Source organism: Balaenoptera acutorostrata, chromosome 4 (genome assembly GCF_949987535.1).
Source record: "Balaenoptera acutorostrata chromosome 4, mBalAcu1.1, whole genome shotgun sequence".
Taxonomy (NCBI): Eukaryota; Metazoa; Chordata; class Mammalia; order Artiodactyla; family Balaenopteridae; genus Balaenoptera; species Balaenoptera acutorostrata.
The window spans coordinates 34,358,281-34,480,176 of NC_080067.1; the positions used below are offsets into that span (position 1 = coordinate 34,358,281).

At 38.4% G+C, this 121,896-nt stretch overlaps 2 protein-coding genes across 3 annotated transcripts; one reads left to right on the forward strand and one right to left on the reverse strand.

Moving 5' to 3' along the window:
* The first annotated feature begins 6,808 nt into the window (after nucleotides 1-6,808).
* GYG1 (glycogenin 1) lies at nucleotides 6,809-44,148 on the forward strand. Its single transcript, XM_057545813.1, has 7 exons — nucleotides 6,809-6,943; nucleotides 9,427-9,562; nucleotides 11,409-11,583; nucleotides 11,882-12,044; nucleotides 27,628-27,754; nucleotides 40,808-41,027; nucleotides 43,285-44,148. The coding sequence occupies exons 1-7, from the start codon at nucleotides 6,937-6,939 to the stop codon at nucleotides 43,456-43,458; spliced, it is 1,002 nt and encodes a 333-aa protein (XP_057401796.1). The 5' UTR covers nucleotides 6,809-6,936; the 3' UTR covers nucleotides 43,459-44,148.
* Nucleotides 44,149-51,027: 6,879 nt separating this feature from the next.
* Nucleotides 51,028-121,627, reverse strand: HLTF (helicase like transcription factor). 2 transcript variants are annotated; one of them, XM_057545454.1, is made up of 25 exons: nucleotides 121,401-121,627; nucleotides 119,990-120,197; nucleotides 105,034-105,200; nucleotides 103,676-103,809; nucleotides 103,027-103,124; nucleotides 101,002-101,076; nucleotides 100,653-100,844; nucleotides 97,176-97,271; nucleotides 93,795-93,870; nucleotides 92,394-92,484; nucleotides 90,736-90,815; nucleotides 90,606-90,650; nucleotides 89,470-89,556; nucleotides 75,758-75,855; nucleotides 71,666-71,809; nucleotides 70,115-70,253; nucleotides 69,317-69,452; nucleotides 66,910-67,089; nucleotides 62,217-62,341; nucleotides 61,554-61,732; nucleotides 60,143-60,268; nucleotides 59,714-59,826; nucleotides 59,198-59,378; nucleotides 55,699-55,779; nucleotides 51,028-53,337 (listed from the first exon to the last, which is right to left on the reverse strand). In XM_057545454.1, exons 1-25 carry the CDS (start codon nucleotides 121,418-121,420, stop codon nucleotides 53,185-53,187), a joined length of 3,024 nt encoding a protein of 1,007 aa, XP_057401437.1. In that variant the 5' UTR covers nucleotides 121,421-121,627; the 3' UTR covers nucleotides 51,028-53,184. The 2 variants fall into 2 exon arrangements, with proteins under 2 accessions (XP_057401437.1, XP_057401436.1); XM_057545453.1 differs by having other exon boundaries at nucleotides 89,470-89,559.
* Between the last annotated feature and the right edge of the window lie 269 nt (nucleotides 121,628-121,896).

The following is a 121,896-nucleotide window of genomic DNA, read 5'->3' on the forward strand; positions in this document are numbered from 1 at the left end:
GAAAAATATTTGAAATGTTCCAAATTTGAAATTCGAAATGTAAAAAAAATTGAAATATATTTAAGAACCTGGACAAATTTATCCTTCCCTGTTAACCACTATCATGTCTGTATTATATTACTGGTAGAATAAATGATAAAAGTAAGAATGAAAAATCAAGCAACTACTTTGTCTTTTTAAGATTTTAAACTAATTACAGAAGGTTATTCCCATGTGTGGATCAGTTAACCCTGTCTCTCTAATTTATGGAATTTTCATTTTACTGACAAATCACTACAAGAACCTCCAGAGTCACCCAGATTGAGCTGAAATTTCATCTTCCCTGCTCTACTCCCACTAGAAACCTCTGATCATTTAATTATTTACTAATTAATTCCACATTCCTTCCCCACTTCCAAAGGATCTCAGCAACTTCATAAACAAGTCAGGCAGGGTAATAATGGAGAAAAAATGTTGAAGCACACATAAATGCAGGGTGAAGAGCCAAATAACTACGGGAAGTAGTTACAAATTTTGCTCTAGGCCTCTAAGTGGCCTAAAAAAAGAGGGAAACGTATTGATATGACTCAAAATGTCTATAAGGTAAAGAAAAAACTAAGTATTTAGGAGTGCAACACTCTTTCTGATACCAAGACCAACGTGAAAATTTTCCCATGGATCCTCTGAAAGAGGAAATTGTGAGACACCAACAAACATCTTCAAGAGCCCATAAGAAAAGCCACAACAGTGAGTTTTCTGTGCCATCCTTAAAGCCACAGAAAAAGTCAAGAAGATAATGCCACTCTAGGAGGGGAACATGGTAACTGGGGTGGAAAGGTGGCAGGGGAGAGTTACTTTTCACTATACACATATGCTTTTGAAGCTTTTGAGGAGTGCGCAACCTATACACATTGCCAAATGGTGGTTAGTAATACAGACTGGAGAGGCAGGCCACCTGGTTCCAATCCCAGCTCTACAAATAACGAGTTGTATAATGTTGGGCAAGCTCTGCGCCTCACCTCTAATGTGGGGATTGGAGGCTACCTCATTAGATTGTTGGGAAGGTTAAATGATTTAATATGTATAAGAAGCTTATGCAGGGCTGTAGCACAGGAAGACTGTTCAAGAGGAAGCGGGTAGCCTTTTGAGTAGAAAGCCTGGAAACTCCAAAAGCATGTCAGGTATTGTAGTGAGGAGAAAGGGATGTGTCACTCTGGGGAGAACATGTTTTAGTTCTTGCTGCCCTTTGCACTTATAGGCTTTGTCACCCACTAGTTAGTTCATTTTAAAACAATGTAGTGGGAGGGGATGGGAGGCACAAACTATTAAGATGGGCTCAGAGATGTATTGCACAACACAGGGAATAGAGCCAATATTTTGTAACAACTGTAAATGGAAAGTAATATTTAAACATTGTATAAAAATTAAACTTAAAAAATAAAAATAAAAAATGAAACAGTAAAAAAAAAAAGACTGAGAAAAAAAAAAAAAGAAGCTTAGTGTCAGGTATGTGTTGGCTATTACTACTAATAATGCCAAAGTGAAGTTCTGCAAAGGTTGTCCTGTGATGGGGCAGAACATTGTTGTTCTATGTATAAAGTTCAGTGATAATCAGATTTTGGTCAAGAATATATACTTAAGAGTATCTAGCAGATATGAAAATCAACTGCCCTGCCTGTGGGATTTATGCAACTAACGGGCCTGACTTGTTTGAGTTTTGTTATGTGTTTTAAAAAACAATATAATACTAAGCATTGTTGAAAGAAATTAAAGATTTAAGTAAGTGAAAAGACGTCCCACGTTCATGGATCAGAAGGCTTAAATTGTTAAGCTGACAATACTCCCCAAACTGAGCTACAAATTCAACACAAGCTTATCAAAATTCCAGCTTCCTTTACTGTAGAAATTAATAAATTGATCCTAAAATTCATATGGAAATGCAAAGGACCCAGAATAGCCAAAACAATCTTGAAAAAAGAATAAAAATGGAGAACTCACTCTTCCCAATTCTAAACTTACTACAAAGCTGCAGAAATCAAAAAAGTATGGAACTAGCATTAGGATAGACATATATGTCTATGTAATAGAATTGAGTCCAGAAATAGAATTGTCACATTTATGGTCAACTGATTTTCAACAAAGGTGCCAAGACAGTTCAAAGGGGAAACAATAGTCTTTTCCACAAATGGTGCTGGGACAACTCAATATTCACATGCAAAAGAAAGAAGATGGGGACTTCCCTGGTGGTCCAGTGGTTAAGAATCCGCCTTCCAATGAAGGGGGCGCAGGTTCAATCCCTGGTTGGGGAACTAAGATCCCACATGCTGCAGGGCAACTAAGCCTGCGCTGCAACTACAGAGCCCACGCACTCTGGAGCCTATGCGCCACAACTACAGAGCCCGTGTGCTCTGGAGCCCACGTGCCACAGCTAAAGAGAAGCCCGTGCACAACAACTAGAGAGAAGCCCGTGCACCGCAACGAAGAGCCTGCATGCCACAACTAAGACCCAACGCAGCCAAAAATAAATAAATAAATATAAGAAGCTGGACCTCTACTTCATACCACGCACAAAAATGAACTCAAAATGGATTACAGGCCTAAATTTAAGAACTAAAGCTATAAAACTTTTAGAAGAAAACTTAGGGGTAAATCTTCATGATTTTGGGTTAGGCAATGGTTTCTTAGATATGACACCAAAAGCACAAGCAAAAAAGAAAAATAAATAAATTTGACTATGTAGAAATGTAAAACTTTCGTGCTGCAAAATATACTATCAAGAAAAGTCAACCCACAGAATGGGAGGATAGATTTGCAAATCATATACATATGCATATAAGATATATCTGAATATGCATGAAATATATATCTGATAAGAGATATATATGTATTCAGAATATATAAAGAACTTTTTTTTTCCAGATTTTTTAATTGAAGTATAGTTAATTTACAATGTTGTGTTAGTTTCCAGTGTACAGCAAAGTGATTCAGTTTTATATATACATGTACTCTTTTTCAGATTCTTTTCCACTATAGGTTATTATAAGGTATTGAGTATATTTCCCTGCACTATACAGTAGGTCCTTGTTGTTTACCTGTTTATATATAGTAGTGTGTATAAGTTAATCCCAAACTCCTAATTTATAAAGGACTCTTACAACTCAAAAATAAACCAACTCAGTTAAAAAATGGGTAAAGGGTTTGAATAGACATTTCTCCAAAGAAGATACTCAAATGGCCAATAAGCACATGAAAAATGCTCAACATCACTAGTCATTAAGGAGATGCAAGTCAAAACCACAGTGAGATACCACTCCAAACCCATTAGAATAGCCATAATAAAAAAAGATGATAACAAGTATTGGTTAAGAAGTGAAGAAATTAGAACCCTCATACTAGTGGGAATGCAAAATGATATCTACACTTTTGAAAACGGTCTGGCAGTTCTTGAGATGTTAAACATAGGGTTACCATATGATCTAGCAATTCTACTCTTGTTATATATCCAGGAGAAAGAAAAATATATATTCACACAAAAAATTGGAAACAAATATTCATAGCAGCATTATTCATAATAGCTAAAAAGTGGAAACTACCAAAATGTTCACCAACATGTTTACCCATAAAATGGATAACTAAAATGTGATATATCCATATAATGAAATATTATTTGGCAACAAAATTCCTTAATGAAAAGGAATGAAATACTGATACATGCCACAACATTGAAGAATCATAAAAACATTTCGCTAAGTGAAAGAAGCCAGTTAAAAAAGACCACATATAGGCAAATCTCTATAGACAAATCTATAGAGACAGAAAGATTAGTAGTTGGCTGAGGGCTGAGGGAAAGGGAGAGAACGAGGAGTGATTGCAAGTGGGTATAGGTTTCTTTTTGGGTGATGAAAATATTCTAAACTTAGATTGTGGTGATACTTAACACAAATCTATGAATACACTAAAAACCATTTAATTGTATACCTTAAACGGCTGAATTTCATGGTGTGTGAATTATATCTCAGTAAAGATTTTTTTTAAGGCAATGTAACTAGTCACCAGGCCCTTGCAACTTGTGGAGTTTGGGATTCCAGCTCTCAAGTAAAGAATGGGCTGCTTTGGGCCTCCAAGGATAATATTTCTTGAAACTAAGCATCCAATTAGAAATGATCAGGGTTCTGATCACTGGCAACAATTCCAGGTATGGATTTTTTGTTTGTTATCAATTAAGGGCAAATTTTTAAGTAGTTAGTTAACTAGTTAGTTCCTGTGTCTGGCCAGATGTGGTATATCTATTTCATGGGCTGTCTGTGGGAACTGTTTGTGTCTTAGGGCAGCAGGTTGCCCTCCTCTGGAATATATTTCCAGGTCAGTTGCTCCCACCATCAATTAGTGTGTGTGCTCGAGGGAATGCAAACCGATCTCGGCATTATGTTAAACAAAACATAATTAGGAAGGTAAGTATCCTGCCAAAATATTACATAATGCATTCCAAAGCCAACTAAAAATTAATTTGGACCAACCATGCTGAATCTATGCATTTAGCATAGATTTAAATGGCTAATAGTTCTGTGTACTCATGTAGAGTACAGATTTTCTTTTTTAACTTAAATCTTTCTTTTAAGAATCAGAAATTCTACAAGTTTAAACTTCACAGGAGAAAATAAACAAATGAAAATCTCAAACATTTGTCTCAGTACAACACGTATTGAGGTAGTATTATGGGTAGTATCTATCTACTACCTGCAAAGCCTTATCATCCAGAATGTTCGAACACCTTGCTATTCAGAGTTGGTCCACAGCCTGGGCATCACCTGAGAGATTCACCCCAAACCACTGAGTCAGAATCTGCATTTTAATAAAATCCCCAGGCAATCCGTGGTCACACTATATTTTGAGAGGCCTTGATCTCATACCTTATGAAGCTCAATGTGCAACAGCCTCAGGAAAACTGGTCAGTGCGTCACCAATAGTAATATCAATTAAGACAACATGCAAGAGTAGACTGTAGCAACCTTGAAATGTCCCTGTTAGACTCAATGTGGTAAAAGCTGTAAACTTTCCATTTCTGTAAATATACATGAAACGCAGGAAGGGAGGCTGTGGTGGCCGCTTTTACTGAAACACACTGTGGGGTGGAGCAGAGAGGAGCTCGCTCCCAAGGGAAGCTTGCCAGTTCTAGTTGTCCCCAGCTCTTCCTCCAGGGTTTGCCCTTTTGGCCCCAGCACCACACCCTGCAGAAGCCAGCCTGGATACTTAGACTTCAAGAAGCAGGTGGTTAAGGGCCACTGATGGCTGGAGGGTTCCTGGGTGAAAGATGGAAACCTCACTCCTTCAGGTCCACTTATCAGTATGGAAAAAGCAATTCAGACCTGGAAGCATCACTCTTGTTTTCCCTCTCCCCAGACAGGTGCGATTCAACTATAGCCTTTATATTCCTTAAAGAGCTCCAACTCTTCTAAGCCTACAGGCCTTGAATAAGTGGAAACCCATCCACTGCAACTTTGCCCCACATTTGCACTTCCTGCAAAGGAAGTTTATAATGCCAAGTAACCAGGCGGTCTTCCCAAGTGAATCAGTGGTCTCCATTGCCATAATCAGGAAGGGGGAAAGGATTCAAGAGAGTCTCCCAGAGGGTGACATTTAAAATGCTGATTCTTGGGTTCTACCATTAAGAATCTGATTCAGGGGTCTGGGCTTAGGACCAAAAATTTTCAGTTTTAACAAGTGCCCCAAGTGATTCTAATGTAGGAGGTCCAGGCTTACACTCGAAGAAACAGTGATATAAATGGTTTGAGAATAGCAATTCCACCTTTACAAATAAATCACTTATTCTAAAGCATCTATTTCATTATTTCAACTGATGCTGTCAACTTCCTGTTTGGCTTCCATTCAGCATTTACTGAGCAACTACTGTTTGCAGAGAATTGTACTAGCTGCTGCTTTCCTGGTGTGTTTGGGCTGAATAGAAGAGATGGGGAGAGAAGGGTGTGATCACATCAGAGAGCTATTTCTCAACTTCCTAGAAAAATGACAAATTCACCTTTTCATGATTTGTGAAACACATTAACCTAAACAACTGTATTACCCAACCACAGTTACCATAATTTACTAACCTTTTAGGGCACCAGTGTACCAGAGGTATCATGGCCTTGCACGAAGAAAGTCAATTCTGTAAGGAAACTGCCATGGTTCAAATCCTACCTTCTCCACTTACATGATATGACCATTGACAAGTAACTTAACTTTTCTGTGCCTCAGTTTCCCCATCTGTAAAATGAGGATTATAGAACCTACTTCAGTGAGTTAACGTGAGAAATAAATGAAAACACTTAAATATCTAATTGATGCAGAGGACTTCGAGAATCTAACATAATGAAGATTTATTCTTTTTTTTGGTTAAGGCCACAAAACCGTTGTGAGAACACTAAGAAATGCTTCCAGAGGCTGATTTGGAATTCGAGGTGAAGAAAGTGGAATTAAACTTTATGTTTAATTCAAGCAGTTCAGATGAGTTATTCTAACTAGAGTGATCTGGGGTTTTTTGGAAGGTTCCCTAACCCTTGGCTTCTTTGGGAGTTTGTCCCAGTGATGCCACACTCTGCCCCAAAGTCCCCCTCCAAACCCCCGGTTCGGGGGTACACGGAGGCCCGCGGTCCAGGCAGGTGCCCCGCGGGAGCAGGACCAGAGGGTCTGGGGAGATGGACCCAGAGCCCAGCCCCAGGGGTGGGAGGGCTGAGTGAGGACCCGGGTCCCGCAGTCCCGGGGCCGCCTCCCGGGGAGGATGCCGGGGGCGCGGGGAGCGTGCGCGGCCACGTGACAGCCGCTATAAGAGCGCTCCGGACGGACGCTCGGCTCCCGCCGCGCCTCCTCCCCGGCCGCGCTTACTCCCCGCGCCCGGCTTCTCCGAGCCACCAACCTGCGGCTGCGGCTGCGGCGGCCGCCCGCGCCCCCGGCAGCACCATGACAGGTATGCGCCGCGCCGCCCGCCGCCGCCGCCGCCGCCGCCGTCCCGGGACGCCGGACTCCTCGCCCCGCGCGGCCCCTCGCAGCCCCGCCGCCTCCCTTCTCCCCCCACGCCCGCCCCTCCGCCCCGGGGGAGCTCCCAGCAGGACGAGGACCGCCGCAAAGTTGCAGGCTGGCCGCAGCCGGGCGTGTCGCTTCCTGCGTCAGCCGCTGCCCCGCCGGCCCGGGGGCCCGAGCGGCCGTCTAGAGCCCGGGGACGCAGCCGAGGGGGCCCGCCAGGCAGCGCCTGGGCCCTCCTCCGAAGCCCCCGTTCCTGCTTCCGTCTCCTTGCCCTTCCTCCTGCGCGCACCGTGAAGGGCGGGCGGGCGAGCGGGCGGAGCAGCTGCGGCCGGCTGCGTGGGGGTGGGGAGCCGGCTCCCCCGGGGTGCCGGTCCCGAGCCCCGGAGCGCGGCGGGGTCGCGAGGCGCCGCCCCCCGCCGCCCGCGGGCAGCAACTCCTGAAAGGGGCAGCCGCGAGGTGGGGACGCCGGTGGTCCCGGCCCGGCTCCTCGGCCGCCCTCTCCGGCGCTGGCCGCCACACCGAGCCTATTTTTAGGCCTTTGGGGCTGGGTTGCGGGAAGCCGGAGCCCGGCGAGCGCCCCCGGGGAGCGGGCCCGGCGTGGTGGGAGGGCGCCGGCCCACTTGTTGCAAGGTGTCCGGCCGCACGGCGAATCTGCCCCCCGAAGACCGGAGGCCCCGAGGTAACTGGTCCTTGCTGTGCTGTTGAGGCGAACAGTGGGGTTATTACAGCCATTGAACTGCGGGAAGGTTGCAGATGTAACCCGGGGTTGGCCGTATCTGGGAAGGTTGAACCTCCTACCCAGTCGTCCTTGGTCTTTCCTGTTCCTTTGCTAGGTCTGGCGTTCTAGCCTCTGTTCCTAAGCATTTGTCCTGCTTCCCGCTTCATCTGGGAAATCATCCGTATCCTAGCTTCCTGAAAGCCTTGAACCCTACTTATTAAACTTGTCTCCGTGCTCCCCTGGAATCAGGACCGTTTTTGTGTTAAAACATCCTTCATTATGCCCCAGATTAAGTGCCCTTGGGACAGGCTGAGTGAAATGTTGCCATCTTATGATGGGTTGAAGGAACAAGTACAAGTTGATGGGTATGTCAAGGCACAGGGGACCCTGTTCTGAGCTTTCCTAGCGTGACTGGCTGGGAAGCCAGTGACCCCGGGGGAGGGCACACCAGACTTTCTACAACTTAAAGGAGAGTTCAACACTACGTGTGAAGATGGCCCTCAGATCTGCAGCTGGGGAGTGTGCTGGCCCACTTGACAACCCACAGCTTCCTCTCACTTCTCAATGGAATGAATGTCCACTGCCCCCAGCCTCCACTTTGGAAAATGGGCAAAGAGAGAATGAGGAAACCTAAGACGGAAACAGAGTGACTTCATGACAGAATGGCTCAACTCCCTGCTTGGGCAGCAGTGCCCCAAGTGAGCCCTGGCGGAGCTTGATCCTAAGTATCCGTATGTTTGGATGCCCACCAACCTGCTAATGTTAAAATCCCTTTGGAGAGGCAGCGTGCTCCAGAATCATCCCGGGGAAGGGCTGGAGAAATCCTAAAGGCTGGGCTGGTGGCCTTGCGACGGTGGGGCTTATTCAGGAGGAAGGAGAATTCATGCATTTGCCCCTGGTCCTGGCAACTAAATTTGGAGATTGATTTTTGAATGTGTGTGTGAGAGAGAGTGTGTTGAGGTGCCCCAGGGTACAGGGTAGGGGTACTGCTTGCTTCTCCAAGGAAAAGGAGGCAGGTTTGCTAGAGCTTGTGAGGTGGTCCCTAAATCCATTTAACAGCGATGGGCCACAATTTAGATAGAAGCATCAAGGAGGGAAGGCTTCTTGGGGGAGGTGATGTTTCAGAGAGACTCAGAGTGACTCTTGAGTGGTGATTGGATGGCCATGAAGTCTTTGCTCCAGGTTGAGGAAACAGTAGAAAAAGCCTGAGATGTGGAACATGTGAGCACCAGAATGAAGAATATGGCCTCTGCTTTCAGATGCTCTCAGTTGAGGTTGTTGGCTGGATTTGTGCTTGGCTGAAAATACTGTCTATGGTACCTTGTAGGAGAAACAGAAAATGCACTTCTTGATCTCTTCTTTACTACCTGTTAACTGCCTGAGGTTCACCCTCTGGGTGTTAAGCTGCTGTTTAGTCTGAGAATTTAGCATGTCTGGACTCTAAATTGGATTGAATTTTTACAGCTTTGTCAGCCTCTTGAAGGTTGCCAAAGATTGCCTGCTAAAGAATGGTCTTGAGCCATTCTTATAGTGGACACTGGGTTCTCCCTCTCACCCTAACCCCCCACAAGAGGCTGCTCTTTTATTAATACAGCAAGTTGATCTCAGAGGAGCTGATTTTGCCAAATTATAGATTGAAAAGGGTCCTGGGGTAGTGTTTTCTAGGTAGGATAGTGTAATGAATGTGTGTTCGTTTTCCTTGTATTAAGATCAGGCCTTTGTGACACTGACCACAAACGATGCCTACGCCAAAGGAGCCCTGGTCCTGGGCTCGTCTCTGAAACAGCACAGGACCACCAGGAGGCTGGCCGTGCTCGTCACCCCACAGGTCTCGGACTCCATGAGGTGAGGACCTCGCTGCCCCGCTGTTGGTGGGGCTCGGACATCCCTCTCCCCTGTTTCTGGCATTGGTGGGCATTGAGGCCATACCCTTTCCAGGGGTTGCGTGCTGGTGGAGAAACATGAGAGTTGCTGAGTGAAGGATTCCTGGGTCTAAAACCTCTTCCTGGCTCCTGGGAGATGTTCCAACCAAGCTCCCTCTGGGAGGTGGTGTTCTGGCCCTTGCCCTTACTGATTCTAACCAGGAGTAGGGCTCTCCCTTAGGCAGGTCCTCTCGGGGTAATCCGAGTGAGTGACTCAGTCCAGCCATGCCCTTCATGTCATCACGCTTCACTTGCATGCCTTTCCCCAGATGCAGCAGGGACTACTTTGTTCCTGTTTCTAATGGGGGAAACCTCCTGTGACTTTGAAAGAAAGTAGCAGTTTTCTCCACCCCAATTGACATTAGTAACCTAAAGATCTTTATTTACAATTTAATAGACTAGAATATTTGCCAGAGGGCTCTCAGAATTAGGGGTCCTGCTAGGAGAGCACCCTGAGGGGCACAAGCTGTTCTTTGCCTGGGTTAGTTCATGTTAATTGGTTGGAATTAAATTTTGAAGTATCTGAATGAACTACCTTGATCCTAATACTAACTTACTTAAGAATATCTGGGCACACTAACAGCTCTGTATTGTGTTTATTTTTGCATTCTCCTATCCCTTTTAGAAGTTGAAAATGCTCTTTTTGAGACTTTTTTCAAAAAATGTAAGCCCATGCCAAGGACCTCTGAAAAAGAGGCATTATACATACATACATGTATCTCTCACGCTAAGAACCTTATTCCTAAAGGGTAATTTAGGAAAATGCCCCCCCAAAACTGTCTCTTATGTGTATGTCCTAATCTATAGTCTATTTAGTGAGAATCGTGTAAGGAGGTGGATACAGTCTTAGAAAGCAAGCCCCCTTTACTGTGGTAAACGGTACCACCATTTCTTTCAGAGATCAAGTTTACTGTGTGAGCTAGAACATATGTTTGTACAGCTTTGGAGACAGATAATACATTACCAGTTTTGTTCTGCATGCTTGATATTTTTATAAACTTTCAGTGATGGCCTGTCTTTATCATATGTTTTTCCTTGTGCTGAGTTTAGTGTCTTACCTAAGTACACCCCACTTAACCTCACCTCAGGCTTGCTTTCTAAAATATATCTTTAGTTAATTTGGGGCAGGGAGAAATGTTGTACCTCACAAACTAAAGTGAGTCTCTCATGCCAGGAGTGCAAAGCACATAATAAATGCTGGTTGTATGCGATGCTAAAAAATGGAAACCGAATAACTGAGTCATTTAACTTCTTTTAGGACACAGCTTCAGGCAGTTCTCTGTCAACTGCTTTGGCAAAAATTATTAGTTATAGGCTTCAGTGCAGATATTATATGCCCTTAACTCAGCATCATTTGTAAAAGTATTCAGTGGTCAGCAAGAACCCGTTGTAATAAAATATTATTGTTAAAGCATAGGCTGTTGAAAAGATGTATTACCAAACATCAGTCACATTTTTACAAGCTATTTCACAATTTGCCTGGTATTCAGAGGTACAGTAAAACATAGAAAACTTCTGTGATAATGTTTTAAGACAAGAGGTTCATCCTCACAGTAAGCAGTTCTTATTGTTTTAGTGAAGTTAACTGCGCATGCAAATTAACACAGTTTGTCCTGAAGTAAATTAGGACATATTTAAGAGATGGCAATGTATCAAAGTAACAGATTCTCTCGTAATTGATAAGCTAAATAGAACGCCGTCTTATGTTAAATGGGTCACTTGTTCTGAAGAGATGATAAGAGCTGTTTTCTGGATTTTGTTTTTGACAGGAAAACTTTAGAGACTGTCTTTGATGAAGTCATCATGGTAGATGTCTTGGACAGTGGTGATTCTGCTCATCTAACCTTAATGAAGAGGCCTGAGTTGGGCGTCACGTTAACTAAACTCCACTGCTGGTCACTTACACAGTATTCAAAATGTGTATTCATGGATGCAGATACTCTGGTGAGTATGGCTTTGATGGCTGGAAAGATGGATATAGTAACTGAGACCAGTTAGGCATTTGAAGAATGCTGTCAAGACTTGACAGTAAAGTTCAGATAAAACCACTGTTGTAAAAAGTGTCAGGTGTTGAAGGAGAGTAGGACCCGGCTGCCTCACAGCTGTCATCTGAATAGTTAAGACCAGCAACAGACTGCATCTTTTGTGTTGGATAACTTAAGGAGAACTTAAGAAGGGTATGCCGCAGCAGAACAGTTCTGAAATGCTTTCCCTTCTCCCTGCCCCCTTGCCCTTGAATCAGGTCCTAGCAAATATCGATGATCTTTTTGAGAGAGAAGAATTGTCGGCGGCGCCAGACCCAGGGTGGCCTGACTGCTTCAATTCTGGAGTCTTTGTTTATCAGCCTTCAGTTGAAACATACAATCAGCTGTTACACCTTGCTTCCGAGCAAGGTAGTTTTGATGGTATGTATCTGTTTTCTTTATATCTGACAAGCTGTGAGTATCTTCCAGGGGCTGCTCTTCTCTGGGAGTTGCTATGGTTCCTTGTGTCTGGAAGATAGCGATACATGAGATGTGGCAAGCATTTGAAGTGTTGTTCTGGGAAATAGTGTTGTGTGTTGTGTGTATGTACTTGCATCTTTTTCCTATAGGTACATGGTACATAGGCTGTTTCAAAGACTTGCCTTTCATTGGCCTTCCTGTGTCTAAATTAGAGTATGATAAATGAACCATAATTATTCAAGAATTCAAAAGACTATTATACAGTTCAAAAAGTTCAACAACTATCTTTAAACCTGAGTAAACTTAAGTACAGGAGCTAACAGGAGGACCCAGTACTGTCGCCATGGAAATTTGAGGAATAAACCTAGGCTCTCATTCTTTCGGGAGGCATTGAAAAAGAAGATAGAAAGACTATGTGAATAATCTTTGTCTCCGAATTGTCACTCTCTATAAGGCAGTGCATCACGTAGAGTGGTGTCTGCAAGGCTAAGGAGTAGAACATTGGCAAAGTCACCATCCATTTTCCATAAGGCCTAAGTGTATCTATAGCTATATGTTTATATAGAAAGGTTCTGACTATTTGTGATTTAGGGCCTCCCATCCTTTGGAGAATTTTGGGTAAATTGATTAGTAGGTATGCCTCTGTTTTATGCCAGTCTCTAAAATAATAAATAATAAGCCACTTTTTCTTTTTTGAATTTTTTTTAACATTTTTTTTAAACTTTTTTTTTTTAATTTATTTATTTTTGGCTGTGTTGGGTCTTCGTTTCTGTGCGAGGGCTTTCTCTAGTTGCGGCAAGTGGGGGCCACTCTTCATCGCGGTGCGCAGGCCTCTCACTATCGCGGCCTCTCTTGTTGCAGAGCACAGGCTCCAGACGCGCAGGCTCAGTAGTTGTGGCTCACGGGCCTAGTTGCTCCGCGGCATGTGGGATCTTCCCAGACCAAGGCTCGAACCCGTGTCCCCTGCATTGGCAGGCAGATTCTCAACCACTGCGCCACCAGGGAAGCCCTCTTTTTTGAATTTTTGAATTTTATTTCATTTATTTTTTATACAGCAGGTTCTTATTAGTTATCTATTTTATACATATTAGTGTATATATGTCAGTCCCAATCTCCCAATTCATCCCACCACCACCACCACCACCACCACCACCTACCCCGCCACTTTCCCACCTTGGTGTCCATGTTTGTTCTCTACATCTGTATCTCTCTTTCTGTCCTGCAAACCAGTTCATCTGTACCATTTTTCTAGGTTCCACACATATGTGTTAATATACAATATTTGTTTTTCTCTTTCTGACTTACTTCACTCTATATGACAGTCTAGATCCATCCACATCTCTACAAATGACCCAATTTCATTCCTTTTCATGGCTGAGTAATATTCCTTTGTATATATGTATGTACCATGTCTTCTTTATCCATTCGTCTGTCGATGGGCATTTAGGTTGCTTCCGTGACCTGGCTATTGTAAATAGTGCTGCAATGAACATTGGGGTGCATGTGTCTTTTTGAATTATGGTTTTCTCTGGGTATATGCCCAGTAGTGAGATTGAGGGGTCAAATGCTAATTCTATTTTTAGTTTTTTAAGGAACCTCCATACTGTTCTCCATAGTGGCTGTATCAATTTACATTCCCACCAACAGTGCAAGAAGGTTCCCTTTTTCCCACACCCTCTCCAGCATTTGTTGTTTGTAGATTTTCTGATGATGCCCATTCTAACTGGTGTGAGGTGATACCTCAATGTAGTTTTGATTTGCGTTTCTCTAATAATTAGTGATGTTGCGCAGGTTTTCCTGTGCTTCTTGGCCATCTGTATGTCTTCTTTGTAGAAATGTATATTTAGGTCTTCTGCCCATTTTTGGATTGGGTTGTTTGTTTTTTTAATATTGAGCTGCATGAGCTGTTTATATATTTTGGAGATTAATCCTTTGTCGATTCATTTGCAAATATTTTCTCCCATTCTGAGGGTTGTCTTTTTGTCTTGATTGTAGTTTCCTTTGCTTTGCAAAAGCTTTCAAGTTTCATTAGGTCCCATTTGTTTATTTTTGTTTTTATTTCCATTTCTCTAGGAGGTGGATCCAAAAAGATCTTGCTGTGATTTGAGTCAAAGAGTGTTCTTCCTATGTTTTCCTCCAAGAGTTTTATAGTGTCCGGTCTCGAATCCATTTTGAGTTTATTTTTGTGTATGGTGTTAGGGAGTGTTCTAATTTCATTCTTTCCATGTAGCTGTCCAGTTTTCCCAGCACCACGTATTGAAGCGACTGTCTTTTCTCCATTGTATATCCTTGCCTCCTTTGTCATAGATTAGTTGACCATAGGTGCGTTGGTTTATCTCTGGGCTTTGTATCCTGTTCCATTGATCTATATTTCTGTTTTTGTGCCAGTACCATATTGTCTTGATTACTGTAGCTTTGTAGTATAGTCTGAAGTCAGGGAGTCTTATTCCTCCATCTCTGTTTTTTTCCCTCAAGACTGCTTTGGCTATTCGGGGTCTTTTGTGTCTCCATACAAACTTTAAGATTTTTTTTTTTTAATTTTTATTTATTTATTTATTTATTTATTTATTCATGGCTGTGTTGGGTCCTCGTTTCTGTGCGAGGGCTTTCTCCAGCTGCGGCAAGTGGAGGCCACTCTTCATCGCGGTGCGCGGGCCTCTGACTATCGCGACCTCTCTTGCTGCGGAGCACAGGCTCCAGACGCGCAGGCTCAGCAATTGTGGCTCACGGGCCCAGTCGCTCCGCGGCATGTGGGATCCTCCCAGACCAGAGCTTGAACCCGTGTGCCCTGCATTGGCAGGCAGATTCTCAACCACTGCGCCACCAGGGAAGCCCACAAACTTTAAGAGTTTTTGTTCTAGTTCTGTAAAAAATGCCACTGGTAATTTGATAGGGATTGCATTGAATCTGTAGATTGCTCTGAGTAGTATAGTCATTTTCACAATATTGATTCTTCCAATCCAAGAACATGGTATATCTCTCCATCTGTTTGTGTCATCTTTAATTTCTTTCATCAGTGTCTTATAGTTTTCTGAGTACAAGTCTTTTACCTCCTTAGGTAGGTTTATTCCTAGGTATTTTATTCTTTTTTGTTGCAGTGGTGAATGGGATTGTTTCCTTAATTTCTCCTTCTGATCTTTCATTGTTAGTGTATAGGAATGCAAGAGATTTCTGTGCATTAATTTTGTATCCTGCAGCTTTACTGAATTCATTGATTAGCTCTAGTAGTTTCCTGGTGGCATCTTTAGGATTCTCTATGTATAGTATCATGTCATCTGCAAACAGTGACAATTTTATTTCTTCTTTTCCGATTTGTATTCCTTTTATTTCTTTTTCTTCTCTGATTGCCGTAGCTAGGAGTTCCAAAACTATGTTGAATAATAGTGGTGAGAGTGGACATCCTTGTCTCGTTCCTGATCTTAGTGGAAATGCTTTCAGTTTTTCACCATTGAGAATGATGTTTGCTGTGGGTTTGTCATATATGGCCTTCATTATGTTGAGGTAGGTTCCCTCTGTACCCACTTTCTGGAGAGTTTTTATCATAAATGGGTGTTGAATTTTGTCAAAAGCTTTTTCTGCATCTATTGAGATGATCATATGGTTTTTATCCTTCAGTTTGTTAATATGGTGTATCACATTGATTGATTTGCATATGTTGAAGAATCCTTGCATCCCTGGGATAAATCCCACTTGTTCATGGTGTATGATCCTTTTAATGTGTTGTTGGATTCTGTTTGCTAGTATTTTGTTGAGGATTTTTGCATCTATATTCATCAGTGATATTGGTCTGTAATTATCTTTTTTTGTAGTATCTTTGTCTGGTTTTGGTATCAGGGTGATGGTGGCCCATAGAATGAGTTTGGGAGTGTTCCGTTCTCTGCAATTTTTTGGAAGAGTTTGAGAAGGATGGGTTTTAGCTCTTCTCTAAATGTTTGATAGAATTCATCTGTGAAGCCATCTGGTCCTGGACTTGTTTGTTGGAAGATTTTTAATCACAGTTTCAATTTCATTACTTGTGATTGGTCTGTTCATATTTTCTGTTTCTTCCTGGTTCAGTCTTGGAAACTTATACCTTGTTTAGCAATACGTTACTAAATAACCAAGAGGTCACTGAAGAAATCAAAGAGGAAATCAAAAAATACCTAGAGACAAATTACAACGAAAACATGATGATCCAAAACCTATGGGATGCAGCAAAAGCAGTTCTAAGAGGGAAGTTTTTAGCAATACAAGCCTACCTCAAGAAAAAAGTAATATCTCAAATAAACAATCTAACCTTACACCTAAAGAAACTAGAGCAAGAAGAACAAACAAAACCCAGAGTTAGTAGAAGGAAAAAAAATCGTAAAGATCAGAGCAGAAATAAATAAAATAGAAACAAAGAAAACAATAGCACAGATCAATAAAACTAAAAGCTGGTTCTTTGAGAAGATAAACAAAATTGATAAACCTTTAGCCAGACTCATCAAGAAAAAGAGAGGACTGAAATCAATAAAATTAGAAATAAAAAAGGAGAAATTACAATGGACACTGCAGAAATACAAAGCATCATAAGAGACTACTACAAGCAACTCTATGCCAATCAAATGGACAACCTGGAAGAAATGGACAAATTCTTAGAAAGGCATAACCTTCCAAGACTGAACCAGGAAGAAATAGAAAATATGAACAGACCAATCACAAGCAATGAAATTGAAACTGTGAATAAGCCACTTTTTTTAAAAAACAACAATAAATCACACACAACAAGACAATACTGGTGGATAGTATGCAAAATAAGCTCTTTTAAAAATTAATGTTGATGAATTTTTTGAGTCAAGAAAAGACCCAGTTGTATCTAGGAAGAAGGATTTGCACTAAGGAGATGCCCTCTCAGCAGTGACTCACTATCAGATACTTGACATTGTGACAGAAGCCCAGGTGAGGAGCATGGGGGTGGGCCAGAGCCGTGAGCAGACGCCAGGTACCAGGGGCTTCTTTTCTTTCCCTTCCCTCTCCAAGAGCAGATACGAGATTTGAAGTGAGTAGATCTTTCAAAACTAGCAGGAACAGCCATCCTCAGTTGACCCAAGGTTCAGCCCTGGGTACAGATATGAAGATTCATTTCCATTAACTAGTTGTAAAGTTAAAAATCAAAATTTCAAATTACACTTTTTGAATTAAAAGAGTACATCTAAAAGTTTGGCAGATTGCTGAAATTAAGAGATTGGAAGTTAAAACATTTTTAGTTATACATGAAATTGTGTTGTCGCTGTTCACAGAAATTGAATTCTGTTTAGTGTTTTGAGGATTTGGGATATGCAGCTATTTGAAATGTCATTGAAAAGAACAAGGAAATTTAAGTCTCAGTCTTGCTTCACTGTTCCGTTAGTTTGTACTCTACAGCAGTAGTGCTAAACCTGGGGTCATTTGGTCCCCCAGGGGACTTTTGGCAATGTCTGGAGACTTTTTTGGTGGTCACACGTGAGTGGGGAGGGCTGTACTGGCATCTAGCGAGTGGAGGCCAGGGATACTGCTGAACATCCTACAGTGCATGGACAGCCCCTGCACCAAAGACTTATCTGGCTCAAGATGTCAGTAGTGAGAACATCTGCTCCCTGTCAAGTCCTTCCATGCCCTAAAGCGGTGAGCAGGAGTGTCTGAACCGTAATGAATGGTAGCATCCGGCAAGAAATGCATTCTTACTTTAAGCAACCTTAAGAAGTAATGTGTTGAGTGTTCACTGTGGTTACGGCCAAATGTAACTTCTTCACTTTCCTGACTGTTTTTTAGCTCCTATTTTCCTTTCGTATAAGGAGTGAAAGCTATATTGGTATTTGAGCTCAAAACATGTATTCCTTATTTCTGCTGCTCCCATGAAAATAGTTACCTTTGCATAGGAGGGAGGTAGGAGTATTTTTAGCGGAAGTCCACTAACCTTCCCGTCAGAGTGTGGCTTTCTTCACCTCCTCTCGTTAAATTTAAAGGAAGTAGTATAATCCTGCCAGAAATTCCGTGTAAATTCTCAGCTCCAGTAAGTGAATCACATTCTAAAGTAGATCCAGCTGCCTAAAATCCACACGATTGTAATTGCCTAAGGAGAATTCGATTTTATTGTTGCAAGATAAGAGTTTGGATACCAAACAGGAGTGTGCCGTGATCAATTACCCAGGTTACAATTTCAGAATATAAAACTAATTAATTAGCTGGTAGAGACCAGCCTGGTTCCTGTACCTTTGTTCTAGAACCAAGAGGTACTAGAGGAGTTGATGAATTCGTTGTTAAGAAGCAAGAACATGTGAAAAGTGCTTAACTAGAAAGCACTTCCTGCTATTTCAGCCAGAATCTGAAACCACTGGGAGAGTCTGTGCCTGCTAGCACATTCATTATTCAGCAGCCGGGTTTCCAGGAGCTGGCCCTTCTGTAAGGTATTCCACTTACTGGCTCGTTGGTGGCTAAGGATTGGAATTTTTTCTGTTAGTAGAAATGCTTAGTTGAAGGAGTTGAAAATTCAACTATGCAGATAGGAACTTTTGGTTATTCTCAATATAGCGTTTAAATTCAACTGAAAAATAAAGCAGCAGCTCTTAAATGAAAGGTTTTTTTTCACTTGATGTGTTCCAGAGAAGCTTTACCTACTCATCAGAGAAAGCACGCTGCGTACCATGGGAGCTTGCTGCTCTTTGAAGGGATTTACTATCCTATTGAATCCATATCTGTGTGACATAAAGACTTGTTGGACTTATACTTAATAAAATATTTCTTTGTAAGCGACATCCTTTTCTGGTGCTTTGCTTGCTTTGCTTCAAACTGTCAATGCAGTGCCCTATCTTGTTTAGATGTCATGCCATAGGCACGGAGACGAGCACTTTTCAGGTGTTTCCTTTCCCCTTACCGTACATTTTCTCATATGCACAGTATCTCCCCACCATCTCCCACCCCCAGTTTTACTGAACAGGGGTCTTAAGTCCCAGCATTTTTAGACTGATACTAAAGAAAACCTGTTCGCAGATGACTGTATCTCAGTCTGAATGTCTTGCAAGTCCTGCTTAATCTCCTGCATACATGCAACAAGAACTGATGGGACCTGGTGTCCGCTGACAAGCCACCGGGCTTCCGATGGCTGAGTATTTGCAGCTGCTTCTGCAACCCTTCTAATGTGAAAGAATGTGGCTTGTCAGGCTTCTAATCACCAGCCCTCTAATCACACCCCACCCTTGCCTCTGGCCAAGAGAATAATCCTAATGTGGCAGATCATGCTAGGTACCTTGACATCTCTTTTTTCTTCCTCAATATCTAGAGTGTCAGAATTTCAAACTAGTGACTTCATACCTAATTTATGGCTGGCATTTAATTTCCCACAATGAAGTGTCTAAGTTCCTATACTGTTAATATTTGCAAACTATCTTGGCACTTACTTCATAACCGAAGTTACATGTTTCCTGAAAAGTTGTACAATAGCTATTGGGAAATATATACACTAACGTTTTATAGACTGACAAGATAAGGTCAACTTCAGGATTTAGCAGTGAGAAGGCAAGAGGTCAAGATTTCGTAGGTACTAGTCAGCAGTCTTGTCTCCACATACTCATGTGCAACAAAGCTGAGCCACTTGATTCTTCATTTGAAGAAATCAATCTGAATGCAAGTTGAGATTTATTTCCTTCCGCCCCGTGACTCCAGGGTATCCTAAATTAAAGGTGCCTGTACAGTTGAAGAGTTTAGTGCTTGAAAATTGCTGTCTATTAAATTTCATTTGCATATGTTAGTTTTAAAAACCTAAGTAAAAAAGAGGAATTCATATTTTCCAACTTGAAGTAACCATTTTTTAAAAATCTTGGAATTCATTAGTGTAACCTAAATACTCGAAACTTTTTTTTTCTGGAGTAATGAAATTTTGGTCTATAGTTGAGTTTTCAAAAAAAATAGGACAGAGTAAATTGGTGATAGAATATTAGGTATCGTTTTCTGCAGAATATTAGGTATGGTTTTCTTTCAGCAGAATCTAAGATCCGCTGTGAGGTCATTAAAACTGTGTGTTACGTATTCTAATTCTAAGTGGTCACTGAGACCCTTAAACTGAACATTTTTTCCCCTGTGCTTGGAAATGTAATAAACCAGGAGAGTACAATAAAGTTTTAAAATAATTTTTAACAGAAAATATTTGGTGGTGCTATCTATTAAAGTGTAAAATTGGCCCCAGTGCTACCTTCTCTAATCTTTGCAATTAGTTTGGATTCAAGCTGGACCTGCCCAAAAAAGGAATGAAGGAGAGAGGTAATCCCAGATAGTACTTGTCTTGTTCAAACCAAATGAGCTTAGACATTTAGGTGTGACTTGATAGGTTCCACTCTGACAGGTGCTCATGGTAGGCTTTCCCAGCTGCCCACACACTAGACTGCTTGTGGCCCTTAAACTATTTTATCAATTACTTTGAAAATTACTCTCTTCTCTTGGGTTTCTATCATTTAATTGATAGTTTGGGTAGTATCTTGAATAAGTAAAGATGAAAAGCAAAAATCATAACATGTAGTAGCAAAATAAATGAGTACACACAAGTTTTAAGAGCTATTTTTATCTCGTACCCTTGAGTATTTTTTTTTTTTTTTTTTTTAGCCATCTGTTTATTTCTAGCCTTGTAACCAGCAGAGATCATGAACCTTGTGAGAAATAGAGATCGTGGGAAGGACTAAAGTGTTATAGGCTCTTAGGCTGGTCATTTTACTTCTTCATTTATTCCTCAACAGTTCTGTGAAGTAGTCATTCATTTACTTATTAATATATTAATTCAACATATTTATTGAAGGCCTGCTGTATAGCTACTACTGGGCACCCAGTGTCGGAAACAGTTAGGACAGCCGCTTGCCCAGTATCCCTGAGCTGGTGGCAGAGCCAGGTCTAGACCAGACAGTCTTTCTTGATGCTGTGGCTGGGTTATGTGAGTGTCGTTTTGTCCCTTCTCTCGCAGTTACCCCACACTGCAACAGTCACGAAAATGTATCAGAGAATGATATGGGATACAGGAAAATCTCTATTACACTGGGTTTATTACAGATTAATTACTTAAAATTCATTCCCCTGAATAAGTAGAGACAGCAGCTGATAAATTCCTCATTTTAGAGATGAAGACACGGAAGCTTATGTCTTCTATCTCTACAGCTGCTGTTCCTCCCTGCTAAACTGTAATGTCTAGAAATATTTTGTCTTTTTTTAATTGTTAAACTATTGGATGCATTTTATTTTATTAATGAGATATAGTTGATTTACAGTATTATGTAAGTATCAGGTGTACAACATAGTGATTCACAATTTTTAAAGGTTATACTCCACTTATAGTTATCATAAAATATTGGCTGTATTCCCTGTGCTGTACAGTATATCTTTGCAGCTTATTTATTTAATACATAGTAGTTTGTACCTCTTAATCCCCTACCCCTATCTTGCCCCCCTCCCTTTCCCTCTCCCCACTGGCAGCCATTAGTTTGTTCTCTCTGTCTCTTGAGTTACTTTGTCTTTTTAAATCAGCAGCACAGTTGATAGTCTCATATTGTTTTGTGGGTCTGGAAGTATTCTTAGAAATGATTACTCGTGTCTTTATTTCTATAATCCATTCCTGTAGTATTTAAAAAAATCATTTGAGCTCCTACTCTGGTGAAGATACTAAGTTTAAGGGCCAGGAATAGACTGGTAAATAATACAGATTGTATCCCTGCCTCTATAAAGCTTGTATATATTTTATGAGACCATACAATTAATTATGTAATCATGATTCTGAAAAATTCAGAGTGCTAAGAGACTCTAGACTAGGAGGACCTGCCTTAAACTGAGAAAGTGAAATTTAAACCACAAACAAGTGTTCCCTTGCATCTATATTATTATTTAATAGCTTGATTATTAAAAATATATTTTTAAAGGTGAGAAACAAAAGCTGTAACATGAAATGGTAAACTAAATCAGTTGTTCTTGGCTTAAATGGATTGAGGCCAGTGAGATGCAGTGATGCTGAGACCAGAACTCCAAGTACCTGGATTTCCATGAGGCACCTGGGCTTAATCCGATGATCCTTAGTAAACCTCATGGAAATATCCCCAAGCGCTGGGCCATTCACGAACTGTAACTTAGTATACTTGGCATGCTGTCTAGAGGCCGGAGTGATGATACTTGCCAACCATATTATAGGAAGTCAGTGTTAAGGTGTGAGTCACATTTTCATTTCAGCACTTGTCTATACCTCTTTTATAGTATTAAGCACATTTTGCTTTAAATTACTTTTGCTTGGTTTATGCTCCTCTACCCCCGATTAGATTGAGAACCATTTGAGAGCTGGAAACTGTCTTAGTCATCATCCTATAATGCCTACACCTAATTTATATATCCTCAGACATTTTCTGTATAAATGACATTTCTGAGAGTTATATTCTCTGATATAATGAAATAAAAAAGGAGTCATTCTCTAAAAGACTCTAGACCAGTGCTTGTCAGAGTTTAATATGCAAACAAATCACCTGGGGATTCAAATGTGGATTCTGATTCTGTAGGTCTGGGGTGGGGCTTACCATTCTGCATTTCTATCAGGCTCCCAGGTGATTCCCCTGCTCCTGGATTGTAAACTTTCCTTTGAGGGGACCATTTCCTTGGGGCTGAGAAACTAGGGTTCATGTTTAAACCAAAGTTGACCCACCCTCCCTGCTATCCACAGTAGGCAAGCCAGCTGCCAACAAACTGTGGAAAAGCACACAAACTACATAAGCATTGAACAAGTGCACAAATTTAAAAAACAGCACTCAACTCCATTTCTGTCTCATAAAATAACGGCCACAGTTTCTGAAAAATACTGGGATATGTCCATGTTTACCAGGTTCATGACTCTGGTCAAAAGACCTGGAAAATACCAGGTGGTTGTAAGGTTATTACTAGCACTTGGCTAGCCTGAGGGAAGGAAGATACGGAATCTGATATTTGCTTTTGGTTGCAGAACAGGTGCCCTGTGTCTCTTGTTCCATTTCCTTTCTGTCTCTCACCTGTGTTGCCACACCCTCGCCTGCGGGATCACAGCGGCTGTCATGTCTGCTATCCTGCTCATTGGTTCTGAGCTGATTGAGATGAAAAGTGTCTTAACCTGTCAAGATAAATAAAGTTGCCTCTGGAAGCCTGACTAGAATGTACTAGACAAAAATCCTGGGGTTTTCGTAGTGAAAACGCAGCGGCCTTCATGACATCCTTGTATGTTTTGTAGCACAGATGTGCTTAGATTTGCATTCTGCTTTAAATTGTGCTCTAATTTAGGGACTTTTAAAGAGAGGAGATTGATAACACTGCACAGATTTTTTTAGTGAAACGAAAACGTTGTTTTGCCTGACCTTGAGATGTAGAGTTGTGTATTTGGAAAAAGACGGTTAGAATGCTGAATTCGAACATTATTTAAGAAGCCACAGACTTCTAGGTGGTATTTAATTCTATTTTTAATCCACAATTTTAGGCTAAATGGTGACCCTTCGTAGTCACATAATGATGAGGTCAGTGGCCATGGAAGTTTCATGGTCTGTATGTTCTGTGCCCTGCAGAGGCAGGGTCCTTGTTGAGCGTTGAAGGACTTGCCAGTGGAATGTGTACCACTGATTCACACGTCTCCCGCCCTGCCTCTTCCACTTCTTGCTGGTTTCCTGTCTTACCAATGCTGCTCAGCTCTGCCGTGGCCCACGGCTGAGGGACTGATGGTATTTGTAGGGTACCTGAGGGTGAAAGGGAACAGCTTTTTGTGGCTGGCCAGCCAGGGGCTCCGAGGGATCAGCAGCTCTGACTCCTGTTTACCAGGCTCACCCTGTCAGACTGGGAAGTTCTGCTTTACAACTACTATTCCAACCATCATGGAATTAGATTTCTTCACTGCCTTACATGAGGTCGGTAGTCATTTTAAGTGGAAATGCTTAATTTTCAAAAGGTCTTTAAATGTGGCAGGAAAAAACAAGTAGTAGAAAAAAATACATAGTATGATGCCCAGTTTTACAAAGTTCAAAAACAAGTGAAAATACATATATTGTCTGGAGATACACACATGTGTTAAAGGAAATCAAGATAATTACAAACAAAATTCATGTTAAGTAGTTACTTCTGGGGTGGGGGGCTCTGAGATGGGATTAGGGAGCCCGCACAGAGAATTTAAACAGTATTGGTAATGTTTGAGTTTTTCAGTTGGATATTGGGGATATTTAGTGTTATTATTAGTATGCTTTATAACCTACACTTACATTTTTCTTTTGATAATATATTTCATAATGAAAATAAATAAGTGCGGATGTTTGGAAAGAAACGGTCTTGGCACAATTCTCATTCTTGCCCCAATTGTATTATTAATATTTTAGAATTACAAAAATAACATAACAATATTAAGGAAAAGTCAGGGGGAGGGAACATCTGTTAACACCAGTCCCCTCACACAATTACTGTTGTTTATTTTCTTCCAGTAGGAATGTTTATGTTCTTAGTTATGATATATGTCATTGTATATCTGTATATTATGCAGTGGACTGATGGTCTTTAAAACCACTGGTTTTAGTGGCTGAATAATATTCAGTGAGTAATGAGTATCACAGTGTACTAACCATTCCTCTGTGGTGGAATATTAAAGTTTTCAACTTTTCTGCTGTTAACAAACATCTTCACGGTTCTTGCATTCATTCTACAAATAACTTACCCATTTGTAAGGCATTCTGCTATCTGCTAGAATTACAGTGGTAAGCAAAAAGAGCCATAATCTCTGTCCTTGTGGAATCTGGAATCTAATGACTAACAGTTCTTGATGGTATTTTGCATTTTAGCTACATTAATCCTAAAACTTTTAGAAGAAACTTTTTATTTTGAGAGAATTGTAGATTTACATGCAGTTGTAAAAAACAGTATAGAGAGACCCCATATACCCTTCACCCAGTTTCCCCCAATGGTAACATCTTGTATAACTGTAATTCCGCAACAGGAATTGATAACATCGATACAGCCCACCAATCGTATTCAGACTTCACCAGTTTTACATGTATTCATTGGTGTCTGTGTGTGTGTATATGTTTTCCGTGCAATTTTTTCACATGTGTACGTTGGTGTGACCACCACCACCATCAAGGTACAGAACTGTTCCATCACAGGGGTCCCTCTTGCTACCCTTTTGTAGCCGTGGCCTCCACTCTCCCTCTCCGCCTCCCTCACTGCTGGCAACCACAGATCCGTTCTCCGTCTTCATAATATGGTCATGTGAAGGATGTTGTACGAATGGAATCATAACAGTATGTAACCTTGCAGGAAGGGAGTTCTTCACTCAGCATAATTCTCTTGAGATCCATGTAAGCTGCTGCAGTGTCAGTAACTTGTTCCTCTTTGTTGCTGAGTAAATATTCAGTGGTATGGAGGTGTCACGCTCATAAACCTGCGGAGGGACACTTCGGCTCTTTCCAGTTTTGCATTATTACATATAAAGCTGCTATGAACAGTTCCTCCACCATTATCTTGATGTTTATGTGTAAAAGGAAATTATTATAGTAGGACTTTAGGCTTCTGTACCTCAGCCATCAGTGTCTGTGCCCACATCTGGGGGACTTCATAGAATCCAAAGTAAGCCTCTGATGAGTGGTATCGTGTTTTGGCTTTAATATTTTATGTCTCAAAATACGTTAATTTGTCTGTGTAGCTGGAATCTTCTATATAGCTGAACAAGTAAAGCATATCCTGATGCCATCTTTATTGTCCTTCAGAATTTTCAAGGGTGAAACCTTGATCCTCTGTTGAGCTCTTTGTCCCTTGAGGAATGTGGACCTGTCAGAGCCTCCTTATACAGAAGGGTCACCCCATGGACATTTGTTCAGTGAATGCCTTTGATCTATAGAGTTGATCGAGGGTATTTGGAAAGGATGGGCTACACAGAGGATAGGTAAGGCACATTTGGACTTTAAACCTAATGCCCCAATCTTACTGCTTAGTTCCAAACACTAAATACCTCTCCAGATTTTTAAAGTCTCTTTCAAAACCCAGAAAAACCAAATAATAATGACAGCCAGTTGGACCTGCTGTATGTTTAGAAAGGAAACTCGGTCTCAGGGCGGAGCAGACCAAGGAGGGACGTAACTGTGCGGTTGTACCAGCCTCATACTTTGAAAGAGCAGGATTCTCCTTGCCTGTCACCCGCCCCCCTACACACATGTACACACATGTACACACATGTACACACACATACACACACCCACAATCCCGAGTTGTTGTTCCGCTGCACGGGAGACTGGTTCTGTGCGTGTTTCCTGAAATCTTGTAAGCCTAAGACGGGAAGCACGTGGGCTGCATGGGGGAATGTGTTTTGAGGTGGCTTAGTGACTGTTTGGTTACTTGTATGTTTATGATTGAGGTCAGATACTTAGCTGTTTAGATTTTTATTGTTTTTACTTCTTTGGAATGAATGGCCGTGGTCCTCACTTTCCCCCAGGTCTGAGCAAGCACTGTGCAGTGTGGTAGTGGCCGACCCTGACCCTGGCCCAGTGAGGACCGACCTCCACGTGCCCGGAGGCGTGGTCGGCAGCCGGAGGGTGTGCCGGGGTGCCGTGGCCTGCCGCCCGTCAGCCTTCCATCGACGCTGGGGGCTCCAGAAACAATTCCAGAGTGTATCCCAAACTGAGTTATCCCAGTTGGCCCTCTTTGGCTTTTGGCTTCTTTTTCTGTCCCATTGCTCTTAACATAAAGTCTACAGTCTTTAACTGGGGATGAAGCGTGAAATCTGAGCCAGTGTGGTCTAGTCGGTGCCTGCCTCTCAGAGCCTCGCCTGGTGCTAGGCGACCCCCGCCCCGCTCTGCAGTCCACTTACCCAGGCCGCCTTCCAGGCCTTCCTTCTGTAGCTGCACGTTCTGCCCACCTCAGGTGTGTGGTGCTGTGTGTTCTGCCTGGACCACCGTCTGCCCTCCTTCTCTCCACCTGCATTTCTCAAGCCCTCCTGTGCCCCCTCAGATCTCGGCCTAAATACAGCTTCCTTGTGGAAGCCTTCCCGGCCCATCAGACCTGGCCTCAGGCCACTTGCACGTGCCCCGTAGCAGCCGGTACTTTCCTTCACTGCCCTCGTCCCCGTTTGCGATGGTGTTGTTGACTCTGGATTCGCTGATAGCAGTGCCTGCCACCCCCACTCCACCCAGACCGTCATAGACATGATGACCGTGTCGCTGTCACGGTTGACTGTCCAGCGCCTGGTGCCGTGTCTGGCACGTAGTAGCTGCTCAATCAATATTTGTTCAATTAATGAATTAACTTAGGGAAATGGCCACCCGCTAAAATATCCTTAGGGGGTCTAACATGGAATTTATTATTTTAAAAATAGAATTAGTGGGACTTCTCTGGCGGTCCAGTGGTTAGGAGTCCGTGTTCTCACTGCTGAGGGCCCAGTTCAGTCCCTGGTCAGGGAACTAAAATCCCTCAAGTCGTGAGGCGTGGCCAAAAAAAAAGGAATTAGTACCTGTTTGTAAAGGTCCAGTTATATATTCCTATAAAATTGTTGACCTGTCCTTGAAGTCTGTGACTGTAATGCATTTTTTTCTTCCAGGTGGGGACCAGGGTTTACTGAACACGTTTTTTAGCAGCTGGGCAACAGCAGATATCAGAAAACACCTGCCATTTATTTATAACCTAAGCAGCGTTTCTATATACTCCTACCTCCCAGCATTTAAAGCGTAAGTGCAAAGGGTTTAACTGTCTTGGGGGGCGGTGAGGGCAGGGGGCTGGGGTTTAAGATTTTTGGGGTGCCTCGTCATTCTTTGGGCAATAACAGGTGAAGGCTTTGGGGGAAGTCTTTTCTCTTGTAAGAAACTTGACTGTAACGGGAAGAGGCCGTGGTGTTATTCATCATTTTATGTTTGGAGTAACCCAGAGGGCACTTAGCTGCCTGTGGGACAAGGTTCCCCTCGGTTCCTGGGGGGCCTGGCCCTCTGATGAATCATCTGTGTGTCATGATCAAGAACACTGACTGGGGACAAACTCAGCCTCTGCCTCATACCACCTGCTGAGCCTCAGCTCTGTAAGAGGAGGGTGTGATCAGCTCCCTCCGTGGTTGTGGTGCGGATGACACAAGATGCTAGCAGCAGTGTGGTGTCAAGGTCAGTAGCAGGGCCTGTGGAGCTGGGCTGCCTCACTTGACATCCTGAAGAAGCCACTTCCTGGGTGCTCACTAGTTACTGAACTTGCAGGGTAGTGGACATTGGGCTTGTTGCTGAACCCTCTGCCTCAGTGTCCTCCCAAGGTTATTGTGAGGCATTCATGTGAAGAGGTAAGAAGAGAGCCTGGCCTACCCTTAGTAGGTAGCAAGTGATGGGTCCTCTGTGTTTGGGAGGTGGTCTAGCAATACGAGTGATCCCTCAGCCAGAGAGGCAAGGCACGTGTCCTCACTCTACCATTTCCCTACCGTGTGGCTTAGGCTCTGGGCCTTAGGTCTGCTGGTATGCAAAATGAGGCGGGAAATAGTCCCTTCCTCGTCGGGCTGTCAGGATGGAGTGAGTTCAAACGCATAAAATGCTCGGTGGATGTATGTTGGTTTTGGCAGCATGCTTATTTTGCACTGTTCCTGGTGCATTTCTAATTCAGCAACTGATAGAGCCTAGTAACAGCGCTTGTCTCACTGTGAGGGCCTGGGCCCTGTCCTTTAGCCTCTGACTCATTTGTGTGGAACCAAGAAGATGATTCAGGTTTCGTGAGCGGAGGCCAAGCTGTCAGATGGATCCTGAGAGACAGCCGTGAGCAGCGACGCTGTTCGCTGAGTTGGGCTGGGCTCTCTGATCTCCATCCCGCATGGGCACACGGCCGAGTGAGCAGAAAACAAAGGGCCTCTCACTCCTCTTATTTCATTATCCAAAGTCCTCTCCAGAAGCCTTGCCCCACCGTTAACGAGCATGCCTGGCTTTTTGTGGCAGAAATGTTTCCTTTTCAGTTCTTTTGTGGGCAGACTCTGTCAACGTCCCCCAGATAAAGAGGACAAGTATCTTGTGTTCTTTCCTCCCTCCCTGTTGTCTTGGCATATGTCTCTGACATGTTACAGCCTCTTGATTCTCTTCCCTTTCCAGAACAAAACAGGCAAGCTCTCAAACATACCAGCTGTGGTCTGTGTAAAGCAAGCAGAACGGGATTCACTATCAGGGGATGGAATAGGAGAAGCATTATTTTCTCCTCTGGTCCTCGGCCTTTTAAAGTACAAGCCTGTCTTGCTTGGAAGTGTGGCCTGACTGTTTTTTTCTTTTTTTTTCAGTTTCAGATGTACAGCAGAGTGATTCAGTTACTTTTTTTTCAGATTATACTCCAATATAGGTTATTACAAGATAGTGAGTATAATCCCCTGTGCTATACACTATATCCTTGTTGCTAATCTTTTTGATATGTAGTAGTTTGTATCTGTTAATCCTAAATTCCTATTTGTCCCTCCACCTCCCCTTTCCCCTTTGGTAGCCATACGTTTGTTTTCTGTGTCTGTGAGTCTGTTTCTCTTTTGGATATAGATTCATTTGTATTATTTTTTTAGAGTCCACATATGGGTGATAACATAGAGTATTTGTTTTTCTCTGTCTGACTTACTTCACTAAGTATACTAGTCTCTATGGGCCTGAAATTCTTTATGATCCTTATTGCCTCATAACTAACCCTGCCAGTTTGAACAGCCTTCCTGCAGACCGTGGTAGCTTGACCTTCTAGAACTGAATTAGTCTATACGAGGGCAGTTGCTTAATTTAATTGACTAGATTCAGCTGAGCAAGCAAAAAGGTGAACGTGCAAAGGAGGTAGACTCATTAGTGGTGTGAGCATTTCTACCCCTCATTCCACTCCAGTCTGCCCGGCAAGCTTGTGTGCTGAGACGACTCTGTTGGGGAGACGTGAATCTGACATCCTCCCTGTTGGGCTCAGTTCCCAAACAGCGTTGACATAGAGTTTAAAGATTCGTGTCTTTCATGTAATGTGGCCCCATTTCCCCTATGATTCATTGGGACTCCCTCTGATTTTCACCTTACTACCGAAGTTGAACATATTGTCCCTTTAGTGATAGCCTGGTTTGCACAGACCCTGCTTGCCTTTATTTTATTTTGACAGAGAGCAAGAAGCATGTGGAGCAGAGTTAAGTTATTTGGGGGCAAGACAGACTTATTTGCTGGAACCTCGGCCCCCCTCTCTCAGGAACCCAGTTTCTATATCCTCTAAGTGAATTTCCCAGCGAAATGGTTAGGATGGTTTCTTCTTCCTGGCTCAAGAAATGAGTGCGCATTTTGGAAATCTGCTTGGTGTACTGCCATGTAACCGTAGTGGAGATGACGCACTGGGAGGTCAGGAGCAGCTCCAGCATTAGCTACACGTCAGCTGGCGTGTGGCCTGACGGGAGTTAATGCTGCCTCTGTGCAGCTCGCCCTGGGGGGTGTCAGCTCTTACAGTTTGGTGATGAAGCTTCTCAAAGCCATGCCTTGGCCTCACCCCATTGCTGCCTATTTAGGAATATGGAAACGAGATCACAGAACTCGTCGTTTTCCCTTCCCTTTGCCAGAGAATCCTTTTGTTTTTCTTGCGGATATCTGTCTCCAGAGACATTTTTCCTTACATTTCTTTTACAATTGGGAAGGGCTGAAAAGGCAGACAGTTACATTTCTTTTTTGTTTCGAGTTAACATAAAATTCAAGTTAACCAAAAATTTTAAGCTGAAGTAGACGGTCATGAACATTTGGGCTGCCATGGCTACTCAACCAAGAGCCCTGTGCACTGCTGGGACCTCAGCGTGAATTCACAGTCCCCCTGTGGGGCTCAGGGTAACCTTGGCGGCCTCCAGGACCGAGTGGCTCTGTGGTGTGCTGGCCTCCCCCAGGATAGCACAGGTGGTGGCAGGTAGAACGAGACCAAGGAGTGGTTTAGAGGCTTCGCGGAAGGAGTCGAGAATTTGCCTCACCAACTTCTAGCAGCCATGTGCCGTGAGATCACCAGGACAGTATTTAGATGCCCCAGAATCTTAGCTCCTTGGATATCTTAGACCGGTGTAGCCTCTTGCTGTTACCTGAAGTTTCTGCTAAAGGATGGCCTGACATGAATCAAATTTAACATGAATTGGAGCCGCGGACATAGCATATCTAAAGCCTTTCTCTACATACCACTTGGACGGAACAAAACACAAAGGAAAACACACTTATTAGTTTTAGCACTTTGAGTGGATACTCAAACATAGCTTCTGAAAAACAAAATTAGTAATATTTTCTGTAATAGAAGATCCTGTTTAACACAGCCTAATTTGAGAACTAAAATGCTTGGCTTAGTAACTTTTCAGTTAGTTTGTAATATATGCGTTGAGAAACAAGCTCATAAATGCATTTCTTAATGAAGTAATATTTCTGAAAGTGCCTAGCATAATGTTTGGGAAATAGCATCTTCTCAGTTAATATTCATTTCTTTATGTTTTCTCCATCTGGAGGGCCTGTTTTATCCATGTAGCATAGAATTTGGCTTGTGCATAATGTTAGGCAGAATCTCATTAGTCTTTTTGAAATCAGCCATTTAGTTCCATTTTTACTTTCTGTTAAATCCACTGACTAAAAGCTGTTTATGTCATATCATGCTATATAAATGGGCCTAAAGCAAAGGTAAAGAATTCTCTGGTATTGCCTCAAACGGCCATACAAATTAATTGGTCAAATTGATTGACTACAAACCTTGATTTACCAAATAATTTCCAAGTAAATATTTTAACTTACTCTTTTACTTGAGTTTAAATATGATCTGAGACCTGGCTTGGTAGAATCTCAGACACTAGATCTAGAAACCCAAAATATATTTTTTCCATTTGTTTACTGCTTTAAACGTTCCTGAGGATATTCATATCTATTATTTCTTTCCCAGGAATGTGGCTTATTCACTCGACCTTATCAAACCTCTTTAAAATCAATATTTTCCAAAAGCGAAATTGAACCTTTAGTGTCCTAATTTCTGTTGTTCTTGTGTATTTCTGATTTGATTGTTTTTCCTTGATCCCTGAGACACCCTTGGCTTAATCTCTCTTTGGGACTATTGTCATTGAAGCCATACATTTTCTGTGTTCATTTCTTTTCACACTCCTACGTCTTCACCTAAAGCCCTGAGGAGTTGTAGTTTGTGTAGCTTTTATTTTTTCAGCCATTTGTTGGTCCAGCCACTGTTCATTCAACCTGAAGCATGTAGAGGGTGCCTCACATTTCTGCTCACTGAGGACCACAAAAATGAACGAGGACGTCGTAGTCTAATCAGCCTGGCAAATGCAGGTTGATTGCGTCCCATCATGGTTTGAGTGTTGAAGAATCAAGTCTGTGGTTTCACGGATGTCTTCTTCCTCTTTCTGGGTGTTAGTGATGCTTGTCAGGCCCCAGGCGCCCCGTTTCTCAGCATGGCCATCGGTTCATTGTGACTTCACCTCTAAGCATGTATCAGATCACCTGTCCTCAGATCTTACTGATGCTGCCTATTCTGCTTCCCGACCTGGGTCCTCATCACGGAGGGGGAAGTGTCCATGTCAGAGCCATCCCAGCCTTCAGAGGCTGGTCTGACAAGAGGCACAGAGGGCACGAGGAGTGACATCTCATGGGCAGGAGTCGGGTTGGGAAATGCCATCTCAGCAGGAGAGGGAGCTCGTGGGAGGGGAAAAGCGTGGGGATTGAGTGGAAGACGCACCCTCCACAGAGGTCTCAAGCTGGTGGGCCGCAGACTCTATTTGTCCCACAGATATATTTCGTTTTCCTTGCATAGTTTTCTTTCTTGTTTTTCTCAGTTGTTTATGCTTAAAAATGAGGCAATTTCACATGAAATGCAGATTTCCAAGCTCTTTTGAAAAGTCAGACCTTTGGTGGGATGTGGGAGAAGAATGTCAAAGATGATTGTTACAAGTATGGGACCTAAGCGGGTGGAATAAAGGAACTGCCTTTTCCTGAGATGGGGAAGATTGTGAGCAAAGCAGGTTCGCAGGGAAAGGGACCGACCAGAGATGTATCAGGTGTATTAAGTTTGAGGTGCGTATTAAACATCCTGGTGAAAATGTGGAAGAGGTAAGTAGCTACAGGAGTTGGGAGTTCAGGAGAGAGACTGGGTGAGACATAGCTATGGAAGTGTCAGCATATAAGTGATATTTATAGCCGGGAGACAAGATGATATAACCAAGAGAGTGGTTATGATAGAAAAGAGTCCTGGAGACTGGGCCCTGCGACAGGGAAATGTGGAGCAACAGGAACAAGAGACCGAGAACAGCAAGGCAGGAGGAAACCCAGCAAAGTGAGGTGTTGCACAAGCCAAGCAAGAAAACGTTTCAGGAAGGGGAAGCGATCCCTCTGTGTCAGATGCTGTGATAGGTCAGGTAAGAGGACAGCTGAGAGGTGGCCCTGGACCTAGAATGTGGAGGTCAGCGGTGACTTGGGCAGGGGCATTCCTGGTGGAGCGGTGGAGGACAAAGCCTGATTGCAGCACGTCCAAGAGAATGGAGAATTGGAACTCTTCTGAAGCATTTTCTTTAAAAGGGAGAAGGGAAGTGGATTGGTAGCTGGATGGGGGTGTAGGATCAAGAGAGGGGGTGGTTATTTAAAGATGGGAGAAGTTACAGCATGTTTGTTGTATTGATGGGAATGATCAAGGAGGGAGGGAGAGAGCACTAGTAATGTAGAAATCTGGAGGGAGACTTGCTGAGTGACGTCCTCGACTAGGTGAAAGGGGATGCGTCCTAGTGCACAAGTGGAGAGGTTGGCTTCAGGTAAGAGCTAGGTTGGTTGTGTGGGCACAGATGCAGGTAGGTGGCTGTATTTTTTTGGTTGAATGAATGAGTGAATGAATGAGCGAGCAGTCAGCCCGGAGAGACTAAGGATGACACACCACCCCTGGGAAAATCTCCCTAGTGGCCTGGCATCATGAGGCTTTCCCTGCTACTTTGTGACCAGAGGCCAACCTGGTAGGTTGGCATAGTTGACTAGGTCCAAGTTGCGGTTATTAAAGTCTGGTTTTGAGTACTGTTGTTTTTGTGATTTCCAGGACACAGTTGGGAGGGTTATTTAGCTTGAAAGGCAAGGAAAAACCAGGTGGGTCCCTGGAGGCCACCGTTGTTTGCTGCTAGGTAGCAGCTGTCTTCTGCTGATAGGAAAAGCACTTGCCCCAGGGACCCCCCTCACCAGGTCCACTCTCTGCATGACCAGCCCACCCCTTGAGCACTTGGGTTTATGACTTCTTGATTTAGACTGTGAGTGGGTAAGAAGAGGAATTTTTTGGTGAGAGAGGAGAGGTGGCTGATTGGCTGTGGGGAAAGGTTCGTGTATAAAAGGGAGCCTGAGAAGGTACGAGAGTGAGTGGCCGCGGATCAGAGAACATGAGTCACTGAAATGGGCAGAGGATGTTTGGCGTGGCTGCCACGTTTCCCAGGGAAGGGTCGCACCAGCAGTGCTGCATCTCTCTTCCTTGGTACCTGATTGAACATTGCACACAGAGAGCTTCGTGAGAACTAAAACTGCTCCTGTGTGCACTGTTGTGGATTAGTTCCTTTTCTGCTCTGACCGGTTCTGTAGTCTCATCCACACGTTACCGGCTGCAGTTCTCAACTGGTAAACTAGTCATGAAAATTCTATCTGATCTTTTGGTAACACCAGGTCACAAGGATTATTTTAACGGCTAACATAAGCACTATTATTGCTGGCTTGGGTTCAAACTATGTCTTGTGATCTGGACATCACTTTTGAGATTCTATCAAGTTAAAATTAGAGCACTTATTTTAAGAGACGTCTGCAAGCTGAGACAAATCCCCATTAGTGGGTCAGAATGAATGGCTCTTAGTAATTTAGAGACAATTGTGATATGTACCCGACTTCTTTTTTCCTGGCTGGTAAAATTTGGTGGATGAATCAGGCAGTGAGTCAGTGAATCTTCCGGTTATCCTTGCTGAGAGTTGAGGTCAGTCGAACTTAATCTTCTGACGTCAGCATTTCCCCTTCTTGTTCATCGGCCGCTTTGCTTTTGACTAAACAGGTGACATAAGTTCTGACTGTCATACCTTTGATGAGAGAGAGAGATACCACCAGAGTCATATCCTGGGTTACCCTTCCCTGAGAAACAGCCCCACCCCCGGTTTGCATTTAGGCTAAATTATTCTTTTAAGCAAGAAGTAATTTTCCCTTTTACTTATGACCTGTGCTCTTACTTATTTCATTTTGACATGGTCATTTTGTATTTTTCATAAATGACTAAAGAAGAAATTGATTGAAGTGATAGAAAATGATTTTAAAAAACATCCCTCAGGGAACATGATTGTGACAAAAATAATTACATGAAATCCATATCTAGGTTAATGGAAACTCTAGATGGAAAAACTAAGACCGTTTGCTCATCTTTTTGGCAAACAAAGTGTTTTATTCTGAAAGCTAATGGAGCAGGATGTTCAGGCTACTTTGTTGTGTAAATAAACACCATTCTGTTTGTGTAGTGACAGCGTAGTTAGATAAACTGTGTAACTCATAAACCTTCATACATGGCGGCCAGTGTTAGGCCTAATAAGGCTGCCCCTGGTGTGGAGCCCAGGGCAGTCGTAGGCGATCACCAGGGGCGCCCTACTGGGTGTCTGCCTTTTGCACAGCTGCCGAGTCTGTCTTCACTTCCCCCTACCTTTCTGTCTGAGCTCCATGGTCCCCACTCAGCAGCTGCCCTTCTTCCCAGCCTCAAAGGGCCCTCGGGCTGACCCAAACCTTCACACGCAGTGACTCACCAGGCCTGCTCTTCTCATAAAGCGTCCTTGCTCTGAAACTTGTTTTTCTCCCACCCCTGTTCATTCCCGCAGGTCTGTCAGGTCGATGACACTTAGATTCAGGTAACGCCTCAGTACCTAAAAAAACAGGTTCCTGTTCCTTACTCTGCAGAAATAGGGCTGACCGTAGCCTGAACCCGTGACATCTGAAGCCTCTGCTTGATGCCTGTAAGCCCCCAGCATCTTCCTGACTCCCTCCCTCCTGCACCTCTCTGCCGTCAGCCTCCTGAATCCTCGAGCTCTTCCTGGTCTGCCCCTCAGTGCCCTGGCCCCAGTCATTTTCTCGAGAAACCTCTCACCCTGTGCATTTTGCGATTTGTTTTGTTGCTGGGATTTGGGGAGCTGTTGGGAAGGTACATCACACCGTGCAGCCTGCCACAGTTCTGCTCACCTCTTAACCCTCCCCACCCTCCCCGCATCTTACTGGCACCCAAGGAATTCCTCGCCTTTGAGCAGAAAGGGCAGTTCTACCCACATTTAGAACCCTTTGAGATCTCAGTTTCTACCTCTAACAGACTTATGCTAACACATATATATGGAATCTAAGAAAAAAAAAAAGTCATGAAGAACCTAGGGGCAAGACGGGAATAAAGACACAGACCTACTAGAGAATGGACTTGAGGACACGGGGAGTGGGAAGGGTAAGCTGGGACAAAGTGAGAGAGTGGCATGGACATATATACACTACCAAAAGTAAAATATATAGCTAGTGGGAAGCAGCCGCATAGCACAGGGAGATCAGCTCGGTGCTTTGTGACCACCTAGAGGGGTGGGAGAGGGAGGGTGGGAGGGAGGGAGACGCAAGAGGGAGGAGATATGGGAACATATGTATATGTATAACTGATTCACTTTGTTATAAAGCAGAAACTAACACACCATTGTAAAGCAATTACACTCCAATAAAGATGTTAAAAAAAAAAAAAAGAACTTTCTTAAAACCAAGACTGCTCGGTCGATGAAAGGACTATCCAATTGATAGAATTTTTCACATTGTTAGGGTGGAATAGGTAAAGAAGGTAATTTTGAGAAAGGGGGTCCTTCCCCTGGCCACAGAAGGTGACAGTGATTTAGCATTAAAGAAGCACTTAGGCATCATGGATTCATGAAGGTAGAGCCCAGGCCTGAGCCACAGGGAAATGCAGGGTGTGGACCGTCCGCAGTGGTGTTCCTGTTGACATGCAAGGAGAAGGCCACGGGCCACGTGGGGAGGAATTCGCCCGGCATGAGGCCAGTACCCAGGGAGGTGGCAGAGGCCCCTGAGCCACCTCGGGGCACAGACAGAGCCAGAAGCTGAGGTGTGCGGTACTGCCTCCCGCAGAGACCGGGCCGTCTTGCGGTGCGGGCATGTTGGCTGCTTTGCGGTGGCATTCTACTGTGGATTGGACCGTGTGCTTTTCCTCTGCATTCACTCTGGGAAGGCCCTTAGACACTGCCCAGCACAGTCCAATTGTGGGTCCTAAGATGCACCACCACCTGTTTCTTGCTCTTGTTTCCCCCCTTCCCCCCTAAACTTTGTGCAAACTGTATCCCTCTGAGAACTGTCTTCAGACAGTGCTAAGTTGCTTGCTTTGTAGCTTTCTTTCCTATTAATTACTTTCTGCTTCTCTGTCCTTGACTATACTGGGGGTGTTTCCAGGGCTCATTTCCAACTTTGATATTGACCGTCTGTAGGCAGGGAGTTAATCCGTGGAGTAACAAATGACACCTTCAGATGATGTCCTTATAATTCTGGGAGTGTCTTACAAGTACAGCCTAGTTGTGGACGAGAACCTTGGCTCTGGAGCCAGCCTGCTTGGGTGGAATCCCAGCCTTGCCACTCACCAGCCACGTGATCCTAGACAAGTTAACTTCTTCCTGCCTTGGTTTCCTCGCATAGTTGTTTCTGGAGATTAACTGAGGTAAACCATGCAGATGTTAACCAGTGCCTGGCACATGTGAGTACTCAAGACAGGTTAGCTGTTCCGATGCCCACTGCTTAAGCGGTTGTGAACTGTCAGGAGAGTGGGCTGGAAGGGAATAAAGTTCATGCTATGTTCATGTTTTATCTTAATTAGTGTTGCTACCTCTCATGGCTCTCATGTAATGACTGCATGTGACGTTTAAATTAGGCTCGGCAGGTCATGGGTTGAGACTTACTGGTCAGTTAATAAAGGAGACGCAAGCAAGTGTTACTGCTCCAGGCAGGGGAGTCAGGGCAGGAGGAGTGGATGTCTGCGGAGGTGGAAGGAGCACCTCCTCTTTCACATGTGCTCTGTTCTAGTTTTAGGCTTACGTGTACCACTAGGAAGAGGCAGGGCCTGTTGTCCCCGCCCGTCCCCCCCGCCCCACCAGCACGCAAGTATCAGGTCTCTGGGCTGGGTTCCCCCATCACCGTTGGAACATTTGTTGAAGGCCCTTCTCTTAATCCTGCTCATCTTTCTCAGCCTCGTCTGAAGCCTCTTGTGAAAACCTCCACCTGCAGTAATTGCTTTGGAATGTCCATAGCCCTTCATGTCAGCACTGCCCTGCTGGCCCCGACTTGTTGCCTTGCTTGTGCTACCGTTTCTTATTTTTATGTAGATGACTCATCTCCATGTTTGGATAAAGCCTCTTAGGGTTGCACACTGACCACCGTATAGTGCCTTACACGTAACAGTTGCTTATTTAATTGACAGCCCTCTCTATGCACAGATTTGAGCATTATGATTTATCCTTTTAAGGATAACATTGAGAGTTCTTGTGTGTATATGTGCACAAGTATGTGTGTGCATGTAAAATATACCACGTGTATAAAATAGTAAGCTTGGGGATATCAAGTATCCACTTCATCTTCAAAAGAAATGCACTGGAGGATAGTTAGTTATCCTTAGGAGGAAATTTACAGTAAGCTCTCTTTTTCTTGCATGGTTTTGGAGTAGCAGCATGGTAGGATGGTAACAGCTTAGGTTTAAGAGAGGGGCAAAACTGTGCCGAATCCCATCTCTGCCACTAAATAGTCATATGGCTCTGGGCAACTCACTTAGCCTCTAGGAGCCTCCATTTAACACATTAGTAAAATTTACCTGGCAGGACTATTATTCCCAAAGGTGTCCTGAAAGAATTTGGGCCCCAAACATAGTAAACTGTCAGATAATGATAGCTATATAACAGGTCTGTGACATTAAAAACCAAACAAAAAACAGAAAAACCTTTAGGAGATAAGAAAAGTTACATGAATAGAGTTTGTATTGTTTTGATCTGTACGTCATGCTCAAATATTTCGGTTGCCTATAGGATAACTGCACTTAAGATCTGACACTTGAGCCCAACACCCAAGGATCTGTCCCATTTTACCTTTCCCTATCAAAGCTTCCTCTTTGGCTCTAATTGGAGGACACTCGGTCTGGTACACACATGCTCACCTGATACCTGCATCCCCCTGCCTACAATTCCCTGTATTAGCACCAGCTACCCAGCTCCTATCTGTTGGACAAATTTTACACATCCTCTATCTCAGCACCTCCTGCCCCACTGACCTTCGCTTTCAGTGACCTCCTTGCTTCTATCTACCTCTATCTCAGTCACATCCTCTATCTCAGCACCTCCTGCCCCACTGACCTTAGCTTTCAGTGACCTCCTTGCTTCTGAATTCCTAGGGCACTCACTGTTCCCATCTTCCTTTTGGCACTTGTATTCACCTTTATCATTATTTCATTTTACATGTATAGATTTCCTCCCAGCCAGAACAGGACCATTCTTAAGTCTTACTCTTTTTATATTGTGAGATAATATAAAAAGTGTGTTGTGTATTTAGTGAAATATAGTGTATATACAAGAGGATATACAAAAATGTTCAGTTTTTAAAACACCTTCACCACCCAAGGAATGAAACATAACCAGTATCTTTGAAGCCCCTTTTCATCTTTCCCACCACAGCTTCCCCTTTCCTCCCAAGATACCCAAGATAACCAATTGATTACAGTTTTCTACTCTTTAAACAGTACTTTTTTTTTTGTTTTGTCCTTATGTAAGTAGATTCATATGTATGTATTTCTATTTGAATTTGTATTTGTATAATTTCTTTTTTTCAACATATTTTAAAAAGTCATCCTTTTGCTATGTGATCTGGGTAGCTACAGTTCATTCATTTTCACTGCTATATTGTATTCTATGATACGAATATACCAGAAGTTGTCCTTAAAACAAAAACAGAATGGATAACCATCAAGTTTCAGTGACATTCAACAATCAGCATGTATTTCTTGCTCATATGTTATTGAATAGTCTGGGACAGCTCTGATCATCTCAGCTGAATTTGGAGCCAGGCCACAGGTTTGATCCGCATCTGTTGTGACTGTCTCATTCTTCTGGAACCAGCAGGCTACCCAGGGTACATTCTTCCGCTGGCAGAAGTTGTAGCTTCTCAGGGAGGCTGAACAGAAACAAGCAACGCTATTTTAAGGCACACTGTCACCCTGCCCACATTTCATTGGTGAAAGCAAGTCATGCAAACATGCAAATATCAGTCAGGCAGGAAAGTGTACTCCCCCTGTAGAGACTGGGAAAAGGCATGAACGCTTGCTGAACAGTAATCTAAAGTGTAGTCATTTCAGTTGTTTCCAGTTTATGACTATTTCAAATGGTGCTACTGCTGTGAACATTTTGATTATGTTTCCTGCTGCACACGTGTAAGAGTTTCTGTAGGGTATGTGCCTAGGAGCTGAGCTTCCTTCTGGGTTGTAGAGTGTGAGCATTTTCAGTTTTACTAGGTAATATCAAATGGTTTAACCAGTGGCTGTACCTCTGGTATCCACGGTGGATCAGTGTTGGGTTGTTGCACTGACCCACTGCTACTTTGGGATTTTGTGTATATTTAACATATAATTGAATAATTTTAGAAGTCTAAACTTGTTTCAGTGAGCTCAGCTTTTTTTCCAACCACTGCTGCAGGATGGACAGTGAACTGTCAGAGCTCAGAATGCACTAACCGTCTCAACTTGTGCTCTCTTGGCAGATTTGGTGCAAATGCCAAAGTTGTGCATTTCCTAGGACGAATCAAACCGTGGAATTATACTTACGATCCTCAAACAAAAAGTGTCAGAAGTGAGTCCCATGATCCCACTGTGACTCATCCAGAGTTTCTCAACCTGTGGTGGGACATCTTCACTACCAGTGTTTTACCTCTGCTTCAGCAGTTTGGCCTTGTCAAAGACACCCGCTCATACGTACACGTGGTAGGTTCTGTTTTTTTCCTTCAGGTAATTTGATGCTGTATTTTTTAAAACTTGGTATACTAGTAGAGGTGGAATATTCAGTGGTATTTTGAACAAAGAGATAAAGTAAGACTTTGTGGAAAGAAAGCGATGTCCATCTTAGAGTGGAGAAATATTACCAGCAAAGATTAGAGCAGAAGTAGATTTTGTGGCAAATTTCATTAGACCTGGGAGCACAGGAAAGGTTTTTAGAGGTTTAGATGGATAGATAGATAGATCTATATATAATATATATATATATATCCATATGTTATAACTATAAAATTCTTAGCCCATTGTCCTAAGATTGTAAGATTATTCCCAAAAAAAATAGTGGTTTACAAAAACAAAGAACGCCCCATTTCATGTTTTAGAAACTGCAAGTATTTAAATATACCTATTTTATTTTTGCCATCCGTGTAGAAGAATATATTCCAAGTGAAAATTGCAATAACATGAACATACAGTAAATACTTTTCTAGGATTATTTTGATTTGCCATGTTTTACTCCTCTGGTTATATTGGATCTTGAAAAATAAATCTCTCTGTAAGAGGAAGATGACATTAACATTTACAGTAACAATTCTGACTTTAAAGGTCTTCCTCTGAGGTTTGTTCTTTTGGAAGAATTGGAAGAGGATGAGAAATTAAACTTTTATGTTACATATTAAGATATAAAGAATAAAACTGAATGGGTAAATTATAATCAAGTCTTAACAGATCAGTTAATTACCTTGCTATAATTACAAGAGACTGTAAGGTTATAAGAGATCCTTCTCTTTGCTATGGTATAGATTTTAGCCATTTCACTTATGAGCACTTGTGCCAAAATATAAAAAGGAGAAAGGGAAAAATAACTAACACTTACATTCTTACACTAATTGCTTTATATGGACCAGGAAATAATACTTATACAGTACTTGGAACATTGCCTGGTACATAGTAAGTGTTAAGATGTCTATTCTTATTTAACCCTTATAAGCACTCTGTCAAGTAAGTATTATTTTTGTTAACATCCCCTTTTTATATATTAAAATTAACTGAGGCTTAAAGAAGTTACATACCTTCCCTTAGTCAGCAGCAGAACTGGGACTCGCACCCAGGTCTGAGAGACTGCTGCCCTTACCAGGAGCGTTGTGAGCAGAGGAGTCTGCAAGAGGCTCCTGGTGTCCTTCCGGCGGCACGCGGAAGGCAGAGGCAGGACTAGTCCAAGGGAAGGACTTAGCGTTGCCTCAGCTCTAATATAATCCCGTGGAATCTACCCACATACCTTGGAATTCCAGGATATTTCAATACATATATACTTACACCTACACATCTGTATAGCAACAAAAACAGCTAATCAAACATTTTGTTCTACCATTTTCTGTTAAAAACAATACCTGTGTGTATTCATTTGCCTTCCTTTTTCTCTAAGATTTCCAGTACTATCACACCTGAGAGCTTTCTGAAGGCTAACTTTGATGTTCTTTTATGATACTATTGAAGTTAACTGCCTACCTGTGTGTAATGAGAATCGAATTTAATGCAGAGTAGGTTTGCTCCATTTCCTGCACATTTACCTTGTTCCTTCCACAACCCGAGGACTGAGGGTTATGAATCAAGGGAAGGTGAAGATGGGAAATGAAGACTTACTCAAAACTAAGCAAATTAACAGAAGCTGCAGGAATAGATACTACTTGGTAATAAGCTTGAACAGGAAGATAAATTTGGTGTATGGCTCAAACCGTTTAGCTCTCGCTTCTATAATGTGACAGCTGTGTATGTGGTGCGGCTCTCTGCTTAGGTTCTTTCTGAAGTGTAGCTTCTGAAGTACCATTTCGTTTAAGTTCTCAACCTTTCTGAGCCCACACAGATCAAGAACTTATCGTGAGACTTGTGTTCCCTTGTCCATCCATCTTACACTTTCTAATGAACTGTTGCAGCTTTCAGACTTGGTCTATACACTGGCTTTCTCTTGTGGCTTCTGTAGAAAGGTATGCAGAACTTAAACATTAACCCTACCCAATTAATTTGTTCTCCCTATGTTTTCACCGAGTCAAGAAGTCTTCATTTTGTTAGGAAAAAATATCATGATCCTTGTATTTCTGTGTCTCGTTTTGTTTCATGTAATACTTTTCAGTTTTTGCTACCTTGCATGATCATTCATCCTGGTTCTTCTCACCTTCTTCAGTTTATTGCCTTCTTTAAAACGGTCTTTCAGCTCTAAAGGAGTCTCTGATTATTCTCCCCTTTCTAGGAGAATGTCTCAGGAGCCGTATCACAGCTGTCCCTTGGGGAGATCCCGGCTACGGCACAGCCTTTTGTATCCTCAGAAGAACGGAAGGAGCGGTGGGAACAGGGCCAGGCTGATTACATGGGAGCAGATTCCTTTGACAACATCAAGAGGAAGCTTGACACTTACCTCCAGTAGAAACACTGCCCTTTTCCGTGGACACATCCACTTCACAGGCACTTGTTACTGATACTTAGTATCTAGAGCTGGGTTAAGAAAGGTCTGTTACAGTTGCTAGAGGCTTTCATTAAAATCCATCAGATGTGGGTGGAGGGTTTTGCAGGACAACTGGTGAGAACTGGGCAAAAGTTAAGTAGCAGTTCTGTTATATGAACGACAGTTCTGCTTTTTAACCCTCAGCTTGTATTCCAGAAATTCTCAATTATGCTGATTGCCAACATACGTGGTAAGGGAAACTCAAATCTTAAGCTGTTAAGATGGCTGTATCAACTCTTACAATGTGCCAAGCCAGGCTCCAAACCAGTCTCCCTTCAGATTGGGACACAGTACCTGTCTCTTGCTTGCTTGTTGTACCCTTCACTAGACCTGCATTTTAGAATCGCCCAGAGGCTGCCAGAGTGATTGTAATTCTGCTTTCAGGTAAAGACAACCTATAATAACACCGCTGAGTGATTCATAAGCATATCAACAAATGGTGTTAACCCATTTTATTTCCTAGTCTTAGTGTCTGAAGATGTTCACCAGTTTTCTATGTACAGTAAGGCGGCATGCTAAAATGCTTTTGTTCAGTTCTGTATATCTGAAAACAGCAGTGTGATGGTTACCTACAGTGGCACCTTGTATGAAAAATAAAGATTTATTGACATATCTTGGTTGTCTAATTCAATTAAGGGCACCCACTCCCCTTGAAAAAAAAGTATTAGGGAATTTTTCATACTTTGTAGAATTTGTGTTTTAAAAACCAGTGTAAAACTTGACACTGAAATATATGCTTTAAAAGTTGGTTTCTAGATATCAAGAGATATCTGCATCTAGTGTTCTCCAGTGATGGTGATGGATCTAATAGATGGAGGAAAGGGAGATCAAATTAATCTGTCACCCACAGTTCTGTATGAAGTGGGTATTCAAATCTTAGAATATTGTAACCTTAAAATCATCATAGGTTCATTGTCAGTCTCTAAACATACTCAATCTTTCAGGACTGTTACGATCAATCAGTACCAGACCCAATGTCTTCTAGCATTTTTATCCATGGCTTAGAATGATAGAAGTATAAAGCATATTTATTCAATGTACAGGTGATTCTAGGTTGCAAGGATGGCAAGCTAGTGAAGGGTATGATCTAAAATGTCGTTTTAAAACTGAAGTGAGTAATCAGAAGTCATTCTCTTGAAGAAAGCAAGAGAGACCATGACAAGAAACGTTAGAGGTTTAACTGGCCAGAAGCCGCAGTGGCTTTTAACCTTCAAGATCACCTTCTTTTATTTCCACAATAGCCTATTGGTTACACAGGTCAGCCCTATTCAATAAGGGTGTGAATGAATATACAGGGTATGGAAACCTGGAGGGCAAGAATGTATGGGGTGGGGGGGGCCACCTTGGGGGCTGGCTACCAGAAGAGCTTAAGAAGAACCTGAGGACTTAACCTAAAATTGTAAACTGTTAAATGACAAACGATTTCTGAAGATAAAATAAGCTACGATTATTTGGACTGTGGAAAATGAGTTGCTGTGATCTTCAAAGTACATGAAGCACTACCAGAGATTTAAGTGCCTCTGCGTGTCAGGTGCCATGGTACAAAGACCCCTCAAGATACTCCTAGTCCAAGAATCTCTGCATTGAGAGGTATGAGCTGAACTCTTCCGATGAGAATCCAGTGCATAGAAAACTCTGGCTAAACTGAAATTAAATTCATTATAGTGTAATTTGCAAGTCATACAGATAGAGTCTTTATTTCTGGACAATCGATTTGTGCCTAATTTTAAAGTTCATTTCAGCCCTCTGTTGCTTTCACGGTCTCAATGGTCATAAAGATGTATCTGATTTCAAGGAAATACTTGAGCGTATTCCAGAAATTACATCTACCAAAGCATTAATTCAGTCATCTTAGTTTCACATCAAACACAATTTGAGTTGACATATATATTTAAGACAGACAACACAATAATTCATTGAACAAGCACTTAAGTACTGACCATATCACACACGTGATGGACATTAGAAATATAGGAGTGTACAAGACAGACATAGTTCCTTATATTCCAGTAGGAAACAGACTGAAAGAGAAATGAACATATATAATTGCAAATTATGCTAAATAAAGTACACTGACAACGGAAAGTCCAGCTTTAGGGCAGTCAGGAAAGACCTCCTACAAGATGATGATTAAGCCAGAAAGAGAGGCTCTGAGGTAGCCAACAGGGAGTGAGGAGAACGAAGAATATTCCCTTCAGAGGAAATTGTGCGAGCAGGCGAGAACTTGGTGGAAATAAAGGCTTATAAAGCAGGATGCAGAGGTATGCAGTGGCTTCACAGGTGAAGGTATGGGCTTTGGATTTTATTTTAAATTCAACAGCAATTGATTGACGTTTTATTAATGTAATTTATATTTAACTTTTTATTAATGGGGACTTATAGAGACATACAAAGGTAAGCAGAATAGTATAAAAAGAACCCCCATCACCCAATTTCAACAATTGTTTCATCTGTATCCCCACCAACTCTTCCCCTACTAGACTATTTGGAAGCAAATCCCAGATAAAAAATTTCATATGAAATATTCCCATATATATCTTTAAAACATAAGGACTTCAGAAAATTACCTCACCAAGAAACTATTAATTCCAAATGTCCTCCATCATTTTGTTTTATTTCCACTTTGATCTTATTAAGATCCAAGTAAGGCCCATACAGTGCAATTGGTTGATATACATCTGATTCTGTCGTGTTTCCTAACCCTCCCTTCTTGTTTGTTGTTGCCTTGCAATTTATTTACTGAAGAAACCAGATGATTTGTCCTGTCTCCCACATTATTCACTTTACTGATTGCAATTTGACATGTTTCCTTGTATTTTGTATTTCTTATAAACTGATTTAGAGGGCCAGTCAGATTAAGGTGTGATTTTTTTTGGGGGGGGGCAATACTTTATATATTGTTAGGTACTTCCAAACCTCCAGTTATCTTATGATATTAACTGCCATTGATGATCATTGCCTAGATACAGTATCTCACTGGGGTTGCAAAGTGGTGATACTCTCATTTATTAGCTGAAATATTTCTATATACTTCCATTCATCAGTAATTTGGTTACCCTGAGGTTGTTTCTATTAAAAGGGCAGGATAAATGCTTGATTCTTTCCCTTCACTCACTAGTTAGTATATAAAATAAGGAACTGGTTTAACAGTATCCTCCAAAGGTGGTTTTGAGGGGGTTTATTCTAGTATCATTATGAATTAATGAATTTTAATACAGTTTGTTCAACTCATTGCCAGTCCTTCTTAAAGAGAGTCTAATTGTCTTACCTTTGTGATTTACATTTTAAAAACACTGGTTCTGCAGCTGGTGGAAAATAGCTTAAATGAGAACAAGAGTTGATGGGAAGGCAAGTTAGTTTACTGTAATGGTCTTGGAGAGAGACAGTGGTAATCCAACATACCTTCCACCAGGGTGAAGGCAGTAAAGCTGCTGATGGATTGGATATGAAGAGAGAGGAAAAAGGAGTAACTGAAACTAGAGGCTTGAGCAACTGCATCTCCAACCTGGCTGCTCCTGAAAAACACTGGACACCTTGTAAGTACAGTTTCTTGGGTCTCATCACTATAGATTATGAATCAATGGGCCTTGGTTGAGGTCACAGTATCTCTACTCCAAGTAACTATCAAGCAATGACTGTGACCCAAATGACATTTGAGAACCACTTGATACACTCAGAAAGTGTTTATACTACATACAACAGGGAGTCAGGGTTTTTAGCAGAAGACGCATGGAAAGGTGAGGTAGGGGTTACACAGCAGGGGACTCAACTGCTGATCAGTAAAGGCTTTCCAGAAGACAAACTCGGCTCCTTGAGTGATGTAGGAAACATTCTCATAAATAACATCTATAAATATAATTGTATAATGTCTACCGTTTAATGTCACTGAAACTTGGGGCATTAAGCTAAGTAAGACTTGGCTTCTCCTTAAATAAAATAGTCTGCCACAGTTTGCTTTTTTTTCCTCTGCTTATTGTTACAAATAGATTACTATTTTTATACTTGGGTATGTTATTTGATAACTTATTTCTCTGAGTTTCTGATGCTGAAATTCAATCTCCTTTAAGTGAAAATCTGTAAGAAAGCAAAAAGAGGAAAGACAATATTTATTAGGTATTTATAGCTTAATTTTCATGTCAGTCCTATAATGTATATTCAGTATTCTCATTTTGCAGATAATCAAATAAGAAAGGTAAATAATCTGCAAAGGACTTTGATTCAGATTTGTGTATGCTCTAACTCTAAAACTATGCTCTGCCTTAAATAAATGAATGATCAAAACAGACAATGAGATCAGAGAAATGGGCAGAGATCAGAGTAACCTCTGTATATAACCAGAAATATAAATCCCAGAAATCTAGGCAGTAACACAAATAATGGAAAAGCTTTCAGTTTGCTTGCTCTGAGGGTAAGGACAATAGCCTTGAAATAGAACATGGGAAATACCTTTTACAAATGCTTTCCTAAATAGGCTGCCTGAAATTGTAATATAAAAACGGGTAAGAAAATTCAAGGATAGAATTGTCCTGAATTTTGGCTTGGACACAACATATAGACTTTGTATCTTAAAAGCCTATACAGGAAAAAAAAAAAAAAAAACCTAGACAGAATTATCCTGTTTTCACAGTTGTTTCATTGGCCCAGAAGAGGGAAAACTTCTGTTATATGACTATGCTGCGATACCGTGATGTATTCAGGGTCAACATCCCTTTAGAGGTAAGGGCTCCAGACACCTATACTAAGCCACTCAACTCTTGTGATTTACTTATTCTGTGTTCACTTTTAAGTTTTTGAAGTTTCTTGATGTCCAGTCTATCAGCTACCACTGCTCACTACTGTCTGCCTAAAACAAAAATAGGAAAAGAGGCAAATGTTCAATAACAGGGCCTTTGAACACTAGTTCTTTTCTACTGAGTCAAGTATATGGATTTACTGAAATCTGTTATTTTAGGTGGTCAGAAGCCTTCTTTGGCTTCTGGGCCCCTGGTTGAGATGAACAGAAACCTAGTCTTCAGATACCTAATATCGCCTTATTGTTGTGGCCAGGTAATATGCAATCTGAACAAGTAAGTGTATTTTGGAACTCTCCATCTGTATCACAAGAGATCACAAGACTCAAAGCCTTTTTTTTTAAATTGAGGAAAGATATCAAAGCATCAGACTGGGGGGGTGGGGAGGAGAATTAAACATATCATCTGGTGTTAACTTTTTGTGTCCCTATTTTTTATACAACGTAAGAGAGAAAAGCTCTAAACTGAAAAGGCTTACGTAATTTATTTTAAATAGTATTTAGTAAAGGCTGTTAACTTTTGGAAGGAAAGAGTGACAAATTTACCATAGGAAAAAGCATATAATATGCATAAAAGAGGCTGAGAAGTCACTGAATTAGACTAAGAGATAGATTCCTTTTCCTTCCCTGATCTTCCAAGGATACTCCTTAATTAAGGTGAAGTATTAACTTTTCCATGCAAAGTTGCACAATTATACTGCAAAATCTGTTCCAGGGAGCCTAAAATACCAAGGGTCACTTTGTAGGATGTGTAAATAGGCAACATTAACTCAGATTACAAGAACATACATTTGTGAAGGTGATTAATATATCCTTATTTTTTAATCCCATGAAAAATGGTGGATATAATAGCCTTTGACTATAAGTCAGATTGGCCTACACAAAGGGCAGATCCATGCCTTTGGAGATTAGCTCCAAACTTGATCAAGGTCTATGATTCATGCATAAAATCAATGTTTATCTTAATTCTTGCTTTCACCTGTACCTGCAAGAAACATATGAAGTGTCCTTCACTAGACCATTTCTCATGAAATATTTAACTTACCTTTATCAATATATTGATACCAGTGCCAAGAAAACATTTTTTAAATCCTACAATGTACTATTAGGGAATGGCCCTTCCCTACCCTAACAGAAAGGGTAAATTAGTTTAAACATTCAGGAAACTGTATCCTAGTTAATTTTATCTGCCTTTCTAATAAACTAGAATGTTGAAAGATGGCAGACTTACTGGAAACTTTCCTAAAACACTAGTCGTATCTCTGCTTTAGCAAATAGAGCACATGTTTTAATATATAATCTCTCTGATGACTTTTAATATCACATCTATCACATTAAATACCCTCTTGGAATAGTCTAGATGCACTATTTTTGCATTTTTCAAAAGTGCAAAGACATGCCCTAGAATTTGTTTTATCTACCAATCTAAGAAGTCATTTTGGTATTTGCTGTCCTTCTAAATGAAGTCCCAGTGTAGCCTAGTTATTATAACTTGGTTCAGGTTAATGGAGGTGTCCTGTTCCATGTACATTTGAATGACATACATTATTAGAACTGTATTATTTTCTTGTAGAAATCAATTTTCATATTTAAAGGTAGAATTTAAAGGTTTAAATTTGTCAGAAAATTCTTGATCAAGAAGGTTGCGTAGGGAGCTGGAAAAGAGATTTTTTTAAAATCCCATTTTAACCATTAAAAGATCTGACTGGGAATAAGATATCATCTACCCTTTCAAAAGCAGTAAATTATTATGGCTTCATCTAGAAGACTGTTCTCCCTTATTATCACACAATAACTATGAATATATTAACATGGAAGGAAACATTACCTCTGCTTACAGGATTTCTAATCAACTGTTTCCCCTTTGAAGTAGACATTACTGTAGGGAAGCATCCCAACCATTATTCACAGCTATCAGAATTTTGGGGTCTTTTTATTCAGAAGTACCATAAAAATGAGGTACCAAATTCCAGAATGTAGAACGTGTAAGGAAGTTACTACATACTTACGGGTGAATTAAATGAAGGAAAGCTGTTGTATTTCACCTTTTGCAAATATTTTAAAGTTAATACAGTTGAAAACTTAAGGTTAAGCACTTGAATTCTTATTAATAAGCCAAACATGTCATTTGTCCTCATGTTTTTAATGAATCTTCCTTCCAAATACTAATGAACAGAACTTTGGCAAGCATATAAATAAAATGAATAAAAAACACACCAATGAATGCCAAAAGAAAACATGCACTGCCTGAGTATAATTTTATTGGTACTCACTGGTTTTAAACATAAGATGATTATTTTCTTGATTATTTTCAATCCTGGAGCTGTAATTAGGGCAAAGTCTATAATCGAGAGTGTTATCTAGTATACCACTATACATAGCTATGATCACAACTCCTTTTTTTCTGGCAGATGGGGAAATAAAAATAATCGAAACCAATGTTTAAGACGATCAAGACATTTAACATAAAATTTTAAAATATATACACTGATTTCTAAACAAGGAGTCAACCAGTTAAATTGAAATTTAGTAAAATTAAAAAGAGGTAGGAATATGAGTCAATTATTCTCAGCTACTCATAGTACTTTTATGTACGCAGTAAAAAATAATTATATAATATAGACATCTTAACAGACGTGTGAGATTTATAAAGAAAGATTAAATGTTCTTTAAAGAAAAAGTACTCATTAAAATTACAGCACTGAGGAAGCTAGTAATTTTTCACTTTTATTAATTTTAAATTTAAAACAAAATCCAGTTTGAACCACAAGTGGGAATACAATATTTTCAAGATATTTCTAAAGCTATTATTCTACGTAGTAATGAAACAGAGTTAACAGCATAAACATAATGTGAACTTTTCATTCCAGTCGTTTATATATTTTCTTAGGATGAATTTGTTGTGTTTTATTTAACAAACACCACTTAATGGAACTATACAAAACCAGAAAGGTATTTTTTAAATGACTTGCCAAATTTATCATTATGAATGTGTTTAAAAACACAAGTCTGTAAATGTTTGGGGTAAAGAAGCAAGCAAAGTCTTCACCTTTACAGTGAGTTTGCAAGGCTCTGCCTTTGTAAGCAAGAAGAGTAGGTTGTGTTTTTGCTGCACACTCTTCTTATACTTAATCTCACTGGAGTACTGGTATATAGAGAACCCACATATCATATTTTATGAGATCCTGATCAACCTGATTTTTTGTGTAATGCTAGTCCTGCAAGGTAAAGCACTTCCCTATTGCTTCTTATGCTAGTGGACCAACCTCAAGTTATTATTCCACTCTCATCCCTGCAGAAAGGTCTGTTTGTCCTTTGCATCAGCCCTCTACCTCACCTGCTGCCGAACAGAAAAGGGACTGGGAAGATTCCTGCTGTCTAATCCACTGTTCCTTTGGAGCAAAGGACAGGGCACAGAGAAGGAAGGATTTTGCTGCTGATAAGGTATGTGCTAAATCTAAGATGTGTGCCCTAGAATACAACGCTGCCTCCAATCTCCTCTTATCTTTCAGTCAAGTCACTTCCAACACTGTAAGTAAAATATAAGGTTCTTAAATTTGTATCATCAAACATGAAGCTTCTCCTATTACAGTAATTAATTTCTTCTTTCTTTGGATTAAAAAAAAAAGATTCCCTTAAGGAAAAAAATAGCACTGACTACCTAACCTGACTGATAAATTTATAGTTTGTTTTAAATGTGACTAAAAGAGTCATCCAGGATTCTGTGGCAACTACCGTGAGTTTGATTATTAACAAAAGTAGGAAAAAGATGACTAATTCTACAGATAGATGTAAGGGTGAATTACTTAAGTTCCAAAATCAAATTCTGATTCTAAACACAATAACAAAGAAAATTTTCCATTCAGGGATTAAGATGTCTTTAAAAGTTGAAACAATTTTGGAGGTCATCCAGCCCAACTTCCATCCAGATTATCATGCCTCTCACATATAGTAGTCCTCTGAATTATAAAAATTTATAGTTATTTTTTTTAAAAGCTACATAAATAAGAATTATCTATATATAGAAATATCTATTCAGCAATTCCATAATTTAAATATTCAAATCAAATTGGGCAGAACTGGTTCCTTCTCACCCCCACAGACTGTATTTACACACTAATACATCAAGTTACATTTAAACAAAAAGAATGGTACCACCTGACTAAAACGGAGAAAATAGTGCTCTAACGCAATCCCCAATTTTTTTCATGAACATAAAATTGCAAATCACTTATGTGAATGTTATCTCAATGACACTGTAAAACAAACAAACAAAAACAAAACACATACATACACATACATGAACAAAGCCAAACAAACAAAAAAACCAAGTAACTTGCTAACCTGGACTTTGGTCTCTCATTTAAGGGTTCTGGAATGCAAATATGGTTTTTGAAGGTCCAATAAAATCCGTCTCTTGTATCGTCTGTGCACATATTAATCGTTCACCTGGACTGCGAATCCACAGCTTCGCAAATGGGAAAATAACTCAGGAAATAACTATTTGGTCAAAAGTATAAAAGGTTTGACCTTATTTGAAATATGAAAAAGCTGAGTACTTGGAAGATATATGAAAATACTCAGCATAGATAATATGAAAAGTGGAATAAAAGTAACTTTTTGTCTCAAAAAATTATTTTAGGCCACAGTATATAACAGAACTTATTGCTATTTGAAATATCATTAAAAATAGGTTCATATATAGAAGGAGATTATGTATTAGTAATACCTCTTCACTAATATAAAATGATATGCTCCTTTTAGAAGATATACTCTAGAACTCATTTCTAAAACTATTTTTCACATTTCCAAAACTTATGTATATATCTAATTAAACTGACCTTACCAAATCCCACAAATTATAAATCAATTAAAGTTCTGATTTCATTAATTTTAGCTTGTTTCATTTCACTAGCATCTGTTTTTTTAGTTCCAAAGGCTCCAGCTGCAAGTTCTCTCTTTGTGTTTTGTATTTTCAGCATATTTTCTTCAACAGAATCCTTCACAATGAACTTTAAAAAGAAAAACAAAGTTAAATTGGTTAAGTACTTTTTAGGTCACAATACTTGAATTCTTTAATTAAAAAAAAAAATTGAGACATGATGAAAATGATACTTTAAAAGAACCTGCTTTCTTACAGTATTACATAGCTTTCAAAAATGGTCAATAATAATCTATTAGAAACTGTTTCACTCCCCCTTTTTTCTCAATATACAGTGAGAATATTTAGAACATGATATGATAGCTAGAGATGAGCACCATTTTCCCTTATCACTCAGTATAGTTTTCCTGTATAAAGAATACACCTGTAAGGACATAAGTTACATATTATAACTCCATCATCAAGATAAGAGCAACACACACAAAAAGCAAACTTTATAGGCAGCTCTGAAGCTGGAATATTAGCAAAATAAATGTAACATATTTAAAAAGCCAAATAAGATTTTCTCAGAAATGAAAGAACAAGCCTTCATCTGGTATAATTTATAACATTAAAAATTTAAGAGAAAAAAAAAGTGATCATCTCAATAGATGCTAAAGAAGCATTTGATAAAATTCAACGTTTATTCCTGATAAAAACCTTGACTTGAAAAAAAAATCCTCATTAACCCAGAAATAAATGTCCTCAACCTTATTTAAGGATATCTACTAGAAACTTACCAAGAGTAACATATTAAATGTAAAACAATAAAAGTATTCCCAACAAAGATAGGAACAAGTCAAGAATGATTACTGTGATTACTACTATTCAACACCGTACAAGAGGTCCCAGTTACTGTAATACAAGCTGTGTTATAAAATGTTACCAAAATACATAAAAGACCTAAAAAAAATGGAGAGTGATACTATCTAAGTTCTTATATGGGAACACTCTGTATTTATAAAGAAGACAGTTCTCCAATTAATCATAAATTCAATAAATCCCAAACAAGATTTCTTAAATGGGATTTGGTAACCCAAATCCAAAGTTCAATTCAAGAGTAAATAATAATATTAATAACCAACACAATTTTCAAAAAGAAGGGTAATGAGAGCACTTTGCTCTACTAGATATCAAAGCATACTTTATAAAACCATAGTAATTATTAAAGAAATATTGTCCTGGGAATAGGAAAAGAGATCAATGGACAGAACAGAGTCCAGAAAGAGACCCATGAATTAGTTTATGATAAAGTGACATTTCAAATCAGTAGAAAAAAAGGATGGACTTTTCCAAAAAAATGGTAATGGAGCAAATGATTCTTCATTTGAAAAAAATAAAGTTAGATCCATATCATGAATCATAAACAAAAGGTAAAATATTTCAAAAGAATCAGAAGTACAGGAGATTCTCTTTTTTTCCCTCCAAATTTTCAGTACGGCAATTTTTATTGCTATTTTTGTAAAGTACTACTCCCAGTTTACATAATTTACAGGAGATTCATTCTTAAAGTTTGAAGGTAAAGCCTTCTGTTCTAAGAAAGACCTCAAAATCCATAAGATACAAAGAAAAAGGCTGATATGTTTTAAATGATAAAAATTTCTAAACTTTTTCATGACAAAAAGCACATAAAGTTCAAAGATAAGCAAGAGCCTGGAATAAAAAATTTCCAACATGCATAAAACATTTAAAATCAGAATTTATAAAGAAGTCCTTTATACTATAAAACTATATTTGTACTTTATGAAAACTGGGCAAAAGATACAAGCAAGAAAAAAATATTAACAAGAGATATGTCAAATATGCTAAAGGTCTTAGGTAAATGAGTATTAGAAGGTCACTTTTTGACCATCTCATAAGCATAAATTTACATCATTCTCATATATCATAAAGCCTATTTTGAAAACAACTTGACAGTTATCTAATAAGATTCTAAATCCAGAATTCTAGTTTTCTTAACCTATCCTGAAGAAGTACTGTACTTGTACATATGCACAAAGATGCATATAATATAATGCTCATTATAGGAGTGTTTTTATTAGCAAAAATTGAACTGGTTAAATAAATTAGATGTAATTATGTTACCTGTCTACCATGATAGAATAATAGTAAGTTTGATCTGTATGTTCTTACAGGGTAGTCTCCAACATATACTGTTCAGGGGGGAAAAACACAGACTGCAAAATAATAAAGTATGATCCCATTTATCCTAAAATAAATTTTTGAAATTTACACATATACATAAGTATGAATGTATGTAAACAGAGAAAAACTTTGACTAGCATGTTAAACTATTGATGGTAGCTTCCTTCTAAACAGCAGAATAAAGATGATTTTCATAGTTCGCGCTGCATAATTCTATTTCAATCTTTTACAATATATTCATGCATTATTTGTATAATTTTGAAAACCTTATCAACCTAATTTTAAAATAGATGTCTTAAAAACTCACTTTCGTGATAATAACTTCTTGCTTCTGGCCAAGTCTATGGCATCTGTCAAAGCACTGATCTTCAGCAGCTGGATTCCAGGCCTAATAAGAACATGAGTTGAATAATTACCACCCTGATCTGTGAGTGTTCTGCACAAGTCCTTTTGTTGCAGTATTATTCATTCACCTTTTACTGACTGAAATCTTTCTGAATGAATTCAGATAATGACATTATAAATGCTCTCGGGACAAAAAAGTCCACACAGCCCCTGACTACCTCCCCCAATCACTACTATGATAGGCAGGTATTCTCTCCCCTGTCATTTCACTACACCGCTTCTAGTATCTAATACAGGGCCTGATACCTAGAAAGCACACAGTATAAATGATTGCGGATTAATCAAATAATGTCTTTCTCATTCCCCCTCCACCCAATTTACAATCAAACTATGTCTGCTTAACAGAGGAAGTTTATACGCTCTCTTAAATTACTTAGTTTACATCAGAAAAGATAGGTAATTGAGTCCATTTATGAAAAAGTTTTCTCCCTTTCTGCTGGTGTTTGGTTCTCTTTCTTTCATTTTCCTCCTTTCATTATGTAAAAGCACAAAAAAAGATTTCAGGAGTAATGAGAAGTCCTAAAAATTATTTAAGACTCTGCCATACAATTTTCAGTATCTATACTTGAAATCAGTTTGACTTCAAAATTGAACTAAAAAAGTAACATTAGCTAACTAACATTGGCATTATCATGGGGACTGTCTTAAGGTGAAGAATAAAACAATGAAGCACTGAAAAGGGAAGATAAGCAAAAAAGATACAGAGCTTTTCAGTCTAGAAAGATAGGAGTCAAGTGGTTTTGAAATAATATCATGAATTGTCAGGGTAGGGATCATTAAGTTTTAAACTAAACTATGGGATGACTCTTGGAAGCTGAAAACAGGGTGTTTTGGAGAAAAGGAACATTTATACAGCAAAGTACCAACTGAAAATAGAAACAAAATCATAAATTCATATGTAGATGACAAGTTTATAGTACAACTTAGGCAGTTATTTTCTTCTTTTTAAAGTTCCCTTGAGGGACTTCCCTGGTGGCGCAGTGGTTAACAATCTGCCTGCCAATGCAGGGGACACAGGTTTGATCCCTGATCCAGGAAGATCCCACATGCCACGGAGCAACTAAGCCCGTGCGCCACAACTACTGAGCCTGTGCACTGGAACCCACGAGCCACAACTACTGAGGCCCACGTGCCTGGAGACTGTGCTCTGCAGCAGGAGAGGCCACTGCAGTGAGGGGCCCGTGCACCGCAGCGAAGAGTGGCCCCCACTCGCAGCAACTAGAGAAAGCCCATGCACAGCAACGAAGACCCAACGCAGCCAAAAAAAATTTTTTTAAATAAAAATAAAAAATAAAGTTCCCTTGAGATGGAGAGAAAAGGAGATTCTACTATTAACTTGCTGTAATTTGATTTGGGGATTGTTTTTCAGTATAAAAGTTAGATTTAAAGGACTTATTTAGCTTATGAGTTTCTAAAACTGACAGTCATATTCTGTGAATATTTTGTATTTTACAATTGGACCCATTTTGAAACCATTATACTAAGAGCTCAGATAAAATGTTCCTCTCTGCTGTCTTTTGTCTAGGAACCTCATGGTGAGACGGCAGTATACATCAAGTATGACTAAATGTATAATAAAATTTACTTTATGATAATATAAAACTGATAGCTCCCATTCTCATACGTAGTGATGAAGGAAGCAATTAACTTTATCAAAAGCTCATAATGAAAAAAGAAAAAAAGCTCATAATGAAACATCAAAATACATCAAATAAATCTTAACATTTATATAATACTCGACAAAGAGGTAAAAATCTTCATGAGCGATGTTTTCTTTTTTTTTTTTTAACTGAATCTTATTTTTCTATGACCTGGCTTTTGTTTTAAAGTTAGAAACAATATCTGAAAACTTGAGATGTTCAATGAAAAACAACCAACTTACTATGAAACTGCTAAAACATTCCGTAAGTTTTCTATAAGTATAACTGTTAAAGAGTTTAGTCTCTGGTCAACTTTACAATACTAATTACTGTATTTTGTATTAACAACCTCCTCCTTATGAAGTACTAAGATTATAACCAAAAAATAATAATTTGGGAATCTGTTCCAAAAATCAGCTTCTAGAATTATCATCCGGTTAGCTAACATGTAACTTAACCTGCAGTTACAATGCATATTTTTTATAATAACCATAATACTAAAACTCTAGCAAAGATTTAAAACTTCATCCACAGAACTAAGGCAAGAAAATACGACAGACCACTGCCATCCCGATGGCATTAACATGAAACCCATGAATGCCTAAGTACGGCTCTGGTTGTAATATTACTGGAAAGGTTACCCTCAGGTGAGGAAAAAAAGCCTTGGTAACAGGTACATGCTTCAACTAGATAGCCTAACCAGAATAACTCAAAATTTGTATCTTAGTAAAATTTCTTTATGTTATGAATTTTCTGAGTTTCAGGCAGCAAGCTAAAACCACAAACTTTAGATCTGTGAATGCACAGAAACAGCACAGGGTTGCCTCTAGCCCAAACAGTACCCAATGCAAATTAGAAACTGAATTAGTTCAGAGTGCTTCCAGTCCAAAAAGCCCCTTTGTGCAATCAGAAAAAAAGTGCTCCTATGTGGATGCACCTCTAAGTCACACAGTTTGATGTGTCAACTTCAGAGTGAATTTCAACTCCCACTCTACCCCTAGACCTGTATTGCGCACAGTAATTACACTGTATTAGACACTAAAGTTTACCCAAAGCATTCCATTAATGGTATTTGTTTCTAAAACTGTGATGCTGGACCATGTGCACCTAAAATCACCTATGGTCTATATAAAAATGCAGTTTCCTGGGTCTCATCCAAGAACTCCTAAATCTGAAGACAGAGGTCAAATTGCATTTCCTAATTCTTATGCATGTTAAAGCTTGAGACTATTAGCACCATGATGGTGGCTACTTTGTCTATCTTGTTTATATCCAGATTCCCTGTGCCAGTAAGATTCCCTGACATAAAGTAAGATTTCATTATTCATGGGCCAAATCAATGAAAACACTTCCCTAAAGCATTAGAGTTAATAGAAACTTATTCTGTATATAGAAGAGCAGTAGAAAAGCACAGCATAATACTTATAAACATGGACCCCGATCCTGATTTGTATATTACTAACTGTGTGATAGGGCAAGCTATTTCATTTCTCTATGTTTCAGTTTCCTCACATGTAAAATACGGATAGTACCAAGATCCATCTCATAGAGATGTTGTGAGAATTTCAGTTGATATATGTAAAGCACTTAAGAGAAAGCCCTTAAAACACTTTTACTAAGTTATTGTCTATTTCTAAAGTTTGCCTAAGAATTTTCACAATCAGTTACAACTATAAAGGTATTTACCAAATAGTTTTTTGTTTTTATTTTTATTTTTTTAAAGAAGTAGTAACATACCAAAAAGTCCACAAAACTACTTACTGGATCCATTAAAAATACTCGAGAAGCTGCAGAAAGATTCAAACCAACTCCGCCTGCTTTTAAGGATAGAAGCATTATAGTTGGAGATCCTGCTTCAGTGTTTTGAAAACACTGAATTGATTCAACTCTTTTCTTTTGGGCCATAGAACCATCCAAACGAGTAAACACAAATCCAGAGGCTCTAATGGAGGGGACAAAAGAGACAAGTAACACTACACTATAAAAACATGTTAAGTAATTGTAATCTTTTCATTCAACCAATTCTTTCACTCATTTCTGCTGACAAATATTTACTAATCATCTACTAGTATGTCAGGCCCTGCAGTCAACCTTTTTCCTATGAACTCAGGACTTAATCTTTAAAATTCTAAGTTCTCAGGAGTATTCTTTATTGTTACTGACTGTTATTTTACATAGATGAAATGAGTAAAACATACATAATGATTTTTTGCTATCCAAATTAAAACATTTATATAAAATCCTTTTGCTCCAAGTGAGAAACACTGTTGAACTTACCTGAGTGGTGTTTCTATTAAAGACAGAAATGTTGTAAACTGAGAAACAACTAAACTTTTTATGTTGGGGTTCTTCTTTCTTAAATCAATCAATGCATGCATTAGAGCGTTAATCTGAAAAAAATTAGGACACCCATTAGATTCCATTTTGAATTGGAAGAGAAAGGTCCTACCATATTATCTCCCTAAAATACAAATGTAAAAGACCACCAATTTTTTAAAAAATTGAGACTAAAAAAATACTATCATAATCTGAACGCTTTCTCTCGCCTCTCAAATTCACCACCAGAAAGAAACAAAAAGCCAGTAACCACCAACAGAGTATAATACTCAAATGACAGGATTAAAAGCAGAATTACTATTCCTAAATATGGTATTTCTTTATATAAACATAAAACAAATACTCAAACATTTGCACATGTGTATTTACCTTCGAACTGGATGTCCACTCCATATTAGGCTTTTTCTCAGCGTCACATGCCAATTCTTCTGGAGGACATTCTAATAAATTGTCTCCATGTATATCATTTCTGCATAAAGGGCATTTAGCATGTGGCTATATAAGAAAGAACAAAGTATGAGTGACACTTAACAAAGGAACAGAAATATAAATTTGCCTAAAAATTTTAAAAGGCATGGTAAATTCCATTTCCCTAATAGCCAGCATTTAATTAAACCTTTTATTACATTCATCCATTTGAGATAAATGTGTACATGCTGAACTCCAGGCAGATATAATGTTCTAATGTAGTAAGTGGGATTGGTAAAAAAGAGAGCAAAAGTAGGTGATCTTGACTAGCAGCAAGAGCTTGAAACAATAAATACTATACTATTTTCAGACAAGTAAAGAAACCATGAATAAGTTTCTTGAACCTAATTACAATATAGCATAGAACTATTCTTTAGAAGAAAAAAGAATAATTTCCTTCTTAATAGCCTATAAAGCCAGTCCAGATCTGATAAGTCCTATCAGGTTCATTCAAAGCAGTTATCTGTTGTGTCCATTTTGTACCAAGGCATACTAATAAGATTATACCTAAAATAACTACATACCAAATACTATTACAGTAAAAAAGATTCTGAACCTAAAACAATGTTATAAGTCAGTATAGTACAGTTACCTTTAGAGAGGAGGGAGAGAGTAATGATTGGGAGGGAACACAGGAAGATCTGGGTAGTAGTTATATGGATTTGTTTACTTCATAATTCACTGAGCTATACAATCATGACGTGCATTTTCCGTTATATGTATATTATATCTCAATAAAAAGTTGTAAAAAATTATACCTCAGAAGGATTGCTGAAAGGATTATTCCACTTCACATGAATCTAGACCTACCTAGCTATAGCAGCCAACAGCCATGCATGGCAATTAAGCTGTTGAAATGTGGTAAAGACAAATTGAGATGTGTTATAAGTGCACAATACCACTGAATTTTGAACACTTCAAGTTTTTAAAAATCATGTAAGGTATCTCATTAATTTTTTATATTTTAGATATACTGGATAAATAAAAATGCATTATAAGAATTAACTTCACCTGTTTTACTAGAAAATTTTAAATTACCTTTGTGTCTCACATTATCAATCTATTTCTTAGACAAAGATGATCTAAAGAGTTAGTAGAACTAAAATATTGACTGTGAAATATCCCTCCAAAAAATTAATTATATGAAACATATCTATTAAAACAGTGATAAAATTAACTATATATAAAAGGTGCACTAGGAAATCCAAGTGCAAAACTCTTTATGGTCTCTGTTGGACTTGGGTTTTCATTACACTCAACACTGCAACACTACTCCATCAAACACTGAATTTGTACTCAGCATAAAACTAACCTGCTCATTCTGAATGACTTGGCAAATGCAGGGTTTACAAAAGACGTGTGCACAATGTGTTATGACAGGAACCGTTAAAGAATCCAAGCAAATTGCACATTCTTCATCAGAACCTGAGCTCAGAATTAACTTCATCTTCCTTATTAACTTCTTTCGTAGTTCTTCAGGTGTATCATTTCCTAGAGAAAAGGCTGAAAAATTAATTTCAGAGCAAGACTTGTAATATAACTAGACAATCTTAATCTTCCTTATATAGGGAAAAGTTTTGTTTGGGTAGTCTTAAGTCTTTTTATTTATTTATTTATTTTTATCAGAGGCAAAAAGCATGATTTAAATTTGAAATTTTAAGAAAAATTCAGAAGCTTCACATAACATACCTTACACAGAAACATCATTGTAACACCATCTGCGGGTACTACCATAGAATAAAAGGCTGATCCAATTTGAACCTTTCTTCTAAGACTATCACTGGAAATCCTTGAAAACCTCATTAATATTCCATTTCATTGTTGAGAGGTTCTTGAGTATATTTCTAGTTGAGTGCTATTCTAAAATCAATGTCCATTTGACAAATAAACTAAATTTACGCCATATGAAAAACTTCTCATTCTTATTTAAATATCTCTAATAAATATGATGTGTAAACCAATCACATTTACCTACCTGAGGGACCACAGGAAGACACTGCGTTTGTAAGAAGTTGAGTATGACAACAAATCTGCCGCAATCTAAGCAAAAGACCCAGGACGTCTGCATAGTGTGCAAGGACAGTCCCTTCGTTAAAATACCTAGAGGTAAAAACGTTAAATATTATGAAGGCCTCTAAACAATAATATTTCCTATTCTAAAACAGTGCAACAAAAATGGCATTGTTTTCTTCTTCCCTGGAAATCACTTCAAAACGTGAATGGAAAACAGAAAAGTAAACTCTATCTTTAATGAAACCAGGAGAGATTTCTAACAATAAAGCAAAGTATATGAGAAATGGCTGCCAACTGCAGTAGAAGTCAAAAAGGAAGATACTGAGAGATATGACTGCAGATCTCAAGCAGACCTGCCAGAGCACAATTCTTCAAAATAGACAGCATGCCCTAAGGAGAAAATCACCATCTCTTATGTGCATGGCTCATGGCTTGAACGTCCCTGGACAAGTTTATACCAAGACGGAGGGAAGGCAAGCTGAATAAGGAAACACGTGGCCCTACTGTGTTTTCAGAAAAGACTATAACCACAGCATTCCATATCATAAGGAACCCTAAAGTTTCTGATCTCTGTTTTATGAGCACAAGTAAAATCTGAAAGAACGCACATGTAACCCTGAGTCATCATTAAATAAGGATATATTTCCTGCTAGTCGAGGATACAGCTGTGACTCCTGTCCCTTCATATCAATCTCTTGCAAATAGCTAGTCCAGAAAGAACTCAAGACATTCATATATGAGTAACAATCAGCAAAGAGCAAGGGAGAGAACAAATGGCAGTGAAAGAAAACTCACCAGAAAAATGTTGCCATAGAGCAAATAAAAATTATGACCAAGAATGCTGCCATGATTTAACACCACTCAATAAAACAGTTCCTCCTAAAAAAAACACCAATAGCTTAAAGCAGAGACAAAACTTGAAAAGGTAAAACAAAACAGAGACCAAAGATGAGCTGGTACAGCTAAAAAGTATGAAAGAGAAAAGTAAATTATCCGAGGAGGCCACCGGGAAGCCAGCATAAAAGGGACTAGCCACTGATAAAAAGAAAGAATGTGGGAAACAGGATTGAGAAAAGCAAAATTAAACAGAAAGATGTAAGTGATTAGAATAAAATGATACCTCTGGAAAAAAAAGAATATCCAGCATACACAGAGAGAAATGAAATAATGGAACAGGAAACAGTATTTAAGAAAACTTTCCCAAAAGGGGGTGCAGGGGAAGACTGGAATCTACAGATTTAAATGGTACCACACGTTCCATAAAAAAATCAACAGAGATTCTGGTGAAATTGCTGGACTTTAAAGAATAAAATAAAAATCAAGGTTTTCCATGGAACTATTCAATATAAAATACAGTAGAACAAAGACAATACAGGTTCTGAAGAAAGAATGGGTGATCCAAAAATTATACAGCAAGGCAATCTGATATTTAAGTATTAAGGCAATAGGAGAAATATAGCCTAATGGTTAAGAGGACAGACTCTAGAGCTAGACTGTCTGAATTCAAAATCTGGCTCTGTCAATTTAACTGTGAAAACTTGGGCAGGTTTCTCAACCTGTGTCTTGAGCTTCCTCAGCTGTAACAGTGTCATAATACATACCTCATAGGACTGTTGTATTAAAAAAGTTAGTACATGCAAAGCATTTAGAATAGTGCTGGACTATGGTAAATGATATATATCTGCTGATATTATTAGTAAGAGTAGTATTATGGCAACAAATGCTTCTCAGTATTCAAGAATGCAAGGAATAGGCAATATAAAGACTGAACTTACAAATTCTAGAACCAAACTACCTGAATTTAAACACCACCTCTGTCATTCATTAGCTGTGTGACACAGTGTAAGTCACCTAACTGCTCTGTGCCTCGGATCCTTCATCTGTAAAATGTAGGTAATCCCTGTACTGACTTAATAGGATTGTTGTGAATTAATACACATAAAGCTCTTAGATGAATGCATAACACGTAGTAAGTGCTCAATAAATGTTAGTAAATGCATTACCTATTAAGATATTTTTTAAATAACATTTTTTCTCTGAGAACACAGTTTCAATAAAGTTACTCTTTTTCAACCTTTTCAAACAGAATAACATTTACCAATAGTCTAATTATTCCCTGGCATCACTTCTTACACTGAAAATGAATATTTCAGTTTAAGAAATTTCTTTTGAGTGCCAGATACCGAAGTAGAAGTTTCCTCCTACCTCACCAGCTACTCCTATCTTGTTAGAACTCTTCTCTAACTTCACTCACTCTCTTGGTGATCTTATCCAGTCTCCCGGCTAAAATTAACATTTACACACAGGTGACTTTCAAATTTATATCAAACCAAGAGCATTCCCATGAACTGTAATCTCATATCCAACTGACTATGTGACATCTCCACTTGGAAATCACACAGGCATCACACAATCAATGTGTCCAAAGCTGAGTTTCCCATCTTCCCTGAAAAAACTCTGCTCCTCCCTATAGACCTATTCTGCAAATGGCAATTCCATCCTTCTAGCCACTCATGTGAAAAACCTTGCAGTTATCTTTCACTCCTCTCTCTCACACCCCATACTACATCAATCAGCAAGTTCTGTTGGCTCTACCTTCAAAATGTAACAGAATCCGGGCATTTCTCACCCCCTTCATCACTACTACTGTAGTAAAAAAACACACTATCATCTCTTGCTTTGATTTTTGCCACTGTTGTCCCTACTTATGCCTTGACTCTACAATGTAAGTCTTAACACAGCAGCCAGTGATCCTTTAAAAATGTAAGTAAAATTAAGTCACTCGTGGTTCAAATCCCTTCCTTCAAAGGTTCCCAAATCTCATAAACAGTAGAAGCCAAAGTTCTTCAAATATGCCACAATGCGTGACGTAACTGTCATCCACCCCCACTCCAACAGCTCTCTGACATCATCACTATTTTCCCCCTTGCTCACATTATCCAGCCACACCTGCCTCTCTGTTGCTCAAGCTCCCCAGGTATGCTCCCAGCTTAGGGCCTTTACACTTGCTGTTCCCCTCTGCCAGAAATGCCCCCCAACCCCAATCTCCTTTAAATCTTTTCCCACATATCACCTTCTCAGTGAAATCATCTTCCCTGAATACCCTATAAAAACAGCTTCAGTGCTCCCTTACCTCCTTTCTCTGCTTCACTTTTTTTCCATAAAACTTAATTTTTTAATCTGTTACCTCCCACTGAAATATAAACTCCTTGAGGGTAGAGATTTTTGTCTGCTTTACTCTGCTGTATCCCAATGTGTACAACAGTGCCTGGCACACAGGCACTTAATAAATTTTGGTTGAAAGAATGAATATGAAGGAAATTTGAATCACCACTGCAAGATTTTGAACTCTGAAATCGCTTGCTTAGAACAATCTTTCTCAATATTCCTAATTCCTATTAAACCTGCTTTGTACCTCACTGAAGTTCTTATGTTTTGAAGATTCCCCTATATTCTCAACCCTGTCCTGCCTTCACTTGTCTCCTACTCATTCTGGTTCCTTCATGCATTCACATCAAACATGCTCTTGCTTAGACTAGAATTTCTCACCTACCGATCCCCAATACCTTTAATCTACACTTCATCAGCTCCTAGTTCCAGATTTCCATGTGTGGTTGGAAAGTCGTACTGATTTAACTTTTACATAGATCCAGTAACATGTGGAGCCTGTCTACCCCTCTAAAAACCTTACTTTTTGCAATGGCTGCAAATCCAGTCTACCTTCCTCAACTTCCCACTGCCTTACTCTGTAGATATCTTGTCTCATAGTTCACTGATTGTACTGTTGATATTATTTACCTCCATAGTAGGCTTTATTTTTCTCCACCAATTTGTTTTATTCTCTTTTCTGTCTGTAGTCTCTTCCATGTTCTCTTCCTCTCAAAGCAATTACACAAATAAAACCACCAAAAAATTGATCCAGCAGCCAACTGTCAATCCTATCTACCAGTCTTCTTCCTTTTAAAGACAAACTTCGTGAAAAATGGTCTACCCCTACAGCTGGCTACTTCTTTGCAATCCCTTTACTCCTACAATTTGGCTACATATCTCATCATTCTAGTGAAACCATTCTGGGAGTTTATACCGGTAACTTCTGAATCACCAAATTACTGTAAATAGCCTTTACTAAGTCTCTGCACTATGTGACACTACTGACCATATATTCTTTCTTGATTACAGTCTTTACTGGAATTCTGTAACAGTTTCTCTACTTTCTTCATACATCTCCCCTTGACAGAATCTCTTCCAGTGGCTCCTCTTTATTTTCCTATGTCTTTAATGTGGAACGTTCCCCCAAGTTTTAGTCCTTAATAGGTTTATTTTCTCTAGATATACTTCTCTCAATGTTTTTAATCTTCTCCCATGACATAGAACCAGGAATAGGAGCAAGCAAGGTCTTCTGACTAGCAATCCAAGACTTGCCATTTCACGTAAACTTTTTTCCTAACTTAAGGAATTACTTACCTGGTGAATTATAATATTATTTCACTCACTTAAACTATTAATTTGTTAAAAAGTAAATAGTTAAAAAAAACAAATTATACTTCAGTGCACTTAATAAGACTTTATTGCTAACATACCTAAAAAATGCTATTCAATTAAAGTTAACAAAGAAAATAAAAACTAATTTCTAAAATGACTCTTTTTCTCCATACCTTCCAATAGTAGCTCTGCCTTCATTTTTCACAGACTGGTAAATCTTCCTCTCTTCATCTGAAAGTGTAATGTGCTGAATAAATACTTTACGTTCTGGTAACTCCAAAACAGGTTTTCCTCTAATTTTGCTTGTCTTTGTTCTTCTAAGTGTAATATTTTTAATTAGGGACTGTAAACGCCTAATCAAAATAAAAGAAATAATCACATAACTTTTTATTTCTTCATAAGTTAATAATTCAATGAGAACAAAAAAGAATATCTTAATCTATTACCGTTCTACATAACCTTAGAGATTTTAACCTTAAAGAAAAAAAATCTAAAATCTAAATCTAAATCTAAAAAAAATCTTAACCTTAAAGATTTTTTTAAAAAAATGCTTATCTGAGGTTTTATCCAATCTTATAATGACAGACATATTCTACAAAGAGAAAATTATAGCAACAAAATACATTTAAATTTGACCTCAATTCAGTACCTGTCATAGTTTAATCTTTTATCCTGCCCTTATTTTTCTGAAGCTCTTCTCCCCGTTTTTCTAATCACTAACCCTCTTTTTACTTCTCAATTCTGTCAACTACACCACCCAAAGTTTGACACTCAAATTCTTAAAAAGTACCTATTAAGCGCAAGGCATTATACTAAACATCATAAATACATAAAATGAGTAAGATCTTATCTTCAAAAAATTTCTCCAGTAATATGAAAATCAAGGTACATAAATAAGTAATTTTTATAAAGTAATGAGTGCCAAAAATAAAAATTAAAACATGATGTGACAATTCAGAAGAGGGATAAATGCCTTCTAGATTCTACAACCTTTACAATCTCTTCTCAATATCAGAAAAAAAAAGGAAGCAACTCTTTAAAAAAAGATTTTTTCCTAACAATGAAATATAAATACAATTTCTTAAATCAGAATTTAAATAGTTGGTTCTGAGGAATCAAGTAGACAGTACTGCAAACTAGGTTAGTGGCTTTTGAATCTTTTTCACTGTAACCCACAGTAAGAAACATATTTTACTCCATCCATCAAACGTACAGAAACACATATACATATAACAGAAACAAACATTTCACAAAACAATACTGTGTGTGATGTACCCTGCTATTTTCCTAAATCTTCTACTCTATTTCATTTTCTTTAATGAACAGCTATAATGCTAGCTGCCATCTTTATGATTTCACAAAATGCTAATGAATCCTAAACCCTCTGTCTGAAAACCACTGCTCCAGGCAAAAAATTTGAACCTTAGCCTAGTACCTTCAAAATGGCTATCAGCAAGTTGATATTTATGAGAAGTTGAGTTTTTATCTATCTCCACCAGAAACAACTTTCTGTCTTGTAAAACTCTTGTTAATGCCACTGTATTACCACATCATTCGGCTATCACTATATAAAGCTATACAACAGGGGTCCCCAACCCCCAGGCCATGGACTGGTACCTGTCCGTGGCCTGTTAGGAACCAGGCTGCACAGCAGGAGGTGGGCAGCAGATGAGCAAGTAAAGCCTTATCTGCATTTACAGCCTCTCCCCATCACTTGCATTACCGCCTGAGCTCCGCCTCCTGTCAGATCAGCAGCGGCATTAGATTCTCATAGGAGCGTGAACCCTACTGTGAACTGCGCATGTGAGGGATCTAGGCTGCGTGCTCCTTATGAGTACCTAATGCCTGATGATCTGAGGTGGAGCTGAGGCAGTAATGCTAGCGCTGGGGAGCAGCTGCAAATACAGATTATCGTTAGCAGAGAGGTTTGACTGCACAGAGACCATAATAAATCAACTGCTTGCAGACTCATATCAAAACCCTATGTGAGTGGCAAGTGAAAACAAGCTCAGGGCTCCCACTGATTCTGCATTATGGTGAGTTGTATAATTATTTCATTATATATTACAATGTAATGATAATAGAAATAAAGTGCACAAAAAATGTAATGCGCCTGAATCATCCTAAAACCATCCCCCACCCTGCCCCCGTCCGTGGAAAAACTGTCTTCCATGAAACTGGTCCCTGGTGCCAAAAGGGTTGGGGACCCGCTGCTATACAAGATAAGTTACGAAAATTTAGTGCATATTGGATTCTCTGAGCATATAATGTTTTTCCTGTCACTGCTTAATTTACTAATGGTGGTTTTGAGGGTAAGAGCAACACACAAAGACCATATAGCTCTGCCTTCCTTCACAGTTTTGACTAAAATCAGGGGAAAGGAGAGGGTTAACCTTTTAGTGGTAGGTAGAAATTTTTATCCCCCCAAACAAGAATCATCAGATTTTTGAGAGTCAAAGACATTAAGCTGTAAACACTTTTTGGAGAGGAAAGCCAACAGTCAGGTTAAAATAGTAATGAAAGTGGCAACTGCTTCAAGCTGCTAACAATTATTTGTTCAGTTGTCCTGAAATTACTTACCTAAGTCCTCCTTCATCTCCCATCGTGACAGGACGCTGTATTGTTCTATGCCACCATTCTCTATCAAGAAATGGTTTAAGTTTTAAGAAGGAAAGAAGAGACCACAAGTCCTTTAAAGAATTCTGAATTGGAGTGCCTAAAAAGAACAGAAAACTGTTATAACTCTATAGCCAGAGTACACAATCAAAATATCCACTGGCCCAATCAACGGAGACGACACTTGAAAATGGGCACTTCGTTCTAAGCACACCCAGTAACTATTAAGCTGTGACTATAATCCTTTGTTAAACATATACACAATCTCAAAATACAGTCTGGCTCTGATTTTTAGCTCTCACTTGCCATACTAACAAAAAGACCACAGACCCCGTTAACTCAACTTTCTCCTTATCAAGAACATTTGCTTATTTGATTTTTAAATCAGCAGCACTAGCAAGAAGAAAAAAACTAATTTGAGTTTATATTCTCGTCCCCATCTTCCAGTACAGGTTCATGAGTAGCAAACAAGCTCCATGATGGGAAGTAGAGAAATCAAGATTCTAATTGGAGGATTAAAGTGTCTAGAGTTCCAAAGTTCAAAAATAAGTCTAGTGACTGTTCCATAAATGAACTATAATTCAAATGTTGCTATATCATGGGCAGCTATAAAAAAAAGTCAAAATGTTTTATTAAATGATTTCTATAATTGATTTTTGGGAGAGACTTTATATCCACTTGAAGTTTACAAAGTTACTTCATAACTTACTTAACCATACATATTTGGGAATTCATTTTTTTAAAAGTATATGCTATCATTACCTGTCAATACCCATCTTCTTTCTGCTTCTAAATCAAGTACAGCTTTTGTCTGCTGAGCATTTGGATTTCGTATGGCATGTCCTTCGTCCAGGATCACTCTTAGCCACCTTATGCTATGTAGCGGACTATCAGCTTTAGTCTGAAATAAATGTTTCATATGAATTAAAAACACAGGAAAGTAAAATAATACTTTATGTAATTTGATAAGTAATATGAGTTGTTATTCTTTAATATCATCACTTACTATGTGGTAGGTACTGCTTTAAGCACTACATATATTAAATTATTAAATGTTCACAAACTTATGAAGTATTATTACTCCTATTTTACAGATGAGAAAATTGAAGCACCAAGGTGTGACGTATGTTGCTCAAAGTACCACAGCTATGAAGTGCAGAGCTAGCATTCAAACCCAGGTAATCTAGCTCTCTGATGAGACCTTGGTTCAAAACACTGAGCTATTCTTATTCTGCCTCAGATTCAAACATATGATGATATAAAAATCGTCAGTAAAAAGAATTATTTGAATATAACATAATTACTTTTATGTAAAAGTTAATGTTCTTACCTAAAGACTAAAATTTTTATAGTAAAGTATTTTGGAAAACATTTTAACTTAACAACTGGAATTACAGGCAAACAACAATTAGAATTCTAAATGAACTGAGAAACAAATTTCAGATACAAAAAAGCTTATTTTTAAATTGAGATAAACAATTATCAAATCACTATGACAGAAAACAATATTCTAGAATATCAGAAAAAGTAAGAATTCATTTGCAAATTGCTATATACACTTAATTACAATTCAGATTTTAAAATTTAAATGTTCTAAATATAAAATATTCCTAAATTATTATCTAAAGGAAGTCGAACCTTGTTCTTTTTTTTTTTTTTTTTTTTGGCAAAATATTAAAAAACAATTTCCTCTTGGGGGGACTAGAGAGGCAGAGCTGCAGCATCACCCTCCAAGAGGTGACCCCCAGTGCCAGCCCTCCACACCAGTACAGGAGGGCCAGGCAGCCCCAAAGCCCAGCAGACGGGGTCCCTGGGCTCAGCTGCTGGGCTGGGAGGACAGCCTGATGCTCAAGTTTCCCCATCTGTACAGTGTGGTAAATCTGTGCAGATAGTGTGGTAAATGCCGCACCTGAAGAAACCTGTGAAACTCCTGATTTAGAGATCCTTAATTTGGGGCTAGAACCCATGGATGGGATTTAGGGCACTCCTACCAGTTCCTGAAATTATATACAAAATTATGTGGATATGTATGCACATGAATGCTTCTGGAAAAAGGGTCTAGAGCAGCACTGTCGAATAGGAATGTCATGCAAGCCACGGATGTCATATTAAATTTTCCAGTAGCCACACTTTAAAAAGTAACAAGATATAGGTAAAATTAATTTTAATAAAATATTTTATTTAAAAAAATTTCCTATTTACTTCCTATATATTAAGGGAAGAGTATAAAGCCTGAATTTTAGAACACTTTAGAAACCTGAAGCAATTACTTAAATTCAACTTCCGAAAATCTCTGGGTGTCAACATACTTACTCCATAGTCATGAGTTAAAATATTATATGTAGTCAAAACAATATCCTGTTTCGAAAGCAAGGCTGGGTCTCTAACACGATCAGGACCATAATAAACATAAAAATTCAAGTGCACATCTGATTTTATATGTTGTCCAAACTGGTCCTAAAAGAAAATTAGAAATATTTTAATAATAAGTAGGTTAGTGTCAGGTTCAATATGTGTATAAAATGTACTGTCTTGGCAGTAGTGTCACAAATCAAACAACTAAAATTGCATAAAAACAAGTTTCATGCAATCTAAACTAAAACCACAACAATGATAATAACAATACTAGTTATTTTATTGCCAGGGAAACTGACATATATACAATAATAATACATTATATAAATTTTGCCTGTCCCTACCAGTGGGCAGCTGCTTCATTTTTAGAAGGAAAAAGCAACCAAGCTTTTTTAAAACAGTAAGTTTTTTTAAATTTAGTATTTTACAAAAAGGGTCTTTAATGCTTCCATTTAGTGACTTAATATTATCAAAATTAAACACTGAAAGAACAGTAGGCAATATTTTCATGAATGTAGGTAGAGATTCAAGCACAGTATCTACTTTCGTTCATTTATTATAGGCCTACTGTTTGCCAGGTATCAACCAGAAAGGTGGTACAGCTAAAGAGAAAAATAAGACCTGGTCCCTGTCCTCCTTGACAACATGATCAGTTTTAAAAACTTGAGAATTTTTTGTCTGCTTTGGTTTTTTTAACTCAAGAAAACAGTAGATCTGGGAGATTCTGAGCAGGAAAAAAAAAAAAAGATTAGAAAGAGACAGAGGGTACTAAGGAGACACAGCTGGGAAACTATTACATGAAAAATGATAAAGATGATGAAGACCTATACAAGACTGGCAAAAGTAAGAACAGAATGGAAAGAACTGGTGTGAAAGACAGTGACTGATGGGACTTGAGAACTAATTAAATATGGGATATGAAGAAAAGGGAGAAGACAAAAGAAGACTCTGATACTTAAAATAACTACCAGAAGAACTGTGTGATAAAGATACAGAGACGTTTAAAAAAAGAAGGGAAAGCAGGCACAAAGATGAGAAAGAGATAATAAGTATTATTATTTTAGACATTTAAAATTTTTGGTCACCATAGAATATCTGACTGGAGAAATATACTACAAAAATTTAAATACTGGCCTGTAATGCAGGTGTAGATACAGACTTTAAAGTTATCAGTAGACAGTACATGAAGCTACAGGAATGAATAAGATTTTCTGAGGAGAACAAATACAATGAGGAAACCAGTTAGGGGAAAAGCCTACAGGGAGCAATATTTAAAGAGCACAGCTTATGCTTCTATTGGGAGATAAGACATGACATCTGAGATACGATTTTAAATATTCCAGCAAAGAAAAAAATAAAGCAAATGTGGTAAACTTTTGATTCTTGAATCTAGATGACTAATGGAGATCTCATTACAAATTTTCATAATATAAAAAAAAAAAAAAGCTTTAAGTGAAAAAAAGGCAGACTACATAGGAAGCATGGAAGGAAGAGGTAGAGAAAAACAGTGGTCAGAAAATTGGGATAGCAAACAAAATCTTGGGCAGGGGACCAAAGAATATCAAAGTTTCAAGAATGAATACAAGATCAATTTTTTAATTTGTAATTTATGTTCATTCCCTCTCTTTACCAAAAGGATTAAAGATTTACAAAATAACACATAACAAAAAGTAATAAAAGGGAAACAAAGTCAGGGCAGAGGAAAAGAAAAAGGGAACTCACTGGACATGGCAACAATGAAGTCTTTGAAGGCCTTCAAAAAGAGTTTCTATGGAGGGTGGAAGGAAAAACCAGACTTACCGTGGGCTGAAGAGAGAATGAAATCTGAAACAATAAAGGCAAAAATACAGAAAAGAGGATAAAACATGAAAGAGTAAAGGTGAAAATGCAGAGAATTTTTCAAGAAATCTGGTGGAAAACGCAAGGAGAAAGAGAACAGTATGAGAAAACTGAATCAACAGGTTACCTTGAAATGAAAGAGAGAATATTTGTGGAAAGATCAGACTTGACATAAAAGAAAATTAACTCTTTTGGAGAAAGAGAACTATAGTGTTGAGTTTCTAGTCACTGTGCTGGTTGCGTGTGTGTGTGTCTGTGAGAATGAAATAGGTGTTATTATTTAATTTTCCATTGGGAGGATGAATAATCTGTCCCAAATATCCAGAAAAATTATGTGGTGTAAGTGGGATTGGTATCTTCCTCCTTTAACTGGATTCTTTCCCATGTTTGAAGACAAAGAAGGGAAGATAAGGCACTTCTAGCTTGTTTATTATGGTGCTAGGTTATGTTACCGGGGGGCTTGGAAGAGAGCAGCTTGTCGAGAGATTGCAAAATTCTAATTCTTATCCCTATATGCTCAACCATCACTCATTCCTTTAAAAGTCAGTTTTTCCATAACCTCAGTAGGCATGATTTTGCCAAGGTTTCCTTTCTTAAGTTTATATACTAAAGTTTTGGTTTTTTTCCAAATATAAAATTATAATGAAATACTAATTACCGATCTTAAAAATACCTATCCATGGCCCCAAGCAGTTAAAAAAATCACTGTTCTTTTGTTTATACCTCCATTAATACTTGTAAACCTCACCCTGAAACTGCTATTCAAGTACCCATGTACTGTCTTTCCAGCAATGGACCACACATCAAAAGAAATAGCATAGCTTTGTTGGAATAAAAAAAAAAAGAGCAAAAGAGAACTAAAACTCATCCTGGTCCTAAGAGGAAAAATGACACTAATGAGAAGACAGTGTAATTAAAAAAAATAATAAATACACCAAAAACTTATAATAAGAAGATAAGAGCCAAAGAAGGCAAAGCTACATAAAAGTCAAGAATATATGAAAGAGGTCACAGAATTTGACAATTAGACAATAACTACTAATTTTTTCCAAGGAAATTTAGAGAACTGGTGGCAGAAGCCAGTTACAATGAGCTAAGGAGTTAGAAAAAAAAAGCATAAAGTGGAAATTGAACCCCAAGAGTTATGACAGTGAATGCAAGAAGAGTAGCAACTTAAAGGTGAGACATAATCAAGAGAAAGTATTTAAAAATGTAAAAGATCTGAGTATGTTTCATGAAAGAGCCAGTGGAGAGAGACTGAATAACCAGGCAAGGGGAAAAATAACATACAAAATGAAAAGGCAGAAAGAGAAGGAGTCTAATGTATAGACTAAGGTATTGCTCTTACAAAGAGTAGGACCTCTTCCACCTCTGAGATTAGAGGAGGAAAGGCCAGGAGAGATGCAGATAACCTTGGAGATGGCAAGAATGGAAGTTCACATCCAGTGGTCTTTATGTTCACAATGCTTCCAATAGAGTCATTATTTCATTATAATATGCAGCTTGAAGCTCAAACTGGAAAGGAAATAGAACCAAGCTGCTCCTACACATAACACATAAAGAGGTTCCATTCCAATGCAATGTTTTAGAACAGAAAAGCAATCCGGAAGAAGAAGAAGAAAAAAAAAAGACAATATTTTCTGGTGGTAGCCTTAAAAGCATAGGCTCTAGAGTCAGAATGTTGGAGACTATATCTCAGCTCCATCAATTATTGGCTGGATGACCTTAGGCAAGTTACTTAATTTCTCTGTGTTTCAATTTGGTCACCTGGAAAATGAGAATAATAGTTGCGAAGATTAAATGAGAAAATCTACGAAAAGAGCTTAGGGAAAAACTGAGCACATAGGAGCTCACTAAATGTTATAAGCTGTTATAAAAACAAAAGTTACCATTAGTGGTGTTCTTAAAAAAGAGGTTCCAACAGTTCATAAATAAGGTGTATTCTTAAATTATACACTTTGGGGGACAGAAATGGAAGAGGCAGAAGTACAAGCCAAATCTTATGACAGCAACTGACAATGTTTCTTTCTCTACTATAAATTTTCAAAGAAAAATTACTTCAATTCAGCAAATATAATCCCAATTCACTTAACAATTACTTCGATTTAAATATAAAGTGCTGACCAAGAATATTTCTTGCAATGAAAGACTCTTTTTAATAGTATCAGACAAATATAAATTACATGTTTTTAAAGGGCTGTGAAGACTTACAATCCAGTTGCTTAACACAGAAAGTGGACAGATGATCAGTGTTGTTCTTGGTCTCTCTTCAGTATCAGTTTTCTTTGAACTCTCCACTGCAGATGCTCCTGAAAGAAGATACATACTTCAGCTGTTTCTTTTTTCCTCAAACATACACAAAGTCAATACAGATATGACAAAAATGTGCCTCTATGAAGAGAAATGAGGAAGAATTAAAATGAAGGACTTCTGTTTCTAGTCATAATGAAGTAACAGGAACTAGATATCACCCTGCCACTTCATACAACTGAAAATCCAGAGAGTGATTATTTATGGGGGAAGGCAGAGGATTGTGACTGGGAAGGGGCATAGAGAGGAAGTTTGGAATATCTCCTAATACTTGTTAGGTTATTCATAGTTATTAAGGTTAACATTTGTTTTATGCAGTTTTCTGAATTTGCATTACAGTTAATATGGTAGCCAGACTCCAAGATGGGCCCCAATGATATCTACTTCCTGACAGTCACAACCTTGTGTAGTCCCTCCCACACTCAATAGAAATGATAGTTATCACTTCCGAGATTATAAAAGTTATAAAAGATACAGCTTCTGTCTCAGCTGCTCTCTACCTCTCTCTAGTTGGCTTCCCTCTCTGATCACCCCCTCTGGGGGAAGGCCATCTGCCATGTTGTGAGGACACTCACTCTATGGAAGGACACACTACAATTTTATTTTCCATTCCTCTATTGGACAGTACTTACATTATTTCCAATATTTCACTAAAATAATGTGGTAATGAAAACTATTTTTTCATATCTCCTAGCAGATATCAAGACAGTTCTAGCTCATGTATCTTTGGGCTTCATTATATTTGGCCTACTTGCTCTCCATGGTAATTTACACTTCCATCCACTGTGCATTCCTGTTGCTACACAACTTGCCTGTACTTGACACTGTGAGATATTTTTTTTTGGCTGCACCACGCAGCTTGTGGTATCTTAGTTCCCAGACCAGGGATTGAACCTGGGCCCTTGGCAGTGAGAGCACAAAGTCCTAACCACTGGACCACCAAGGGATTCCCTGAGATTTTTAAATATTTGTAAATATGATGGATGAGACACAATTTCACTGATCCTTTAATGTGCATTTACCCTACGATTCAGTCTGCCTATCTTTTCCTATGTTTATTGGTTATTTAGCTTTTCTTTCCATGGACTGTACATTTATATTCTTAGTGTCTATTCCCCTATTGGACTGTCTTTTTTCTTTTTTTAAATTTTTATTTATTTTTTTAAAAAAATCTTTATTGGAGTATAATTGCTTTACAATGGTGTGTTAGTTTCTGCTTTATAACAAAGTGAATCAGCTATACATATACATATATCCCCATATTTCCTCGCTCTTGTGTCTCCCTCCCACCCTCCCTATCCCACCCCTCTAGGTGGTCACAAAGCACCGAGCTGATCTCCCTGTGCTATGCGGCTGCTTCCCACTAGCTATCTGTTTTACATTTGGTAGTGTATGTATGTCCATGCCACTCTCTCACTTTGTCACAGCTTACCCTTCCCCCTCCCCGTGTCCTCAAGTTCATTCTCTACATCTGTGTCATTATTCCTCTCCTGCCCCTAGGTTCTTCATAACCATTTTTTTTTATATTCCATATATATGTGTTAGCATATGGTATTTGTTTTTCTCTTTCTGACTTACTTCACTCTGTATGACAGACTCTAGGTCCATCCACCTCACTACAAATAACTCAATTTCGTTTCTTTCGCTGGCTGAGTAATATTCCATTGTATATATGTGCCACACCTTCTTTATCCATTCATCTGTCGATGGACACTTAGCTTGCTTCCATGTCCTGGCTACTGTAAACAGAGCTGCAATGAACATTGTGGTACATGACTCTTTTTGAATTATAGTTTTCTCAGAGTATATGCCCAGTACTGGGAATGGTGGGTCGTATGGTAGTTCTATTTTTAGTTTTTTAAGGAACCTCCATACTGTTCTCCATAGTGGCTGTATCAATTTACATTCCCACCAACAGTGCAAGAGGGTTCCCTTTTCTCCACACCCTCTCCAGCATTTTTTGTTTATAGATTTCTTGATGATGGCCATTCTGACTGGTGTGAGGTGATACCTCACTGTAGTTTTGATTTGCATTTCTCTAATGATTAGTGATGTTGAGCATTCTTTCATGTGTTTGTAGGCTGTCTGTATATCTTCTTTGGAGAAATGTCTGTTTAGGTCTTCTGCCCATTTTTGGATTGGGTTGTTTGCTTTTTGATGTTGAGCTGCATGAGCTGCTTGTAAATTTTGGAGATTAGTCCTTTGTCAGTTGCTTCATTTGCAACTGACAAAGGACTAATTGTTTTCTCCCATTCTGAGGATTGTCTTTTCATCTTGTTTATGGTTTCCTTTGCTGTGCAAAAGATTTTAAGTTTCATTAGGTCCCATTTGTTTCTTTTTGTTTTTATTTCCATTTCTCTAGGTGGTGGGTCAAAAAGAATCTGGCTGTGATGTATGTCATAGAGTGTTCTGCCTATGTTTTCCTCTAAGAGTTTGATAGTGTCTGGCCTTACATTTAGGTCTTTAATCCATTTTGAGTTTATTCTGTGTATGGTGTTAGGGAGTGTTCTGATTTCATTGTTTTCCATGTAGCTGTCCAGTTTTCTCAGCACCACTTATTGAAGAGGTTGTCTTTTTTCCATTGTATATTCTTGCCTCCTTCATCAAAAATAAGGTGACCATATATGCGTGGGTTTAACTCTAGGCTTTCTATCCTGTTCCATTGATCTATATTTCTGTTTTTGTGCCAGTACCATACTGTCTTGATTACTGTAGCTTGTAGTATACTCTGAAGTCAGAGAGCCTGATTCCTCCAGCTCCGTTTTTCTTTCTCAAGATTGCTTTGCCTATTCGGGGTCTTTTGTGTTTCCATACAAATTGTGAAAGTTTTTGCTCTAGTTCTGTGAAAAGTTCCATTGGTAGTGTGATAGGGATTGCACTGAATCTGTAGATTGCTTTGGGTAGTATAGTCATTTTCACAATGTTGATTCTTCCAATCCAAGAACATGGTATATCTCTCCATCTGTTTGTATCACCTTTTATTTCCTTCATCAGTATCTTATAGTTTTCTCCATATAGGTGTTTTGTCTCCTTAGGTAGGTTTATTCCTAGGTATTTTATTCTTTTTGTTGCAACGGTAAACGGGAGTGTTTCCTTAATTTCTCTTTCAGATTTTTCATCATTGGTATATAGGAATGCAAGAGATTTCTGTGCATTAATTTTGTATCCTCCTATTTACCAAATTCATTGATTAGCTCTAGTAGTTTTCTGGTAGCATCTTTAGGATTCTCTATGTATAGTATCATGTCATCTGCAAACAGTGACAGCTTTACTTCTTTTCTGATTTGCATTCCTTTTATTTCTTTTTCTTCTCTGATTGCTGTGGCTAAAACTTCCAAAACTATGTTGAATAATAGTGGTGAGAGTGGGCAACCTTGTCTTCTTCCTGATCTTAGTGGAAATGGTTTCAGTTATTCACCATTGAGAACGATGTTGACTGTCAGTGTGTCATACATGGGCTTTATTATGTTGAGATAAGTCCCCTCTATGCCTACTTTCTGGAGGACTTTTATAATAAATGGGTGTTGAATTTTGTCAAAAGCTTTTTCTGCATCTAAAAAAAGATGATTAAGATGATCATAAGGTTCTTCTCCTTCACTTTGTTAATATAGGTATCACATTGATTGATTTGCATATATTGAAGAATCCTTGCATTCCTGGAATAAACCCCACTTGATCATGGTGTATGATCCTTTTAATATGCTGTTGGATTCTGTTTGCTAGTATTTTGTTGAGGATTTTGCATGTATATTCATCAGTGATATTGGCCTGTAGTTTTCTTTCCTTGTGACGACTTTGTCTGGTTTTTGGTATCAGGGTAATGGTGGTCTCGGAGAATGACTTAGGGAGTGTTCCTCCCTCTGCTATATTTTGGAAAAGTTTGAGAAGGACAGGTGTTAGCTTTTCTCTAAATGTCTGATAGAACTTGTCTGTGAAGCCATCCTGTCCTGGGCTTTTGTTTGCTGGAAGATTTTTAATCACGGTCTCAATTTCAGTGCTTGTGATTGGTCTGTTTATATTTTCTATTTCTTCAGTCTCAGAAGGTTGTGCTTTTCTAAGAATGTGTCCATTTCTTCCAGGTTGTCCATTTTATTTGCATACAGTTGCTTGTAGTAATCTCTCATGATCCTTTGTATTTCTGCAGTGTCAGTTGTTACTTCTCCTTTTTCATTTCTAATTCTATTGAGTCTTCTCCCTTTTTGTCTTGATGAATCTGGCTAATGGTTTATCAATCTTATCTTCTCAAAGAACCAGCGTTTAGTTTTATTGATCTTTGCTATTGTTTTCTTTGTTTTTCATTTATTTCTGACCTGATCTTTATGATTTCTTTCCTTCTGCTAAATTTGGGGGTTTTTGTTCTTCTTTCTCTAATTGCTTTAGGTGTAAGGTTAGGTTGTTTATTTGAGATGTTTCTTGTTTCTTGAGGTAGGATTGTATTGCTATAAACTTCCCTCTTAGAACTGCTTTTGCTGTAACCCATATGTTTTGGGTCATCATGTTTTCATTGTCATTTGTCTCTAGGTATTTTTTGATTTCTTCAGTGATCTCTTGTTTATTAAGTAGTGTACTGTTTAGCCTCCACGTGTTTGTATTTTTTACAGATTCTTTCCTGTAATTGATATCTAGTCTCATAGCATTGTGGTCGGAAAAGATACTTGATACGATTTCAATTTTCTTAAATTTACCAAGGCTTGATTTGTGACCCAAGATATGATCTATCCTGGAGAATGTTCCATGAGCACTTGAGAAGAAAGTGTATTCTGTTGTTTTTGGATGGAATGTCCTAGAAATATCAATTAAGTCCATCTTCTTTAATGTGTCCTTTAATGCTTGTGTTTCCTTATTTATTTTCATTTTGGATGATCTGTCCATTGGTGAAAGTGGGGTGTTAAAGTTCCCTACTATGATTGTGTTACTGTCGATTTCCCCTTTTATGGCTGTTAGCATTTGCCTTATGTATTGAGGTGCTCCTATGCTGGGTGCATAAATATTTACAATTGTTATATCTTCTTCTTGGATTGATCCCTTGATCATTATGTAGTGTCCTTCTTTGTCTCTTGTAATAGTCTTTAGTTTAAAGTCTATTTTGCCTGATATGAGAATTGCTACTCCAGCTTTGATTTCCATTTGCGTGGAATATCTTTTTCCATTCCCTCACTTTCAGTCTGTATGTTTCCCTAGGTCTGAAGTGGGTCTCTTGTAGACAGCATATATACGGGTCTTGTTTTTGTAACCATTCAGCCAGTCTATGTCTTTTGGTTGGAGCATTAATCCATTTATATTTAAGGTAATTATTGATATGTATGTTCCTATTACCATTTTCTTAATTGTTTTGGGTTTGTTATCATAGGTCTTTTCCTTCTCTTGTGTTCCCTGCCTAGAGAAATTCCTTTAGCATTTGTTGTAAAGCTGGTTTGCTGGTGCTGAATTCTCTTAGCTTTTGCTTGTCTGTAAAAGTTTTAATTTCTCCATTGAATCTGAATGAGATCCTTGCTGGGTAGAGTAATTTTGGTTGTAGATTTTTCCCTTTCATCACTTTAAATATGTCCTGCCACTCCCTTCTGGCTTGCAGCATTTCTGCTGCAAGATCAGCTGTTAATCTTATGGGGATTCCCTTGTATGTTATTTGTTGTTTTTCCCTTGCTTTTAATACTTTTTCTTTGTATTTAATCTTTGATAGTTTGATTAATATGTGTCTTAATATATGTGTCTTAATATATGTCTTAACATATATGTGTCTTATTATATGTGATTAATATGTGTCTTAAGGCATGTTTCTCCTTGAATTTATCCTGTATGGGACCCTCTGTGCTTCCTGGACTTGATTAACTATTTCCTCTCCCATATTACGGAAGTTTTCAACTATAATCTCTTCAAATATTTTCTCAGTTCCTTTCTTTTTCTCTTCTTTTTCTGGACCCCTATAATTCGAATGTTGGTGCATTTAATGTTGTCCCAGAGGTCACTGAGACTGTCCTCAGTTCTTTTTTCTTTATTCTGCTCTGTGGTAGTTATTTCCACTATCTTATCTTCCAGGTCACTTATCCATTCTTCTGCCTCAGTTATTCTGCTATTGATCCCTTCTAGAGAATTTTTAATTTCATTTATTGTGTTGTTCATCATTGTTTGTTTGCTCTTTAGTTCTTCTAGGTCCTTGTTAAACGTTTCTTGTATTTTCTCCATTCTAGTTCCAAGATTTTGGATCATCTTTACTATCATTACTCTGAATTCTTTTTCAGGTAGACTGCCTATTTCCTCTTCATTTGTTTGGTCTGGTGGGTTTTTACCTTGCTTCTTCATCTGCTGTGTGTTCTCTGTCTTCTCATTTTCCTTAACTTACTGTGTTTGGAGTCTGCTTTTCACAGGCTGCAGGTTCGTAGTTCCCGTTGTTTTTGGTGTCTGCCCCCAGTGGCTAAGGTTGGTTCACTGGGTTGTGTAGACTTCCTGGTGGAGGGGACTGGTGCCTGTGTTCTGGTGAATGAGGCTGGATCTTGTCTTTCTGGTGGGCAGGACCGCGTCTGGTGGTGTGTTTTGGGGTGTCTGTGACCTTATGATTTTAGGCAGCCTCTCTGCTAATGGGTGGGATTGTGTTCCTGTCTTGCTAGTTGTTTGGCATGGGGTGTCCAGCACTGTAGCTTGCTGGTTGTTGAGTGGAGCTAGGTCTTAGCTTTGAGATGGAGATCTCTGGGATAGCTTTTGCCGTTTGATATTACATGCAGCCGGGAGGTCTCTGGTGGACCAATGTCCTGAACTCGGCTCTCTCTCCTCAGAGGCACAGGCCTGACACCTGGCCAGAGCACCAAGACCCTATCAGCCACACAGCTCAGAAGCAAAGGGGGAAAAAAAGAAAGAAAGAAAGAAAAAAATAATATAAAATAAATAAAGTTATTAAAATAAAAAATAATTATTAAAAACATAAATAAATAAAAACAAAAGAAACAAAAAACAGACAGACAGAACCCTAGGACAAATGGTAAAAGCAAAGCCATACAGACAAAATCACAGAAAGAGGCATACACATACACACTCACAAAAAGAGAAAAAGGAAAAACATATATTATCGTTGCTCCCAAAGTCCACTGCCTCAATTTTGGGATGACTCGTTGTCTATTCAGGTATTCCACAGGTGCAGGGTACATCAAGGTGACTGCGGAGATTTAATCCACTGCTCCTGAGGCTGCTGGGAGAGATTTCCCTTTCTCTTCTTTGTTTGCACAGCTCCAGGGGTTCAGCTTTGGATTTGGCCCTGCCTCTGCGTGTAGGTCTCCTGAGGGCGTCTGTTCTTCACTCATACAGGACGGGGTTAAAGGAGCAGCTGATTAGGGGGCTCTGGCTCACTCAGGCTGGGGGGAGGGAGGGGTACGGAATGCGGGGCGAGCCTGCGGCGGCAGAGGCCAGCGTGACGTTGCAACAGCCTGAGGCACGCCTTGTGTTCTCCCAGGGAAGTTGTCCCTGGATCACGGGACCCTGGCAGTGGCGGGCTGCACAGGCTCCCAGGAGGGGAGGTGTGGATAGTGACGTGTGCTTGCACACAGGCTTCTTGGTGGAGGCAGCAGCAGCCTTAGTGTTTCATGCCCGTCTCTGGTGTCCAGGCTGATAGCCGCGGCTAGCGACCGTCTCTGGAGCTTGTTTACATGGTGCTCTGAATCCCCTCTCCTCGCGCACCCCGAAACAATGGTCTCTTGCCTCTTAGACAGGTCCAGACTTTTTCCCGGACTCCCTCCCAGCTAGCTGTGGCGCACTAGCCCCCTTCAGGCTGTGTTCATGCAGCCAACCCCTCTCCTCTCCCTGGGATCTGATCTCCGAAGCTTGAGCCTCAGGTCCCAGCCCCCACCTTCCCTGGCAGGTGAGCAGACAAGCCTCTCGGGCTGGTGAGTGCTGGTCGGCACCGATCCTCTGTGCAGGAATCTCTCCGCTTTGCCCTCCGCCCCCCTGTTGCTGTGCTCTCCTCCATGGCTCCGAAGCGTCCCCTCTGCCCACCCCGTCTCCGCCCGCGAAGGGGCTTCCTAGTGTGTGGAAACTTTTCCTCCTTCACAGCTCCCTCCCCGAGGTGTAGGTCCCATCCCTATTCTTTTGTCTCTGTTTTTTCTGTTTTCTTTTGCCGTACCCAGGTACCTGGGGAGTCTCTTGACTTTTGGGAAGTCTGAGGTCTTCTGCCAGCATTCAGTAGGTGTTCTGTAGGAGTTGTTCCACATGTAGATATATTTCTGATGTATTTGTGGGGAGGAAGGCGATCTCCACGTCTCACTCCTCTGCCATCTTGAAGGTCTCCTGGGCTGTCTTTTTCTAATTGATTTGTAAAGGGTTCTTTACATATTCCAGATACTAATCCTTTTTAAGTTACACTTATCATAAATTTTTCTTAAGCCTTATCATTCTTCACTTTGTTTATGGTGCCTTTTGATGCACAGAAATTAAAAATGCAGCATAATTTAATCAATCTTTTCCTTATGACTTTTTATGTCTTAAGTTTAAGAAATCACTATCTACCACAAGATATGGCTTCCATCCTCACTCACTGATTTTTGTTTCTATTCTGCTTCTCTTCCAGAAATATGGTTTTTTGGTTCTATCACAGCTATGATTTTTCAAGTTACTCTCTTGTATTACAGCTATGGGTCTGCAACAGAAGGGGACTTTTTTCTGTGACTTCATTCTATCTCAGGTGAAAATTCCACATTTCCTTTTTCTTTTACATATATATGTATATACATATGTGTGTGTGTGTGTGTGTGTGTGTGTGTGTGTATATATATATATATATATATAATTTTTTTCTTTTCTTTTGGCCACACCACACAGCACGCAGAACTTCCCTGACCTGGGATCGAACCATGCCCCCTACATTGGAAGTGCAGAGTCTTAACCACTGGACCACCAGAGAAGTCCCACATTTCTTAAAATTTCTAAAGTTAGGGTCAATAGTAATCTAAAACCTATTTTTTCTATTCCTAATTGTCTGATTTTTATACCAAAGTTAACTCTTTCTCATCATTCTTTGTTAGCTCAAATATCACCTTCTTAAACAGGCACCTTCAGTCAATCTTTATTTCACTATCCTCCTTTATTTTCTTCACAGCACTTCCTAATTAAAATTATACCTTAAATATTTAGGTGCTCCTATGTTCGGTGCATATACATTTACAGTTATTTTACCTTCTTCTTGGATTGATTCCTTAATCATTATGTAGTGTTCTTCTTTGTCTCCTGTAACAATCTTTATTTTAAAGTCTATTTTGTCCGATATAAATATTGCTACTTGAGCTTTTGATTTCTACTAGCATGGAATACCTTTTCCCATCCCCTAATTTTCAGTATGTGTCCCTATATCTGAAGTGAGTCTCTTGTAGACAGCATATACATGGGTCTTGTTTTTGTACTCATTCAGCCACTCTATGAGTTTTGATTGGAACATTTAGTCCATTTACATTTAAGGTAATTATTGATATATATCTTCTTATTGCCGTTTTGTTAATTGTTTTGGATTTCTTTTTGTAGGTCTTTTTTCCCCTTTCTCCTTTTGTTTTCTTGTTATGTGATGACTATCTTTAGTGTTATGTTTGCACTCCTTTTTCTTTTTTGTGTGTGTATCTTTTACAGATTTTTGGTTTGCAGTTACCATGAGGTTTTGTATAGCAGTCTATATATATACGTGATTGTTTTAAGCTGCTAACCTCTTAATTTCAAATGCATTTTAAAAATCCCCTCATGATGACTGTTTTTGAGATCGTATTTTACACCTGTTTTGTGTATCCCTTAACAGCTTATCGTGGAGATAGATGATTTTACTACTTTTGTCTTTTAACCTCTCTACTAGCTTTGTATGAGGATGATTCCTGCCTTTACTGTATGTTTGCCTTTACTGGTGAGCTTTTTCATTTCGTAATTTTCTTGTTTCTAGTTGTGGCATTTCCTTTTTTGCCTAGAAAAGTTCCTTTAACAATTGTTGTAAAGCTGATTTGGTGGTGCTGAACTCTTTTAACTCTGTAAAGCTTCTGACTTCTCCCATCAAATCTAAAGAAGACTCTTGCTGGGTAGAGTATTCTTGGTTATAGCCTGTTCCCTTTCATCACTTAAATATATCATGCCATTCCCTTCTGGCCTGAAGAGTTTCTGCTGAAAAATAAGCTGATAGGGACTTCCCTGGTGGCACAGTGGTTAAGAATCTGCCTGCCAATGCAGGGGACATGGGTTCCAGCCCTGGTCTGGGAAGATCCCACATGCTGCGGAGCAACTAAGCCCATGCACTGCAACTACTGAGCCTGCGTTCTAGAGCCCAAGAGCCACAACTGCTGAGCCCGAGTGCCACAACTACTGAAGCATGCGCACCTAGAGCCCATGCTCCACAAAGAGAAGCCACTGCAATGAGAAGCCCGTGAACCGCAACGAAGAGTAGCCCCTGCTCGCCGCAACTAGAGAAAGCCTGTGCACAGCAACGAAGACCCAACGTAGCCAAAAATAAATAAATAAATAAATAAATTTATTAAAAAGAAAAATCAGCTGATAGCCTTAAGGGAGTTCCCTTGTATGTTTTTTTGTTTTGTTATTGGCTGTGTTGGGTCTTTGTTGCTGCTCGCAGGCTGTCTCTAGTTGCAGCAAGCAGGGGCTACTCTTCGTTGCAGTGCGCGGGCTTCTCATTGCGGTGGCTTCCCTTACTGCAGAGCATGGGCTCTAGGCACATGGGCTTAAGTAGTTTCGGCACTCGGGCCCTATAGCACGCGGACTTTAGTAGTTGCGGTGCATGGGCTCAGTAGCTGTGGTGCATGGGCTCTAGAGTGCACTGGCTTCGGTAGTTATGGTGCGCGGGCTCTAGAGTGCAGGCTTAGTAGTTGTGGCGCAGGGGCTTAGGTGATCCACAGCACGTGGGATCTTCCCAGACCAGGGATCGAACCCGTGTCTCCTGCATTGGCAAGTGGTCCTGACCACTGTGCCACCAGGCAAGTCCCTCCTTGTATGTTATTTTTTGCTTTTCCCTTGCTGCATTTAATATTCTCTCTTTACCTTTAATTTTTGCCATTTTAATTACAAAATGTCTTGGCATGTCCCTCTTTGGATTCATCCTGTATGAGACTCTCTGTGCTTCCTCAATTTGGGTGACTGTTTCCTTTCCCAGGTTAGGGAAGTTTTCAGCTATTACATCCCAGGCCTTTTCTCTCTCTTGTCTCCTTCTGGGACCCCTATAATGCGAATATTAGTGTGCTTGGTGTTTTCCCAGAGGTCTCTTAAAGTGTCCTCATTTCTTTTCATTTTTTCTTGTTTTCTGTTCAGCAGCAGTGATTTTCACAGAGCTGGAGGAATCATGCTCTCTGACTTCAGACTATACCACAAAGCTACAGTAATCAAAAAGTATAGTACTGGCAGAAAAACATACACATAGATCAATGGAACAGGATAGAAAGCCCAGAAATAAACCCACACACTTATGATCAATTAATCTACAATTAAAAAAAGGCAAGACAATACAATGGAGAAAAGACAGTCTCTTCAATAAGTGGTGCTGGGAAAACTGGACAGCTACATGTTCAAGAATGAAAAAGTAAAACATTCTCTAACACCACATACAAAAATAAACTCAAAATAGACTGAAGACTTAAATGTAAGACCAGATACTATGGAACTCCTAGAGGAAAACAGGCAGAACACTCTTTGACATAAATCACAGCAGTATTTTTTGGATCCATCTCCTAAAGTAAAGGAAATAAAAGCAAAAATAAACAAATGGGACCTAATTAAACTTAAAAGCTTTTGCACAGCAAAGGAAACCATCAATAAAACGAAATAACAACCTACTAAATGGGAGAATATACTTGCAAATGATATGACTGATAATGGACTAATATCCAACATACATAAACAGCTCATACAACTCAATATCAAAAACACAAACAACTCGATTAAAAAATGGGCAGAAGACCTGAATAGACATTTTTCTAAAAAGGAAATGTACATGGCCACAGGCACATGAAAACATGCTCAACATCGCTAATCATCAGGGAAATGCAAATCAAAACCGCGAGATATCACCTCACACTTGTCAGCCTGGCTGTCATCAAAAAGAACACAAATAACAAATGTTGGTGAGGATGTAGAGAAAAGGGAACCCTCGTACACTATTGGTGGGAATGTAAATTGGTGCAGCCACTGTGGAAAACAGTATGGAAGTTTCTCAAAAAACTAAAAATAGAACTACCATATGACCCAGCAATTCCACTCTTGGGTATACATCCAGAAAAGATAAAAACACTAATTCTAAGAAATACGTGCACCCCCAATGTTCACAGCAGCATTATTTACAATTGCCAAGATATGGAAGCAACTTAAGTGTCCATCAGCAGATGAAATGGATAAAGAAGATGTAGCATATACATACAATGGAATATTATCTGTTAAAAAGAATGAAATTTTGGGAATTCCCTGGTGGTCCAGTGGTTAGGACTTAGCGCTTTCACTGCTGTGGCCCAGGTTCAATCCCTGATTGGGGAGCTATGATCCCACAAGCCACATGGTGTGGCCAAAAAAAATGTTTTTAAATAAATAAAACAACTGTTTTCAAAAAAAAAAAAAAAACAGAACAAAATTTTGCCATTTGCAGCATCATAAATGGACTTGGAAGGCATTAGGCTAAGTGAAATAAGTCAGAGAGAGAAGACAAATACTGTATATGATATCACTTATATGTGGAATCTAAAAAACACAACAAACTAGTGAATATAGAAAAAAAGACGCAAACTCACAGATGTAGAGAACTAGTGGCTACCAGTGGGGAGAAGGAATAGGGAAGGGGCAGTGTAGGAGTAGGGGAGTAAGAGGTACAAACTATTAGGTATAAGATAAGCTACAAGGACATACTGTACAACATGAGGAATACAGCCAATATTTTATAATAACTGTAAGTGGAGTATTACCTTTAAAAATTGTGAATCACTATATTGTACACCTGTAACAGGCAATATTATACAGCAACTATACTTCAATTAAAAAATTTTTTTTTGATTTTAATTATGTGTTTATTTGTTTATTTTATATTCCCCCCCCATCATTAGACATAAGCTCTGTGAAAATAGACTTTTGTCTGCTGTATCTCTAACATGTAAAACAGAGGATACTAAGGTGCAGCAATATAATAACTTGTCCCAGATCACCTTAACCACAGTTCAATCTCTTTCCATTTCAAATATTCAGACTCTTAAGCAGTGTCATTTCCCTGTGTATTACAAAATATGAAGTAATAATAAAGATCACTTACATTTTTAATTGAAAAGCATATTCTTCTCATACCAAAAATTAAATCTTTATAATAATTCTAATTAATCCAAATTAAATTAAGTTTTAAAGCAGCCATAAATTGCTCTGTGCCTTTATTAGAAAAAAATATCTATGCTACTCAGATGAGTAAGGGACCTATTCCCATCATATTTTTTGACCTAACTAAAACAAACAGAATAGGAAAATACATCAAAGTGCACTTTTAAAAATGAGATTGTCTTTTTTCTTTTCTCTACTTTCTTAACTTCTTGTAATATGGTTTTATAACTTGTCATTTAAAATTTTTTTCTTTGAAAAACAGAAAAAACAAACCAAACAAAAGGTAAAAACCCAGCAGATTTACTCACTCTTTTTCAACATTTTCTTTTTGGTTGCAGGGGTAGATGAAGTAAGTGCACATGCAAACTCTGCATCTTCTTTAACCTTAGATGATCCTGCTGAAGTGAAAACCACAGAATCATTAAGATATTTGAAAACTAATTCTCTCCTGTACTTAAGTACAGGTACTTTCTAAGGATAGGAAATATAATACCACTTCCACACTTTCTTAAGAGCTCATATTATTAAATAAAAATAATTTCTAGTAACCAAAATTGCCTCTTTTGACACTGTCTTTCCAGCTCAAAGAAGAAATGTAGTCATTCATGATTCATTGTTGCTTCTCTTGAGGAAGAGATGTGAAAGTAGAAGCAGCAAAGTGATTCAGCTCCCAAGTGGAAGGAGAATCTTTTCAATGAAACAGGTGTTTAACTTTTAATGAAGATGCTGCCAAATTTTCAGATCAGTCAATGATGATGAGTTATTTTCCAAATGCAATACAATTTCTTAACTTATTAGGAATACAACACGATCAGATTAAGAGAAAAACAAAGTAAACTGTATGTTTTAAAGATAAAGGAAAAAGTAGAGATACTCACTGAATATTTGTAAATCTGTATAACGCTAAGTAACAGTAATAGTAGTACTATATTGACAAGGCAGTCTCACCCTACTTTAGTAACTACAATTTATACATATACAAAAAAGGTTTTATTGAAGTCATTTTATTAGTAGAAAGTACTTTGTTTTGTCTATAGTTGGTTTAAATATATTCTCTTAAATTTTAATTTGAAACTGTTCTTTCAATTTGCTTCATTCATTTAACACCCTTGATAAGCATAAATAGTTCAAATGTAAAAAGCAGTCAAGTTTACGACCTATTATTAAAGAATTCCAAGCCAGACAGATACAAATCAGTGAGGTTTTACTTTAATAATCTTTAAGTGTAGATTAGGGATACTGAGAAAGGGACTTCCCTGGTGGTGCAGTGGTTAAGACTCCATGCTCCCAATGCAGGGGGCCCAGGTTCCATCCCTGCTTAAGGAACTACATCCCACATGCATGCCTCAACTAAGGAGCCCTCCTGCCACAACTAAGACCCAGCACAACCAAATAAATACATACATATTAAAAAAAAAAAAAGGGGATATTGAGATATACATACCTTTTTCTCTGATTTTAGTCTCTGACTGTGTATTTTTCACTTTGCCTAAAAGCAAAACCAAATATAACGTTGGTCACACTAGGAAATTAAAACACAGGACACATTATCAAATCAAACTCATTTCTATTACCTTTCATTTTCTGTGGCAATTCATTTGTTTCAATTTCCTCTGAATCGCTGCTTTCAGTGTACTGTACCGCAGTTTTTCTCCTAAAATTAAGTATACACAAATTTTTTATCTATCCAAAACAAAACGGGATATAAAAACTTATGTTTAATAAATGTAGTACAAATGCTTTTTGTCTTGCCCCGGTTTATTTTTTGAAAAAATATCAGGGGAAAAAATTTTTTACTTGACAAATGAAAGTCAAATTTGCTGAAAGCATTTTGCTTTCGTAGCCAAAAGCATTCACTATACAAAATGCAGTATCACTATTATTAAAATAAATTTGAGAAAGTAAACCATTCTTAGATAGTAATCCCTTCAACACTTTGTTCAGTATTTGGTAATTCAATTCAAACACTTGTATTAAAACTAGAACAAAAAAGAAGTGACTCTGATTATCAAAGATAACCCTCCAATATAATGAAATAGGCAGCTAAGAGGCAAAAATATAATTCTTTCACAATGAAAATTTTTATAAATTCTGTGTAGAAACAGTACAATATGGTGGTTAAGTGCCTACGAACAATGGACCCTGGAGAGAGACTGCTTAGACTCGAATGTCCATTCCACCATTTATTTGCTATGTGACTTTAGGCAAGTCACCTAATATTCTTCTAAGCTTAGTTTCCTCACTTGGAAAACAGGAATAAAGATACAATCCACTTTGTAGGATAAAATGTGTTACCACATGCAAAGCCTCTAAAATAGTGCCTGCTGCACAGTAAGTATATATGTATTAGTTTTAGTATGTGTGTTGGTGGTTGTTTTTCCCATATCATCATTATTTCCACACCCTTTAATCTGATCTGGGCTACCTAACAGTGCCCTGTTACCAACACTCATGGTCAGTTCAGAGTTATAAGATTTGATATCTAGATGAGAGGGAAACTGATGAGTCCTGGTTTTGTGCTCAGTTCAGACAGGTACTAAAGATAGAGAACAATTAACAAAGCCCCAGTTTTGAAATCTCTATTGGTGGAATAGCTAAGAGGGACTCAGATTTGAGGTCATGCCTGCAGATATTGATGGTGGACAATAAAACACAAAAGCCAAGTATTTAGATCTACCTCAGAGAGTAAATAAAATTTATAAAGTTAACAGATTCAAATGGAGAGCAGAGGGGCATTATGTGTTATTCAAATTCTCCCTCCAGTCTACATTAATATAATACTCTCCATAAATAACTTTATCATGTCTTATTTCCACTAAAGGTAAAGTGAGAAAGAACTCAGATGAGCAAAGAATGCTTTTGTCAAACCATCCGATAAATAGACATCAGTTCTCAACTCCTCAAATTCATAAAGAAAATTCTTCTAAAGTCTTAACAAAAACAAAAAACCCAAGAGCCAGATCTCATTTCCTATGTGAAATAGGAAAATAGTAGAAAGATAAGTGATTATTAAAAATTACCAATTCACCTCTTTTATATATTAATATTATTTTTTTTCACCTGTAAAATGAGAACAGTCTACCTGCCTAAGTCACAGTGACTTTAGCAGTTTCAAATTAAAGAAATGTATTTGAAAGAACTCTGCAACTGAGATAATGCTCTCTCCCATATGTAAGAAAACGGAGAAGGAGTTTAAACATATTACATAAAATTAAACCATAATAGAGTTTACCTTTTGGGGCGGGAGCTAGAGAATTCTGACTTGGGATATTTATTCTTTCCCTTGACATCTGAAATACTGGGTTCTCCACTACATCTAGATCCTTCCATTTCAAAAAAAAGGACAAATATACAGAGTATTAGTAAATTGTCTTAGACTAGCAGTATCCTTAAAACCTTGGTTTTCCAACTTAGTAGCTCAACTCTTAATATCTTCATTCCTATTCTTTCAATCAGCCAGCTGTACTCTCTACAATTTCCTAATCTAGTATTTTCTCACTGAAAAGTACCTTCAATTTTTTTGTGCCCAGTCTTTCCCCTGTAGTCATCTAGCCAATTCCTACACTGGCTGAATTTCCTGCTATACCAAGGCAGCTAAGAGCTGCTGGAAAAAAAAATGAACAATAAACAGGTGGTATTAGGGTTAGGGTCACCTTGTATCAGTTAGCAACTCTTTTACCTATCACACATCCTCCCTACCCACTCACCTGGATGATCTATACTACACTGGATCCTCTGCTAGATTTTAAACTCCTTTTACTCCCAGATGACCTACTTCATTTTACAAAGAAAATCAGATGTCATCTTCTATAAATTATCAATTTTCCTACCTTTTTATTCTCTCAATTATCTATATTTTTCCTCAACCTTACTTCCTTTCCTTCTAATGCTAACTCATGTACCTATTTTCTTGATCTCATTTCCTCCCACAGGCCACCAAATTATTCTCTCCATTGTATACAAAATCTTTTCCTATCCATGGATTTCCTTCTTAAACGACACCCCCCAAAAGCCCTCAATTCTGCCTCTCTCTCCAACTATTTTTCTCCTATCTGAAACACAGCAAAATTCATAACAGCACATAGTTGTTATTAACAATTCTTTATCTACTAGTCTTATTTTAAAATATTTTCAGTCTTGCTCTGTTCTAAGCAATCTTAAGAAATTAATTTTATGAAAGTCACTGACTGCTAAATCCAGCCACATAACTGTTAAATCCATAGATCCCTTTTCATTTCTCCTCTGCTAATTTGGCTCTAACCTATCTTTCTATTTTTATCTGCTGTTTATTCATGCATATTCATGCATATTCTGCTGTTATTCATTTACATTATAAATACCATAAACTACTCTGAGGTCCCAGAGCAATATACTCTGTGTTTTGTCTTGACTTTAACCGCCCTTTCATGGGTTTTTTTTCAACCAAAAATGCTTTTCCTCCTCTAATGTGCTACCAAGCCAATTCCATCATCGCATCGCTTCCTTGATGAAATTTTTCCTACCAGTCCTCATGAGATTCTTTAGAAAAAGAGATCTGAAATTTTTGTATAGTACTAAGCCAGAGCTGGAATTACATCATTAAATTGGAAAAATCTAAATCAAACATGGGGTCATGTTCAAAATTAAAGTTTACCTTTGATTAGTCCATCTGCCTTTTCACTGGTATTGTTCCCTCCAAGTTTCATAGATTCATCGTAAACATTACATTCCTGGATGAAAAGGCATATTTCTTACATAGTACTACTGTCAGTTTTAAGTAAACTTAAAAATGCATCCTATTTTATATTGCTTTACTTTACATAATAAAGACTACTTAAATTGCTACCCTATTCTGGAGCAATGGAAGGAGGTGCATTAAGAGGAAAAATGTACAAATTGATGAAAAAGTTTTTCACAGCTATCTCAAAAAAGAAAACTAGTCTGTCTTAACCTTTTCAAAAGGAATACAAAAAAGCAAACCTCAATTATAAATGGCATATTAGTTACTGTGAGAAACATTCACAAAATGGGATTTACTTTAGAATTAAAAGGAATTCTAAGACTACAAACTTTCAAACCAAGAGTCCCTAATAGATCTTAAATGAGGCTGCCATTGACATCCTTTTTTTCTGGAATTCCCAGAATGGGTAGATGAAATAGTCAGGTTTCAGAATGCCTCCTCCCTTACTCTATCAGGGATTTTCCCTGCCAACTCTGACTTTGTCCTTTTCCCTTCATGTGTTCTCCTTTGTTTCAAAGTGCAACTATGTGTACATGAGCACAAGAACTTCTATAAAAGTAAAATTTTATACTTCTCTGTGAAATATTTTCAACTGAGTCTAGTAGGGCAGGGTTCCTCCAATCTTACTTTTATTTCTCGACTTGATTCTGTAGGTAGGAATGACAAATAAAATTGGGTGTAATTAAATTAATTCTTCCAGTGTAAAAAGAAAGGTAGGGGCTTCCCTGACGGTCCAGTGGTTAAGAATCTGCCTGCCAATGCAGGGGACATGGGTTCGAGCCCTGGTCCAGGAAGATCCTACATGCCGGGGAGCAACTAAGCCCATGCGCCACAGCTTCTGAAGCCTGCGCACCTAGAGCCCGTGCTCCACAACAAGAAAAGCCACCGCGATAAGAAGCCCACACACCAAAAGGAAGAGTAGCCCCGCCGCAACTAGAGAAAGCCCGTGTGCAACAAAAGCCCAAAGCAGCCAAAAATTAATAAATAAATAAATTTATAAAAAATAATAATAATAAAATAAAATAAAAAAATAAAAAGAAAGGTAGGTCATATTGTGAAAGGTAGGTCATATTTTGAATCAAAACCTCAGAGTGGTGTTCGGGATTGGTTAGCAGGAGTACAATGTAATTTTTGCCTAGAATTAGGGCCAATAAAGGATATTTTACTTTAGTTTTTAAAAAAATAGAAATTTAAACATCTTACAAAATCTCATTAGTGTTTATGTTTTACTAAAAATGTGGTTGAAAAGAAAATCCATCCTCTTCCAATGGTATGAGTCTAAATAAATTAAAAATCCAAGATGTACCATTTTTAGAGATATGTAACTAGAAGTTATTTAGATAATTAACTTTTTAAAGCATTAGCTTCAAGAAACTGATGCTAAAAATGCCTTTCATGGCTTCCCTGGTGGCTCAGTGGTTAAGAATCTGCCTGCGAATGCAGGGGACATGGGTTCGAGCCCTGGTCCGGGAAGATCCCACATGCTGTGGAGCAACTAATCCCATGCACCACAACTACTGAGCCTGCACTCTAGAGCCCGCGAGCCACAGCTACTGAAACCCGCGCACCTAGAACCCGTGCTCTGCAACAAGAGAAGCCACTGCAATGAGAAGACCGTACACTGCAACGAAGAGTAAGCCCCAGCTCGGCGCAACTAAAGAAAGCCCGCACGCAGCAACGAAGACCCAATGCAGCCAAAAACAAACAAATAAATAAATAAATTTATTAAAAAAAAAGGTCTGTCACTTAAAAAAAAAAAGCCTTTCATCATTCTACCCAGTATTCAATAATCAGTACAATCATTTATATTATATTAAATAGTATGCAAAAAATAATTCAAAAGTTTATCTACAAACAAAGGATGTCCTTTACATTATTCATTTCATATTAAATGACTCTTAGTAAGCCTTTTCTTCACAGAGTTCAAAGATATACATATAAAGTCCAACCTATCAAATCATACTATGCTCCAATCTCATGAAATTTAATAACATTTCACTCTGTAAGCTTGGAATATCCAAATCTATCTGAAATAATGAAATTTCTGTTGCAATAAATGCTTAGCTGGAAATCACATTTTCAGCCTCAATTTCAACTAATATAGCAAACTAAATATCCTAAAACCTTCCTACTACATAACATGTTAAATGCATGGCTGATCTTGGAGAAAAAGGGAAAGCCTTATTGAAAATAGATAATTTTTTAATTGGTAATTGACAATGAAGCTGTAAGTAGTCTTAGGTGCTATTCTTCAGTTTTAATAACTAAATGTAGAAAGAAAAGGACGGACGTGGAAAGCACTGGACTATTCAGGGTAGGGAACTGAATCTTAGACATTAACAACAGAGTTAAACTCCCACTAAAAGTACAAAGAAGGAAATGCAACTAAGCGTACAAATTAATAAAATAGAATCTTAACAAACAGTTGCAGGAAAGTGATATGCAGCATCTTTGAAAAGTAAAAAATAAGAAGAACAGTGAAGTCCAAAAAATAGATATTTTGCATACACCTTGCACCTAGTTATTTCCTACTTTAAGTTCTTTGGATTTTCAGCTGAGAATGAAGAATAACCGTTTCATTCTTATAACATTTATTTTCCCTACAAAACTAATTCATTATTAATTCTTAGAAACTGAATATACATGTATTATGTGTATATATGCTATATATAAAAATATACACAAATTAAGCATCAAGAATAGTCACCCATTCTCTCATCGTTAGGACATAATTATCACTATTAACATTTTGGCACATACAGTATGTGTGACTACACTTAGACGTATATAAATATGTATTTACAAAATGAAGACTCAAACTCTATACACAGAGGCATATCTGGCCTTTTAACTAAAAAAGATCATGAAAGTATTCTTCAAAAATAGTACTTTGTAGTTGCATAATATTAAATTTTATGGTTGTATCATAATTTAACTGTTAACTTATTGACAGGTATTTCTTTTCTGCCTTTAAAATAATGCTGGGGAAATAAACTTGTATTTTTCTCTTTGGAAAAAATGCATTTCTGATAACTTCTTTAGATAGTTTCTTTGAAACGGCATTGTTGAATCAAAGATTATAAACACTTTTAAGGCTTTTGATACACATTACCAAATTGCCTTCAAGAATGTAGCATAAACCTTCACTCTTATCAGCAACACACGAGAAAGGCCATTCATCGTATCTCTAAAAACTGGATATTATCAATTTTTTGGCAATAATTTTTTGAATGACAAAATTAAAAGGTTTTACAATAAACCAGAGACTTTAGAAAAAACACACTAATACTTTACCTTCTTCAGCTGATTTTTCTTAATTCTTTCAATAGGAAGAGATTTGCCATCATGGAAGTTGGTAAGAATCACTGCAATGGCTGTCAGAGTTTTGCCCTTTAAAATGTTTTACAAAGAAAAATGGTCAGATTCTGAAACCCAGTTGACCAGACAACAGTCCGAAACTAATTTTTAAATCAAGTAAGAAAATATCAAACAGTATTCAGGGCCACAGAAGTATGCTAATTATTATACTAAATAATATACATATTAATGAAGTTATTTCATTCATTAAGTTAGTAAATGCTTTACCATGCCGTATTATTAGGAGTTATTAAATAATTTACTGTGCAAAATCCTGTAAGCATCTTTGAGAAATGTCATTTTATTTTTTTAATCCTTTTTTAATTGAGGTATAATTTTCATACAACAATATTCACAGACTTAAAGTGTATGGTTTGATAGGTTTGACAACTGTATACACTGGTGTAACCACCACACAATTAAGATACAGAAAAATTTTATCACCAAGAAGTTGCCCTGTATTCCTCTGCAGTCCATCTCCCCACCTCTGTACCAGACAATGGCTGATTTGTCTCTATCACTATATATTAATTTTGCCTGCCTTTGAACTTGATATAAATGGAATTACTCAATGTACTCTTCTTTGTTTAGTTTCTTCTGCTCAATACAATTTTAGGCCCAGTCCTGATTCAGAGCATGTGGTGACCTGAGCTGGTGTAAGATGTTCCTTAAGAAGAATGGAGTAATATAAAGAAATGCTTATTAGCAATTCATTGTTTTTTTATTGCTGAGTAATATTCCATCATATATGCATACATGGCACACTTACTTGTGCACTCACCTGTTGGTGGACATTTAGATTGTTTCCAGTTTTTGACTACTATGAATTAAGCTGGAGCAGCTAGCAGTACAAGTGTATAAGTTTTCCGTAAACGTATGTTTTTAAGGAAATGTCACTTTATTGAATGACTGCCATTTAAATGTCACATTTAACCCTGAACTAATAACTTTATCACAAAACTACAACTACTTGCTTGCCATGTAATTCAGAGCTAACTTAAAATGATTAGTAATCCCAGTATGGACATAAGATAATTACTTTATTAAATTTCATTTAAAGATATTTCCAAGACTTAAAGACTATATACCTTACCAATAAAGCATACAGGACAAGATATTTCTTGTGCATTTTTTAAAAACAGAAACATGAAAATTTTCATTATTTTCCATAGCTGAATTTATAATTACCAACAGAGAAATAAACCTCTTTCAAGTTGAAAGCACTGTGAAGCAGCAGTTTTCAAAGTGTGGTCCACAGGTCCTAGGAGCTCCCCAGGACCCTTTCAGGAGTATGTGCAGTCAAAACTGTTTTAATAATTCTACTAAGACCTTACTTGTGTTGATATCTGTAGTAATTCCACAAAAAGCAATGGTGGGTAAAACTGCTGCTGCCTTAGCATGACACAAAGCAGTTGGCACTACATTATATTAGTGGTCACTGTATTTTTAACTGCCACATCCAGTTAAGAAAAAAAAAAAAAACACAAACCAAAGAAACAGTTTCACTTTAAGAATGCTCTTTAAAACTGTTCTTGAGGGACTTCCCTGGTGGTGCAGTGGATAAGACTCCGCACTCCCAATGCTAGGGGCTGGCTTCAATTCCTGGTCAGGGAACTAGATCGCACATGCATGCCGCAACTAAGAGTTCACATGCCACAATCAAGGAGTCTTCCTGCTGCAACTAAGGAGCCCACCTGTTGCAACTAAGGAGCCCATGTGCTGCAACTAAGGAGCCCACGTGCTGCAACTAAGGAGCCTGCCTGCCACAACTAAGGAGCCGGCGCTTCGCAACTAAGAAGCCCGCAAAAAGAATGTTCCTGATAAAGCAGTACACATTCATTTTACCAAATCTCACCTCTTAAGTACACACGTTTTAAATATTCTGTGTAACAAGATGGGAAGTACACAAAATACTTCTTTTGCATACCAAAATATGAAGGTTATCTAGAGAAAAATCACTTGTGAGACTGAATTACAAGCTGAACTAGCTACCATGCATCGTAACTTTCAAGTACCACCATTTTAACTTGAAAGAATGACTGATAACTAGTTATTCATGACTGAGTGGCAGACATTTTCTTGAAAAAAATGAATAAAATGAGCCTATCAACTCCAAAGGAGACAACTGACAGTGTTTGTTGTTAATGATAAAATTTGAGCTTTCAAGCAAAAATTATGTTAGAAAACTTGTATCCAACATTATGAGTAGAAAAGCTTCCCAAATATAAATGCCTTTCTAATAAGATCAGCAGTAGTATCAATGAATGTAAATTTTTTTACATTGTATAATGAAATGCATCAACATTTGGCAGATCTGTGTAACTCAGTGAACCAATATATTCCAAATGAGCAATACCTAATGTTACAAAATCATGCATGGGTAAAATATCCATTCAACGTGCAAGCTACACCAATGGATTTTAATGGAACAAAGTATAAAAAGTTCATTGATACGATTTTTTAAGTTCCACATTATAGGAACTTTCCTGGCAGTCCAGGGGTTACAACTCTGTGTTCCCAATGCAGGGAGCACTGGTTTGATCCCCAGTCAGGGAGCTAAGATCCCTCATGGTGCAGCCAAAAAAAAAGAGTTCCACATTATAATTATTAACCTTTAATAAACTAATATTTGCTTAATTTTCTTGTAGCAAAGAAAATCTAGTTATCTAAAAAGGCTTTTAAAATACTCCCTTTCAAATACATATCTGCGTGAGGACAAATTTTCTTTGTATTCTTCAACAAAAACAACGTATCACACAGAATGAATGAAAGAACAGATATGAGAATTCAGCTGTCAATTATTAGGCCAGACATTAAAGAGACTTGCAAAAATGTAAAACAGTGCCAGTCTTCTCATCAAAATTGCTTTTGTCTTGGAGTTCTTTTCATTGAAAAATATGCTATTTCTGTTAACACATAATGAGTTTTTTAACTGTTATTTTAAAAATAATAAAAAATTTTAGTATCTAGTACCATAAATATTAATAGATATAGTAATAGAGATAACCCACAAAGACAAACACTCTTTGGGATGCTCAATAATTTTTAAGAACATAAAGGGCTGCTGAGACCAAAAAGTATAAAAACTGCTGGTGTAAGGAATCATATCTTTTCTTTAAGAAAACCCATGAAAGCTACCCTGAATTTCAAAAGAAAGTTGAAAAACACATGTTTATATCATTACTGCCAATTATTTTAATTGTACCTTAGGCAAACAAGCCAAAAGAAAAGAAAAAAAAACCTCAGCATTATTTTAAGTGAAAACCACAGGAAAAATTATGTTCTACACTCACAGTGATATCTAGTCCCAAACTGGCACCAACATATTCCCATCTCTATCTACTTCAATATTACTTCATATAAAATCTTAGTTACAAAATAAAATGTTATTAACTCAAGGAAAAATATAATTACCAAACCCATATCATCAGCTAAAATTCCTCCATGAACATTTTCTGGTCGGTCCTTTTCAGAAAAATTTGTTATTGTGTTATAGTATAAGTCACTTCGCTGTTCCCAGAATGGTGGAAGTTCTTTACTGTTTTCCCGTGAAACCATCCAAGCTAGAGCTTGTTTTTGATGTGGAAGCAATGGTGTTTCAATAGCCTATAAATAAAAGAAATATCATAAACAGAAATACAATAAGCCCTTTCTTTTACCCCATGCAGAATCTGGAAAAGTTGACCTTGTGATGAAAGATGTATAGATTAATACCGTATTTTAAAATTCCGAATAGTTTAAATAGAAAATACTGGCTCAGTACCTCAGCTGGTTCCATCTCCTGAGTTTTATCATCTTCCTTTAAATCTTCAAACAATTTGTCAAACTCTGTCTTAAGCTACAACAAATAGCAACAAGAAACATTATGAAACAAACCAATTAAAATAATAATTGCACTTAATTCAGAAATTTCAGGTCATTTAATTAACTAAAAGAGTCGAATACCAAAAGGTACATAAAATAAATTAATTCTTTGAGATACTACACTGCTCAATAATGGCAGAATAAATAGATCCTTTAGGTAACTGTTACAGTCGAAAGAATACAGGATAGAGTTTTAAGTCCTGGGTTTCAGTCACAGCTCTGTCACAAAAAAAGCTTTATATAACTTTGGGCAAGACACTTAACCTATATGGCCCTGTATCTTATTACTGCAAAACAAATGGGATGAACTAGATTTAGAGTGTCTCTAAGGTTCCTTCTGCCATTGAAATTCTGTGATTCTATTAGCTGTATTCAAACCATTTTGACAGATCCTACCAAGTATATTTGACTTTTTCGAGTAAATGACATTTCATTGATTATTACTACAATCAGAAATTTGCTATGTGTTACAAAATATTAGGATAATTTCAATCTTATGCTAATCTTTAGTTGGTTCTTTAAATTGATCTAGTCCAATCGTACAGTAACATATATATAATTACTTTTGTAAATTAGCAAATAAATACATATCAACAGCCCAGAAGAAATCAGGCCAAATCTAAAAAGTGAGGAGAGGTAATCTGGGGTTTACCCACCAGACACAAGCTCAAGAGCTTCCCTGGTGGCGCAGTTGTTAAGAATCTGCCTGCCAATGCAGGGGACATGGGTTCAAGCCCTGGTCCGGGAGGATACCACACGCCATGGAACAGCTGGGCCTTTGTGCCACAGATACTGAGACTGTGCTCTAGAGCCCGCGAACCATGACCACTGAGCCTGCGTGCCTGCAGCCCGCGCTCCACAACAAAGGGAAGCCACTGCAATGAGAAGCCTGCGCACCGCGTCGAAGACTAGCCCCCGCTTGCCTCAACTAGAGCAAGCCTGTGTGCAACAATGAAGACCCAACGCAGCCAAAAATAAAATTAATTAAAAAAAAAAAAGAATGACAGACACAGGCTCAAGCCCTTCTAGCAATGAGCAGGGAAAATACAGTAACTACAATTAGAATATAAAAAGGCTAACACTGATGAGTAGAGACAAAAAAAAAAATTTTGATGTAATTGGTAAGATTGATCTGCATTAATTTACTGTATACCCTTTTTTCCCCAAACTAACCCAGCATAACAGTATCCTGGATCACAAAGCAGATAAAGTAAGAAAGAGACTAAGGCCAGAGATTCGGAACTAGTTTTTTTTTTTTGTTAATTAATTAATTAATTTATTTTTGGCTGTGTTGGGTCTTCGTTTCTGTGCGAGGGCTTTCTCTAGTTGCGGCAAGTGGGGGCCACTCTTCATCGCGGTGCGCGGGCCTCCCATCATCGTGGCCTCTCTTGTTGCGCAGCACAGGCTCCAGACGCGCAGGCTCAGTAGTTGTGGCTCACGGGCCTAGTTGCTCTGCGGCATGTGGGATCTTCCCAGACCAGGGCTCGAACCCGTGTCCCCTGCATTGGCAGGCAGATTCTCAACCACTGCGCCACCAGGGAAGCCCCCGGAACTAGTTTTTTTAGCACTGCATTTTCAACCTTCCTGAAAGGAGTAAGTTTCAAGCTTCAACTTTTTAAAAATTATGGCTATTTTAAAAATTTCAAATAATATAAAAACATCAAAACAGAGTAAAACATCACAGGTGTATACAGCAAGGTGTGTGTTTCAATGTATATATGAATGCATGTATGTGGATATATTCCTTATCACTGCTTTCTTTCTACATAAATATTTGCAATATATTTTATTTATTCTACATGTTCCATAACAATATAAAGATCACTAATACTAGCAGATGCATATTTATCTTATTTTTTAAACATCAACCTTCAGCATTTAAAATTCACTATTCACTTTTAGTTATGAAATAAGAGAAGTGCACCTGTTCAGTTGTCATCTGTACTGCAGCATGAACTGGCATACTATAGCTTGGTCCCGCTCTTCCAGAGCCCCAACCACTTTCCAAACTGAATCCTAAAGCTATAATTTACAAAATGAAAAGAATAAAATCACCAAATGAAACAAATTATCTTTTAGTAAATAGCTTTTAAAGCTTGTCTAATAAGCTGAATTAAAAATTCCCTTAATATGTGTTTTAAAAATTTTAAAACTAAATCTGCTGGGTTATTCAAAAAATACATTAAAAGAATTCCACATTATTTAAACAAACTTTTAAAAAACATTCTTTTTCATTTTCTATTGGGAGATTCTTTTTGTCTGTAACTTATTAAAGAGAATGTTTAAAATCAGGGATTTCCAGATATTATCACTGGGGGAAGTTAGGGGAGGGACCTCCTTGTACATTTTTCTGTGTATGTGTGCAACCTCCTATGAATCTATAGTTATTTCAAAATAAAGAGAAAAAAAATTCAAGGATTTCCTTAAAAAGATTACTAAAAAAAGAACTTGGAGCCTTCAGCACTAATTAATTTAGCCACCCAAACTCAAGGTATTACTTAAGAGAATAAATGTTTTACAATTCCAGCATCTTAACAATATCAGAATAATAGTAGGTTAAACCCTCAACTTACTTTTTGGTGCAGGACCCAATTTAAATCCATGTTTCTTCAACTGATCTAAAACTGCTTTTCTATTTTCTTCTTTTCCCCAAAAAGTCATATGCAAAGGCATGGTAAAAGCATTGTTTGCACCAAAAGGAACTACCCTATTATAATTAAGAAGGAAAAAAAAATGAGAAATTAGAAGTGTTATTTTTTTACATTTAAGTTTCATTAAAAATCTTGTTAAATAACTGCCACATTCAAATTCTGCATGCAAGTAAAATAGAAAGGAACTAACTGAGCAGACTAGAAAGAAAAAGGACACGGACTAGGACCAACAATAATGAGAAGAAAAGGCAGTTTTTAGGACCAGAATTCCAGAAGAAACTCAGGTGAGACAAAAGTGTTTAAATACATAGTTAGCCTATTACGAAGATCATAAGATAAGTAAAATAGCAAGTTTAATTCAGAAGGCAGAGCTTCCACTAACAGAACCACTGAGTGTAGCAACCCATTCTGGGAGAATGGGGAAGGATTTCCAAGAACTATTTCTGATCCAGGATTCACTGAAAGGTTACTCTCAATATCTGAAAAACTTGATGAACTGAGAAAGGAGAAAACAAGTAAATAAGTGAGAAGACACTGCTAAGTATTTATCTTCCAAACTCACCTTTTAATATCCTAAACAACCTATACTAAAATTGAGGTCACAGACACAAACGCATAAAAGAGAAAATGTAACCAAAGAGACTGGGAGTTTTAAAAAAGGAACAGGTAGTAGAACTAAGAAGGTATATGCCTAGATAATGCAACAGCTGCTACTTATCTCCAATCAAATGATGTCATGTGGAAATGAGTATCCTGCATTACCAGATCTTCCATTTATCAAGAGAAATATTTATAAATAATTTTTTATAATTAGGGAAAAATTAATATGCATAAAATGTAGAATGTCCAGATATTCGAATACTGGAAATAACTGAAAAAAAAATTAAACTCTGTGTAGGCAAAACCAAACTCATCTACATCGGATCACAGGCTATCAGCTTACAACCTGATTTAAACAAACACTTCCAAACTTCTCAAATCAATGCACTAAAAGGCTTTTTAAAAAGCCTTTTTTCTTAAAAGATGGTGTGGACTTTCTAATATTTGAACCAAAGTCTATTTTTCTCCAGGGTAATAATTTACCAGGAATAGCTGGTATTTGAGGGAATAGCTATTTGATGGCTAGGGTAGTGCAGGCAGATGAAAGAAGAATTAAAACATTTACTGAATGCATACTAAAGGTATAGCGACAAAAGTTGTCAGGGCAACTTTACACATCCTTACATTCAAAGATCACTACAACTCACAATTATTAAAACTGAACTCCAAAAGTGCATTACCCTTCAACTTGAGCCAATTTGTTGTCCATGATATAGGCCAAGGCAGCTGCAAGATCTTTCTTTATATGGCCGACCTGATTTCCATTCACATTGTTTACTTTAATTGCATTCTTATCATAAGGGTTATCGGGCTCTCGTTGTAATGCAACCATTTCATTATTATTAACCTAATAAAAATAATAAACAGATATTATTATAAATAATAAACATATAATGATACCTTTCTTCATCATACTTTATCTGGGATTTCCATTCATTTTTTAATGCTTACTGAATAACACCACATATAAGAAATGCACATTTTCTTGGACTCATATTTCTATAGAAATATTAAAGAACATATTTTATAATAATTCTTTTACAATATTTTCCTAATTTACATTCATTGGAAGTTAACAAATCCTTGATATATAAAAGATACAATCAAAACTAACAGATACACACTATCTAAAATTATTCAACATTATAACTTCGAAAACAGGTAATTCTTGAGTGCTTACTATGTGCCACACATTGTTCTAAGTACATTACATAGACTGACTTTTAAAACTGTCACAACCCTTTTGGTAGGTGTTATCATTATCTCCATTTTACAGATGAAGACACTAAAGCACAGAAAAGTTAAGTAACTTGCCCAAGGTCATAAAGTTAATAAGTAGCAGAGCTAGGATCTGAATCCAGGCAGGCCAGCTCCTAAGCCTAAATTCTCCAGAATCTCAAAGGGTTAAAAGGCATTATTTATAAGTCAGAATGGAACTGGAATAAGAAAATACATCCAGCCTTCAACTCATGCCATTATCTGATTCCACTTAATTAAAAATTGCCTGAGGGTGACATAATTGAAAATGGAAGAGTAATAAGGACTTCCAAAAATTCTCTTCCATAAAAGCAATGAAAAAACTGGCAAAAGCTGTTTGAATCAACTTTTTCAGAACTCTGGAAACTAACCAAAGGGTTGTAGAAACCTGGGGAGTCTTAATTCAAGAAAACAGCTGAATATCAGTGCCCTAGTCTCATCTCCAGCTCTCAGTTACACGATAGCCTTTAAAAATAACAACCTGCTGCACTTCTTAGTACAGCCTAGCAGTTACCAGAGTGAGCACACTGGAGCAGAATCTTTCAAAGATTTATTCCTATAGAATTGTCAATATTTGACCTGTATGGTGGTTCCCTAGAAGACCCCCACTTTCAAAGCTGTTTCTATTTGACCTCTGAGCTTACTCAGTACATAAAATGTTCTCCCTTCGGTGGGTGTTTGTCAAAAACAATTTTACAGGCAGTGGGTAACAGCTAGGGCAAACAAAACAATAACCAAAGGGCTTAAAAGGAAAAAGCGGAGAATAAGATGTTCAAAGCTCCAATATATTCCTGGAAATCTAGAAGGCCAAATGCAAGCACAGGGCTGTATGCACGCCCAGGGCTGTGAATATGTTCAGGAAAGACCTGAGAAGGTCCTAAGCTCTCACCTCTGGCTAAACTTGAAGCTCTGAACAGGCAGGAAATAAAGGCTAAGGCAGAGCTGTCAACTGCCAGGCTGAGTGTTGAAGGAGTGCCCCAAATGCACAGATCCTCTCAGTAAAGACTGGGAAATTTACTGGTTCTAGTTCAATCATTAGCTGACCACTAAGGTAACCAAATACAGATATCAGTGGCCAGACACAACAAAGACTTTCACAGGGTTAATTTAGCAAAAGTTACTAAACAAACAACAATAACCAAAATCAGCAACAACCAATCCAGGGGAGAAGGAAGACTCTGATTTCTAGAGCTGCCAAATTATTTTTTTTTAGTTCACATTCATCATCACATATAGTATTTTTTAGTTGAAGTATAGTTGATTTATACTATTGTGTTAGTTTCAGGTGTACAGCACAGTGATTCAGTTATACATGTATATAAATACATACACATATACATATATACACATATAATTTATAGATATATATAAAATCTATTCTTTTTCAGATTCTTTTCACTTATAGGCTATTACAAAATATTGCGTATAGTTTCCTGTTCTATACGGTAGGTCCTTCTTGGTTATCCATCCCCCCATTTCCCCTTTGGTAACCGTAAGTTTGTTTTCTATGTCTGTGGATCTATTTCTGTTTTGTAAATAAGTTCATTTGTATCATTTTTTTTAGGTTCCACATATAAGTGATATCATACGATATTTGTCTTTCTCTGTCTGGCTTACTTCACTTAGTATGATAATCTTTAGGTCCATCCATGTGGCTGCAAAGGGCATTATGTCATTCTTTTCTATGGCTGAGTAATATTCCATTGTATAGATATACCACATCTTCTTTATCCATCCATCTGTTGATGGACACTTAGGTTGCTTCCATGTCTTGGCTATTGTAAATAGTGCTGCAGTGAACATTGGTGTGCACAGATCTTTTCGAATTACAGTTTTCTCTGGATATATGCCCAGGAGTGAGATTGCAGGATCATATGATTTAGAGTTGCTATATTATTTAAAACGTCTACTTTTCAACAACAAGAGAGACATGCAAAGAAATGAGAAAGTACAGCTCACACAAAGGAATAAAGTTATCAATCATCTACCCATAAGGAAGCATAAATGCTTGACCTACTAGAAAAAAACTTAAGTTTTAATTTTAAGTATGTTCAAAGATCTAAAGCAAACCATGTCTGCAGAACTAAAGGAAAGCATGAGAACTATGTCTCGCCAAATAGAAATTCTGGAGTCAAAATTTACATAGTTAACTAAAGTCTAAGATTCACTAGAGAGGCTCAAACAGCAGATATGAGCAGGTAGAAGAAAGAATCAATGAAGGTGATGACAGGTCAACTGAGACTATAACGTCTGAGGAACAGTTATAGTTTGAGGAACAGAAAGAAAAAAGAATGAAGAAAGATGAACAGATCCTGTGGGATAACAGCAAGCATACCAACACACACATGATGAGAGTCTCAGGAGAGGAGAAAAAGAGGTAGAGAGAATATTTGAAGAAATAATAGCCAAAAACTTCCTAAATTTGATGAAAAAACATTAATCTACATATTTAAGAAGCTCAACAAACTCCAAGTAAAAAATATTCAAAGACATTCAAACCCAGACACATCAAAATCAAACTGTGGAAAGAACACTGAAAGCAACTGAGAGAAACAACTCATTACATACAGGGGATCCTCAATAAGATTAGCATCTGATTTTTCACCAGAAACCATGGAGACCAGAATACAGTGGGACAACTTCTCAAAGTGCTAAAAGAAAAAAATTCAACCAAGAATTCTGTAACTGGCAAAACTATCCTTCAAAAATAAAGAAGAAATTAAGAAATTCCCAGATAAACAAAAACTGACAGAATCCATCACTAGCTGACCTACTCTACAAGAAATATTAAAAGAAGACCTTCAGGCTGAAATCAAAGGCACTAGACAGTAACTTGAATCTACATGAAGAAATAAAAAGCACAGGTAAAGGTAATTACACAGGTAAATATAAAAGACAGTATGAAATTTTTTTTTTTAATTTATTTATTTATATTTATTTTTGGCTGTGTTGGGTCTTCGTTTCTGTGCGAGGGCTTTCTCTAGTTGCGGCGAGTGGGGGCCACTCTTCATCGCGGTGCGCGGGCCTTTCACTGTCGTGGCCTCTCTTGTTGCGGGGCACAGGCTCCAGACGCGCAGGCTCAGTAGTTGTGGCTCACGGGCCTAGTTGCTCCGCAGCATGTGGGATCTTCCCAGACCAGGGCTCGAACCCGTGTCCCCTGCATTGGCAGGCAGATTCTCAACCACTGCGCCACCAGGGAAGCCCCATTATGAAATTTTTTGGTTGTAACTTTTCCCTCCTATTTGATTTAAAAGGACATAATCATTATAAACCTGTATTGATGAACATACAATGTATATAAAGAATTTGTATGATGATAACAGCATAAAGGAGTAGGAAGGAAGACAACGGAACTATCTCAAAGCAAGGTTTTTATAAACAATTGAAATTAAGTTGCCATAAATCCAAACTAGATTCTTATGAATTAAGATGTTAGTAATTCCCAAGGGCAACTACTAAGAAAACAACTCAAAATATATAATAAAGAAACAACCAGGGAACTACTATGGTACACTAGGAAATATTTAACACAAAAGAAGGCGGAAATGAAGGCCAGACCCAAGGGCCACATATTGTATGATTCCATTTACATGAAATGTCTAGAGTAAGTAAATCCATAGAAACAGAACATAAATTGATGGATGCCATGGGCTAAGGGGAGAGAGTAATATGGAGTGATTACTAATGGGTACAGGGTTTTGGGAATGATGAAAATGTTTTGGAATCAGACAGTGCAGATGGTTTTACAACCTTGTGAATATCTAAAAACCACTGAATTGTACACTTAAAAATGATAAATTTTATGGTACGTGAATTACCTAAATTTTTTAAACTGCCTGAAAAATACACAGGAAAGCTGCTTTAAACCTCTCCCAGCATCTGTTTACTGACTCAAGAGACTACAGCCTGACCAATCAGATTATCAGACAAATATTCCTCTCTAATAATTCTAATATTTCTCTCTAATAATTCCTCTTTGAAGATATCCTGTGAGGCATAGCTCTGTTCTCTACTAGACCATCTCCCCCATGCCAATGCTTATAGCATGACCTTCTTTAAACCAGATATGCAAATTCCAGAAAATATATAACCAAAAAAAGTAGGGCAAAATGTGGAGACTATAAAAACAAAGAAAACATGATCCAAGCACACAACAAAAAAGGATATATTAGTAAAACAAGATTAAGATGACAACAAAAAGACAGAAATAGGACTAATTATAACAATACTTTTAGAATAGAATGGAAAAGAAATAATCTACTTTATTATAAAATAAAGATTTTCATGGGTCAAGAAATAAAAAATGTAAACATAAGCAAATTGAAAACATTTTAAAAAAGTTAAAAATGAATAATGCCAATACTATATAACAAATCATAGGAGATACAGCCAATGTCGTACTTTGAAGAACGTTTAAAAGATTAAAATCTTTTATTATTAACATTAAAATTAAGTGTTCGAATCAAGAATCCAAAAATAAAATAAAATGAAATGGACCTAAGGAAAATAGGATAACAGAATGTAAAAGAGAAATCAATGACCAAAGAAAGATGATAGATTGTTGTTCTGGGTGGAACCAAGATGGTGGAGTAGAAGAACGTGCTCTCAGTCCCTCTTGTGAGAACACCAGAATCACAACTAGCTGCTGGACAATCATTGAGAGGAAGACACTGGAACTCACCAAAAAAGACACCCAACATCCAAAGACAAAGGAGAATCCACTAGGAGATGGTAGGAGGGGCGCAATCACAGTAAAATCAAATCCCATAACTGCCGGGTGGGTGACTCACAGACTGGAGAACACTTATACCACAGAAGTCCACCCACTGGAGTGAAGGTTCTGAGCCCCCCGTCAGCCTTCCCAAACAGGGGGTCCAGCAATGGGAGGAGGAATTCTTAGAGAATCAGACTTTGAAGCCTAGTGGGATTTGATAGCAGGACTTCGACAGGACTAGGCAAAACAGAGACTCCACTCTTGGAGGGAACACACAAAGTAGTGTTGCATCGGGACCGAGGGGAAGAAGTGAACCCAGGGGAGACTGAACCAGACCTACCTGCTAGTATTGGACGGTCTCCTGCAGAGGCGGGGGGTGGCTATGGCTCACTGTGGGGACAAGGACACTGGCAGCAGAAGTTCTGGGAAGTACTCCTTGGTGTGAGCCCTCCCAGAGTCTGTCATTAGCACCACCAAAGAGTCCAGGTAGGCTCCAGTGTTGGGCTGCCTCAGGCCAAACGACCAACAGGGAGGGAACCCAGCCCCACCCATCAACAGTCAAGTGGATTAAAGTTTTACTGAGCTCTGCCTACCAGAGCAACAGTCAGCTCTACGCACCACCAGTCCCTCCCATCAAGCCTCTTAGATAGCCTCATCCACCAGAGGGCAGACAGCAGAAGCAAGAAGAACTACAATCCTGCAGCCTGTGGCACAAAAACCACATTCACAGAAAGATGAAAAGGCAGAGGGCTATATACCAGATGAAGGAACAAGATAAAACACCAGAAAACAACTAAATGAAGTGGAGACAGGCAACCTTCCAGAAAAAGAATTCAGAATAATGATAGTGAAGATGATCCAGGACCTCAGAAAAAGAATGGAGGCAAAGATTGAGAAGATGCAAGAAATGTTTAACAAAGACCTAGGAGAATTAAAGAACAAACAAACAGAGATGAACAATACAATAACTGAAATGAAAACTACACTAGAAGGAATCAATAGCAGAATAACTGAGGCAGAAGAACGGATAAGTGACCTGGAAGACAGAATGGTGGAATTCACTGCTGCGGAACAGACTAATGAAAAAAGAATGAAAAGAAATGAAGACAGCCTAAGAGACCTCTGGGACAACATTAAACGCAACAACATTCGCATTATAGGGGTCCCAGAAGGAGAAGAGAGAGAGAAAGGAGACCAGAGAAAATATTTGAAGAGATTATAGTCGAAAACTTCCCTAACATGGAAAAGGAAATAACCACCCAAGTCCAGGAAGCGCAGCGAGTCCCATACAGGATAAACCCAAGGAGAAACACGCTGAGACACAGAGTAATCAAATTGGCAAAAATTAAAGACAAAGAAAAATTATTGAAAGCAGCAAGGGAAAAATGACAAATAATATACAAGGGAACTCCCATAAGGTTAACAGCTGATTTCTCAGCAGAAACTGTACAAGCCAGAAGGGAGTGGCATGATATACTTAAAGTGATGAAAGGGAAGAAACTACAACCAAGATTACTCTACCCTGGAAGGATCTCATTCAGATTTGATGGAGGAATCAAAAGCTTTACAGACAAGCAAAAGCTAAGAGAATTCAGCACCACCAAACCAGCTCTACAACAAATGCTAAAGGAACTTCTCTAGGCAGAAAACACAAGAGAAGAAAAGGACCTACAAAAACAAACCCAATTACCCTACAAAAACAAAAACAATTAAGAAAATGGTCATAGGAACATACATATCGATAATTACCTTAAATGTGAATGGATTAAATGCTCCAACCAAAAGACATTCAGGCTTGCTGAATGGATACAAAAACAAGACCCACATACATGCCGTCTACAAGAGACCCACTTCAGACCTAGGGACACATACAGACTGAAAGTGAGGGCATGGAAAAAAGATATTCCATGCAAATGGAAATCAAAAGAAAGCTGGAATAGCAATACTCATATTAGATAACATAGACTTTAAAATAAAGAATGTTACAAGAGACAAGGAAGGACACTACATAATGATCAAGGGATCAATCCAAGAAGAAGATATAACAATTATAAATATACATGCACCCAACATAGGAGCACCTCAATACATAAGGCAACTGCTAACAGCTCTAAAAGAGGAAATCGACAGTAACACAATAATAGTGGGGGACTTTTAACACCTCACTTACACCAGTGGACAGATCATCCAAAATGAAAATAAATTAGGAAACAGAAGCTTTAAATGACACAATAGACCAGATAGATTTAATTGATATTTATAGGACATTCCATCCAAAAACAGCAGATTACACTTTCTTCTCAAGTGCGCATGGAACATTCTCCAGGATAGATCACATCTTGGGTCACAAATCAAGCCTCAGTAAATTTAAGAAAACTGAAATCATATCAAGCATCTTTTCTGACCACAACACTATGAGATTAGAAATCAATTACAGGGAAAAAAACGTAAAAAACACAAACACATGGAAGCTAACTAATACATTACTAAATAACCAAGAGATCACTGAAGAAACCAAACAGGAAATCAAAAAATACCTAGAGACAAATGACAATGAAAACACGACGATCAAAAACCTAAGGTATGCAGCAAAAGCAGTTCTAAGAGGGAAGTTTACAGCTGTACGAGCCTACCTCAAGAAAGAAAAAAAAATCTCAAATATACAATCTAACCTTACACCTAAAGGAACTAGAGAAAGAAGAACAAACAAAACCCAAAGTTAGCAGAAGGAAAGAAATCATAAAGATCAGAGCAGAAATAAATGAAACAGAAACAAAGAAAACCATAGCAAAGATCAATAAAGCTAAAAGCTGGTTCTCTGAGAAGATAAACAAAATTGATAAACTATTAGCCAGACTCATCAAGAAAAAGAGAGAGGGCTTCCCTGGTGGCACAGTGGTTGAGAATCTGCCTGCCAATGCAGGGGACACGGGTTCAAGCCCTGGTCTGGGAAGATCCCACATGCCACGGAGCAGCTAGGCCCGTGAGACACAACTACTGAGCGAGCCATAACTACTGAGCCTGCGCGTCTGGAGCCTGTGCTCCGCAACAAAAGAGGCCACAACAAGAGAGGCCACAATAGTGAGAGGCCCGTGCACCGCGATGAAGAGTGGCTCCCACTCTCTGCAACTAGAGAAAGTCCTCGCACAGAAATGAAGACCCAACACAGCCAAAAATAAATAAATAAATTTAAAAAAAAAAAAAGAGAAAAAGAGAGAGAGGACTCAAATCAATAAAATTAGAAATGAAAAAGGAGAAGTTAAAACAGGCACCGCAGAAATACAAAGCATCCTAAGAGACTACTACAAGCAAGTCTATGCCAATAAATTGGACAACCTGGAAGAAATGGACAAATTCTTAGAAAGGTATAACCTTCCAAGACTGAACCAGGAAGAAATAGAAAATATGAACAGACCAATCACAAGTAATGAAATTGAAACTGTGATTAAAAATCTTCCAATAAACAAAAGTCCAGGACCAGATGGCTTCACAGGTGAATTCTATCAAACATTTAGAGAAGAGTTAACACCCATCCTTCTCAAACTCTTCCAAAAAATTGCAGAGGAAGGAACACTCCCAAACTCATTCTATGAGGCCACCATCACCCTGTTACCAAAACCAGACAACGATACTACAAAAAAAGAAAATTACAGACCAATATCACTCATGAATATAGATGCAAAAAATCCTCAACAAAATACTAGCAAACAGAATCCAACATCACATTAAAAGGATCATACACCATGATCAAGTGGGATTTATCCCAGGGATGCAAGGATTCTTCAATATACGGAAATCAATCAATGTGATACACCATATTAACAAAGTGAAGAATAAAAACCATATGATCATCTCAATAGATGCAGAAAAAGCTTTTGACAAAATTCAACACCCATTTATGATAAAAACTCTCCAGAAAGTGGGCATAGAGGGAACCTACCTCAACATAATAAAGGCCATATACGACAAACCCACAGCAAACATCATTCTCAATGGTGAAAAACTGAAAGCATTTCCTCTAAGATCAGGAACAAGACAAGGATGTCCACTCTCACCACTATTATTCAACATAGTTTTGGAAGTCCTAGCCACGGCAATCAGAGAAGAAAAAGAAATAAAAGGAATACAAATTGGATAAGAAGAAGTAAAACTGTCTCTGTTTGCAGATGACATGTTACTATACATGGAGAATCCTAAAAATGCCACCAGAAAACTACTAGAGTTAATCAATGAATTTGTTAAAGTTGCAGGATACAAGATTAATGCACAGAAATCTCTTGCATTCCTATACGCTAATGATGAAAAATCTGAAAGAGAAATTAAGGAAACACTCCCATTTACCAATGCAACAAAAAGAATAAAATACCTAAGTATAAACCTACCTAGGGAGAAAAAGACCTGTATGCAGACAACTATAAGACACTGATGAAAGAAATTAAAGATAATACCAACAGATGGAGAGATATACCATGTTCTTGGACTGGAAGAATCAACATTGTGAAAATGACTATACTACTGAAAGCAGTCTACAGATTCAATGCAATCCCTATCAAATTACCAATGGCATTTTTTACAGAACTAGAACAAAAAATCTTAAAATCTGTATGGAGACGCAAAAGACCCTGAACAGCCAAAGCAGTCTTGAGGGAAAAAAACGGAGCTGGAGGAATCAGACTCCCTGACTTCAGACTATAATATAAAGCTACCGTAACCAAGACAATATGGTACTGGCACAAAAACAGAAACATAGATCAATGGAACAAGATAGAAAGCCCAGAGATAAACCCACGCACGTATGGTAAACTAATCTATGACAAAGGAGGCAAGGATATACAATGGAGAAAAGACAGTCTCTTCAATAAGTGGTGCTGGGAAAACTGGACAGCTGCATGTAAAAGAATGAAATTAGAACACTCCCTGACACCATACACAAAAATACACTCAAAATGGGTTCTAGACGTAAATGTAAGACCGGACACTATAAAACTCTTAGAGGAAAGCATAGGAAGACAACTCTTTGACATAAATCACAACAAGATCTTTTTTGATCCACCTCCTAGAGTAGTAGAAATAAAAACAAAAATAAATAAATGGGACCTAATGAAACATAAAAGCTTTTGCAAAGCAAAGGAAACCATAAACAAGACGAAAAGACAACCCTCAGAATGGGAGAAAATATTTGCAAAGGAATCAACGGACAAAGGATTAATCTCCAAAATATAAAAACAACTCATGCAGCTCAATATTAAAGAAACAAACAACCCAATCAAAAAATGGGCAGAAGACCTTAATAGACATTTCTCCAAAGAAGACATACACATGTCCAAGAAGCACAGGAAAAGCTGCTCAATATCACTAATTATTAGAGAAATGCAAATCAAAACTTCAGTGAGGTATCACCTCACACCAGTTAGAATGGGCTTCATCAGAAAATCTACAAACAAATGCTGGAGAGGGTGTGGAGAAAAGGGAACCCTCTTGCACTGTTGGTGGAAATGTAAATTGATACAGCCACTATGGAGAACAGTATGGAGGTTCCTTAAAAAACTAAAATAGAATTACCATATGATCCAGCAATCCCACTACTGGGCATATACCCAGAGAAAACCATAATTCAAAAAGACACATGCACCCCAGTGTTCACTGCAGCACTATTTACAATAGCCAGGTCATGGAAGCAACCTAAATGCCCACTGACAGATGAATGAATAAAGAAGATGTGGTACATATATACAATGGAATATTACTCAGCCATAAAAAGGAACAAAACTGAGTTATTTTTTGAGACATGGATGGATCTAGAGACAGTCATACAGAGTGAAGTAAGTCAGAATGAGAAAAACAAATATCGTATATTAACACATGTATGTCGAACCTAGAAAAATGGTACCGATGAACCGTTTTACAGGGCAGAAGTTGAGACACAGATGTAGAGAACAAACGTATGGACACCAAGGGGCGAAAGCTGCGGTGGGGTAGGGATGGTGGTGTGCTGAATTGGGCGATTGGGATTGACAAGTATACACTGATGTGTATAAAATTGATGACTAATAAGAACCTGCTATATAAAAAAATAAATAAAATTAAATTTAAAACTTTTTTAAAAAAAGAAAGATGATAATCATGAAAAATCCAAGAAAGATTACTTGAAAAGATGAAACAGATAAATCTCTATCAAGGCTAATCAATAAAAAATAAGAATAGACACAAATACATAACACAAACAATGAAAACAGGAATATAACCATAAACATAGTTAAAATATTTTTATGTGTATATGACTACTATGTAAACTCCATGGCAATAAGTTTGAAAATATAAATGGATACTTTTCTTTAAAAATATGAATTGCCAAAATTGACTCAAGAAGTATCTGAATTATGCTGAGTTTGAATGAAGCTAGACTTAAAAAGTACATACTATTCAATGTATATGAAGCTCTAGGGAATTCCCTGGCAGTCCAGTGCTTAGGACTCCATGCTTCCACCACAGGGGGTACGGGTTCGATCCCTAGTCAGGGAACTAAGATCCCACATTTCTGCATGCCGCACGGTGCAGCCAAAAAAAAAAAAGTATATGAAACTCTAGAATAAGCTAAACTAATCTACAGTGATAGAAATCAGACTGGTGGTTCTTCAGGCAGAGGCAGGGATGAAGGACTGCAACAGAATACAAGAGAACTTTCAGAAGTGATGGAAATGATCTATATGCTGATGGGGTGGTGATTAACAGGTATATATCTTTGTTAAAACTCTTAGAATCATATACTTAAAATGCTTGCATTTATAAATATATATATAAATCACATCTCAATAAAGCGGAAAAAAGTTGAAAATAGGGCTTCCCTGGTGGCGCAGTGGTTGAGAATCTGCCTGCCAATGCAGGGGACACGGGTTCGAGCCCTGGTCTGGGAAGATCCCACATGCCGCGGAGCATCTAGGCCCATGAGCCACAACTACTGAGCCTGCGCGTCTGGAGCCTGTGCTCCGCAACAAGAGAGGCCGCGCTAGTGAGAGGCCCGCGCACCGCAATGAAGAGTGGCCCCCACTTGCCACAACTAGAGAAAGCCCTCGCACAGAAACGAAGACCCAGCACAGCCAAAAATAAATAAATAAATAAATAAATAAATAAAAACTCTGCTTGAGCAAAACCAAGCTACTTCTCTCTTAAAAAAAAAAAAAAGTTGAAAATAATAATAAGTATGCAAAGATAAATACCTCAATTTTTATTACAATATTTCTATCAGTTATGAACTCTAAAACATCCACCAACAAGAAAAAAGTACAATAAAGATCTGTAATGACATGAATAGATATTCCTAATATTTTACTTTAAAAAAGGTGATTACTATAATAGGCATAATATGTTCCTCATTTTTATTAATATATAATATGATTTAAAGTCACATGTATATTTTCTCAGAGTAAAGCGTGAAAGACATAACAACATAAGTTGTGATTCTGGATTCAGGTAGAGTTGATACTTTTTCTTTTAGCCATTTTAAAATAATAAATGTGTATTACTTATAAAATAAATAATATACATTTTGTAAAATAAAAAAATTAATGATTAGTTTTAATCAGCTCATCACATTTGTATTAGCTTACCAGTGTCACAGAAATTATTCTAAGATCAACAAATAGTGATAGTTCTAAGATCAATAACAAGCGTGATCTAATATTTCACAATGGTTTAAAATAATTTGAAAACAATGTTACGTTTTGAAAAAATTTCACAAATCCAAAATAGGAGAGTTCCAAAATGAATATGAGAGCTAGAGAACAGATGGATATATGAACTGAGAACTGACAGATTTCAGGAAAAAATTAGAAAAGAAAAACTATTTCAGAATTAAAGAATAAAGTAGAAAGAACACAAAAGTGAACAGATCTTGTAAAAAACATGGTAAGGGAAATAAATGATGAAAAACAGAAAAGTGAAAAAATATGATAAAAAGGATTTCAGAGGAAGTAACAGGCATTTACATATGGCATACGTATATGCAGAGGAGATGTAATACAGAGAGAGTAGAATGGAGTCCTTTGAAGAAAAACAAGCTCGGAAACAAAACAAACATTTAAAACCATAATTAAAGTTTTCTGAAAAAGAAGAAAACGAAGTTACAGAACAGTCAACACTAAGACATTGCCTAATGAAACTTTTGGACTTTCAAGATAAGGAAAAATATCCTTTAGTTATCCAAGCAAAATAATTCCAATTGATCTACATGGGAGAGAAATCATATTGGCAACAGAATTTTAACCAGCAACATTTTATACAACACCAAGATATTGTGGAGAGAAAATATGGGTCAAGGATTTTATATTCAACCAAATTGTCCTTGAAGCATATAAGTACCACAAGTACAAGCATACAAAACTCAGGAAATATTGTTCCTTCCTAAGGAATCTCCTAGACAACACACTCCAACACATTTCAGACAACCATAAAATGATCTGAGAAGCTCTAATATTACAAAGAAAATATGAGAGAATAAAACACTAGACAATTCTTTCCCAAGGAATCTCCCGCAAAATATACTTCAGACAACCAAAAAATGATTTGAGAAGCTTCGCCATACGAAAAATATGGGGGAATGGAAGAACTGGTAAATCCAACTTTCCATAGAACAATATATGCAGTTTCTGCAATAAATCAATGACATGAAACAAAGGGCAGGGAGGTGACTAACATAACAACCAAAGGTACTATTATTAACTTATTTTGATCCTGATTCAAAAAAATTAACAATAAAAAGGCATTTTTAAACAATTAAGAAAACTGATTATGTATTAGTTATTGGATGTAATAGCAAATTATTATTAATTTTGTTAAGTACAACGATGTAAGAAAATGCCTGAATTTTTTTAGAGATACACACTTAAATGTTGTAAACTGATACAGTTGCAGTATTTAATACCCAAGAAAAAGAGAAAAAGGGATGAAGCTAATGTGCATAAAACTTGTTAACTACTGAATCTGGATCATGGGTAAATGCAAGTTTACTGTATTATTCTACTTTTATGCATGTTTGAAATTTTTCATAATTAAAAAAATAAAACTAGAGATATATCATCCAGATAACACAGAGGCATACAAGACAACCATGACAAAGACAACTGCTTTCTCTATCTTTGTCTCTGTTCTCTCTCTCTCACACATACACAATGCAGAGAATAGAGATACAAAAAGATAAAACACAGGAAGAAAAAAAAGTACCTAAAAATAGACAATTCCCTTATCTAGTATGAATTGATCTTCCTAAATTAAAAATATTAAAGTGTAGAAATGTGCTAAGGGACAGGAGAAGAGAAAGCAATGGACTGATTGGAAATCATTTTGCAAATGTACCACATAGTATCTGTGCTTTTTGAGCAAATCATTTAACCTTCCTGAGCTTCAGTTCTACAAGGGGATAATAGATGTCCTATCTACCTCAGAGACACTGTAATGATCAAATGAGACCATACAGGAAACAATGCTTTGTATATTATAACCATGATATAAAAGTAAAAGAATATTAATAATTAAGTATTCATCTCTTGCCCAGATATATTTCAATTACTTAAACTAAATATTTACTGCACATATCACCTTCTAATCCTTATTTTCGAGGTTAATAACATATCATATCACATTAACTTAATATCTAATGTTATACTCACTACTCCTGTGTAATAGCGTAGTCCAACTACATGACCTCTCAAAGTTCCAAATAAAACTGAATCTAGCTCTTCATCGCTCGTTAGGAAATCATCTGGAGGAATAATATCTTGGAATTCAAAACGAGGAAAGAAAGTTGGATATGAGAGGCGTGGAAAATTTCCATGGACTCCGTACTGGACAGTCTGCAAGTACTTCCAAACAGGATCTCTATTAAAAAAACAAAAAAAACACAAAAAGACAACAACAACAAAAAAACCACACACACAGAAAAACAATACAATATTTAACCAAATATTTCTCAAAGACCATACTATATTTAAAGGCCAATTGTTTTCTCACATTTTACTTCAACAAATTAAATCTTGTGTGGGAGGTGCTGTATAAAGATTAATCGCGTTCCTCTGGTTAAAGCAAGAATTGGAGTGGCGGAGGTTTCTAGAAACCCTACCTGTTCAATAATGTGTCTTCTACCCTCAGGTATTCAAAGTGAAAACCCCAATAAGGGTTCACAAATCTCTTTCCTAGTCTGCATCACCTACTTAAACTGAAATATATGTGATGTCCGTAACTAATTATACACCAAAATGTCAACAATACATCTTGAGCTAGAAGAAACTTGAAAATATTGAACTTTTTTACACGAAGCCATTTATAGCTTTACAAATAATACATCCAGCAACCACTACTTTAATTCCCTTCGAATAGAACCCTTATTTTATTCAGGTATCCAAACGATGCCATCGTGGGAAGCTGACCTCAAGCCCCCCACTACCGTTGGTTTAAGGGTAACCTCAACCCCCCGATGGAGAATTGTTTCCGGAACGGGTATGTAAACCAATTTGTACAATGAAAAGTAAGAGGAAGTCGGCTGGGAGGCTTCCAGGAAGCTTCTACTTTGCTAAGAACGGAGAGAAGCTATTTCCCCTGCGTTCTCCTTGCACGTCACGCGTCCTGCTTTTGACTCCTCTGCAGATATGTATTTGCACGTCTGTGCATGCACATCAATTGTGAGGTGCTTGGGGACAGGGGCTGTCTTACACGGCCCTTTCGGCCGAGCACAATGCCCGGCGCACAGTGGGTATCTCACGGGTGTTTTGTGGAATAAAGCACAGGGCGAGAACAGACCCCGCCTAAGGAGTGGAGCGTAGAGCCCCAGGCCTCCTACAGCCCTTGACAGGTTATTTCCCCAAGGCCCTGGCACGAGACTCGCCTAAGGAGCCTCCCCTCGCCAGCCACGACTCTGCATTTATTTCTCCCGCGGCTATAGGAGCCGCCAGCGGGATGAACACCAGCTGCGCAGCTTGCAAGCGGAAGGCGAAGGAAACGCGGGGAAGGTCAGGTTCATCTGGGGACGCGGCCACGCCGTTACCCCCGGCTCCCCGCCCCCTCCGCCCCCTTCACCCCCTTCACCTCTTGAACATCCAGGACATGGCGCTGAGTGGGTGACGAGAGGAACTTAGGCGCCCGGGATCGTTCTCGAGCCGCCTGGATAAGCCTCCTTCCAGGCCCCGGGGCCGAAAAGCCTGGGACAGGTTCCGAGGGCCGAAGCAAGAGCGAGCTTCAGCAAGGTAAGACGCCGCGAGCCGAGCCAGACGTCGACGCCGTCTCCTTCCCGCAGCAATGTGAGAGGCCGGCGACGCTTTGTGACTGGCACCCGGAACGTCCAATCCCGAGGAGGGGCCTACGGAGACCAACCAAGCAGAGCACAGAACGGTGAGCAACTCCGCCCCGCTCAGCGATTCAAAGACGGGAGGAGGGGGTCCCGGCTGCAGGGGCGGTTCCATCCGGGTTCTTCCCCGCCCCCAAGGCAGGGGCGAGGGAAAGCCACGCGGTTCGAGGAGCTCGGCTGCAGTGCTCAGGGTGTACAGGTTCCTGTTTGATTCCCGGTCTCAAAGAAAGGGCGACG

Coding starts and splice junctions, on each gene's coding strand:
- GYG1 (XM_057545813.1), top strand. Junction 9,563..11,408: donor CAGGTCTCGGACTCCATGAG/GTGAGGACCTCG, acceptor TGTTTTTGACAG/GAAAACTTTAGAGACTGTCT. Junction 12,045..27,627: donor CGAGCAAGGTAGTTTTGATG/GTATGTATCTGT, acceptor TTTTTCTTCCAG/GTGGGGACCAGGGTTTACTG.
- HLTF (XM_057545453.1), bottom strand. CDS start 121,420: ATGTCCTGGATGTTCAAGAG. Junction 93,871..97,175: donor AGAAAAATCAGCTGAAGAAG/GTAAAGTATTAG, acceptor CTTTTCATCCAG/GAATGTAATGTTTACGATGA. Junction 60,269..61,553: donor AAGTCATTCAGAATGAGCAG/GTTAGTTTTATG, acceptor TTTCTTATATAG/CCACATGCTAAATGCCCTTT.